This window comes from Oncorhynchus nerka, linkage group LG20, assembly GCF_034236695.1.
Source record: "Oncorhynchus nerka isolate Pitt River linkage group LG20, Oner_Uvic_2.0, whole genome shotgun sequence".
NCBI lineage: Eukaryota > Metazoa > Chordata > Actinopteri > Salmoniformes > Salmonidae > Oncorhynchus > Oncorhynchus nerka.
This window is the reverse complement of record NC_088415.1, coordinates 56,168,847-56,290,742: the sequence shown is the minus strand read 5'-3', so window position 1 is coordinate 56,290,742 and position 121,896 is coordinate 56,168,847. Positions and strand designations below refer to the sequence as shown.

Genomic DNA, 121,896 nt, shown 5'->3' with positions numbered 1-121,896 from the left:
TCCATGATCATTTATCTGATTCCCAGCCCTGAGATGCATGTAGACCACATCTTCCACCTCCAGTAGCAGTGACACTCCATTGGAGGAATTAACAACATGACCACTACCTTGGTGATCAGTACAAGCAAGCCATTTGTTGTTCATTCTTAAACAATAATGCGCATGCAGGTTGGGAACTAAAAACTCCATATAAAACAAAACCTGAACAGTCACATACACTTAGGTTGGAGTCATTAAAACTCGTTTTTCAACCACTCCACAAATTTCTTGTTAACAAACTATAGATTTGGCAAGTCGGTTAGGACATCTACTTTGTGCATGACACAAGTAATTTTAACAACAATTGTTTACAGATTATTTCACTTGTAATTCACTGTATCACAATTCCAGTGGGTCAGAAGTTGACATGCACTAAGTTGACTGTGCCTTTAAACAGCTTGGAAATTTCCAGAAAATTATGTAATGTCTTTAGAAGCTCCCAATAGGCTAATTGACATATGTGTGGGTAGAACTGAAAAAGCGTGTGCAAGCAAGGAGGCCTACAAACCTGACTCAGTTACACCAGCTCTGGCAGGAGAAATGGGCCAATATTCACCCAACTTATTGTGGGAAGCTTGTGGAAGGCTACCCAAAACGTTTGACCCAAGTTAAACTATTTAAAGGAAATCCTACCAAATACTAATTGAGTGTATGTAAACTTCTGACCCACTGGGAATGTGATGAAAGAAATCAAAGCTGAAATAAATAATTCTCTCTACTATTATTCTGACATTTCACATTCTTAAAATAAAGTGGTGATCCTAACTGTCCTAAAACAGGGAATTTTTACTAGGATTAAATGTCAGGAATTGTGAAAAACTGAGTTTAAATATTTTTGGCTAAGGTGTATGTAAACTTCCGACTTCAATTGTATATTGTAATCATTTAAAAAAATATATGTTATACTAATTGCTTAGAGAGATTTTGTTTAACAAGTAATCATTTTTTCTCAAAGATGGTCAAAAGTATTGTTTTCAATATCTTTCAATACTTCACATTGCAAGGCACTGAGCCTTTTCCTAAAATGTTTTATGAGATTGGAAAAAAACATTGGGAGGGATCTTAGACCATTCCTCCATAAAGGATGTTTACATTGGTTGGATGATATAAATGTATTTATTTGGCGTGGAAATCAGGATGCATAAGCAGAGAATAACCCCATACCTAATGTAAAATATAACCATACTAACCCCTACCCCTACTAACGACACGCATCAATCACTACATCAACCATTGTCTCCTGACTCCCACTAAGAACTAAAGAGCAAGTATATGATATATTACAGATGAATTAAACATTGTTACATAAAAATAAAGATCACCCAATCTCAGAAACGCTTTCTTGTATTTTATTGTGATGGTGGGGTCATAAAAAAACAACTATAAAAACAGACAGATTAAACAGGAAATGTATAAAACAAAGAGTAGCCTCTGACATAATAACAACAATGTAACAAATTGGCACAAAACTGAAAGAAAAAGAGTATGTTGACAAAAAAAGGGAGTTACGTATATCTTCATAACAACAGCGAGGACTCATGCGTTTAGTCACACAGTTAGTTTTCAGTAGCTTTCATATCAAATTAAGGACGAGGTCAGTCTAACCGACTCGTCCGATGATGGATGCACATGGAACACTTTTCATTTCTCTCTTCATTTGTGGCTTTTCTTGTTCTTTTCTTTTTTACAGCTTAAACAGACATCATGTTGACGTAATACTTCAGGTTGCTTTTTTTGAAAACAAACTTCGTGACTCCTAGAGCTGTACTTCAGACCGCTCTGGATTCATTGACCGTCAAATCATTTTTCATACTAAAATATATTATTATTGTATCAATTCAAACTACAGTATTGTACACTACAATGTGTGTAATAAATAACCATAAAGAAATATAAAAATAAGACACATAAATATAAAAAGTCCTCTAAAAACTAAATAGGTACACTTTCATCAGTGACAAGGGTTCTAATACTGCCAAATGCACACATGAAAAATACTAAAGCCAAACTGAAAAAGAATGAAGTAACACTGTTAGGTCAAATCAACTGAAACACGTCATAAAACACAGGGACCATATTCACTAACATTTGTTACCTGAAGTGAGGGTTAGTTTGCCACCATTTTTTAAAACAAGTGCACTCAACTAATAATGGCTGACGCTCCAACACAGGAAAATCCCCTTAAACACAGTAAAAACCTTTCCCATCCATCTTATTCTCTTTGTCACTTTTGTCACATGAAAGATTCCTTATTCGTGCTATTGTCCGCGTCCCAAATGGCCACTTTTTCCCTCCATAGTATAGTACTTTGACCAGAGCCCTATAGTGCACCAATAGGGAATATGGTGCCATTTGGGATGAAGCACTATTTAACAAAAAATGTGTCCAAGCAAGTAAACAAACATTATTCAATATGGGCCTTGCGCAGATTGAAAGATGTACTGGCTACATCCGTGAAGTAAAAATAACACTGTTCAATGGCACTTACAGCACACAGGACTGGTCTTGCATAAGGCTGGAGGCATTGGGGTGGGGTACAATGCAGAGAACTGCCCCCCTCCTGCTTCATATGACCCTATAACACTGATGATCATTGATTAACAACCTACCTAACCGAAAACAAGGGGTGTCCCAATAATCAAACCTTTCTCCAAACGTGCGCACTTGCTCTCTTCCCTTCATGGATTTGAAAGGAAATGACTGGTATACAAAATATTGTGTAAACTTCTTGTAGTTTAGCCCATGCCTACACCAATCCAATGCTTTTCAATTTGTGGGGAGTAGTAAACAAGTGCACACTGCAGGAAGGAGAGATTATTGGGGCGCGACCAAGGAGGAGCATGGTAAGAATGCTGGATTTGAGGTTGTGACACCTTCCCTGATAGGACAGTTTGGTTATGGCATCAGATGCCACATCATCATCCCCACCCTCTCACCTCTCCCTAGCCTGGTCCCAGATCTGTTTGTGCTCTTGCCAATTCCATTGCTGTCCTCGACAAGCCAAACATGGCAAGACAATGAGTGACAAGGAGTTAACACGATAGAACAAACAGACTGGCACTCAGGCTAACCCCTTCCCACCCATACCCCAGAATCCTCTTTTCTTCTTAAGGCTAACAATCCAACTTAAAACAAAATGCTATGCTAAGATTAGCTAACATAAAGACGATCTATAGCTAGTGTGTACATAATCATACTAAAGGGTGCACAACACATCATGAGGCATGTTTTATCCATAGGTAAACCAGGAATACTGTAGTGCAGATGTTTTGTTTTTTTACAACTCAATAAAATACTGATTTTAGCAAACACCATCATTTGGCAATAAAAAGGTATAGAAATCTTTCTTCAACTGTACAGGTTAAAAGGTTAAAACATGAGCTGCAAAATGAGTAATAACACTGACAAACAGAAATGACCTGGGATCGGATGTCTCACTCTCAGTAACAAATGTCCACATGGGTGTTTCTTTCTTTTCAAATGTATAATACTTCTATAAACAAGGTCTAAGTAACACTGATTTTTTTCCACAAATAAAAGTCACTTCTTTTTTTGTCTAGTTCAGGCACACCTGGGTTTGAACACAGTAGTGGACCGACAACACAGCATCAACATGGCAGCCATGTTTGTTTTGTTTCTTCTTCTGACAACAAGACAATATTTTCCTGTCCTGCTATTTGACATTTTCAACACAAAATGTATTTTTCATTCACTGTTCATCTTGTTTTCCTCTGTTTCTTTCTGTCCATCTTCTAATGTTTCTGTAATCTTCTCCTTGTCCACATGCGGTTCTTTGTCCTCTGTTTCCTTCTCTGTTCCTACAGTTTCCTTCTCTGTTACCACAGTTTCCTTCTCTGCCTCTCCTTCCTCCCCCTCTCCCATCACCTGTACCTCCATCTCCTCCTCCTTCTCTTTATCATACACATCTTTCTCCTGTTTCTTTCTGTCCTCTGTTTCCTTAGCCTTCTCTGTTACCACAGTTTCCTTCTCTGCCTCTCCTCCCTCCCCCTCTCCCATCACCTGTACCTCCATCTCCTGCTCCTCCTCATACACATCTTTCTCCTGTTTCTTTCTGTCCTCTGTTTCCTTAGCCTTCTCTGTTACCACAGTTTCCTTCTCTACCTCTCCTTCCTCCCCCTCCCCCATCACCTGTACCTCCATCTCCTGCTCCTCCTCATACACATCTTTCTCCTGCTGTACAGACTCCTCTCTGCTCTCTTCCTCTCTCCTCCATTCCTCTTCCTCCCCCTCCTTCTGGTGTGCCTCCTCCTCTCTCCTCCCTTCTTCCTCCTCCTCTCTTCTCCCTTCCTCCTCTTCCTCACACACCTGCTCCTGCTGTACAGACTTCTCTTCCTCTCTCCTCCCTTCCTCCTTCTTTTCCTGCTGTCCCTCCTCCTCTTCCTGCTGTGCCTCCTCCTCTCTGCTCTCTTCTTCCTCCTCCTCTTCCTGCTGTGCCTCCTCTTCTTCCTGCTGTGCCTCCTCCTCTTCCTGCTGTCCCTCCTCCTCTTTCTGCTGTGCCTCCTCCTCTCTGCTCCCTTCTTCCTCCTCCTCTTCCTGCTGTCCCTCCTCCTCTTCCTGCTGTCCCTCCTCCTCTTCCTGCTGTGCCTCCTCCTCTCTGCTCCCTTCTTCCTCCTCCTCTTGCCTCTCCCCTTCAAACTCCTCCACCTCGTAGATCTCACTCTCTTCATCATCCTCGCCCACCTGCACCACCCGTATGTCGTCCATGCTCATGGCTTCCATGCCTTCCTCCTCTCCTTCCTCTTCCTCCAGCTCCTCCTCACTCTCCCTCTCGTCTGAGTCCAATTGGGAGGGAGGGGAGGTGGGCCGGCTATCTGATTGCTGCTCCTCTGCTTGGGGGCTCATTTCGGGGGTCATCCTGAGCCGACGCCCCACCTGATGATCTCCTTGGGGCTCCTTCTTGCAGTATGAGTATCGGTGGTTCATGTGCTGGGAGTAGGAGCCCGAGTGGGAGAAACACTTGCCACACTTGTCACACCGGTAGGGCTTCTCTCCAGAGTGCAGACGCGTGTGCTCTATCAAGTGGTGCTTGTGTTTGAAGGCTTTGTTGCAGATGCCACACTCATGTGGACGTTTTCCTGAAAACAGAAGAGAAGAAGAGAGAAGAGTAGATTACTTTAGTGTCCAATGTACATGGATGTTTAACAGAAACTTGATTTAAAACCCTCTGAAAGACACACAGCCACATACTGAGTTTGGGTTGGAAAAGTTGGAGAGAGAAACAGAGTTTCAAACTCAACCAACTTCTCCATTAAACACACCACAGATGTCTGCTTAACCCTGTAAACAAGTTTTTTTCAATCCGCAACCCATTACTCTTGATTTGCTCTGTGTGTGTGTGTGTGTGTGTGTGTGTGTGTGTGTGTGTGTGTGTGTGTGTGTGTGTGTGTGTGTGTGTGTGTGTGTGTGTGTGTGTGTGTGTGTGTGTGTGTGTGTGTGTGTGTGTGTGTGTGTGTGTGTGTGTGTGTGTGTGTGTGTGTGTGCACCTTGCTTTTACCATTACATCAGGTCTGTCACTGTCTACATTACACTGACCTGCCTGTAGACTGTGACCTGTGAAATCAACAGCATTTGTTATGGAAACAGTATCATAACACAAATCCTCACAATTAAGTATTACTGAACAAAAATATAAATGCAACATGCAACAATTTCAATAATTTTACCGCGTGACAGTTCATATAAGAAAATCAGTCAATTTCAATAAATTCATTAGGCCCTAATCTATGGATTGACTGGGCAGTGGTGCAGCCATGGGTGGGCTTGGGAGGGCATAGGCTCATCCACTGGGGAGCCAGGCCCAGCCAATCAGAATGAGTTTTTCAACACAAAAGGGCTCTACTAGAGACAGAAATACTCCTCAGTTTCAACAGCTATCCGGGTGGCTGGCCTCAGACCATCCCGCCGGTGAAGAAGCCGGATGTGGAAGTCCTGGTCTGGAGTGGTTACACGTTGTCTGCGGTTGTGAGGCCGGTTGGACGTACTACCAAATTTGGAGGCGGCTTATGGTAGAGGAATTAACATACATTTCTCTGTCAACAGCTCCGGTAGACAATCCTGCAGTCAGCATGCCAATTGCACGCTCCCTCAAAACTTGAGACATCTGTAGCATTGTGTTGTGTGACAAAACTGCACATTTTAGAGTGGCCTTTCATTGTCCGAAGCACAAGGTGCACCTGTGTAATGATCATTCCATTTAATCAGCTTCTTGATATGCCACACCTGTCAGGTGGATGGATTGCCTTGGCAAGGGAGAAATGCTCACTAAGAGGGATGTAAACACATTTGTGCGCAAAATTGGAGAGAAATACACTTTTTATGCATATGGAAGATTTCTGGGATATTTTATTTCAGCTCATGAAACATGGGACCAACACTTTACATGTTGCATTTATATTTTTGTTCAGCATAAAACACTTCAGAATATTCTCCCAAACGGATTCCAGCAGGTCTGTTGCACAGGAATATTTTTCAGTAAAATAAACAAACATCTTAGTGTGAATGGAGATCAAGCAGGGGCCCTGGTTAAAAGTAGTGCACTATAAAGGGTTCAACTGGGCCCATCCCCTTTTCTGAAGTGATTTGGACACTGCCTGCCTGTCCTATGCCAGGCCAGGTTCGCTTCCCAAATGGCACACTATTTCCTATATGGACCCAGGTCAAAAGTTGTTCACTGTATAGGGGATATGGGGCCATTTGGCCCAGGCTTCACAATGCCATTGGCTATGTGTGGTCTGGGAGTAGTGCAGTCATGGCTGGACCAGAGCAATACCCACCTGCCCACTCAGAATAGAATGGAGTACGGCTAATTGTAAACAGACTTTGTGTCCCAAATGGCACCCTATTCTCCTATGGGTCCTGGTCAAAAGTAGTGCACTACATTTGCACTACATGGGTGCCATTTGGGATGCACACAGAGCCTTTTTTGGCAAATCCAAATCGAATCAAAGTGCTGGAGCCAGTAGTTACGCATGCATCTGATAGGAAATAATTCATGTGTGTTTTAGGAGGACATTAGGTGGTTTAAAGATGCACTATGCAGAAAAATGGCTCCTCCATTTCCTGGTTGCAAAAATTCAAATAGTTTGCCTAATTTCAGTTAATGTGACAAAACAAGCAGTTATTGGGTAGAATCTGTACAATCTAAACCGCTGTGAAATATATTTTCCATAACCAAAAATATTGTATTTTCAGCTGTTTGAAGCTGGCTAAAATACCATCTTCAGGGAAGAACCATTGGTTTACCATATGAAAGTGCCAGGTAAAGTAAAGACCTTGGTGTTTTAAATGCCTGTCAATGCCATCCACATTCTTCATATCATGCAAGAAGTGAAGTAATGTCTCATAGCAAGACGAGAAGGAATGGCACAGGCCGGGCAGCACTCATTAAAAAGTCAAGAATTATCAGAGTAGGAGTGCTGATCTAAGATCAGGTTCCCACCTGTCGGTATAATCTTATTCATCGTGATCTAAAAGGCAAAGCTGATCCTAAATCCACACTCCCACTCTGAGATGCTATATACGGCCCCTGACCCAATGGACCCGCAACCGCCGGGCATATGATTTACCTGTGTGTTCGTATTTATGCCTGAGCAGGGAGCTGCTCTTCTGGAAGATCTTGTCACATAGGTCACAGGCATACATGCCACTCTCCAGCCGACGCATCTTCTTCTGTGGAGGGGCTGAGTCCGAGTCGTTCTGCTCCTCTACCGCCGACACGCTCTCTGAACTGGTGTCTGCCTTCTCCTCCTCCTCAAAGTAAAAGAGAGATGCTTTAATCATTTATCATTATTATTAAGTATTTCACTTATTATGCTTTTCTTTACATAAACATTTTCCCAGTTCTTACAAAGCAAAATAATGATAATGCAAAACCCGAAATCTGTTCTAATGTGACATTGCTATTACTGTATAATCATGCAAGACTAGACCATAAAAGCAGCAGTATGTAAAACACAGTGTTTCCACTGTCACAGGCCTTTGTGTCAGTTCTAGTGAGCCAGCAGGAGTACTTAGATAGATCTGTCTGCCAGACACTGACAGACGTGGGTTTTCAGACAGACAACGCGCTGTGAGCTGCTCACATGTATAAACATGCAAGGATTCATTCTGCTAGTCTTTCTTTACACACACACACACGCACACAAACACACACACACACACACACACACACACACACACACACACACACACACACACACACACACACACACACACACACACACACACACACACACACACACACACACACACACACACACCATCCCTTGACTCCTACTGGAAGAATCCAACTCAACTCCAGGCTGCGGCAGATAATTCTGTCTGCTGTCATGCACGCACAGAGTATTAGGTAACTTCACCTGGTACATACATCATCCAGCTCAGGGAAGCCTGGAGGGAGCCCAAACCATTCAGCCAGGACTGCTTTCATTTTTCCACAGGCAGGGGGAAAGCGTTCCAAATTGCATCCGATTCCCTATATAGTGCACTACTTTTGACCAGAGCACTATGGGCCCTGGCCAAAAGTTCTACACTATATAGGGTATAGAGTACCAATTGAGATGCAGACTTACTTCTTGGTGCTGGGTTATTCAGGCTACTCAGTAAAACTGCAGGAAACTCACAGTGCATTCCTCCTCATTTCTCCTCTGCTCTTCAACTGAATCAATGTGTTCTGTTAGACACGTGTGTGTGTGTGTGTGTGTGTGTGTGTGTGTGTGTGTGGTATCCCTCTCCTTCACTGATTGATTTTCCCCTAATATTGATGAATAACCATCTCTGTGTCCCATCTACTGTATATATTCCTATTGTCTCATCTCACACATTGTGAATAGCTTTGCTCACAAACCAACCTGGCAACCATTGAGTATGACAGTCTTCTGGGCTCCGTCGGCCCCAGTGGCGTTGCTGCCTGCTTTAGTGGTGTATGTGTAGGTAAGCTGGGGGATGAGAATAGTCCGTTTGGTGGTGCCAGTGGAGATGGCCCTGAGACAGGGCACACCGCTGCCCTGGTTGGTGATGGCTACTAGCTGGGTGGTCATGATGTTAACCGGGCTGGAGGTGGCCATCTGCGGGGGGGAAGTGACGTAGATGGTGTTGGTGGTTCCCTGAGCCTGGAGCTGGGTTTGGAACCCTGGGAGCTGGGCCTGGAGCTGGGGTTGGAGCTGGGCCTGGAGCTGGGGTTGGAGCTGGGCCTGGATCTGGGCCTGGAGCTGGGGTTGGAGCTGGGACTGGAGCTGGGTTTGGAGCTGGGGATGGGACGTTTCCTTCTTCAAACAGGTGAGGTTGAGGGGTTGCTCCTGGGGGACATGGGGGACCTGGGGCTCTGATTGGGGCTGCTTGGGAAGGGACAGGTCCAGGGGAAGATCTTGAGATTCGCCCTCTGAGTCCTCCTCCGTTTTCACGATGACCCGGCCGCTGGAGGAGAGGTTTAGTGGTGAAGGAGCCGAGGCTGAGACCAAGGGGGAGGCGGAGGTCGAGGCAGGGGAACTTTTGGGAGGTTGGGAAGATGATGTCTCCTGGGTTTGGGCCGAGGCGAGTTGCTCCTCTGTCTGCTCTCCGCTCTTCTCTTGGGCCGCCTGGGTCTCTGTGCTAGGACCTGTTGAAGGTAGAGGGGAAGAGGAACCAGGGGGCTCTACAGTAATCTGACCGGACTGCATCTTCTCAAACCATTTCTTGACTATGTCCACGGGCAACCTGACATTGTCAGAGATCTTGGCCAGCTCTTCCTCGGTGGGCTCTGCGTTTAAGGCAAAGTAGGCCTTGAGGAGGGAGAGCAGGTTCTTCAGAGGGGGCTGGCCTGGTGTTATCCCTGCTTCTGCCAGCAGGGCGGCGATAGAGGGGTCCAGGGGGCTGACGTCACCCCCCTCCCCATTGGTAGGTTTACAGTGCTGGAGCATGTGTAGTGCATCCAAACCACCAGGACAGTCATCACACAGCAGACATGTTGTCTTGCCTGTCTGGGCCTTTGCTGTTTCACCCTCCTTACTCTGCTCTGCCTCTGCCTCGGTCTGAGCCTCCTCTTTCTCCATCTCCTTCTCAGACTCCGAGTCGGGCTGCTCGGTCTTGATGATGCTGAGGTCCTGGGTGAGTATCTCTGTTACTTTGGAGGCTGGCTGTGTGTTTGTGGTGGTGGGGGCAGGGAGAGGTTCCTTCTTGAGGAGCTGAGGTGCGCTGGGCTGTTGGGCCAAGCTGGGCTCCAGGGTGTAGTTAATAATGATCTTGGTGGTTCCGTCTTGGTCCACGAAGCCAGGGAGGCTGATGGCTGAGATGACCTGCTGCCCAGCCTGCCCCACCACCCCCTGCTTGGACGTCACCAGCCCGTTGGCCGTCCCCAGCACCTGGCGAAACACATTCCCATCCATGGCCACCTTGGAAATAAGAGCACCACAATGGAAATAAGAAACCTTTTTTTGGTGCTATCCTTGATGAGTAGTGGTACTAAAGCTTCATGTTCAAATGTGAAAAGTCACTGGGATGATAGACACACCAACTGCGAGGTTAACAAATGACCACAACATCAAGGGGCTCCATACAATAGCTAGATTTGGTCATTTCTGACCGCAAGGGGCCTTTTACACCTTTTTGTATTTAAAAAAATAATCATTTTAAATGCATGGTTGAATTCTGTTTTTAAATCGGCAAATAAATACAAATCAAACCTTGAGTACGTTCTGCAGGTCGCTGAGATTAATACTGATAGGAGACATCAAACCAACGGTGGGCAGTACCACCGCCTGGACCGTGCCCTGGGGTACCGCCATGCCACCGGTAAACACTGTCCCGTTAGTCCCTGCTGCCCCGTTAGGCCCCACCGCCACCGGCTTGTACTCATATTCCACCGGCTCGGATTTGATCTGGTTGACGGGGAGCTGCTCCTGAAGGGGCTTGCCATCTGTCTTCTCCCCCCGGAGGAGCAGTCGGGTAGGGGCTACGGGGGCAGTGCCGGAAAGCTGGTTCTGGGTGGTGGGGGTCTGGGAGGCCTTCATGACTGGTCGGGGTACCGTTGACAGGCACCATGCCAACACACTTCTTACTGCTGATGTGGGAGCTGTAGGACCCGGAGTGGGAAAATCGCTTCTTACAGTTGGGGCACTCGTATGGCTTCTCTCCTGAGAGAAATTTGTCAAATAAGAAGAATAGAGTAATCAAATAAAGCTACTTCCAGGAAACATCTGAAAACATAAGGTTTGTGTCCCAAATGGCACCCAATTCCCTATATAGTGCACTACGTTTGACGCCTATGGGTCCTGGTCAGAAGTAGTGCACTACCTGGGGAATAGGGTGCCATTTGGGATGCAGATGCACCTATTATTAACAAACAGGCTGAGGTAATGGAGTCATGTCCCTGAAGCCAACAGCAACAGAATTATGACACATTGGCCAGAAGCACAGATTCAATAATTATCATAATCAAGAATCAGAAATTATAGAGCGGCATATTATAAACATATCAAAGGAAATGGTTAGATACATCTGGACCAGCAGTGCTGTGAATATAGTCACTAGGATTCTGTCCCAAATGACATCCTCTTCCCTATAGCCTATAGTGCACTACCTTTGACCAGGACTGTGTCCCAATTGGCCAATAGGGCTCTGGTCAAAATTAGTGCGCTATATTAGAGAATAGGATAGCATTTGGGACTTAACCATGTGAGTCATCCCATGTGTGTGTTGCCATGGTGACCAAGGTGTTGCCAGTATTACTCACCGCTGTGAATACGCAGGTGCTCCTTCAGGTGGTGCTTGTATTTAAAAGCCTTGGAACACTCTGTACACATGAACTTCCTATTCCCCCCTGTTGTTGTGGTGGTTTGGGGTGTGTGGCGCTAGCAGACAGACAGAAGGACAGACGGGTGAGTGAGGACACTCTCCAGTCAACGGGTACAGCATAGTTAATTTTTGCGTCCCAAATGGAACCCTATTCCCAATGCAGTGCACTACTTTTGACCAGGGTTCTGGGCTCTGGTCAAAAGTAGTGCAAAGTAGTGTGGTATATAGGGAATAGCATGCCATTTGGGACACAGGCAATGTGTTTGTTGTGCATGGTGAGAAGCCTCTTCAGTCAACGTGTACAGTGTAGTTAATGTGTGTGTTGTTCATGGGGATGTTTTGGTCTGGGTGAATATATTACATGTCACAACAGTACTCTGTCTGAAGTCAGTGCATACTCATGTTGCTGTCTGAAGTCAGTGCATACTCATATGTTGCTGTCTGAAGTCAGTGCATACTCATGTTGCTGTCTGAAGGGCGTGTAATGCATTCCCAGTCAACAGTAACAGTAATCCTGCGTGGCTCAGTTGGTAGGACATGGTGCTTGGATGCCAGGGTTGTGGGCTACATTCCCATGGGGAACCTGTACTAAATAGTATGAAAATGTATGCAGTCACTCTGGATAAAGACATCTTGGTTCAAATTGCTCTGTCAAAGAATAAAGGGAGAGTTCTGTACAGTACAATTCAAATACGGGTTTAAACATTTAATAGGTCAGCTAAAATGTTGTGTTCATCCCAAATGGCACCCTATTCCCGATGCAGTGCACATTTCTGACCAGAAAAAAGTATGCATTATATAGGGAATAGGGTTCTATTTGAGACGCAAATTTAGTTTGCATCTGTGTCAGCAGACAGTGATAAAAACAGTGCTGAGATAAGACAGAATTATGAATCGTAATGCAAAACAGAAATCCATAAAGTTAATTTATTCCACAGGAGCAGATAAACATCCAGGAATTTTTATAATATACAGTTCCAGTCAAAAGTTTGGACACATTCAACAGTTTTTCTTTTCATTTGACTATATTCTACATTGTAGAATAATAGTGAAGACATCAAAACTATGAAATAACACATATGGAATCATGTAGTAGCCAAACAAGTGTCATACAAATCAAAATTATTTACGTTTAGTGGGGTGTTAGTGGGGCTGGGAAGGATGGCTACTTCTTTAAAGTAGCCACCCTTTGCCTTGACGACAGCTTTACACACTCTTGGAATTTTCTCAACCAGCTTCACCTGGAATGCTTTTCCAACAGTCTTGAAGGAGTTCCCACATATGCTGAGCACATGTTGGCTGCTTTTCCTTCACACTGCGGTCCAACTAATCCCTAACCACCTCAATTGGGTTGAGGTCGGGTGATTGTGGAGGCCAGGTCATTTGATGCAGCACTCCATCACTCTCCTTCTTGGTCGAATAACCCTTACACAGCCTGGAGGTGTGTTGTGTCGTTGTCCTGTTGAAAAACAAATGATATTCCCACTAAGCCGAAACCAGATGGAATGGCGTATCGCTGCAGAATGCTGTGGTAGCCATGCTGGTCAAGTGTGCCTTAAATTCTAAATAAATAACAGGCAATGTCACCAACCAAGCACCCCCACACCATCACACCTCCTTCTCCATGCTTCACGGTGGGAACCACACATGTGGAGATCATCCGTTCACCTACTCTGCATCTCACAAAGACACAGTGGTTGGAAACCAAAATCTCAAATTTGGACTCATCAGACCAAAGGACAGATTTCCACCGGTCTAATGTCTATTGCTCGTGTTTCTTGGCCCAAGCAAGTTTCTTCTTATTATTGGTATCCTTTAGTAGTGGTTTCTTTGTAGCAATTCGACCATGAAGGCCTGATTCACGCAGTCTCCTCTGAACAGTTGATGTTGAGATGTGTCAGTTACTTGAACTCTGTGAAGCATTTATTTGTGCTGCAATTTCTGAGGCTGGTAACTCTAATGAACTTATCTTCTGCAGCAGAGGTAACTTTGGGTCTTCCCTTCCTGTGGCGGTCCTCATGAGAGCCAGTTTCATCATTGAACATGATGGTTTTTGCGACTGCACTTGAAGAAACTTTAAAAGTTCTTGAAATTTTCCGGATTGACTGACCTTTATGTCCTAAAGTAATGATGAACTGTCGTTTCTCTCTGCATATTTGAGGTGTTCTTGCCATAACATTGACTTGGTATTTTACCAAATAGGGCTATCTTCTGTATACCCCCTTACCTTAAAGCTCAAACGCATTAAGAAGGAAAGAAATTCCACAAATTAACTTTTAACACTCTTAATTGAAATGCAGTCCAGATGATTACCTCATGAAGCTGGTTGAGAGAATGCCAAGAGTGGCTACTTTGAAGAATATAAAATATATTTTTATTTGTATAAAAGTGGGAGGACTGATCGTATATTAATAACAGGCAGTCTGTGAGGGGGAGTGAGCTCAAGCAATGACAGCATTAGTGCTGCAAAAGTCTGGGATCTGTCCCAAAACACACAGGTTTTCCAGAAATCCCGTTTGGAGATCCCTGGAATCAGGAGGGAATAGGTAGGAATGCCAGAATCCTCCAACAGGGTATCCTCCAATCACAGGGACAAGGAAAGAAACAGGCACAGAGACAGGCATACCCGCACACACACACACACACACACACACACACACACACACACACACACACACAAACCAACATGTTGGTTGTGGTACCTGTACAGGTTCCTTGTGTTGAGTCTTGTGTTGGGTCATATGACGGTCCAGCTGTGTGCGGTAGGCGAAGGTGTAGCTGCACTGGGAGCAGCTGAAGTTGTCCTCACTCTTCTCGTGGCGCAGCTTGATGTGCTCCTTCAGGGCAGTGCAGCGTTTGTAGCCCCGCGAGCAGTACGGGCAGGTCAGGAGCTGGGAAAGAGCGTCTGGCGTGCCTGTATATATAGATAGAGAGAAGGAAAATACATTAAACGTGGAAGACCATGTTTTATGTGCCAAATCACTGAAAAGCTCTGCTGTCTCTCTGAAGATAGCATCATTATGAGTAGAAAAATAAGGTACGAGTTTTACGGTGCAGTGATGTACCATTCTCGTCTGGGACCCGTCTCTCAGAAATGCTCTTCTGCTCGTCCTCTGGAGCTTCGGGGTAGATGACCGCTGTATCCTCCAACTGTAGCATCTCCTCTACCAGGGCATCCTTACCCCCTCCTCCTCCTCCTCCTCCCCCCCTTCCTCCTCATCCTCCTCTTCAGAGCCACAGTCCTCCTTCACTGCAAAACAGAAACACAGGGATACATGGTTTAATATATCATGAAGCTGTTGCAGGTTCAGGTTGTTTTATATGTCTAGTGGCTCTCTCACACATTTGTATCTACAAGGAACTCTTTGCATATAACCATAATCTGTTGACAGGTTAATGTGGACTAAAATGTCACTGCAAAATATTAGGGTTCCTTCTTAACTCATCCCCAAAAGCCATGTAAACTTTAAAATCATTTCAGATCTAGTCTGTAGATTGTGAGAGAACAGTTCTCCCTTCTCCCTCTGTGTGACTAGTCTCTCAGATAACCACAGGATTGTGTGACCAGTCTTCCAGACCGTGTGCAGTGTGACAGCAGACAGCTGGAGGGCGCCTCAGGGTCTCTGTAACCTCAATCAGCCTTCAACCAGCTCTCCCTTCACACGGTATAGCCATGACTACAGCACAAGACCCTGGGCCATCTCTCTCTTTCTCTCTCTCTCTCTCACATATTACTCACAAACAAACATACACACAGCACATTGGATTTCAATTACACCTGAAAACAGTGTCTAAAAGAATAACAATTCCAACCATGGCCTGAAAATAATGCAAGGATAAAATGAAAACATGCATATACCAAGTTGATGTAGGCCTATGCCTTAGTAATATTGAACAAAGTGAAAGTGTGAAAGGTTAAACCATAACCACATATTAGTGTGAAACTCACCACTCCAAGCCTTCACAATGACTGACTCTTTCCATCTAATAAGGTGGCATGAGAGCCCTACAAGCTGACGAAGGCTGTCATCGAAACACGTCCATTTGACCTCTGCTGCTGCTAAAGAACATAAAATACTATTTCAGTGGGTGCAGGTTTTCCTTTTCTCTGGCCCAGGTCAGGAAGGTCTGCCTGCCATGAGAGTTAGTAGGACTGCCTGCTGGACATCCAATCTGAGATCTCCACCGGCAGCACCCTCCCCTCACTGTCGATCACTTCTTTGTCTCCTCCTTTTTTCTTCTCCAGTGACACCTTCTCTCCTCCTCTCCTTCTCACGCCACTCCAAGCAGAACACCCCACTAAACCTTCCTTCCCAGCCCCACTAACACCCCACTAAACCTTCCTCCCAGCCCCACTAAAACCCCACTAAACCTTCCTTCCCAGCCCCACTAACACCCCACTAAACCTTCCTTCCCAGCCCCACTAACACCCCACTAAACCTTCCTCCCAGCCCCACTAAAACCCCACTAAACCTTCCTTCCCAGCCCCACTAACACCCCACTAAACCTTCCTTCCCAGCCCCACTAACACCCCACTAAACCTTCCTTCCCAGCCCCACTAACACCCCACTAAACCTTCCTTCCCAGCCCCACTAACACCCCACTAAACCTTCCTTCCCAGCCCCACTAACACCCCACTAAACCTTCCTTCCCAGCTCCACTAACACCCCACTAAACCTTCCTTCCCAGCCCCACTAAAACCCAACTAAACCTTCCTTCCCAGCCCCACTAACACCACACTAAACCTTCCTTCCCAGCCCCACTAACACCCCACTAAACCTTCCTTCCCAGCCCCACTAACACCCCACTAAACCTTCCTTCCCAGCCCCACTAACACCACACTAAACCTTCCTTCCCAGCCCCACTAACACCCCACTAAACCTTCCTTCCCAGCCCCACTAAAACCCCACTAAACCTTCCTTCCCAGCCCCACTAACACCCCACTAAACCTTCCTTCCCAGCCCCACAAAACCCCACTAAACCTTCCTTCCCAGCCCCACTAAACATTCCTTCCCAGCCCCACTAAAACCCCACTAAACATTCCTTCCCAGCCCCACTAAAACCCCACTAAACATTCCTTCCCAGCCCCACTAACACCCCACTAAACATTCCTTCCCAGCCCCACTAAAACCCCACTAAACATTCCTTCCCAGCCCCACTAAAACCCCACTAAACATTCCTTCCCAGCCCCACTAACACCCCACTAAACATTCCTTCCCAGCACCACCTCTCTAACCACCAACTCACCCTCTACTGCGGACACAACTGTTGCATTTGTGTTGTCGAGAATATTACACAACTGTAACATTTTCCTTGCAGACCTGTACTCCCACAAGACCTGTTAATTGAAATGCATTCCATGTACAACCTCATGAAGCTGGTTGAGAGAATGCAAAGAGTGTGCAAAGCCATCATCAGGGCAAAGGGTGGCTACTTTGAAGAATCTCAAATATAAAATATATTTTCACTTGTTTAACACTTTTTTGGTGTTATATGTGTTATTTCATCGTTTTGATGTCTTCACTATTATTCTACAATGTAGAAAATAGTAAAAATAAAGAAAAACCTTTTAATAAGTAGGTGTGTTCAAACTTTTGACCCGTACTCTAACTCTACCGTATAGCCCTTCTTCTTAGTAACACCATAGTAACAGATGCAGATCACATATGTTACAACAACCAATAAGGATAAAAGAGAAACTCTGAGAAACTTGAGCACAGGTATTGTAGTGTCCACAACGTATTGTTATTCTGTTCTACACCTCCTGTCTCAATATTGGACTCACACCACACTTATGACACACTCACATCCTTACAAGCCTTAAGAGAGAGAGAGAGAGAGAGAGAGAGAGCTTCTAACACGAGTGGTGCAGGTGTGGCTTCATGACAATGATCAAGAGCAGTCGCTCACCGATTTGACAGCTCCAACGCAGTTACAATTCCGACACGCCAAAACATCGGCTATGCGGGTGTCGGCTATCGCCGGTTAACGCTTGATCTGATTGAATCTAGGCCTTAGAGACAATAACGAGGTCATTAAGGTTGATTAAAATGTGACACTAGAGAGGAATGTGATCTGTGTGTGTATGTTTGACCTGAGGATGCAATGATACACAGCTCTGCCCTTCCCCTTCACCACCCTTCCTCCACTTCCTCTAATAAACACAACATACTCTGCTCAAACTGGCCTCAGAGCACACACACGCTCACACACACGACCTGGTTAACATAACTTGGTTATGATGATTTTATTTTTATTTTACCTTTATTTAATGAGGCAAGTCAGTTAAAAACAAATTCTTATTTTCAATGACGGCCTAGGAACAGTCTATTCAGGAGCAGAAAGACAGATTTGTACCTTGTCAGCTTGGGGGTTTGAACTTGCAACCTTGCGGTTACTAGTCCAACGCTCTAACCACTAGGCCACGCTGCCATAACGAAAGGGACCTTTTATTCCTGTATACTGCTCCGTGGGAATTCTCTGACAGAATCCAACCTGAGAGAGAAACTGAATTCCCATGGATGGGTTTTATGTTAGGTAGCATGGATAAGATAAGAAGACACTTGATTCTAGTATGACTGACAGTCATACAGTTTAAAGTCTCAGTCTCCTCCACTGAAAAGACCTCTTAGTGGTTCCACCACTCAGTGGATCCGAGCCATCGCTTAATACGACCGAAACTTCAGCAGGTAGCTATAGCGTTGCCATGGGGATTAAGCATTTTAAACGGTGCCAGGACCTGTGTCAGGAGGCCCTGGCCCTTCCTGCTGAGAGCAACCCAGAGAGGGACAGGTGCAGCTGGAGAGAGAAGATTCTGCCATAGAATTGGAATAAAGTAGAACGGACATCCCCATTCACCATCCACAATTGCCATGGTCAGAGCTTCTGCCCCCGTTCTACTCATTCTAATTCTATGGGCACTGTTGCTAAAGGCCGTCTCATAAAAGGAGGGGAGGAGCCCAGGCTACAGGACTCCTGCTAACCCTCAATCCTTTCACTTCCCATGACCTCATTCTTTACCAGCTCTCCAAAACAATCCTGCTCTCTCCACCTCTCTCTCTCTGCCTCTCCCCCTTTCTCTTACTCTCTCGCTATCTTCCTTTCTCTATTTTACTCTCCTTCTCTTTCTCTCTCTCTTTCTCTCTCACTCTCTGAGCTCATTCTTCAGAGACCTCTGAGTATTTTCTTCCACATTCTTTAATTATGCTTGATCTCTCTGTGAATCATCAGACTTGAGTAATTCCCATTCAAATACAAAAATGAATGGCAGCAGTCAAAGCCTCAATGGAAAATGTTCAATTCAATGAGGAACACAGTAAATCATCAGACCTCGGTTCAAATACTATTTGAAATATTTGTAAATACTTTATCTGCGCTTGATTGAGCTTGCCTGGTACAATGGCACTAATAGAATAGTTGAAAAGGTGAAAACCCCACCCATCTGGCACTCTAGGTAGGCTAGAACCCACCCAGGTCTGAATAGCGTATGGTGCACCACTGTTTAGGCTTTCCCACACCGCGCTACAACATTTCACACAGACCCAACTGAATGTACAACCCAACATGGGTCCAACTGCAATGGAAATGATATACTGTATATAGAACCCCACATAAAAAAAAATGCTATAATATACTATGGCATAAATTCACTGTAGTGTTTCTGCAGACTTCCCTGTAGTATTTATAGTATAAATACTGTAGTGAAATAAAACTGTAGTGTATTCTATAGTAATACATGTAGTCTTTTGTGGATTGTCTACTGAACCAAAAAATGTACGCAATATGATCTTATAAAATAAAAGATCCCAGAAATGTTCCATACGCACAAAAACGTATTTCTCTCAAATGATGTGCACAAATTTGTTTACATCCCTGTTAGTGAGCATCCTACTTTGCCAAGATAATCCATCCACCTGACAGGTGTGGCACATCGAAAAGCTGACTAAACAGCATGATCATTACACAGGTGCAACTTGTTCTGGGGACAATAGAATGTGCAGTTTTGTCACACAACACAATGCCACAGATGTCTGAAGCTTTTAGGGAACATGCAATTGGCATACTGACTGCAATAATGTCCACCAGACCTCACAACCGCAGACCAGGTGTAACCACGCCAGTCCAGGACCTCCACATCCGGCTTCTTCACCTGTGGAATCGTCTGAGACCAGCCACCTGGACAGCTGGTGAAACTGAGAAGTATTTCTGTCTGTAATAAAACCCTTTTGTGGGGAAAAACTCATTCTGATTGGCTAGGCCTGGCTCCTAAGTGGCTGCGTCATTTCCAGTCATGTGAAATGCATTGGTCGTAACAAATTGATTTAAATTGACTGATTTCCTTATATGAACTGTAACTCAGTAAAATTGTTGAAATTGTTGCATGTTGCAATTCTATTCTTGTTCAGAATAGTATACTGATGTATTTAGTCTAGTGTTTTTGCAGACTGCAGTATACTGATGTATTTAGTCTAGTGTTTTTGCAGACTGCAGTATACTGTAGCATTTACTGTAGTGTTTTTGCAGACTTCAGTATACTGTAGCATTTACTGTAGTGTTTTTGCAGACTGCAGTATACTGTACCATTTACTGAAGTGTTTTTGCAGACTTCAGTATACTGTAGCATTTACTGTAGTGTTTTTGCAGACTGCAGTATACTGTACCATTTACTGAAGTGTTTTTGCAGACTTCAGTATACTGTAGCATTTATTGTAGTGTTTCTGCAGACTTCAGTTTACTGTAGCATTTACTGTAGTGTTTTTACAGACTGCAGTATACTGTAGCATTTACTGTAGTGTTTTTGCAGACTTCAGTATACTGTAGCATTTACTGTAGTGTTTCTGCGGACTGCAGTTTACTGTAGCATTTACTGTAGTGTTTCTGCAGACTTCAGTATACTGATGTATTTAGTCTAGTGTTTTTACAGACTGCAGTATACTGTAGCATTTACTGTAGTGTTTTTGCAGACTGCAGTATACTGTACCATTTATTGTAGTGTTTCTGCAGACTTCAGTTTACTGTAGCATTTACTGTAGTGTTTTTGCAGACTTCAGTATACTGTAGCATTTATTGTAGTGTTTCTGCAGACTTCAGTTTACTGTAGCATTTACTGTAGTGTTTCTGCGGACTGCAGTTTACTGTAGCATTTACTGTAGTGTTTTTGCAGACTTCAGTATACTGTAGCATTTACTGTAGTGTCTTTGCGGACTGCAGTATACTGTAGCATTTACTGTAGTGTTTCTGCGGACTGCAGTTTACTGTAGCATTTACTGTAGTGTTTCTGCGGACTGCAGTTTACTGTAGCATTTACTGTTGCGTTTCTGCGGACTGCAGTTTACTGTAGCATTTACTGTAGTGTTTCTGTGGACTGCAGTTTACTGTAGCATTTACTGTAGTGTTTTTGCGGACTGCAGTTTACTGTAATATTTACTGTAGTGTTTTTGCGGACTGCAGTTTCCTGTAGTATTTACTGTAGTGTTTTTGCGGACTGCAGTTTACTGTAGCATTTCCTGTAGTGTTTTTGTGAACATGACTGTTGTATTAACTATAGTGTTTTTGTTTTATTATCTTTGACATAGAAGTGAGGAAACCTTGAGGAAACCGACTGGAGAAATAGTAAGAGCACATTCCCCACAACTTGTAGGTAGGTATAACTTGTGTATAAACTGATTTTTCAGCGCTTCTGCTCTTTTCGATAACCTGTAGGGAACACAATATATGGTCCATACTTGGCATGTAGGTTTCTCAAATATGGGTGGCATAATTTTAACATGGGGAAGGAGAATGGCCAGGGTATATAGTATGCAAATTAAATACTGTAGTGTTTACTATAGTTTAAAAAACGGTAGGTTTTTTGCAGACATTACTGTACATTGTTTTTTTGAGTGAATAATACTATATTATTTACTATAGTATTCTACAAAATTCTACACATGATCGAGGGATACCACTGTGTGTAGTATAGTAAGTAATGTAGTATTATACAGTAAAGTGTAGTATTTTTCATGTGGGACACTGCCTCCAGAGTCACATAGTAAACCGTTGTTAACTTGGGTCAAACGTTTCGGTTAGCCTTCCACAAGTGTCCCACAATAAATTGGGTGAATTTTGGCCCATCCCTCCTGACAGAGCTGGTGTAACTGAGTCAGGTTTGTAGACCTCCTTGCTCGCACACACATTTTCAGTTCTGCCCACAAATTTTCTATGGGATTGAGGTCAGGGCTTGTGATGGCCACTCCAATACCTTGCCTTTGTTGTCCTTAAGCCATTTTGCCACAACTTTGGAAGTATGCTTGGGGTCATTGTCCATGTGGAAGACCCATTTGCGACCAAGCTTTAACTTCCTGACTGATGTCTTGAGATGTTGCTTCAATATATCCACATAATGTTCCTCCTCATGATGCCATCTATTTTGTGAAGTGCACCAGTCCCTCCTGCAGCAAAGCACCCCCACAACATGATGCTGCCAACCCCGTGCTTCACGGTTGGGATGATACAGTGAATTATAAGTGAAATAATCTGTCTGTAAACAATTGTTGAAAAAATTACATGTGTCATGCACAAAGTAGATGTCCTAACCGACTTGCCAAAACTATAGTTCGTTAACAAGAAATTTGTGGAGTGGTTAAAAAACGAGTTTTAATGACTCCAACCTAAGTGTATGTAAACTTCCGACTTCAACTGTACATATTCACAGTTTTGTATACAGTACAGTTGTCACGCCTGCACCCGCTCTCCCTCTCCAGCGCTCGAAGGCCAGAGATGCATGAAACCAATGCTTTTACAGTTACAGAAGTCAACAAATGAGAGCGCCTGGGGAATGGGAGTGGTGCTGGGGGCTGCAGGGCCTGGGTTAACCTCTAAATCACCAGAGGAACAGAGGAGGAGTAGGCTAGCTAAGGCATATTGATCAGGGCTGGAGGCTCTACAGTGAAATAAGACAAAAATGACTAACCAAAACAGCTAGCTCGAGGCTAGCTCAAGGCTAACTGGTGCTTGCTTTGGGACAGACACCCCCTCGGACGGTTACGTCGGTAGACAAGTTGTGATGGATCGGCGGGGCTCTGTGTCGGCAGCAAAGAGTTCAGGCCAATTGGCAAAAGAGGTAATTGAAGCTACCTGGTGCTTGCTTCGGGGGACGTTAGCCAGGAGTAGCCACTCGGATAGCAGCTAGCTAGCTGCGATGATCCGGAGCAAAGGTTCAGAGCTTGCGGTAGGAATCCGGAGATGTGGTAGAGACATTTTTACACTCTTGGAATTCTCTCAACCAGCTTCATCAGCTAGTCACCTGAATGCATTTCAATGAGCAGGTGTGCCTCGTTAAGAGTTCATTTGTGGAATTTCTTTCCTTCTTAATGTGTTTAAGCCAATCAGTTGTATTGTGAAACGGTAGGGGTGCAATACAGAAGATAGCCCTATTTGGTAAAACACCAAGTTCATATTATGGTAAAACAGCTCAAATAAGCAAAGAGAAACAACATTCCATCATTACCTTAAAACATGAAGGTCAGTCAATCCAAAAAACTTCAAGAACTTTTAAAGTTCATTCAATTGCAGCCACAAAAACGATAAAGCGCTAAGATGAAACTGGACCCAGAGTTACCTCTGCTGCAGAGAATAAGTTCATTAGAGTTCACAGAGTTCAAGTAACAGACACATCTCAACATCAACTGTTCATAGGAGGTTTCTGCAAAGAAACCCCTACTAAAGGACATCAACAAGAAGAAGAAACTTGCTTGGGCCAAGAAACACGAGCAATAGACATTAGACCGGTGGAAGTCTGTCCTTTGGTCGGATGAGTCCAAATTTGAGATTTTTGGTTCCAACCGCCGTGTCTTTGTGAGATGCAGAGTACTGAACTGATGATCTCAGGATGTGTGGTTCCCACTGTGAAGCAAGGAGGAGGTGTGATGGTGCTTTGCTGGTGACACTGTCAGTGATTTATTTAGAATTCAAGGCACACTTAACCAGCATGGCTACCACAGCATTCTGCAACGATACGCCATCCCATCTGGTGTGCCCTTAGTGGGACTATAATTTGTTTTTCAAATAGACAATGACCCAACACAGCTCCAGGCTGTGTAAAGGCTATTTGACCAAGAAAGAGAGTGATGGAGTGCTGCATCAGATGACCTGGCCTCCACAATCACCTGACCTGACCTCACCCAACCTATTTTTATTTATTTAACCCTTTAACCTTTATTTAACCATCCAAGTCAGTTAAGAACAAATTCTTGTTTACAATGACGGCCTACCCCGGCCAAACCCTAACCCGGACGACTTAGACCACTGCACCACTCGGGATGAGTTGGACCGCAGAGTGAAGGAAAAGCAGCCAACAATTGCTCAGCATATGTGGGAACTCCAGTTGTGGGAACTCCATTCAATCTCTGTCTTTTGTTTGACAAGCTCTTTCATTAACTGAGTTGAAAATCAAATGGATCCACCCCCACGGACAGGCTGGCCACCACAGAGATGAATCCACCCCCACGGACAGGCTGGCCACCACAGAGATGGATCCACCCCCACGGACAGGGTGGCCACCACAGAGATGAATCCACCCCCACGGACAGGCTGGCCACCACAGAGATGAATCCACCCCCACGGACAGGCTGGCCACCACAGAGATGAATCCACCCCCACGGACAGGCTGGCCACCACAGAGATGGATCCACCCCCACGGACAGGCTGGCCACCACAGAGATGGATCACCCCCACGGACAGGCTGGCCACCACAGAGATGAATCCACCCCCACGGACAGGCTGGCCACCACAGAGATGGATCCACCCCCACGGACAGGCTGGCCACCACAGAGATGAATCCACCCCACGGACAGGCTGGCCACCACAGAGATGAATCCACCCCCACGGACAGGCTGGCCACCACAGAGATGAATCCACCCCCACGGACAGGCTGGCCACCACAGAGATGAATCCACCCAGGCTGGCCACGGGCAGGCTGGCCACCACAGAGATGAATCCACCCCCACGGACAGGCTGGCCACCACAGAGATGAATCCACCCCCACGGGCAGGCTGGCCACCACAGAGATGAATCCACCCCCACGGACAGGCTGGCTACCACAGAGATGAATCCACCTCCACGGACAGGCTGGCCACCACAGAGATGAATCCACCCCCACGGACAGGCTGGCCACCACAGAGATGAATCCACCCCCACGGACAGGCTGGCCACCACAGAGATGGATCCACCCCCACGGACAGGCTGGCCACCACAGAGATGGATCCACCCCCACGGACAGGCTGGCCACCACAGAGATGGATCCACCCCCACGGACAGGCTGGCCACCACAGAGATGGATCACCCCCACGGACAGGCTGGCCACCACAGAGATGAATCCACCCCCACGGACAGGCTGGCCACCACAGAGATGAATCCACCCCCACGGACAGGCTGGCCACCACAGAGATGAATCCACCCCCACGGACAGGCTGGCCACCACAGAGATGAATCCACCCCCACGGGCAGGCTGGCCACCACAGAGATGAATCCACCCCCACGGACAGGCTGGCCACCACAGAGATGAATCCACCCCCACGGACAGGCTGGCCACCACAGAGATGAATCCACCCCCCACGGACAGGCTGGCCACCACAGAGATGGATCCACCCCCACGGACAGGCTGGCCACCACAGAGATGAATCCACCCCCACGGACAGGCTGGCCACCACAGAGATGAATCCACCCCCACGGACAGGCTGGCCACCACAGATATGAATCCACCCCACGGACAGGCTGGCCACCACAGAGATGAATCCACCCCCACGGGCAGGCTGGCCACCACAGAGATGAATCCACCCCCACGGACAGGCTGGCCACCACAGAGATGAATCCACCCCCACGGAGGCAGGCTGGCCACCACAGAGATGAATCCACCCCCACGGGCAGGCTGGCCACCACAGAGATGAATCCACCCCCACGGGCAGGCTGGCCACCACAGAGATGAATCCACCCCCACGGGCAGGCTGGCCACCACAGAGATGAATCCACCCCCACGGACAGGCTGGCCACCACAGAGATGAATCCACCCCCACGGACAGGCTGGCCACCACAGAGATGAATCCACCCCCACGGACAGGCTGGCCACCACAGAGATGAATCCACCCCCACGGACAGGCTGGCCACCACAGAGATGAATCCACCCCCACGGACAGGCTGGCCACCACAGAGATGGATCCACCCCCACGGACAGGCTGGCCACCACAGAGATGGATCACCCCCACGGACAGGCTGGCCACCACAGAGATGAATCCACCCCCACGGACAGGCTGGCCACCACAGAGATGAATCCACCCCCACGGGCAGGCTGGCCACCACAGAGATGAATCCACCCCCACGGACAGGCTGGCCACCACAGAGATGAATCCACCCCCACGGACAGGCTGGCCACCACAGAGATGGAACTGTTCTATTATCTATGTTGGCCTGGGTCTTTTTATTTACAATTGTAAACAACACGGCAACTGTTTTATTCCTCAAGCTTCTGAAGTAGCAACAGTGTAGAATGATGGAGACAGAAACGAGAGAGGAGACCAAAACATAACCAGCTGAGAGTCGAGTGTAGAGAGTAAGAGACACTACTAATATGTTATACAATCCTCCCTGCCTCTCCTCTCCCAGCACAGTGCTCTATGGGCTGATTCTGACCAGAGTTAAGTGAGTGTAGAGAGTAAGAGACACTACTAATATGTTATACAATCCTCCCTGCCTCTCCTCTCCCAACACAGTGCTCTATGGGCTGATTCTGACCAGAGTTAAGTGGACGTAAATAGAAAGTAATCCCCTTTTTATGCACTTTTCTCTCAGTGCGTATTCTGATCTTGAATTTAAACATGAGAATAGCATGCTATTCGAGATGAAGGTGTGGCGGAGTGTGTCTACAGATACACCGTATTCTGAGTTTGACTTAATTATCTCATAATATGCACGAGGAAACCATGAACAAGGTCTAGCGAACCTACCGGTTCCAAGTGGAAAAAGCATCTAGGCTACTTTCTTTTTTTTCCAATAGAAAAAACAAAAGCTACTGATAACAGCTAGGTAAATGAGTAACTCGCTTGGAGATGGGTTTTCCTTACGATCTCTGGAGACGAATGTGAAACCAGTCAAATAGAAGCAAACTGAAAATCATATGAACATGACATATATTGTGGCCCCTTTTCCACAGTAAAGTAGGCTATAAATAACTGTGCCTTTATTTAGAATTTTTATTGCGTGCCATCATCATTTGCGTGGATGACATTTGGAGATGCTTCTGTAGGTTTGAACCTGCCGAGTTGATGTATGCGCTTTGGAACGTTTTAATTATATAACCAGGCTTTGCACCTTTTTATTTTACAATTTGTATCATGTTAAATATTAGCCACTATCAGGAGCCACCGTCAGTAATACCCACATACATTTATAACTGTCACTTTAGTGTTAGTGTCCTTCATTTGTAGTTTATACTTTCTTTCCTCTGTCACGTCTGTGTAGTTGTTCCTGGTGGTGTCTAAGCATTAGTGGATCATATTAAGATAATAATGTGCAATCATTTGGGACATGTAGCCTGTTTGAATCATTATGGAACGCACAATTTACGAGGAGTCGGCCACTGTCATACAGTTCCATGAGTAGTGAGGATTAGGGTAGATTTATAGGATTCATGTTCAACCGTTAATGTACACTTTACGAGGACTCGGCCACTGTCATACAGTTCCATGATTAGTGAGGATTAGGGTAGATTTATAGGATTCATGTTCAACCGTTAATGTACACTTTACGAGGACTCGGCCACTGTCATACTGTTCCATGATTAGTGAGGATTAGGGTAGATTTATAGGATTCATGTTCAACCGTTAATGTACACTTTACGAGGACTCGGCCACTGTCATACAGTTCCATGATTAGTGAGGATTAGGGTAGATTTATAGGATTCATATTCAACCGTTAATGTACACTTTACGAGGACTCGGCCACTGTCATACAGTTCCATGATTAGTGAGGATTAGGGTAGATTTATAGGATTCATGTTCAACCGTTAATGTACACTTTTTTCAACCAATATTTTACTGAAGGAACTTAAATATGAACATTTTCAGGATGAATCAAACTGTATTTTTCATCCATCAATATATTTTGTGTGTAAAGGCTCTCCAAACCAGATTTTTTATGATTCAGACATACTTTACTAACCCTAAATAATCTACAAAATCTGAGTGTTTTTAAATCTACCAATTGGTGCCGAAACAGAGACGAATATGCATATATTTAGATGGCTTCCTTTCACTGATCCCTGTATTCTGAACCCGTTCTCTTGATGTATTCTAGTCTATCGACACAATTGTAATTAAAGGTAAACCGTATTTAAAGGACTGGCTTAAGACAATTGTCCTGAAAACCCTATTGAATGAAAACTCCACGAGAAAATCTGTTGGCCAGCAAGTGGGAGGGTTTTCAGCAGTTGAATTAAATGTATTCAGCGTGCGCAAAGGGAACCACACCTGCAAAGCGTGTTACGCACCTGCTTGAGGCAAGGCTGAATACCAACTACTGACAAGTACGTAGGAAAAGGCGTGCATAGGAAAAACGTACATTTCCTAAATCGGAATCAGGCCCATAGTGCACTTCAGACTGTTCAAATGGTGTGGAGTGGAGTGGCTCAGCGTCTGATTTAGCAGTGTAAAGTCAGAGGTTTTTCTATTATCAGGCCAATCGAATAAGGTGACAGCAGCCATTACCTGCTGCAGTATATATCTCTTCTGCTAGGCAGGAGAGGAGGGGAACTAGAGCAGGGACCAGGCTTAAATATACAGAGGAGAGCCTTTCACATAACTCAACCTAGGTTTTAGTCAACACAGAGTGAGAAAGGGAGGGGGTGGAGACAGAGAGTTTAACACTGGGAGTGCTAGGTTTACTGAGGTAGGTGGGTGCAGATGGTTCGCTACAATGCATTCGGAAAGTATTCAGACCCCTTGACTTTTTCCACATTTTGTTACGTTAAAACCTTATTCTAAAACAATACACAATACTCCATAATGACAAAGCGAAAACAGTTTTTTTGACATTTTTGCAAATGTATATAAAAAATAAAAATAATAAATACCTTATTTACATAAGTATTCAGACTTTTTCTATGGGACTCGAAATTGAAGGTGTGTGCATCCTGTTTCCATTGATCATCCTTGAGATGTTTCTACAACTTGATTGGAGTCCACCTGTGGTACATTCAAATAATTGGTAATGATTTGGAAAGGCACACACCTGTCTATATAAGGTTCCACAGTTAACAGTGCATGTCAGAGCAAAAACCAAGCCATGAAGTCGAAGGAATTGTCTGTAGAACTCTGAGACAGGATTGTGTCGAGGCAGCAATCTGGAGGAGGGCACCAAAACATTTCTGCAGCATTGAAGGTCCCAAAGAACACAGTGGCCTGAGTTTGGAACCACCAAGACTCTTCCTAGAGCTGGTCACCCGCCAAACTAAGGGGGGGGGAGCAGCATGGTGATGGTGCCAGCATGGTGATGGCAGCATCATGCTGTGGGGATGTTTTTCAGCAGCAGGGACTGGGAGACTAGACAGGATCGAGGGAAAGATGAATGGAGAAAAGTACAGGGAGATCCTTGATGAAAACCTGCTCCAGAGAACTCAGGACCTTGGAGTGGGGTAAACATTCACCTTCCAACAGGACAACGAACCTAAGCACACAACCAAGACAACGCAGGAGTGGTTTATGGACAAGTCTCTATATGTTCTTGAGTGGCCAAGCCAGAGGCCGGACTTGAACCTGATCGAACATCTCTGGAGAGACCTGAGAATAGCTGTGCAGCGACATTCCCCGTCCAACCTGACAGAGCTTGAGAGGATCTGCAGAGAAGAATGGGATAAACTCCCCAAATACAGGTGTGCCAAGCTTGTAGTGTCATACCCAAGAAGACTTGAGGCTGTAATCGCTGCTAAAGGTGCTTCAACAAAGTACTGAGTAAAGGGTCTGAATACTTATGTAAATTTGATATTTCAGTTTTTTATTTTTAATAGATTTGCAAACATTTCTAAAAACCTGTTTTAGCTTTGGTATTATGGGGTGTTGTGTGTAGATTGAATAGGAATTTTAGAGTAAGGCTGTGAAGTAACAAAATGTGGAAAACGTCAAGGGGTCTGAATACTTTCTGCATGCACTCTATATAGCCATTTCAAATAAGATGCTCTCTCTCTCTCTCTCCTCTTTCCCCCCTCTATTTCTCTATCGGTGTATTTAGGAGTCCAGACAAAACCAAATGGAGTTTTTATTTTACTAATTATCCCTGCAGTAGAGGAAATTACCAGCATTAAGCACCAACAGGGTCAACAGAGACTGTTTGTTTTGGGCAGTGACTTAAAGTGATGGAGGTTAGAAAGAGTGTAAGAGGTCAGGGTTATTGAGAGAGAGCGAGAGCGAGAGAGTTTGTCTGCCAGCCTACCTACCTATCTGCCTACCTACCAACCTGCCTACCTACCTACAGCTGAAGTCGGAAGTTTACATACACTTAGGTTGGAGTCATTAAAACTCGTTTTTCAACCACTCCACAAATGTATTGTTAACCTTCTATAGTTTTGGCAAGTCGGTTAGGACATCTACTTTGACACAAGTCATTTTTCCAACAATTGTTTAGAGACAGATTATTTCATTTATAGTTCACAATTCCAGTGGGTCAGAAGTTGACATACACTAAGTAGACTGTCCCTTTAAACAGCTTGGAAAATTCCAGAAAATTGTCATGGCTTCTGATAGGCTAATTGACATAATTTGAGTCAATTGGTTGTGGTTGTATTTCAAGACCGACCTTCAAACTCAGTGCCTCTTTGCTTGACATCATGGGAAAATCAAAAGAAATCAGCCAAGACCTCAGAAAAAAATTGTAGACCTCAACAAGTCTGGTTCACACTTGGGAGAAATTTCCAAATGTCTGAAGGTACCACGTTCATCTGTACAAACAATAGTACGCAAGTATAAACACCATGGGACCACACAGCCGTCATACCGCTCAGGAAGGAGATGCTTTCTGTCTCCTAGAGATGAACGTACTTTCGTGCAAAAAGTGCAAATCAATCCCAGAACAGCAGCAAAGGACCTTGTGAAGATTCTGGAGGAAACAGGTACAAAAGTATATACATCCACAGTAAAACAAGTCCTATATCTACATAATCTGAAAGGCCGCTCAGCAAGGAAGAAGCCACTGCTCCAAAACCACCATAAAAAAAGCCAGACTACGATTTGCAACTGCACATGGGGACAAAGATCGTACTTTTTGGTCCTCTGGTCTGATGAAACAAAAATAGAACTGTTTGGCCATAATGACCATTGTTATGTTTGGAGGAAAAAGGCAAATGCTTGCAAGCCGAAGAACACCATCCCAACCGTGAAGCATGGAGTTGGCAGCATCATGTTGTGGGGGGGCTTTGCTGCAAGAGGGACTGGTGCATTTCACAAAATAGATGGCATCATGAGGATGAACATTATGTGGATATATTAAAGCAACATCTCAAGACATCAGTCAGGAAGTTAAACCTTGGTCGCAAATGGTCTTCCAAACAGACAATGACCCCAAGCCTACTTCCAAAGTTGTGGCAAAATGGCTTAAAGACAACAACGGCAAGGTATTGGAGTGGCCATCACAAGCCCTGACCTCAACCCTATAGAGAATTTGTGGGCAGAACTGAAAAAGCGTGTGCGAGCAAGGAGGCCTTACAAACCTGACTCCGTTACACCAGCTCTGTCAGGAGGAATGGGCCAAAATTCACCCAACTTATTGTGGGATGCCTGTGGAAGGCTACCTGAAATGTTTGACCCAAGTTAAACAATGTAAAGGCAATGCTACCAAATACTAATTGAGTGTATGTAAACTTCTGACCCACTGGGAATGTGATGAAAGAAATAAAAGCGGAAAGAAATAATTCTCTCTACTATTATTCTGATATTTCACATTCTTAAAATAAAGTGGTGATCCTAACTGACCTAAAACAGGGAATATATACTAGGATTAAATGTCAGGAATTGTGAAAAACTGAGTTTAAATGTATTTGGCTAAGATGTAAACTTCCGATTTCAACTGTACCTACCTACCTATCTGCCTACCTACCTGCCAACTACCTACCTGCCTGCCTGCCTGTCTGCCTGTCTGTCGTACTGTCTGTCATCAATGCGAACAGTTGTTTTGAGGGTGAAATTTCAACCACAGGATTATGTCATCGTCAAATCAGGCTTTATTTAAACAGCACATTTCAGACATGGAATGCAACACAATGTGCTTCACAGGAAAAAACAAATAAAAACATATTTACTACACAACAAACATAAGAGGATAAAAAACTAAAGAATTACAATAAAAACTGAATGACTAAAAAGCACCCTGAGGAACCGCAAAGCCAAAAAGGTGTGTTTTAAGATGCCCACAGTTTTGGCCCCCCTCAGGTTCTCTGGCAGGCTATTCCAGAGGCTGGGGGCATAGTACCTGCCTCTCCATGGTTTTTGGTCCTAGGCTTTGGGATAGTTAAAAGGCCAGTGCCAGAGGACCTGAGGGACCTATTAGGTACATAACTCAAAAGCATGTCTGACATGTATTGGGATGCATAATGGTGGAAGGATTTAAAAACCAAAATAATCTTAAAATGAATTTTAAAACTCACAGGCAGGCGGTGCAGAGATCTGGTCTTGGTCAGTACCCATCAGTACCCATCAGTACCCGTGCTGCAGCATTCTGTATGTTTAGCAGTTGACCAATGGCTTTCAAAAGTTCCCAGAAGTCGTACTACATTCGCCAAAATACGAAGCATACACGCAATGGACATAGTTCTTCAGAAAATGGGAGTGGCTTCACAATATTCTAGCATAGCATTACAGCAGTTGCTTGTATGTACCGGTATGTTATGTTGATTATTCACGTCATTATTAGCTAAGCGGTACTGTTCTTGTGCGTTCTCAATGGATTTTTGTTAATGAAGTCGTAAGATGTCTAGCTAGTAATTTGTTAGCCATACTAACAAGCTAGCAAGAAGTTGCATATCAACAGCATCAACTTCCAGTAGACAGGCGAAGCGTTACTACACTCAACTGAAAGGATATTGTTTGTTTACGGTATACTAAAATGTATTAATAGTATGTAGTATATATTCATTAAGTATGTAGTATACAGTAAGTTAGTATGTTAGTATTCAAACACAGCTCTGGTGTTTTATCTTTTTTGCCTGTGAATTAAAATATGCGGCCAGATTCTCTCTCTGTGCTTTGGCTCCAACAATAATTACCTCATTCTTGTCTTGATTTAGCTTAGGAAGTTGTGAGCCATCCAAGTATTTAAAAAACTAACACATTCTAATAATTTATCCGTGGAGCTAAAAATCCTCTGGTGACACAAACATGTAACGTTGTGTATCGCCTGCATAGTATTGAAAATCAATGCTGTGCTTTCTGATAAACTGAACAGTACCGGACCCAAAATCGAACCTTGTGGAACCATTTTCTTTGAGTTATGTTCACCAAGGGTGACAAAAAAACTATTGACCAGTAAACTAGGTCTTAATCCATTTAAAAACTGGACCGGAGAGGCCAACCCACTTCTCCAGTCTGTCCAGAAGAACATCATGGTCAACAGTGTTAAATGCAGCACTTAAATCCAAAGGTACAAGGACACAGAGCTGTTTGGCATCTGTGTTGGCTCTAAGATAATTTACCACTTTAACTAAGGCAGTGGTGGGCCCGAAAACCAGAAAAATAAAAACAGTTGGCACTTAAAAAAACATGTAGGTTTTTGAAAACCAATTTCTCCAGAATTTTGCTTAAGATTGTATGGTTGGAGATTGGCTGGCAACTGTTAAGAGCTGGAGAATCTAGATTACTTTTCTTCAGAAGGAGTTTCATCATAGGAGTTTTTAATGCAGTGCATGTGAACAGGGAGGGATTAACAATAGCTTGCACTTCTTCAGATATAAAATAAAACCTGTTTTGAAGAAGGTGGTGGGGATAGGATCGAGAACGCAGGTAGAAGGCTTAAGTAGTGATATCACTTTCCTGAACATGTCTATGTCAACCAGGGAAAATAAATCCATAGTGCCTCTGCGTGGTAAACTAGGGCACATATCATCAAACTTCTCATCAGGTCTTGCTTGACTTATACCCGGTCTAATGTTTGTTATATTATCTTATGTCGCAAACTCATCACATTTAGATGTGGAGGAAAGTTCACATAGATTTGCGGGGTTAGGATTTATCAGGCCATCAATGGTTGAGAAGAGCACTCTCACATTATTCTGATCCAATTGCCTTGTTATATATGCCAAGTTGCTCTCTCAGAGTATCATAATGGACCTGCAACGTTGACTCCCCACTCCCACTCTGCCTTTCTGCAATTTCTCTATCATTTATTAGTTTCTTCACTCATCCAAATGGGTATCCGTTTGGATGTGGCCTTTTCAACTTTACTGTAGCTATGGCATCAATGGTTGCCCTTAATTTGCTATTAAAGTTATCAATGAAATCACCACAAGAGGAAGGCAGAATAGGTGATGGAGTATTGTTCTTCTACTCAATAAAATCTGTAGCAACTTCAGAGATAAGATAGTGTTTCTCAATAATGCATTCAGTATTAACCTGTGCTATGGCAACAAGGTAGATACAAATACACAGTGGTGATCAGATAAAGCAGCATCAACAGTAGAAAGCCCCTTGGTAATAACCAGGTCCAGAGTATGGCCACGGTTATGGGTGGGCCCAGTAAAACATGTTGGATAAAGTCCATAGAGCTCAAAAGATTCATAAATTCAATGGCCTTGGAGTCAGTCTCTTTGTCAACATTAATATTAAAATCACCCAACACAATGATTTTTATCATAGTTCTCAAGGACAACAGACAATAGTTCAGATAAATCAGTAAGGAAGGTGGGGCAGTGCTTTGGTGGATAATACAGGGTTATGGACAGCACTGGTGTGACATTTAAACAGTATAGCATGATGCTCTAAAGACCCAAAGTCGCCAAATGAAATGTCCTAACAGCTGAGAGCATTAGTAAAAATAGAGGCTGCCCCTCCACCCTATGATGGTGGCAGGAGTGCGTAATGCTGGGAAGCCTCTCTTCTTCGCACGCCAGGGAGGGAGAGCGGGAGCAGGTGTGACAGGTGGTAGTGATGGAATCCGATGGGGAAATGACCTGCTGAACTGTGGTGGCCGTGGGGGAGGGTGCCACCCCCCCTGTTGGTATACGCGCAGGATTCGTGCTGACTCCCGGGGCTGGTAGGTCCGTCTCAAGAGGGGCAAAGCTGCTTGATAGCTGGATCGGATCTTCTCAGATAGATGGGTGGCCAGGTCTCCCATGTGGCCGTGCAGTTGAGTTTAACATCTGTCCATTAGATCAACACCGCCCAAATCATTGACAGCTTTGCATTTAAAAGTCAGATCGGTTTGCCTGGTTTACAGCAAGGTCAGTGTACATGTCATTCGTGTTCATCGTGTTTTAAGCAGGTTTTCCTTTTCTCGCCGCCTGCTAACAGCCAGAGGATCTCTTTCCTAAGATGCTTGATGGTGGTGGATTTAGGGCAGACAAATCTCTCAATTCTCTACCACATCTCCGGATTCCTACCGCTAGCTCTGAACCTTTACACCGGATCATCACAGCTAGCTAGCTCCAATCCGAGTGGCTACTCCTGGCTAACGTCTCTGTCCCGAAGCAAGCACCAGTTAGCCTTGAGCTAGCCTCGAGCTAGGCCCATTGGGGTGACAGGTAGCCTAGAGGATAGAGTATTGGGCCAGTAACCAAAAGGTTGCTAGATTGAATCCCCGAGCTGACAAGGAAAAATCTGTCGTTCTGCCCCTGAACAAGGCAGTTAACCCACTGTTCCTAGGCCGTCATTGTAAATAAGAATTTGTTCTTAACTGACTTGTCAAGTTAAATAAAGGTTAAATAAATAATTCTCCCGGCTTGCCGAAGAGGTCCACCAGCTAACTCTTGGGCTACAATACCTCTTTTGCCAATTGGCCTGGACCATTTACTGCCGACACGGGGCCCCGGCCATCCATCACGACTGGTCTGCCGATGTAATGTCCGAGGTGGTTTCAACAGTCTCTTCCGTTGTGACATCGCCGAAGGCCCATCTGCTATCCCCGGCACGCTAGCTGTATGAATCGCTGTGTCTCCAGCTCGCCTAGCGTAGGAGTGACTACTGAATCGGCTCCCTGACTCACCCATTGCTACTCATTGGAATGTCAATATGCCTTGTCTATTGCTGTTTTGATTAGTGATTGTCTTATTTCACTGTAGAGCCCCCAGCCCTGCCCAATATGCCTTAGATAGCCCTTTTATCCCACCCCCCACACATGCAGTGGCCTCAGCTGGCTTAACTGGTGCCTCTAGAGACAAAACTGCTCTCATCGTCACTCAATGCCTAGGTTTACCTCCACTGTACTCACATCCTACCATACTCTTGTCTGTACATAATGCCTTGAATCTATTCTTCCATGCCCAGAAATGTGCTCCTTTTACACTCTGTTCTGAACGCAATAGATGACCAGTTCTTACAGCCTTTAGCCGTACCCTTATCCTACTCCTCCTCTGTTCCTCTGGTGATGTAGTTGTTAACCCAGGCCCTGCATCCCCCAGCACCCCTCCCATTGCCCAGCTGCTCTCATGTGTTGACTTCTGTAACCATAAAAGCATTGGTTTCATGCATGTTAACATTACAAGCCTCCTCCCTAAGTTTGTTTTATTCACTGCTTTAGCACACTCCGCCAACCCTGATGTCCTAGCCGTGTCTGAATCCTGGCTTAGGAAGGCCACCAAAAATCCTGAAATGTCCATCCCCAACTACTACATTTTCCAACAAGATAGAACTGCCGAGGAGTTGCAATCTAGTGCAGAGATAGCCTGCAGAGCTCTGTCATACTATCCAGGTCTGTGCCCAAACAATTCGAGCTGCTACTTTTAAAAATCCATCTTTCCAGAAACAAGTCTCTCACCGTTGTTATAGATCCCCCCCCAGCCCCCAGCTGTGCCCTGGACACCATATGTGAATTGATTGCCCCCCATCTATCTTCAGAGTTCGTACTGTTAGGTGACCTAAACAGGGATATGCTTAACACCCCGGCCATCCTACACTCTAATCTAGATGACATTAATCTCACTCAAATTATCAAGGAACCTACCAGGTACAACCCTAAATCCGTAACCATGGGCACCCTCTTAGATATCATCCTGATCAATTTTCCCTCTAAATACACCTCTGCCATCTTCAACCAGCGGTCAAACAACAACCCCTCATCACTGTCAAACGCTGCCTAAAACATTTCAGCAAGCAGGCCTTCTAATCGACCTGACCCGGTATCCCGGAAGGATATTGACCTCATCCCGTCAGTAGAGGATGCCTGCGCTTTAAAAGTACTTTCCTCACCATCTTAAATAAGCATGCCCTATTCAAAAAATGTAGACCTAAGAACATATATAGCCCAGACTTGACTGCCTGCCCTTGACCAGCACAAAAACATCCTGTGGCATTCTGTTCTAGCATCGAATAGCCCTCGTGATATGCAACTTTTCAGGGAAGTCAGGAATCAATATACACAGTCAGATAGGAAAGCTAAGGCTAGCTTTTTCAAACAAGAATTTGCATCTTGTTGCACTAATTGCAAAAAGTTTTGGGACACTGTAGTCCATGAAGAATAAGAGCACCTCCTCCCAGCTGCCCACAGCAGTGAGGCTAGGAAACACTGTCACCACCGATAAATCTAACTTCAATAAGCATTACCCCTACCCCGGCCAACAACTCTGTACCCCCTGCAGCAACTTGCCCAAGCCCCCCACCAGTCAGCTGATGTTCTAAAGGAGCTGCAAAATCTGGATCCCTACAAATCAGCTGGGCCAGGCAATATGGACCCTCTCGTTCTGAAATGGCCCGCCGAAATTGTTGCAACCGCTATTACTAGCCTGTTCAACCTCTCTTGTGTATCGTCTGAGATCCCCAAAGATTGGAAAGCTGCTGCGTTCATCCCCCTATTCAAAGGGAGAGACACTCTAGACCCAAATTGTTGTAGACCTATATCCATCCTGCCCTGTCTTTCTAAAATCTTCGAAAGCCAAGTTAACAAACAGGTCACCAACCATTTCGAATCCCACCGTACCTTCAATTAAATCAAGAATCGGATTCCTATTTTGCAACAAAGCCTCCTTCACTCATGCCAACAAACATACCCTCGTAAAACGGACTATCCTACCGATCCTTGACTTTGGCGATGTCATTTACAAAATAGCCCCCAACACTCTACTCAGCAAACTGGATGTACTCTATCTCAGTGCCATCCGTTTTGTCATCAAAGCCCCATAAACTACCCACCACTGCGACCTGTATGCTCTCGTTGGCAACACTTCCTTTGGCCGCCTTTCTTTCCAGTTCTCTGCTACCAATGACTGGAACAAATTGCAAAAATCACTGAAGTTGCAGACTTAATATCTCCCTCTCTAACTTTAAGCATCAACTGTCAGAGCAGCTTACCGATCACTGTACCAGGACACAGCCCATCTGTAAATAGCCCACCCAACTACCTCATCCCCATATTGTTATTTATCTGCTTGCTCTTTTGCACCCCAGTATCTCTACTTGCATAATCATCTATCATCTATCACTCCACTGTTAATGCTAAATTGTAATTATTTTGCCTCTATGGCCTATTTATTGCCTTACCTCCCTAATCTTCTACATTTGCACACACTGCAAATGAATGTTTCTATTGTGTTATTGAGTGTACATTTGTTTATGTGTAACTCTGTGTTGTAGTTTTTGTCGCACTGCTTTGTTTTATCTTGGCCAGGTCGCAGTTGTAAATGATAACTTTTTTTCAACTGGCCTACCTGGTTAAATACAGGTAAAAAAACTAAAACAATATATAATAATCTCCTTTGAATGTTGATATTTGTCTGCATTGTCAACCAAACACAATTTCATATTAATTTTGTAATAGCCTAAAGTTAATCTTACAAACGAATATAACCGTATTAGTTTAACCTTAAAATGATTAACACATCTATGGCCACAATCTGAGGTCACTGTTACTAAATGTCCTCTTATGTAATCATAGAAAGTCTGCATGTTCAAGATAGCATGTAAAGGCTGCAGGTCTGTGGAGATCTTCACAACTGCTATAATAATCTGCACAAAATCTCAAACCAAAAATGAGTGTTAAGTGCCTTGTTCAAGGGCAAAGGTTTTACCTTGTCGGCTCGGGTAGTCAAACCAGCAACCTTTCGGTTAGTGCAATCCAGGACATTTGGTTGTACTATTAGATGAAGCACAGTGATAACTCATTAAGTTGTTGTATAAATACAAAATATCTGACATTGTATTCCCATTTGAACTTTGTTTTGCTTTTAAATGGTTGAAAGTGGGTGAATAAAGGGTGAAATCTCATTGATCAAAGTCTCAACCAAATATTACCCAAATGTCCATGTTGAAATGCCATGGTGTTCCCAGTGAATGAGTATGTGTATGTGTGTGTGCACGTGCCTGTGTTCCCAGTGAATGAGTATGTGTATGTGTCTGTGCACGTGCCTGTGTTCCCAGTGAATGAGTATGTGTATGTGTGTGTGCACGTGCCTGTGTCAGATCTCCCAAAGGTAGCCGCCCTGTCTGAGGAGAGTAGAGATAATCTGTTCAGGAAAATTGAGAGAGGGAGAGAGAGTACTCCCAGGCTCTGAGTACAGTACTCCCAGGCAGCTCACAGGAAGCCAGGTGACGCCAGCCAACAGGGGCTATATGAAATCAAGAGCGTAATGGAGTAACTTCCCATCTCTCTTCTTTCCCACAGCACATAGAATGGACACTCACAGAGGATATCATGTTCACCTTAATTATTTCCTAGAAAGGTGTTTTTTACAGAAGAAATGCCTTTATATGCCCTTAACATACATTTTATTAAACAATTTTCAGAAAGACTCATATTCCAATAGATTGAAGGAGAAAAAAGTGTCACTGCTTTAGTTGCATTCTCTGCTACTAAATCCCTACTCACTCAAGATATTCTCACGATGAACCAACCCTGGCGCAAGAGGGATTTGGTAAGTGAGGCATGTTTTTGGCACTCGTACTGTGTGAGACGTATTGGAGCAGGTGGAGGGATCAGGGTGCACAACTGTTTCCAAATGGACAGAGTTAGTAAGGCTAGTGTTGGCACAGGCACTGGATTACAGTACGCTTTTAGAAAAAAAGGTGCTATCTAGAACCTAAAGGGGTTCTTTGGCTTTCCCCATAGGATAACCCTTTGAAGAACCCTTTATGGTTCCAGGTAGAACCCTTTTGGGTTCCATCTTGAAGTATTTCCACAGAGAGTTCTACATTGAAACCTAAAAGGGTTGATCATTTGAGTCAGCCGTGTAGAGCTAGGGCAAAAAACAAAACGTGCACCCCTGGGAGGCCCCAGGACCGAGTTTGGGAAACCCTGACCTATATAGTGCACTACTTTACAACAGGATGCAGCCTATCACATATAACATGGTCCTCTGTGGGTCTATGTGAGGAAGATTTGCAGTATCAGGGGAAAGTTGAGTAATGCAGTACTGATTTGATGCAAGACGTGGGACTAGACAAGCATTTTTCAGTATGAAAGTGTGTAAATAAGATGGCAGCAAGTGTCCGCCGAATACCATCATATCTAGTCTACCTGATGAGAGGGAGAGAGAGAGACAGACAGACAGAGAGAGAGAGAGAGCGAGAGAGAGAGAAAAAAGCTGGGTAAATAGTGGACAGAGCACGTGTTGGGTTATTTTTGACCCAGCCAGTTGGGTCACTTAGTTGGATCTATGATCTTCCGGGTCAGACCAGAAGCCTGGAGGCGAAGCTTGATAGGATTGTGGCTTTCAGATAGTTATTTTTGACCACATATGAGAGTAAATGTATTTCCGGTTAATCTGTTCTGTTGTCAACACATGTTAAGGTTAAGCACGGACACTTTTGTAGCTTAATGAGCCTCACACGGTTTGAGTTCCTCAAGTGCCTATGTGTATCCCAATGTTGGGATAGTTACCCCTTTTTATGGTATATAATGTCATTCATTTTATATACAAATATGTAATGTGCAAAAATATTGAAGGGAAATGTAATTTTGCAGTGCACAAACATAAAAAGCATGAGCTGGCGCACACCCAGATACAATTATTTAGTGTAGAAGTGCTGACTAATGGCGAATAAACAGTAAGCTATAAAAAAAAAGAGAGTCGTACACTCCATATGTATAAACTATGGAGTGGGTATTTATTGGGTAAAACACCAATGTTTCGGCATCCCTGTGCCTTCCTCAGGGTGAACATAACATGATGAACAGGAACGCCATTTACTCTCTCCTGAAAATAGCCTATGGATTACATTAAAAAAGACCCCTCTGCTGGATCAACCCAGCATGAAAGTGAATAAAAACCCAACTGATGGTTAAATTAGCCCGTGTTTGGGTAATCCAAAAGTGTGGCCTATTGCGGCGTGGCTTTCAGATAGTTATTGTAGGCCACCCGTGAGAGTTAATGTCATTCATGTTCATCGTGTTAAGTTTGTACACTGCAAATTTCAATGTTCCTTCAATATTTTTGCACATGAGATATTTCATATACAATTTATAATTATTTAAATATTAAAACACAGTGGTAACTATCCCAGCATAGGGAAATACATAGGTATTTAAGGAACTCCGACACTTGTGTTAGCTTTATTAAAGCTACAAAAGTGTCAGTGCTCAACCTTAACATGTGTTGACAACACAACAGAACAGATTAAATGGAATTACATATGCTCACAGGTGGCAAAAAAGAACTATCTGAAACCCACACCGCTGCTAAACCACGCCTCCAGTCTTCTGATCTGAGCCAAATGGATCATAGCTCAAAAAGCCAACATCAACAACCCAACTTAAAGAAAACAGTGGGTTGTTTGTGACCCAACTGGCTGAGTCAATATAAACCAATGTGTGTTCTGTTCAATATTTACCCAAATTGTGTTGTTTTAACCCAGCATTGTTTTGTGTGTGCACGCAGACAACAGCATAAATGGTGCATAAACTGCCAGCAGTCATGTAGGTGTCCAGTCCATGTGTGCAATCTTCAATACTACAGCACATCCTCAAACAGACCACACCCAATAAGACATCTTAACCACAACTAGTCTCTTTACAGTGCACCAACTTTTGACAAGGGCCCATAAGGCTCTGGTCGAAAGTAGTGCACTGCATAGGGAATAGGGTGACATTTGGGAATCAGACGTAAGTGTGAAGAATGACTGAAATTCACTGCCTTGAGACAGACCACGTGAAACAAACATCACGGAAACCATGTAAGACCATTCCAGGTCCAGGAGAAAGGTTATGTCTTAGTTGAAGCTTAGGCCAAATGCCCACAGTCTTTGTCGAGCAGGATAATGTAAATGTAGTTGTCCTACCTCTTGAATATGCCTGATGTGTCAGTGTCATTACCAGTTGAAGTTGCCCAGTCTTTGTCGAGCAGGATAATGTAAATGTAGTTGTCCTACCTCTTGAATATGCCTGATGTGTCAGTGTCATTACCAGTTGAAGTTGCCCACAGTCTTTGTCGAGCAGGATAATGTAAATGTAGTTGTCCTACCTCTTGAATATGCCTGATGTGTCAGTGTCATTACCAGTTGAAGTTGCCCACAGTCTTTGTCGAGCAGGATAATGTAAATGTAGTTGTCCTACCTCTTGAATATGCCTGATGTGTCAGTGTCATTACCAGTTGAAGTTGCCCACAGTCTTTGTCGAGCAGGATAATGTAAATGTAGTTGTCCTACCTCTTGAATATGCCTGATGTGTCAGTGTCATTACCAGTTGAAGTTGCCCACAGTCTTTGTCGAGCAGGATAATGTAAATGTAGTTGTCCTACCTCTTGAATATGCCTGATGTGTCAGTGTCATTACCAGTTGAAGTTGCCCACAGTCTTTGTCGAGCAGGATAATGTGAATGTAGTTGTCCTACCTCTTGAATATGCCTGATGTGTCAGTGTCATTACCAGTTGAAGTTGCCCACAGTCTTTGTCGAGCAGGATAATGTAAATGTAGTTGTCCTACCTCTTGAATATGCCTGATGTGTCAGTGTCATTACCAGTTGAAGTTGCCCACAGTCTTTGTCGAGCAGGATAATGTAAATGTAGTTGTCCTACCTCTTGAATATGCCTGATGTGTCAGTGTCATTACCAGTTGAAGTTGCCCACAGTCTTTGTCGAGCAGGATAATGTGAATGTAGTTGTCCTACCTCTTGAATATGCCTGATGTGTCAGTGTCATTACCAGTTGAAGTTGGTGTGTTTCTAAAGTCAATGAAAAGATGTTAACAAAAAAACGAAACAGCAATGTGGTTGTATGTTCTGTTTTTTGCACTCACACCTGCAATTGTTTTTCTCTTCCTGGCACGGATTCTGCTGATAGCAGCTATTTCGAAGAAGGGCAATGACTGTCATATGCAATATTTTCTCCCTACTAAACTTAGTTGATGCATTGACTGTAAATCGCTCTAGATTAGAGCATCAGACAAATTAATACAATTGAAAAGTAATTGTTCTGTATGTACTGTATAGTCTAACCACACACAAACGCACACACACACACACAAAGTTATCGTATTCTATGTTCTAGCCCAGAGTCTCACCTCCATCCCAGGTGTCTTGGTGAGTCTCTGTACCATTCTGGGTTAATACTACTGAGGCGTCTTCTGGCAGCGTGCTGTCACCATCAGGGTCTTCCTCCACTATGTGTAGCTTGTCCTCATCATCAGAGTCTGACTGGCCCTCCACAACATTGTTGTAATTTGTTACTGTGGAGACACAGAGAGAAGAGAAAGAGGATGGTCAATGAATAAGTAAGTAAAGAAGTAAGTCTCAGCCAGAACAGCCCATAGAGCAGGAGCCTATCTCCTGTTTCTGTAGTAAGGTAGCTTGTTGTACAAGTACACCCCCTGGACAGGACGCTAAATCAATGAGAGATAGAGGAAAATAATCTGGTAGTCGAAGTGCCTGGGCTTACAGTTTAGTGGGTCACTGTTGCATTGTTGTTGTAGAAATCTAACATACTATTATACCTGCTCAGTAGAAAGATAAGAGAATTACTAGGCCTACATGGAGATGCGTTGGAATTGTTAAGTGGGAAAAACTGATATAAAAAGTTTGGAAAACGTAATGGAAAATGCTAAAAATCATTCCAAATACAACAAATAAAGAGTAACCTTTGTCCTCTAACCTTTGCTCTGTACGACATGTTGAAAGTTGAAATGATCCATAATAACACTGCTAGCTATCTTGAATGTAATTTTCTCAAGTGATGAACCCTGAGACCTCTGTTCCAGTGTTTACACAGCCCCATTGACAGATAAAAGAAAGCGAAATAGAGAGGGAGAGAGAGAGAGAGACCCATTGACGGATAAGAGAGGAGAAGAACGTGTTGATTTGATGCAGAGCAGTAGCACCTTTACATAAGCTAGGCTGTGTATGCTAAGAATATGTGTGTGCTAATGATGCATCCCAAATGGCACACTATTCCCTACATAGTGTACTACTTTTGACCAGAGCCCTATGGGCCCTGGTCAAAAGTAGGGCACCATATAGGGAATTGAGTACCATTTGAGATGCATCCTCTGTGAGTAGACTGCTCCAACAGTCTGTCAAGTAGCCTACACCTCCTTGGTCACCAGCACCTCAGCATTAGACCTAGCTATTGTTTCTTCCCAGAAATGGACACGCTGTTTTCAAATTGGCCCACATTTGTTTCAGGTGTGTTTCAAATTAGTTTGTCTAATTTTACCTCCTCCTGATGCATGCTCATTTGCCAAATATAGAGTAATAGACTTAAATTGGTTACACAGGTTGATAGGCATACTGCCTGCATCCCAAATGGCACCCTATATAGTGCACTACTTTTGACCTGGCCCCATAGGGCTCTGGTCGACAGTAGTGCACTATATAGGGAATAGGTTGACACGTGTCAGCAGCATACCACCCTGCAGCCCACTGCTGGCTTGCTTCTGAAACTAAGCAGGGTTGGTCCTGGTCAGTCTCTGGATGGGAGACCAGATGCTGCTGGAAGTGGTGTTGGAGGGCCCGTAGGAAGCACTCTTTCCTCTGGTCTAAAAAACATTCCAATGCCCCAGGGCAGTGATTGGGGACACTGCTCTGTGTACGGTGCCGTCTTTCGGATGGGACGTTAAACGGGTGTCCTGACTCTCTGAGGTCATTAAAGATACCATGGCACTTATTGTAAGAGTTAACCCCGGTGTCCTGGCTAAATTCCCAATCTGGCCACCTAATCATCCCCCGCTTACAATTGGCTCATTCATCCCCCTCCTCTCCCCTGTAACTATTCCCCAGGTTGTTGCCGTAAATGAGAATGTGTTCTCAGTCAACCTACCTGGTAAAATAAAAAATAAAAATGTGTGATGGGGACTAGTAGGGCAGTGACTGTGTGACTCAGTTTATGTGCTGCTAGACTATTTCATGAGCCTGTAGAGGGAATCAGGAAGTACAGTATGGTTTTCAGAAGACTAGGAATGTCACTTTAAACCAGGAAGATGTGCAGTATATTGAAGTGGATGCTGCATTGGACAGGAGGAATAAGATGACCTCCTATTCCCTATGTAGTGCACTACTTTTGACAAGAGCCCTTAGGGCCATTTGGGACATAGTAAAAAAAAACAGGCTCATATTGTTACTAAGCAGTCATTGGTAGATTATATAGTATTCTGCCCAGTTTCACAGAAGTAGTCAGAAAACAAGCTACATGTAATAGGTAGGCTATGTCTTAAAAAAGATGAAAGGTGACCCAGGTAAGTATAAATAGCTTTCTAACTTTGAATTCATGATTCATGGTCTTTCAGGTCGTCACACACAAAGTGGCGTCTCATCTTTTCTGTAAAGAGCTGCTATGCTGAGTTGGTGATGTGTGTGCCAATTGGCACCTATTCTTATAGTGATCTACTTTGGCTAGAGTCCTATAGAGGGGTTGGCTGACAACGTCACAAAAACGATGAGCGCGCATCGATGGGGCCAGAAGCCGTGCTTTGTTATGATTCTGAATGGTCAGATCGCTACCAACAATTTGGGGAATCATAGGTGGCTCATTTTAGCTCGTTTTATCTTGTCTTGATGCCATGTCTTGTTTTGACTGATTTCATGTCAATGCTAGTGTGGCTCAAATTCACTAGCTAGCGAACCAACAACTGTGACATTGTATTTGAGAGACAACAACTGTGACATTGTATTTGAGAGACAACAACTGTGACATTGTATTTGAGAGACAACAAGTGCTCATTGTATTTGAGAGACAACAAGTGTGACATTGTGCAAATGTATTTATGTTATCAATAAACATTTGGAGACAAAATATAGTTTACATCAGAGACGTCACTAGACATTCAGAACATCCGGATCTCAGCCCTGAAGACCTGGGGCTAACTCCGGAAGGGGGGATTTTATCTCTGCGTGACCAAAATGAAGCGTCCCGCGCACTCTTGGCCTCGCACGCTAGCCGTGAACACTTTGCAAAAACATAACTCTATGTTGCATATCTCACTGCTTTCCTCCATGCGCTGTGCTCTCCTGACGCCTAATAATTAACACTTCTTAATATTAATTCAATGGGTTGGGGTCAGTAAACCAGTCAGTAAACCCATGGAATATCTATTAGCAAGTACAAATTACAAGTGCATAACTATATCTTAATTTTCCATGAAGAAAAATAGTTGGGAAAAGTATTTATAATTTTGTTGCAATGTTTTCATAAACCATGTCCAATATTTGATTGTCAATAGAAAAAGCCTCTTGTTGATGTTGGTGACATTACTGCTAACTAATGTGAGATTGTCATGCTGCGCTCACTGTGCAGTTTCAAAATGGTGGCAGCCTACACCACTAATGCATGTTTTGCACAAAACACTTTAGTAGTTACATGTAATATAGCAGGATTGGGATTTTAGGTTGACTTCCTTTGGATTAGGTTTGAACTGCATAACCTCACGTTAGCAGTAGGCTTGAATTATAACTGTAGAGTGGGGGGTGACAACTTTTGGATTAGGTTTGAACTGCATAACCTCACGTTAGCAGTAGGCTTGAATTATAACTGTAGAGTGGGGGGTGACAACTTTTGGATTACGTTTGAACTGCATAACCTCACGTTAGCAGTAGGCTTGAATTATAACTGTAGAGTGGGGGGTGACAACTTTTGGATTACGTTTGAACTGCATAACCTCACGTTAGCAGTAGGCTTGAATTATAACTGTAGTGGGGGTCAAACTTTTGCAGATAATATGTACAAACATGCTTGAAAATCATGATTTTAGAATATTTGGGGTAATAAATCACAGATTCCAAGGTCAATTAGCTACAGGACAATATTTCTACCTAATTAATTACACAAAAATAAATACACCCCTGTAGTAAAAACACTTCACACTATTACACACATGTACATACCGGCATACAATCCTTTCTCCAACTAAATATTCACAATGTTTGCGGGTTATATTACACAGTACTAGGATGTTAGTCCATCCATAAAGATAAAAAATGTAACAAAATCAAACTGTAGGTGCAAACCTGTCTATGACTTCACTCTTTCCCAAGGGTGTTAGTATGTACAGTACCAGTCAAAAGTTTGGACACACCTACTCATTCCAGGGTTTTTCTTTATTTTTAAATAATAGTGAAGACATCAAAACTATGAAATAACACATATGGTATCATGTAGTTACCAAAAAAGCATTAAACACATTTAAATCTATTTTATATTTGAGATTCTTCAAAGCAGCCACCCTTTGCCTTGATGACAGTTTTGCGCTCTCTTGGCATTCTCTCAACCAGCTTCATGAGGCGTTGAATTCATTTCAATTAACAGGTGTGCCCTGTTAAAAGTTCATTTGTGGAATATCTTTCCGTCTTAATGCTTTTCAGCCAATCAGTTGTGTTGTGACAAGGTAGGGATGGTATATAGAAGATAGCTCTATTTGGTAAAAGACCAAGACAATATTATGGCGAGAACAGCTCAAATATTTCTGCCCCATGGAAGCGCACACATCGTTTTCATGACGTTGTCAGCCAACCCATCTATGTTGCTAGATGCTAAATAATTGTATTGTAAACACACACACAATCTATTAACTTACTTCTGCAAATACAACAACCGCCTCTGTGTTTGCTGAGCTACATCTTCAATTCTGTATAGCCAGCTTTGTTTTTTCAACAGATAACCTTAATGTTAGCTAGCTAATTGAGCTGACGTTACCAAAACGTAGCTACGGTCATGTTAGCCTTAAGTTAGCTAGCTATCTTTATTAGTAATTTTAGCATATTTGGACAGTACTTGATTAGACAGTAATTGGTTAGTTAGTGATACTTTGTCGGTTGGTGATGCAGAGCTCCAGCAGTTGTATTCAGTGTCCAGATAGCTAATCAATAACTGTACTGACAAAGTAAAAATATGTCGTTCTGCACCGCAACTCTCTGATTCAGAGGGGTTGGGTTAAATGCGGAAGACACATTTCAGTTGAAGGCATTCAGTTGTACAACCGACTAGGTATCCCCCTTTCACTTTCCTGTCAAAACCCTGCGCATAAAATGTGCTAGGTTGCTAATAAAGCAGCACTGCTAGCTAGACTGGGTAGTCCCTCAGTGAAGCTTTTGAGTCAACATGTTTAAATGTAAATTACTCGAATCTGATTTACGAGGTCAATAACTCTGAATAACATCATCATGGGCTAACAAAATGTGCTATAGTAACAGCAACCTAACAAAGTTAACCTCCGGTTCTCCTTCTCATTTTTGCGCTGGCTTCCTCAGAGAATGAACAGACGCAGTGTGCCGGATTATAATTTCTTTTGACAAATAAGAAAAGACTTTAGAAAACCACTTTGACTCTGCCTTCTAAAGTGCCACCGTACACAAAAATGCTGTTATTAGGCAGCACTAAAAAGGCAGGGCAGGCAAGGGCTCATGTTTGGGAGTATTAATTGCAGTGTAGCCTAGCTTGTTTTAAACCATCCCAGCAGTGAAAAAGCCTCGGGACGGAGAGAATATAATTTGGGGCTAAAACCCTGAAAGCCTGGGTCTGGTGACCTCAATGGTTTACATGTTGTCAGCAATCTTACAGGGGTGTCAGACTCATTCCATGGAGGGCCTAGTGTCTGCAGGTTTTTGTTTTTCCCATTCAATTAAGACCTAGACAACTAGGTGAGGGAAGTGATTTACTAATTAGTGACCTTAATTCATCAATCAAGTACAAGGGAGGAGCGAAAACCCGCAGACACTCGGCCCTCCGTGGAATGAGTTTGACACGTAATCTAAACCAACTCTCACGCCCTGACCATAGAGAGCCCTTGGTTCTCTATGGTGTAGTAGGTCAGGGCGTGACTAGGGGGTGTTCTAGTATGTCTATTTCTATGTTGGTGGTAATATCTTTCCCAATTAGAGGCAGCTGTTTATCGTTGCCTCTGATTGGGGATCATATTTAAGTAGCCATTTCCCCACCTGTGTTTTGTGGGATATTGTTTGTGTTTAGTTGCACGTCGTGACTTAACGTTGCGTTGTTTCTTTATTGTTTTGTTTGTTTCAAGGAGATTAAAAGATATGTGGAACTATACTCACGCTGCGCCTTGGTCCGCTCATTACGACGATCGTGACACCAACCCCATAGTTGTGCACACGTTGGTATTGTACCTACCCGTCTATGGGTTGAGACACTATGGTTGATTGAAAAGGGTGTATAGTTTTTCACACTTGCTATTATATTAATAATGAAGTCTCCCGAGTGGTGCAGCTGTCTAAGGCACTGCATCTCAGTGCTAGAGGCGTCACTACAGACACTGGTTCGATTCTAGGCTGCACCACAAACGGCCGTGATTGGGAGTCCCATAGGGCGGCGCACAATTGGCCCAGCGTGGTCCGGGTTAGGTTTTGGCCGCGGTCTGCCATTGTAAATAAGAATTTGTTCTTAACTGACTTGCCTAGTTAAATAAAGGTAAACATATATTTTTTTTATAATCTCAATTTCACCAGCAGTACCATACTGAAATACATCACTGGCTGAGGCATTGCTCTCCATCTTGACCACTGGCCCACTACTCAAGCTTCTCTCCTCTGCTATCATATCATGGCCCTGGTCTGCCAGCTTCCACACAAAGACAAGGGAATGATGCCACACCCTGCCTCACATCATCAGTAGCAGGCTGTGCCTCTGTCATAGAAGCCTCTAGTATGAGCAAATACAATTAGAGTCTCTCTGTGTTACACCCCCCCCACTATCCCCCCACTATCCCCCAGCTGCGGCTGCACCCGTGATTGTCTATGTCCACCCCAGCCCAGCCCTCCCTACCCAACACCATCCCACCAGCTGCACACAGTCATACTCACCCTGTGCATGCCTTGTTTCAGCCAGGTGTTTATGCAGGTCTAATTACACACAGCCATAGGAGGAGATGGGAAATGGATTTAGCGGCAAGCTGTGACGACTGGCTGTTATCTAAACACTGTGAGTGTAGCATGGTGATAACATGCAGATAAGACTTAGATGCCCCGGGGCTGCCATCTGTCTGTCTTACTACTGCCTCTTAAGAACAAAGCAGACAGCGCAGATGAATGGTTAAAAACAACAGATCGCCTTACTATCGCCTCTGACCACAGAACATCGGCCGTCATTTTCGGTTAATTTCACAACAATTCTAGCCTAGGCTATATGTTGAATCTGGCTTTTCAGATGTACTTACTACGGCCTCTTAAGAACAAAGCAGACATTCTAGCCTAGGCTATATGTTGAATCTGGCTTTTAAGATGTACTTTCCAATCTATGGCAGATGATGTATCAGTATGGCACTTCTCATCACTCATTACAGGTTGAAACCAGACACCGGCTGACCTACACATCATTTCATCCCAGAGCTATTTCTCCTGGAGAGTTCATCTGAAAAGGACAAACTGCAACCAAGAGGAAAAATAATCACTTGCTTATCACCCTGGAGAGAGCAAATGTATTTCACATGGCTGCAGTCACTGATTTTATCTGTAGGCACTTTGTTTTAATGGGGGACTGTGTGAAGAATTGCCGTCCATACTGCTTGAATGAACTGCTCCTGTACAGGGGCACAGGGAGGTGGGTGAAGAAGACTACGAGGAGGAGGGAGGTGGGAGGGAGGAAAGATGTTTGCATGGTGCTGGAGTGAGGAACGAGACCCATTTGAAAATGCAGGAGGGAGTGTATGTGTGCGTGTGTGTGTGTGTGTGTGTGTGTTGGGAGCGATGAGGAGGTTGTTTAATGAGGGCTAAGAAGTGGTTGTTTGTTCACAGGTGACAGGTGCTGCAGTCACAGTGCTTCTTCATTACTCTGTGGTTAGGTGCATGTACCCGTAACTCCACACAGACACACACACACACACACACGGTCACCAACACACCCACCCTCCACATCGATCCAGATTGTCATCGACCCCGACCTGCTCTTGTCTGGTCATGATGGCATGATCGTCTGCCTGCCCGGCAGAAAACACTGAATCAGCCCAGAAGGAAATATGACTGGACTAAAGGGGAGAAGGAGGCATAGGCTGTGTCCCACATGGTGCCCCATTCCCTATATAGTGCCCTACTTTTGACCAGGGCCCATAGGGCTCTGGTCAGAATTAGTGCACTATGTAGGGAATAGGGTGCCATTTGAGACGTATCCAGATGGTGCTAACACCGCCTTTAATGAGTGGTCATATAAATCAGAACGATAGGGGGCAGCACAGAGCAGGTTTAGCGACAGACAAAACAATACAAAAGCTGCTACATACACACACTGCTAGTTATTTATTGAGCAGCAGCTTCTCCTGGTATTGTGTGTGTGTGTGTGTGTTTGTATGTGTGTGTGCGTCTTTCTGGAAGTAGTACACTACATAGGAAAGAGCAGCAAGAGTCAAGTACATTCCTGCATTCACACGGACACAGCCTGTCTGTTTGATTGAGCTGTTAACATAGAACAGGGAGGCCCATCAACAACGTAGGAGTCCTCTGTAGCCACGTCACAGCAGAATCCGCTGTTAGACAAACTTTCCACCTTCTCCGGCCGCCCTGACATGAACTGCCGAAGAAAACAGCCAGGAAAACGTCAACAGTGAAATCATATAGGAAATATGAAGAACATACAGGTTGCTATGTTTCAAAGCACTCTCAGTATAAAGACTTGCACAGACACACACACACACTCACACTGTGACAGCTGGGGTCCTTAGGTACATTGAATCAGTTCCTCTCACAGGTTGGAGTTGGACCTGTGTTGCCCCTGGCTTGAAACTCTATCACGTAGATTTTCATTATTCTCCACTCTCTTTTCTGGCATTTGTGTGCTAGCTGAGTGGTTTCTGAGAGAGACAGAGAGAGACAGAGTGACTGAATGGATGCAGAAGAACCGTAAGCCCTCTGGGTCTTCTGCTCTGCTCTGTGAAGAAGCATCATAGGTGACATCAACTACACACAGCACAGACCACTTTCCTGCTCCTCCCACCTTAGTGTGTGTGTGACTTGTTCAAGTGTGTGTGTGTTTATGGGTGCTTTACACTATTTGCTTACATTATATACCTCTGTATTTTCTACAGTATAGGCTATGTGTATAGTAGTGTATATAGGCTACGTCTTAAGGCTACGTCTTATAGTAGTGTATATAGGCTGTGATGTGTGTGTGGAATATGTGTAATTCCTGTGATAAGTTGTGTAACGTACTTCACGTCATTATCCTCTGGGTCAGTTTCAAAGAAGGAAGGAAAGGGGGTCAGCACAGTTTCTCCTAATCTCTTATTCTTGGCAGAGCAGCCTTAGCTGTGAGACACACACACACACACACACACACACAAACACACACCTGTGCTATTTCTGCCTTCTCCAGTCCCTCCCCTCAGCCCTGCACCAGCCCAGGGGGAGGCTCTTACCAAACACAGACATGCCACGGCCACAGGGAGGAGGAAGGCCATTTCTGTGACCCAAATGGCACCCTACTCCTTATATAGCGCACTACTTCTGACCATAGGCCCATAGGGAACAGGGTGCCATTTGGGACGCAGACTAAATCATCCTCTAATATTCCAGTCAAACAAGGCTCCAGAAGGAGACTCATGGAAAACCTTGGCTGTATTCACTAGGCACCAAACGGGACTACATGAACTTGTTTTCGTTTCCCGTTGCAAATAGTTTAGTACTGTGTACTAACGAATATGACCCGGAGGTAGACACATACAGTTGGGGCCTGATCACTCCCTCTCTAATCACCTCACAAACATGTTTACATAATACCACAGATTTTATTTAGGCTACACCAGTATTTCTCTGAGCCTGGTGTATAAACACAGGAAGGCTACATCAGTGTTACACACACTGTATAAACAATAGAGCAAAGAGCATGATGCAGATTCATTCATTAATCATGGATTATAAATCCCTATAATCCAGGAGAGAGCCAATATCAACAACAGAGTGTCACATGAGATTATGAGGCTGGTTGTGTTTGGCCTGTTGTTGTCACAGTAGATTAGTACTGTACTTGTTATCTTCAGTATATCAGCTCTGGTCGTCTATCTGCAGGTTGTTTGGAGAGGAAGAGGGGCCACACCCTGTGCGTGGGTGCGTGTGTGTGCGTGTGTGTGTGTGGGACTTTGGCAGGCGGGCAGTCGATCATGTTATACATGCACCAGGTACCTCAGAGTGCAACACACACACACACACACACACACACACTAGTGATGGGAAAAAAATCAATAGTTACATATCAGGATACTATTTCTGACGATGTCGTTTTTGACAATATCTCAATATTATTTTGGCACTAGTTGGCTGTACCTGCACCAAAACTCTCCTTCATAGCTGGTTCTCCATCTTTTTAAATAGGGAGCCAACTTGTTTTCAGCACTTTTATTTCCATGAATGATCAAAATGTGTTTACTCATGGCTCTCTCTCTTGTCCCTCTGCAGCAGACATATCGTGAGCAATATGTTTGAAAAGCTCTATCGCGGTAAAATCACAGTATCGAATCGCAATACATAATCGTGAGAATCGCAGAACAAAGTATTGTGATCATTTCATATCGTGAGTTCCCTGGCCATTCTCAGCCCTAATACACACACACACACACACAGCAGACAGATAGCACTAGGTAACCAGATACCCCTCCTCTTTAACGTGATCGCTGTAAGCAGGCAGGCTTCTTCATTTGATCACTGAAGTATTTAAAGACCATGTGCCACCATGCATAATGTAACACACACACACACACACACACACACACACACACAGGCACACACACACACAGACACACACACACACAGACACACACACACACACACACACACACACACACACACACACAGGCACACACACACAGACACACACACACACACACAGGCACACACACACACACACACACACAGTGTCTGTCTGCTATCAAACAGATGATCCCTTGAGTGATCCGGAAGCTATTCGAAGAAGCTAAATGGAGAAATGAGAGTAAAGGGGGTGGAGACAGAGGGAGTAATCTCAATTGCATACTCCTGCCGTCCTCTCTCCTCTCCTCCTTCTCAAAACCCATTGGATGAGAACGCCCTCTGACATTCTCCTCCAATGGGTTTTGAGGTGAGGACTCTACCCTTTCCTCTGTAGCTATACATCACATCCTCTTAGTGCATTCTACTTATTAGATCATCTGTCTTCTTCTCTATCTCTTCAGAGAAGACAATTCAGACATTTTGCTAGATTTGTGTGTGTGTATATATGTGTGTGTGTGTGTGCTAGGTTGTGCCTGTGTGACTTTAGCTGTACTGCTACAGTTATCTGGTCAGGGAGCCGGTGGGTATTTTAAATGGCTGTTGTCACGCTTGGCTGCTTCCAATCACACCTCACTGGACAGATAGCAGGAAGAGCAGATCGCATGGTGTGTGTATGTCTGTCTCCAGTCTGCCAGGTTACACTGCCCTGCCCTCTCTCCTAGATAAATAGCCTCTCTGAATGAAGCTGACTGACTGACAGGAACTGACTGCTCTACTTTGTCAAATCACAGTATAAGGTTGTGGGTCTGCTCTGCTAGCACTGTCATACTGGTTTAGAACCACGGAAAACACTCTGTGGATAAAGACATAACACACAGATACTGTACATGTGTGATAGTGGTGGTGGAAGTGATGGGGATTATGATGGTGGTGGTGGTGGTGATGGTACTGTAGTGTACTCACTGAGGACGCTGCTGATGTGTCTTGTTAGCAGCCCTTCCTTAGTGATTAGTCCAAAAGGTGTAAGAGTGTGTTAGGTACTGCTGAAGGTACACAGTACAAGCATGCCCCCACGCACAAATGCACACAAACACACACACACACATTCTCCATCTCTCTCTTGTCTCTCTGATGGACTCTGTGTGATTGTGATGACGTGTTACCTCGTCTCCAGTACAGCAGTACAGTAACTCTCTCTGGCAGGTAAATGTCACATCCTAAAGTGTTGTCTGGATTGAAAACCACATTACTAAAGCTAACACTCCACATTGTAAAGGGGTTACCATGAATTTGACAGTAGCTTACAGGCAGCTCAGTCACAAGTATAATAATGTATTTCATATTACAGTACACCTACTGTAATATAAATACGCTATCAAAGGACTTTTACTGTAAAAAAAAGTCAAGGCTACTGTAATCGGTATGAATGAATGGATGAATTAAATTCTTTGAGAGGAGGGGTTTGTATTTCAAAGTATTTTACTGTAATTACAAGGGATTGGTGCAAGCTGGTTGGCTGCTAGGTAAAGTGTTTACAAACATTACAGCATATTAATGAATGTTTGGTGTTTTACATCACTTGACTTCTAGAGGCCTACCAAACTGGCAGTGACTATAAGGCAAAACAGACAAAAAAGGACATTGTCACGGTTCCCTCCGGAACTTTCATTACGCACAGCTGGCCCCTATTCCCAGTGATTAGTAATTGTATAAGTGTGTCCTTGGTTTCCATTGTCCTGTCCATTATTGTTACAATGTCCGTTGGTGTATGTGAGTACCTGTGCTGTGTGTTTTGGCTGTCGTGTCATTGTGGATTGCGCATATGATTATGGGTCTCGTCCCGTGTGATAATCATTGTGCGCTTGTGTTATTTATTCGAGATACTCCTCGCTCTTTTGTTTGGGTTTCAAACCTGTGTTATGTATAGTGTTTGTTTGGTCTTTGTCCCCATGCCTTTACATGGCACGCCGTCATTTGGGTGTAATAAAAAACCCGATTACGCATTCCTGCGCCTGTCTCCTGAACTATAGCCTATCAGCAGTTCGGTGTTTTACCATGTGGAGAATAGGTAGCCTAGTTAGCCTAATTAAGATATTACTTCTATAGAATGTTGGATGGTTTCCTCACACATACACACACACACACACACACACCTCAAAATCTCCCCCACACTTCCCTCTAAGCATCTGCGCTGAGTGAGAACAGAGTCACCAAATTTCCCCTCCGACTACATCACTAAATCACGATGATGTCATTGGATTTGCTAGGTAGCACACACACACACGAACACAGCAGACTGATTTCACGACATCACTAGGTTTGCCAGGCAGAGTCTCATCTGATCCACTCCGAGCCACCGTAAAGGCAACCTGCCCTGGGCTCTAGTCTAAAATCCTAGAGCTTTACACTGGAGCTCCTCCAATATTGATTAGACTCAGACATGCACTATGAAAGTCTCTGCAAACAGAGGAAAGCTAATCTCATCAAGAGTGACTGTGTCAAATTGGACTTTGCCCAATATTTTCACCTGGGGGTTCTCAGTGTAATCGTTACTCAGTGTATTACTGTTAAGAGACTGACTTTACCTTAGATAACCAATGGTTACAGATCTGGGGTCAGTTCCCCCTGTCATCCATCAGCTGAATGATTGTGGCCAGAGAATAGCTGAGGTCATGGCCCTTAGTTTGTGTTCAAACACTGAAGAGGGAATGGGGAGCTATTAAGGAGACTGCTTGTGTGCGCAGTGTGTTTGTATGTGCATGTGTCACGGGTGGCACCTTTTAACCAGGTAGACCAGTTGAGAACAAGTTCTCATTTACAACTGCGACATGGCCAAGATAAAGCAAAGCAGTGCGACACAAACAACAACACAGAGTTACACATAAACAAAATAGGAAGATCTATGTACAGTGTGTGCAAAAGTAGTAAGATTAGGGAAGTAAGGCAATAAATAGGCCATAGAGGCTATATAATTACAATTGAGCATTAACAGTGGAGTGATAGATGTGGGGATGATGATGTGCAAGTAGAGATACTGGGGTGCAAAAGAGCAAGAAGATAAACAGCAATATGGGGATGAGGTAGTTGGGTGTGCTATTTACAGATGGGCTGTGTACAGGTACAGTGATTGGTAAGTTGCTCTAACAGCTGATGCTTACAGTTAGTGAGGGAGATATAAGTCTCCAGCTTCAGTGATTTTTACAATTCGTTCCAGTCATTGGCAGCAGAGAACTGGAAGGAAAGGCGGCCAAAGTAGGTGTTGGCTTTGGGGATGACCAGTGAAATATACCTGCTGGAGTGCGTGCTATGGGTGGGTGTTGCTATGGTGACAAGTGAGGTGAGATAAGGCGGGGATTTACCTAGCAAAGACTTATAGATGACCTGGAGCCAGTGGGTTTGGCGACGAATATGTAGCGAGGACCAGCCAACGAGAGCATACAGGTCGCCGTGGTGGGTAGTATATGGAGCTTTCGTGACAAACCGGATGGCACTGTGATAGACTACATCCAATTTGCTGAGTAGAGTGTTAGAGGCTATTTTGTAAATGACCCAGAGGTCCTCACAAGGATAGTAAAACAAGGAAAATTTGGACAATTGGGGACATTTCGCCGGTCCCCACAATGAAAAATGCTATTTTGGGTTAATTAAGGTTATTGTTAGGGTTATGTGGTTAGGTTGAGGGTCAGGAGTTAGGGGTAAGGTTAGGAGTGAGGTTAGATTAAAGGTTTAGTGTTAGGGGTTAGGGAAAATAAGATTTTGAATGATAATTCAATGTTTAGTTCCCACAAGGATAGTAAAACAAATGTGAGAGTTAGTGTGTGTCACATGTGTGTTTGCTTCTGTATATGTCTATGTGCTTGTGTATTTCTGTCTTGTGTGCCTGTATTTGTGTGTGTGGAGGCACAGAGGTTAACTCCTCTCCCGTTCCAAGTTCCTGCCATTCTGTGCTGGGGGCCAGCACTGGCTCTGTCTGTGTCCCAAATGACACCCAATTCCCTATATAGTGCACTACTTTTGGCCAGAGACCATTGGGCTTTGGCCAAAAGTAGTGCACTCTATAGGTAATAGGGTGCCATTTGGGACTCTGGCGCAAGCTGTGTCTCTGGGGGAGAAAGGGCCTGAGCACCTGGGTCTCCCCACACAGGAAGCAGCTGGAGAGGCCTGATTACTGCTAACCCTGATGACTCCAACACACTTCCCTCCCTGCTGGGGTCTCTCTCACTACGTTCCACTATGTCACACACACGCACATGTGACACGAACACACACACAGCGCACACCTACAAACACACAACCATATGTACTCAAAGGTTTTGGGGGAAGTCCCTAGCTTACAGCACTGGCTACATCTAGAGGGGCTTTCCTCTGTGTGTTCGGGTGTGCGTGAGTGTGTGTGTCAGGGTGTGTGTGTTCCTTGCTGAGAGTGGGCATGGATACACTCGTAGTGTGCCTGGGAATTACTGGCTGCCTCTCATCTCCATGGAAATTACGATTCCTGGGTCTGACTTCATGATTCAGAATTCTGCCAGACGCCGTGTAGCTATATGACACAAGGAAAGAGCTCTGTTTTTAACCTGCATCGTAACTACAATACTGGATTCATTCCAATGATGCCCTAAGCCACAGAAACGTTCATCTCTCATCTGCCTCTCCCTCTGTTGCCATTTATCATGGTTATATTCACACTGTATGTGGGTTATTTGTTGCGGTATTCATGTGATTGTCCGTGCTTAAGTGAACGAGCTAGTAAAGTGATCCACGCACCGCATTGTTTGTCAGTGTCAATCTGCACCGTCATTCATCACCACCTGGCAAAAACAATGGTGGGAATGCCATCAATTTACAAGCGATTCACCATCATCAGAGGCGTGACAAATTGCAACGACACCTGAATTCAACTATTCTGTTAAAGAAATGCAGCATTAGGCCTCTCTCTCTTTCTCTAGCCTTATAGTCAGTTTAGTAGCAGGGCCTCTCTCTCTCTCTCTAGCCTTATTATAGTCAGTTTAGTAGCAGGGCCTCTCTTCTCACAGTTCTCTTCCCTGTGTGGTTCTCTCTCTATCTCGCTCTCCACCCCCTCCACCCCTCTTTCGCTCTCGTTTTGTCTGTCTCTCTCTTTATCTGTCTCTATCCCTCTGCGGTTCTATCTACTCTCTCTCTCTCTCTGGGCCTCGTCACTAAACTGTCTGTCAGAGCAGCTCACGTGCCGCATCATCAATGTCTTACCTTTAACACTGACAGAGAAAAGGAGCGCAATGCTGCAGAGCATCCCACCTTAGTTCACCTCTGCCCCCTCCCCTTTGACACTCTCTCTCTCTTCTCCCTCTACGCCCCCCGCTCTTCACTCTCTGTCCTGTCTCTTCACCCTCTCTCTCTCTCTTCTCCATCCTCCTGGTCTAACAATATCGGGCTGTCCGCTGTGACACACTCACCCCCCCAGGCCGGCGTCATGCACAAATGAGCACAGAGGACTGACAAGCCAGGTTTTGTGTTTTTGAGTCATTAGCAGTTTCTCTTCCCTCAGTCCTCTCTCTCTCTCTCTGCTTCTCTTCTATCACTCACCAGACAGAGCATGGCTAAAAATGGGGTCCTCACTTCACCTCCCTGTAGAATGCCTGATTCAGATTACTCCTGTTTTCAAGTAGGCTATTACAGGCAGTTGTTGAGTTCCTGTTTTGGCAGTAAGATGTGTGTGATTAAGCCAGAGGCAGCAGGAAAGGAGGGCTCAGGAGAGGAGGGCTCAGGAGAGGAGGGCTCAGGAAGGGAGGACTCAGGGGAGGAGGGCTTGGGAGAGGAGGGCTCAGGAGAGGGGGGCTCAGGAGAGGAGGGCTCAGGAGAGGAGTGGAGGTAGGAGGAGTTTCTCCCAGGGGCTTGGAGATAAAGCAGGAGGGGTTGAAGGCGAAGCGTTCCGCCTGGCTGAGACTACTGACTTCACACCTGGTGCCTAGCAGCATTGACCCTGGCAGCTGGGGGGCGGAGGGAAGAGGGGGCTGAGGGGAACAGCTACTGGCAGAACAGAACTCCCTCTGGCTGAACAGCCTGGCAGAGAGATGGAGTTTGCCCCAAATGACACCCTATTCCCCATGGGGCATAGTAGTACACTATGTAGGGAAATGGGGTGTCATTTTAGATGCACCCAGAGGGGCAGAGACAGGCCTCACCACTGAGTAGTTTACCACTAACATTCACTGCTCTAATCAGGCTTACAGTCGCTAGGGTCCGGAGTTAGTTTTTTACCACATGTCCTGATCAGGAACAACTCCCTAGATGGCCTGATTGGTCATTTGTGAACCACTGTAAATAGCCAGTGTCAGCAGTTCTGGCTAGAAACCTATTTCTCCCCTCTATTGTTAGACTCAAAGCTCTTATACATCGTCTATGTTGCCTCTTTTCTTTCGGTTACCCTTGCTAACAGGCAATAAGTTATTAGACTATATGCGTTCAGAGAGAAGCTTTATCAGAGCCATATGGTTTCAGGTGAAGGCCGTGTTAATATGCAGTCAGCCATCATCCAAGCACCCAGAAGTCTCTCTGAGTGAGTGTGACTGGGTGGGCGGGTGAGTCTACATGCACTACAGTCACCTTCTCTCATAAGCAACAAGTAAGAACCACACCATGACCAAAATAGTGCCGATATTGAGCATGTGTTGGTTAGGCTATGTGTGTGTGTGTGAGTGTGAGTGTGAGTGAGAGAGAGAGAGAGAGAGAGAAATTGTATTCTTATTTTCTATAGTGCCTGAGCATTAGGGTTTACTTCAGTGTTTAAACTTCAACATCAGGAGTTTGAGTAATCTCATAAATGTAAAAAAGATAAGTCTGAGAATCTTTTAAAACTGTAGCTATATGGAAATACTTGTGGTACTCTGGTATTCCCTGTCAATGTTGTGCGCTGCTGGTACGAAGTCAGGTGCAGGAGAGAAGTGAGTTGTGATCAGGCGCACTTTTATTTGGCAAAAGCACAAAAGACAGACGCAACTGCGTCAAAAACCCTCCAGCCACAGATAAAAGTCAATAAGCGCGAAAACATTCACAAATATACAAATGTACATACAACGGGTCAAAATATGATACCGGAGGGAAAAACCAGTCTGGCGCATCACATCAAACACATAACAAAACAATTTCACACACAGACATGGAGGGGAACAGAGGAATAAATACATGCAGTGTGATTAGTAAACCAGGTGGGAACAAGACAAAACAAATGGAACAATGAGAACATGAGTGGCGATGGCTAGAAACCCGGCGACGTCGAGCGCCGAACGCCTGAGGAGTATGACTGAACCAGCACTGTATTGTACTGTATGGTACATAGCAAATTGTCCCGTTTTACCAAATGTTGATTTTTCAGTGTAATATTTATAGTGTTGATTCAGGAGTTAAATTAACACTCAGTAAAATAACCCTAGTGTTGTTAATAACCAGAGTTAATAACCAGCGTTGCTGTGTTGAGTAAAACGAAAGTCAAATGATTATAGATGACGTCCCATACATTGTAGAGGGTGCGCAGAGTAGCCACTTTTTGTCTTCTACCATAACCAATACCAAACCGATCGGGTGGTTGTTCGCCGAAACGAAGCTCCGGACGAAACCGCTGTGCTTCTGATAAAGTGACGGAGGCATCAGGCAAAGTAAACCGCTTAGCGACTTCGACCGTGTGCTTCGGAGCTCCGGTATCAAAGCTCCGGACATCATCACTGTGCTTCTGATAAAGTGACGGAGGCATCAGGCAAAGTAAACCGCTTTGCGACTTCGACCGTGTGCTTCGGAGCTCCGGTATCAAAGCTCCGGACGTCATCGCTGTGCTTCTGATAACGTGACGGAGGCATCAGGCAAAGTAAACCGCTTAGCGACTTCGACCGTGTGCTTCGGAGCTCCGGTATCAAAGCTCCGGACTTCATCGCTGTGCTTCTGATAACGTGACGGAGGCATCAGGCAAAGTAAACCGCTTAGCGACTTCGACCGTGTGCTTCGGAGCTCCGGTATCAAAGCTCCGGACATCATCGCTGTGCTTCTGATAAAGTGACGGAGGCATCAGGCAAAGTAAACCGCTTAGCGACTTCGACCGTGTGCTTCGGAGCTCCGGTATCAAAGCTCCGGACGTCATCGCTGTGCTTCTGATAACGTGACGGAGGCATCAGGCAAAGTAAACCGCTTAGCGACTTCGACCGTGTGCTTCGGAGCTCCGGTATCAAAGCTCCGGACGTCATCGCTGTGCTTCTGATAAAGTGACGGAGGCATCAGGCAAAGTAAACAGCTTAGCGACTTCGACCGTGTGCTTCGGAGCTCCGGTATCAAAGCTCCGGACGTCATCGCTGTGCTTCTGATAAAGTGACGGAGGCATCAGGCAAAGTAAACAGCTTAGCGACTTCGACCGTGTGCTTCGGAGCTCCGGTGTCAAACGTAACACCACAAGTCCCAGGTAAAACCAATTACATTCGGTTCTATGAAAACCCCGTCATAGAGGGTTTCTACGTAGCACTTTCTTCCTAACAATGTAGGGGACGGAATTCCCCTGACTCTTTGTTGATTCCTCTTTCTTTTTCTCCCTCCCTTTTTCTACCTTGCTTTCATTCTCTCTCTTTCTCGTGCACTCTCTCATCTGAACCCTCTCTGCCACACCACCAGGTCTCCCCCATGCAACAACTCCCGTAACAAGAATAACACTTTAGAATCTTACTCTGGAATGCCCAGACAGGCTCCAGTCACCTGTTCCCACAATGCAGCAGCTGAGCTCCCCAGAAGCAGTACCACCTAGGTGGGATTGAAACCGGTTCAATCCGGTTGTGGCCCCTTCTCTACTCTGAGCTAAGGGACCTGTCGAGGTAGAAATAAGTTCAAGCCTTTTACAACCTCAGAGTGCAGCAGTATCATCGCTGATCCAATCCACATTGACTCATGAAAAAGAGAGGGAAGGAAGGAAAGCAAGATAGACAGGGCGGGAGGGAAGGAAAGAGGAATAGAAAGAGTGAGGGAAGTTTCTCCTCTAAATGAGCTCCACACCTCTCTCCTCTCTCTTTCTCTCTAGGTGTAGGCAGCCACCCTCACAGTCTATAGTTCCTGTAAAATCCTGCTGTGTCTGGGAGCAGAATGAGGCACATGCAGGGCAGAAAAGCTATTAAACCTACCGCACTACCACACTGCGAATGACTAGGCCATATACACCACACAACTGTTTCTTCCAGTGTTAACTTTACTCTCTGTCTGACATGACCTTTTTCTCTATCTCTCTTTCTATCGCCCCCTCAGTGGACTGCTCCCCAGAGTGCTGTCAGTCCCCAGGCTCTAGTTTCTTCTCCACAGTCCCTGAGCTCCCCTTTCATCTCCTCTCCTCAGTTTTACCACTGTCCCCTGTTTACATTCCCCAGGAGTTGACTCACCTCAGGGGACTCAGCAACCCCCCCCAAAAAATGTACAAACACAGACGGTATACACAGTCGTACATGCTGTACTATCCCTTTCAAACAGACACACTCTCTCTGCCTCTCATGCACATACACACAAACGCACACACACACAATCCTATTGCCCAAAACATAAAGGAAGCAGCACTAACCGTAAAACACTAGCAGACCCTAGTCACGTGACAAGCTCTACTACTCCCTGAGGAGAAGGCTGGTCCACATCCATGCTGGAAGCCCAGTCACACACACACACACACACACACACACACACACACACACACACACACACACACACACACACACACACACACACACACACACACTCACACACACACACACAGCTTCTGCTTGCTGCTGTCCTGATGTGAACCTATCCTGTACACATGAACCGTTCTCTCTCTCTCCTTTCAGCCAACTACCACTGAAAGGTCCCACTCATCATTGCCTTCTCAGGCTAATTGAATGAAATATACCTCAAAGCAGATGAAATTGCTAATCCCTATATAATGCACTACATTTGTCAAGAACCCTATGGGCCCTGGTCAAAAGTAGTGCACTAAATAAGGAATAAGGCTCCATTTGGGACACACCTTATGATAAGTTTAGTCTAAAATATCTTCTCCAGCAAGCAGCAGACCTTGTGCATGTTTCAGGATGTCTCCCCGAAGCACTCTACTAAAAACCTAACTCGATTTAACTCAAAGGGCCAAAGGTAATATCGGGTGAATTCAATAACAGAGCCATGTTTCATTCAGTTACAGTCTCAGGAACTGGTCCTTTTCATTTCATCATTGAGCACATTCTCCATTCCAATCCCATGTCTTAAAAGAGGACGCATCTTTAGAATCAATTCTATATTATAACCTTGGGAGGAAGTGCATCACACAAAATCATGGCAATCTGTGATAGAGATTACAGCATTATGCTATGTGAATGCAAACATAGGTTTAAAGTGTAAACTAGGCTGCTAAGTGGGTTTTTATAACATATTATGAATGTCAGAAATGCACTTGTATTCAACAGCAAGAAAATAATGTAACGGAACACTCATTCTGCCTACACCTCTGTGCAGTTATAATCTTGGTCCACTTCTAAATACATAGGGTGCAGCCAGGCAGAGTGAAGTGTAAAGTAGGACCTAGGACTCTGGTCAAAAAAAGTGTCCTACATGGGGAATAGGGTTCCATTTGGAACACAACCTAGCTTTAAGTGAACAGTTGTAGTGCAGCCAGGCATTGTGTAGGCCTAGTAGTGTAAAACCAGGAGCTAGCAGACAGAGGGAGCCAAGCAGAAGAGCAGGCTACACTAAACACTCTTAAAGAGGTCGTAAAGGTCACCAGAGAGGCATCTGGGTGTCCATTGACTGGGAACAGCCGCAAAGCCGTGGAAAGAGAGAGGCCGCTGTGGGTGAACTATATTGGGAATAGGGACAAAGTCACAGTCTCCTCTGATGCCTTGTGACCATAGAAATAGATTCATCATTACAGACCTACTAACTTGAATAGGAATGCCATTCTAGTGATTATATTTCTATTCATTAGAAATGGACAACTAGAGGGAGAAGAAGGCATGTTGGCACATACTGTTCTTACATCAATCTCATATCCAGGGTTGTTCCTGATTCCATAGTCAGAACCCTTTACATTCCATTTTGGCCTATTCTAAACTGTGCAGGGGCGGCCTCTGTAGAGCCTGAATATAGGCCTTACTGTGGCTATATATGCTGTGGCTGATTTAAGCATGAACTAAACTAGACCTATATAATTGTCACCACATTGTTCAGACACCTACAGTGAGGGGAAAAAGTATTTGATCCCCTGCTGATTTTGTACGTTTGCCCACTGACAAAGAAATGATCAGTCTATAATTTTCAAACGTTTCTTGTAGTTGGCCACCAGGTTTGCACACATCTCAGGAAGGATTTTGTACCACTCCTCTTTGCAGATCTTCTCCAAGTCATTAAGGTTTCGAGGCTGACGTTTGGCAACTCGAACCTTAAGCTCCCTCCACAAATTTTCTATGGGATTAAGGTCTGGAGACTGGCTAGGCCACTCCAGGAGAACCTCAATGTGCTTCTTCTTCAGCCACTCCTTTGTTGCCTTGGCCGTGTGTTTTGGGTCATTGTCATGCTGGAATACCCATCCACGACCCATTTTCAATGCCCTGGCTGAGGGAAGGAGGTTCTCACCCAAGATTTGACGGTACATGGCCCCGTCCATCGTCACTTTGATGCGGTGAAGTTGTCCTGTCCCCTTAGCAGAACCCCCCCCCCCTCAAAGCATAATATTTTCACCTCCATGTTTGACGGTGGGGATGGTGTTCTTGGGGTCATAGGCAGCATTCCTCCTCCTCCAAACACGGCGAGTTGAGTTGATGCCAAAGAGCTCAATTTTGGTCTCATCTGACCACAACACTTTCACCTAGTTGTCCTCTGAATCATTCAGATGTTCATTGGCAAACTTCAGACGGGCATGTATATGTGCTTTCTTGAGCAGGGGGACCTTGCGGGCGCTGCAGGATTTCAGTCCTTCACGATGTAGTGTGTTACAAATTGTTTTCTTGGTGACTATGGTCCCAGCTGCCTTGAGATCATTGACAAGATCCTCCCGTGTAGTTCTGGGCTGATTCCTCACCGTTCTCATGATCATTGCAACTCCACGAGGTGAGATCTTGCATGGAGCCCCAGGCCGAGGGAGATTGACAGTTCTTTTGTGTGTCTTCCATTTGCGAATAATCGCACCAACTGTTGTCACCTTCTCACCAAGCTGCTTGGTGATGGTCTTGTAGCCCATTCCAGCTTTGTGTAGGTCTACAATCTTGTCCCTGACATCCTTGGAGAGCTCTTTGGTCTTGGCCATGGTGGAGAGTTTGGAATCTGATTGATTGCTTCTGTGGACAGGTGTCTTTTATACAGATAACAAGCTGAGATTAGGAGCACTCCCTCCCTGTATAAAAGACACCTGGGAGCCAGAAGTCTTTCTGAGATGAGGGGGGGTCAAATACTTATTTCCCTCATTAAAATGCAAATCAATTCATAACATTTTTGACATGCGTTTTTCTGGCTGAACCCTACGTCACAGCCATTGACAAAGCAGATGCCTGCTATCCATCGTAATGCAGCAGGAGAGAGTGGTTTCGTCACTATTGCACATTCAGATTTATAGCCATTCATTTAAAATAATTCATAGATTTTAAACAACAACCCTTCCTGTTTGTCATAAACGGAAAATATCAACATGACATGAAAAGAGAGTTCCTCACGAGTTCAGGAAGCCAAGAACGAGCTCTGCGTGACCTTCACAGCAGTGGGGGCAGATGTTTTGATCAAGAGAGATATGCACATTTTCTCTAACACTAAATATACAAATATGTATTTTACAGTTATAAGGAAGGTTAAATATTATAGTTAGTGGTTTTATCATTTGATTATACTATATTTAGAAAGCATATAAGTCATGCCAAGCCTTATTCATACAGTTTTATTGAATAGGAAATAGGTCATATAAATATTTCTTATTTTCATCATATTTGTACTGTGTACTTGAGCTTGTCCTTAAAAGTGACTGCACCTCAGTAATTTATAAAAACAAATGATCAGAAAGGTGAGATTCTTTGATTTTTTGTTGGAGTATGCAGCATTACTAGTTATTGTTTATGGTCCTCTCATGTAACAGCAGATCTCCTCTTCGTCTGAAGAGGAGTAAGGATCGGACCAAGATGCAGCGTGGTAAGTGTCCATAACTTTAATCAAAGAAAGCACTGAACACTGAATACAAAAATAACAAAAGAAACGTGAAGAAACGAAACTGAAACAGTACCGTGTGGCGATAAACACTGACACGGAAACAAACACCCACCACTCAAAAGTGAAACCCAGGCTACCTAAGTATGATTCTCAATCAGAGACAACTAACGACACCTGCCTCTGATTGAGAACCATACTAGGCCAAAACAGAAACTGCCCACCCCAACTCACGCCCTGACCATACTAAATAAAGACAAAACAAAGGAAATAAAGGACAGAATGTGACAGTACCCCCACCCCCCCAAATGGTGCGGACTCCGGCCGCAAAACCTGAACCTATAGGGGAAGGTTTGGGCGGGCGTCTGTCCGCGGTGGCGGCTCTGGTGCGGGACGTGGACCCCACTTCACCACAGTTTTTCTCCGCCTCATTGTCCGCCTTCGTTGCCTCTTAAAAGCGGCTACCCTCGCCGCCGACCTTGGACTGGGGACCCACGCCACGGGTCCCGAATGGACGGGAGATTCCGGCAGCGCCAGACAGGCGGGAGACTCCGGCGGCGCCGGACAGGCGGGAGACTCCGGCGGCGCCGGACAGGCGGGAGACTCCGGCGGCGCCGGACAGGCGGGAGACTCCGGCGGCGCCGGACAGGCGGGACACTCCGGCGGCTCAGGACAGATGGGAGACTGACAGTGCTGGAGAGGAGGAAGGCTCCGGCAGCGCTGGACAGACGGGAGACTCTGGCGGCTCAGCACAGATGGGTGACTGACAGCGCAGGACAGGCGGGAGACTCCGGCAGCGCTGGACAGGTGGGAGACTCTGGCGGCTCAGGACAGATGGGAGACTGACAGTGCTGGAGAGGAGGAAGGCTCTGGCAGCGCTGGACAGGCGGGAGACTCTGGCGGCTCAGGACAGATGGGAGACTGACAGTGCTGGAAAGGAGGAAGGCTCTGGCAGCGCTGGACAGGCGGGAGACTCTGGCGGCTCAGGACAGATTGGAGACTGACAGTGCTAGAGAGGAGGAAGGCTCTGGCAGCGCTGGACAGGCGGGAGACTCTGGCGGCTCAGGACAGATGGGAGACTGACAGTGCTGGAGAGGAGGAAGGCTTTGGCAGCGCTGGACAGGCGGGAGACTCTGGCGGCTCAGGACAGATGGGAGACTGACAGTGCTAGAGAGGAGGAAGGCTCTGGCAGCGCTGGACAGGCGGGAGACTTTGGCGGCTCAGGACAGATGGGAGACTGACAGTGCTGGAGAGGAGGAAGGCTCTGGCAGCGCTGGACAGGCGGGAGACTCTGGCGGCTCAGGACAGATGGAAGACTGACAGCGCCGGACAGGCGGGAGACTCCGGCAGCGCTGGACAGGCGGGAGACTCCGGCGGCTCAGGACAGATGGGAGACTGACAGTGCTGGAGAGGAGGAAGGCTCCGGCAGCGCTGGACAGACGGGAGACTCTGGCGGCTCAGCACAGATGGGTGACTGACAGCGCCGGACAGGCGGGAGACTCCGGCAGCGCTGGACAGGCGGGAGACTCTGGCGGCTCAGGACAGATGGGAGACTGACAGTGCTGGAGAGGAGGAAGGCTCTGGCAGCGCTGGACAGGCGGGAGACTCTGGCGGCTCAGGACAGATGGGAGACTGACAGTGCTGGAAAGGAGGAAGGCTCTGGCAGCGCTGGACAGGCGGGAGACTCTGGCGGCTCAGGACAGATTGGAGACTGACAGTGCTAGAGAGGAGGAAGGCAGATGATGGGAGACTGACAGTGCTGGAGAGGAGGAAGGCTTTGGCAGCGCTGGACAGGCGGGAGACTCTGGCGGCTCAGGACAGATCAGAGACTGACAGTGCTGGAGAGGAGGAAGGTTCTGGCAGCGCTGGACAGGCGGGAGACTCCGGCGGCTCAGGACAGATGGGAGACTGACAGTGCTGGAGAGGAGGAAGGCTCTGGCAGCGCTGGAAAGGCGGGAGACCCTGTAGGCAGAAGACGGAGAGACAGCCTGGTGCGGGGGGCTGCCACCGGAGGGCTGGTGCGTGGAGGTGGCACTGGGTAGACCGGACCGTGCAGGCGCACTGGAGCTCTTGAGCACCGAGCCTGCCCAACCTTACCTGGTTGAATGCTCCTGGTAGCCAGGCCAGTGCGGCGAGGTGGAATAGCCAGCACTGGGCTGTGCTGGCGAACCAGGGACACCATGCATAAGGCTGGTGCCATGTACGCCGGCCCGAGGAGACGCACTGGAGACCAGATGCGTAGAGCCGGCTTCATGGCACCTGGCTCGATGCCCACTCTAGCCCGGCCGATACGAGGAGCTGGAATGTACCGCACTGGGCTATGCACACGCACTGGGGAATCTGTGTACTCCACCGCATAACACGGTGCCTGCCCGGTCCCTCTCTCTCTCCGGTAAGCACGGGAAGTTGGCGCAGGTCTCACTCCCCGTGTGCCCCCCCCCCCCCCCCCCCGAATACATTTTTGGGACTGGCCCTCGGGCTTCCAGCCGCTCTGCCGTGCTAGCTCCTAATGCCGCCTCTCTGCTTTCGCTGCCTCCAACTCTGCTTTGGGGCGGCGATATTCCCCTGGCTGTTCCCAGAATCTCCTCCCAAGTCCATCTCTCCAGATATCGCTGCCTCTCCTGCTGCTGCCTGTTACCACACTGCTTGGTCCTTGGTTGGTGGGTGTTTCTGTAACGGCATTCCTCCTCTGAGGAGGAGGAGGAGAAGCGAGAAGGATCGGAGGACCAATGCTCAGCGTGGTAAGTGTCCATAACGTTAATCAAAGAAAGCATTGAACACTGAATACAAAAATAACAAAATAAATGTAAAGAAACCAAACCAAAACAGTACCGTGTGGCGACAAACACTGACACGGAAACAAACACCCACCACTCAAAAGTGAAACCCAGGCTACCTAAGTATGATTCTCAATCAGAGACAACTAACGACACCTGCCTCGGATTGAGAACCATACTAGGCCAAAACAGAAACCAAACATAGAAAAACAAACAGACTGCCCACTCCAACTCATGCCCTGACCATACTATATAAAGACAAAACAAAGGAAATAAAGGTCAGAACTCGGGCCGGCGTACATGGCGTGACATCTCATGATAAATAATTACTTTAGGGGGTTACGTTGATTACATTTTAGATTACTTGTAGTTACATTTAAGAAGTTATTAAATAGATGTGAAATGGTTCGACTATGACTTTCCTAACCAAAACACATCAACATTATTTACAGATGTATTGTTTTAGCTTTTATTAATTCAGTCTGTTATGAGGAATTAAATGGGGTTCATTAGGGGAAGTTACACAGGTCATGTTTTTTTTAACGTTAGACAGCACATTGTAGCCAAACTACTTTTGTGCGATCTCATTACCTTTTGCGAGATACGAGAGAGATCAGTGCAGGCAGAATCGAAGCGCTGTCAGACGTAAGCCAATGACTGAGGTGATTGGCGCAACTTGTTTAGTGCACATGCCACACTGACACCGTTTTAGTGCATCAGTCAACCAATCACTGTGTCAGACTGAGGCAGCTCATTATTGGTCATTGTCTAAAAACAATCGTAATACACCAAAAGAGATTGTGAAATAATATAAATGTGTTAAAATCCTACCTTGATTCAAAATGACATGCTTGAATGACACTCAAGAAGAGATACGCTCATCAAAAGCCATCAACTAAACCTTGAGGATGGAAATGATGCCGCGCAGCAACACTACCATAAACACCTGACGTGAGAATTGAGAATTGTGCTACGATAGCAACAAAAACAGCCTGGAAGCTCCACTAGAATTTGCCATCAGCAGCCATGTGACTCTCCCTGTCCTCCCCTGCTGTGTGTGTCAGCTTTGGGCACATCTGGAGAACACAGCCCAGCCCCTAAACCAGCTCGTTAGCGTAAAGCAACATCCCACCCCAGACTCCCCCAGAAAGAGCCTACGCTTCTCTTTCCACATCCCACACATACAGTACTGTACAGTACGCTTGTGCATGAAGCACAATCAAACAAACAGACAAACATGCAGGGCTGACACTTTTATAAAACAGCTGAGGTACTGGGGGTTTTGTGCCTCGCAATTCGCCCTCCCAAAAGGATCCTTGATTGCTCCAACAAAGTGACAGAAGAGAAGGTGAACTGGCCAATAATATTGTGATAACTTGAGCGATATCTCCACACTACATGACCAATAGTATGTGGACACCTGCTTGTCGAACATCTCTAACCAAAAATCATGGGCATTAATATGGAGCTGGTCCCCTTTTTGCTGCTTTAACAGCCTCCACTCTTCTGGGAAGGCTTTCCACTAGCTTTTGGAACATTGCTGTGGGGACTTGCTTCCATTCAGCCACTTCGGCAGAAGTCTGGTCCTCTCCTTGTTTGGGCGGCGCTCGGCGGTCGGCGTTGCCGGTCTTCCAGCCATCGTCGATCCACTTTTCATTTTCCATTTGTTTTGTCTGGTTTTTCCTCACACCTGGTTTCAATTCCCTCATTTACTTGTTGTGTATTTAACCCTCTGTTCCCCCCATGTCTTTGTGTGGGATTGTTTATTGTAGTGCTTGTGCACGTTCCCTGGAGCGCACTTTGGGTTATTTTGTGCCCATTTACTCTTGTTGTTCTGGATGCCGTTGGTTTTGCTTAATAAATCTCTGGTTATTACCAAGTTCTGCTCTCCTGCGCCTGACTTCTCTCCCGCCCATTACGCACCCTGCTACAGCCACAAGAGCATTAGTGAGGTCGGACATTGGTGTTGGGCGATTAGGCATGGCTCGCAGTCTGCATTCCAATTCATTCCAGAGGTGTTCGATGGGGTCAGTGCTCTGTGCAGGCCAGTCAAGTTCTTCCACACCGATCTCGACAAACCATTTCGGTATGAACCATGCTTTGTGCACTGGGGAATTGTCATGCTTAAACAGGAAAGGGCCTTCCCCAAACTGTTGCCACAAAGTTGGAAGGACAGAATCATCTAGAATGTCATTGTATGCTGTAGCGTTAAGATTTTCCTTCACTGGAACTAAGGGGCCTAGCCCGAACCATGAAAAAACATTATTTATCCTCCACCAAACGTTACATTTGGCACTATGCATTTGGGCAGGTAGCGTTCTCCTGGCATCCGCCAAACCCAGATTTGTCCGTCGAACTGCCAGATAGTGAATTGTAATTCATCATTCCATAGAACGCATTTCAACTGCTTCAGTGTCCAATGGCGGCGAGCTTTACACCACTCCAGCTGACAATTGGCATTGTGCATGGTAATCTTAGGATTGTGTGCGGCTGCTCGGCCATGGAAACCCATTTCATGAAGCTCCCAACGAACAGTTATTGTGCTGACATTGCTTCCAGGGGCAGTTGGGAACTCGGTAGTGAGTGTTGCAACCAACGACAGATGGTTTTCAGCACTCAGCGGTCCCATTCTGTAAGCTTGTATGACTTACTACTTTGCGGCTGAGCTATTTCCACTTCACAATAACAGCACTTACATTTGACCAGGGCAGCTCTAGCAGGGCATAAATTTGACAAACTGACTTGTTGGAAAGGTGGCATCCTATGATGGTGCCACTTTGAAAGTCACTGAGCTCTTCAGTAAGGTCATTCTACTGCCAATGTATGTCTAAGGATTTCATTGCTGTGTGCTTGATTTTATACACCTGTCAGCAACGGGTGTGGCTGAAATAGACAAATCCACTCATTTGAAGGGGCGTCCACATACGTTTGTATATACAGTGTATCTTACAGGAAAAGCTGTGACATTATAGAATAGCCTACAGATTAGGCATATTAGCAATATGAATAATATCAAGATGAATAATATTTATATGTGCATTAAACAAAAATAGATCAACAAAAGCATGTTTTTTAAATGTATTTTATTTCACCAGGTAGGCTAGTTGAGAACAAGTTCTCATTTGCAACTGCGACCTGGCCAAGATAAAGCATAGTAGTGTGAACGGACAACACAGAGTTACACATGGAGTAAACAATTAACAAGTCAATAACACAGTAGAAAAAAATGGAGTCTATATACATTGTGTGCAAAAGGAATGAGGAGGTAGGCGAATAATTACAATTTTGCAGATTAACACTGGAGTGATAAATGATCAGATGGTCATGTACAGGTAGAAATATTGGTGTGCAAAAGAGCAGAAAAGTAAATAAATAAAAACAGTATGGGGATGAGGTAGGTAAAAATGGGTGGGCTATTTACCGATAGACTATGTACAGCTGCAGCGATCGGTTAGCTGCTCAGATAGCAGATGTTTGAAGTTGGTGAGGGAGATAAAAGTCTCCAACTTCAGCGATTTTTGCAATTCGTTCCAGTCACAGGCAGCAGAGAACTGGAACGAAAGGCGGCCAAATGAGGTGTTGGCTTTAGGGATGATCAGTGAGATACACCTGCTGGAGCGCGTGCTACGGGTGGGTGTTGCCATCGTGACCAGTGAACTGAGATAAGGCGGAGCTTTACCTAGCATGGACTTGTAGATGACCTGGAGCCAGTGGGTCTGGCGACGAATATGTAGCGAGGGCCAGCCGACTAGAGCATACAAGTCGCAGTGGTGGGTAGTATAAGGTGCTTTAGTGACAAAACAGATGGCACTGTGATAAACTGCATCCAGTTTGCTGAGTAGAGTGTTGGAAGCAATTTTGTAGATGACATCGCCGAAGTCGAGGATCGGTAGGATAGTCACTTTTACTAGGGTAAGTTTGGCGGCGTGAGTGAAGGAGGCTTTGTTGCGGAATAGAAAGCCGACTCTAGATTTGATTTTCGATTGGAGATGTTTGATATGAGTCTGGAAGGAGAGTTTACAGTCTAGCCAGACACCTAGGTACTTATAGATGTCCACATATTCAAGGTCGGAACCATCCAGGGTGGTGATGCTAGTCAGGCGTGCGGGTGCAGGCAGCGAACGGTTGAAAAGCATGCATTTGGTTTTACTAGCGTTTAAGAGCAGTTGGAGGCCACGGAAGGAGTGTTGTATGGCATTGAAGCTCGTTTGGAGGTTAGATAGCACATTGTCCAAAGACGGGCCGGAAGTATATAGAATGGTGTCGTCTGCGTAGAGGTGGATCAGGGAATCGCCCGCAGCAAGAGCAACATCATTGATATATACAGAGAAAAGAGTCGGCCCGAGAATTTAACCCTGTGGCACCCCCATAGAGACTGCCAGAGGACCGGACAGCATGCCCTCCGATTTGACACAATGAACTGTGTATGTATTTCAGAAGCAATGCTGAATAACAGATTTCAAGTGAAATACAAGTACTGCTTAGAATTTCCAATGTAGTTAACAGTGCAAAAGATGACTGCATTACCTAGAACTTCCTTACCAATAAATCCACACTAAGTTGCCTCCCAAAAGGTGCCCTATTCACATTGTAGTGCACTACACTTAACCAGGGCACATAAGGCTCTGGTAAAAGTTAGACACTATATAGGGAATATGGTGCCATTTGGGACACACACGAAATGTGCTTTTGCAGAGGCTCTGGGTCTCTAACATGGACTTTCCGTTTGCAGTACCAACACATTATATTATTTCCATTTAGCTCAATCCAATCTTTGTCATCCACCTCAGTCTGCCGAACTGAAGAATAGCAATAACCATGTAATCATATAGAAAGCCCCTACATGATTATAAAACATATTCTCTCTGTTGGTGTGTGTGTGTGTGTGTGTGTGTGTGTGTGTGTGTGTGTGTGTGTGTGTGTGTGCCGATGCACTGTTTGTAGGCGTAGGCCTATATCAATGAAGATAACTATTACAAAGTCTCTAATACGGAAATTCATTGCCGAAGATGTAATATCTATTTTCTAGCAACTAAACCCTACCCTGTATGACAGGAAGTCACTCCACTAGCTTCTATGGGTCTGATAGTACATCATACAGGCACGCAGCAGGTAGGCCTAAGCACGGTACGCTGATGTTGATTTGATAATAATGTACTACTGCTTAGCTCTGAACTCTTCATTTTCTCTACTGATTCTCAACATCCACTTCACACACACACACACACACACACACACACACACACACACATACACACACACACACACACAGACACACACACTTTGCATGAGAAGAGCTTTCCATGGTGTGATGGAGAAGAGCAACCACATCATGGCAAATCTGCCAGGGGTGGGATGTGGTGATGGTGGAACAGTCAAATAAACAAGCCTGTAGGCACAAGTTGCATAGGACATGCCATGACTCTTTCTGTGTAGTGTGTGTGTGATTTGATTTTGCTATCCTTGTGGGGACCAGAAGTCCTCACAAATCAAATCAAATTTTACTGATCACATACAAATGGTTAGCAGATGTTAATGCGAGTGTAGCGAAATGCTTGTGCTTCTAGTTCCGACCGTGCAGTAATATCTAACAAGTAATCTAACAATTTCACAACTATCTTATACACACGTGTAATGAAATGAATAAGAATATGTACATGTAAATATATGGATGAGCGATGGCCGAACGGCATAGGCAAGATGCAGTAGATGGTATAGAGTACAGTATATACATATGAGATGAGTAATGTAGGGTATGTAAAAATTAGGATATTAAAACAAGTGTAGTACAACAAGTGGCCGGCCCTCACAAGGAAAAAGGCTATTTTAGGTTTAAGGGTTTAGGTTTAGGATTAGTGTAACAATTAGGGTAAGGGTTCAAATTAAAGTTAGATGTTAGGTTTAGCGTTAGGAATTAGGGTTAGGTTTTGTTTTAGGGTTGTGCTCGAGACCACCTAAAGCGAGACCGATTCAAGACCAAGACCGACCAAAATCAAGTCAGAGTCAAGACTGATACCGGAAGGGGGACGAGGGGTCCAAGACAGAGACCAATAACATGTGAGTCCAATTCAAGAATATAATTGTAATTGTGTCGAATAAGAATTCAAAATGTCCAGTATTTCTGTGTTCATATTTCAGAAGAACCTATGGATTCTTTTGCCTGGGGATGGGCAACTAGGAACTCAGCCGAGGTCTCAACTTACTGTTGAGAGTTAGAATAGTAGAATACTATTCTAAGGTGCAATTTCAAAATTTGGATGTGCATCAGCAGTTTTTCCCTTGTTACAGTATGCCAGTCACTCAATTTGTCATGCCCTAACATTAGAGAGACGTTTTATTTCTCTATTTGGTTAGGCCAGGGTGTATTTGGGTGGGCATTCTATGTTTTCTATTTCTTTGTTTTTGGCCGAGTGTGGTTCCCAATCAGAGGCTCCATATCGTTTTCTCTGATTGGGAATCATACTTAGGCAGCCTTTTTCCCACCTGTGTTTGTGGGTAATTATTTATTTTCTGTGTGTGTTTGTGTACGCCACGGTTGCGTCACGGTTCGGTTTCTGTTTACCTGTTATTTGTGAAGGTTTCACTTTATTATTAAAGATGTGGAACTACATACACGCTGTGCCTTGGCTCATTTATGACAGAGAGTTTGAAGACAGTGATCGTGACACAATTAGCCTATGTCAGTTCAAATGTTTTAGTTAGTCCACCGGCCAGCTAATAAAACCTGCAAACATTTGTCTCCACCCTATGGCCTCAAGTTCAACTGTCAGAGTCAGTTGGCGCGCCGGTGTGCAATGCCTTCAAATCAAAGGCCTGCAGTATAATAGGATAAAAGCCACACCACATTAAACCTTCACAAAAGTTTTCAAACTTCACTAGGATAATATCAAAAGTAGGCCTAAGTCACGTCATTGTTTATTGGAAAAATACGAGCAAGATACTGTATTATATTGCGGCAAACACAACATTACATTTAGAACTTAATTTGTCTAAAGAAAATGTCTCAACAGAATTAAATAAAACACTTCCGAACACAAAAGTGTTTTACAGGCTATATTGCAGCAATTACCAAGTAAGGCCAGTGCCTACCGTATCCAACAAATGACAGCAATAAGCTAATGATATTTATTTTACAACAGGCCTACTTATACTACCTTACACTAAATAATGTCCAGAGCACACAATTAAAAATATTTGTTGGTTTCTACTTGTCAGTATTACTTACTAAAACTGCTGTTACACTAAGGTTTTTACTTACTAAAACTGCTGTTACACTAAGGTTTTTACTTACTAAAACTGCTGTTACACTAAGGTTTTTACTTACTAAAACTGCTGTTACACTAAGGTTTTTATCCAAAGAGAAACAAAAATGTTCTATTATATTCCATGAAATTCTTAAGATATACCGTTCAAAAGTTTGGCGTCACTTACAAATGTCTTGTTTTGGAAAGAAAAGCACATTTTTTGTCCAATAACTTCTCTGGGGTAGGGGGCAGCATTTGGAATTTTGGATGAAAAGCGTGCCCAAATTAAACTGCCTTCTACTCAGGCCCAGAAGATAGGATATGCATATAATTAGTAGATTTGGACAGAAAACACTCTAAAGTTTCCAAAGCTGGTAAAATAATGTCTGTGAGTATAACAGAACTGATTTGGCAGGCGAAAACCTGAGAAAAATCCATTCAGGAAGTAGTATTTTTTTGTTTGTTTATAGTTTTCTTTTCAATTCGATTACAGTATCCATTGACTTAGGACTCAAATTGCAGTTCCTATGCCTTCCACTAGATGTCAACAGTATTTAGAAATAGTTTCAGGCTTGTATTCTGAAAAATGAGGGAGTAAGAGCAGTCTGAATGAGTGGACCCTGCCGTGTCACAGAGCTTTTTCATGCTCAATCCCGAGAGAGTGCCTTTCTTGTTTACCTTTTATATTGACAACGTTATTGTCCGTTAGAAATATTATCGATTATTTAGGCTAAAAACAACCTGAGATTTGAATATAAACATAGTTTGACATGTTTCTATGAACTTTACGGATACAATTTGGATTTTTTTTGTCTGCCTGTTTTGACTGCGTTTGAGCCTGTGGATTACTGAAGAAAACGCGCAAACAAAATGGAGGTTTTCAGATATAAAGAGAGACTTTATCGAACAAAAGGAACATTTATTGAAAAAATGAATGTCTTCTGAGTGCAACCATATGAAGATCATCAAAGGTAAGTGATTCATTTGATCTCTATTTCTGACTTGTGTAACTCTTCTACTTGGCTGGTTACTGTTTGTAATGATTTGTCTGCTGGGCTATGTTCTCAAATAATTGTAAGGTTTGCTTTCACCGTAAAGCATTTTAAAAAATCTGATGAGTTGTGAAGACCTTTATTTCCCATCAGTACAAAACATTGTTTAGATGCTTTTCAGACAACAATGCTGCTTAGCCACGTTTGTTGCGTCATACGTTCTGTTGCTACTATTCCAATCACATATTTGCGATGATACGCTGCAGGGACCACTCAACAATGATCACAAATATGTGATGGTACACGTCAAAGGGTTAAGCCGATGAAGCCAATGCCTATGCGCCAGAAGTTTCTCCCGGTCTTTCTCTTTTGCCCAATGAAGGCCAAGTTTGACATGTTGGTCCACCAGACTCTTTGCGTACTTGGGCGGAACTGTCTGCGAACGAGATTAGGTCTAGGTTAGCGTGGGCAAGGCTAGCTACAGTTTGAATGGCTGTAAATGAACCAGCATCAAGCGGTGGGATGGGACCGCTAGGACACTAGAAGCTGGCAGCTAGTCAGTTGAGTTGATATTTGAGTGGCACAGACCCCAAATGGCACTCTATTCCCTATATAGCGCACTATTTTTGACCCTGGGCCTTGGTCAAAAGTAATACACTCTAAAGTAGTGCTTTATAAAGGTAATAGTGTGCCATTAGGCACAGACCAAGAGTGGAGAAAGCTTTGCTAGTGCCGTTATATTAGAAGCTTGACTGAACCACTGGGGTGAGGACTGGGCTGGGAAGGAGTTGTGTCCAGGATAGGCTAGGCACGATGGAGAGGTGATCTGTAACGTCTGCTTCCAACTCACACTCTCAAACACGTAGATCCCCTGAACGCAGCTCACTCTCGTGATCCCAATCACCTGAATTCTGATCACCTGTTCACACACCTGATAGGTCATTTACACACACCATTTAGTTCAGTTCTTTGTACCGCATCATTGTTAGGTATTGTTTGTTTTGTTACACGTTCTATTCGGAGCTCTGTTTATTTCCGTATTAGTACTCCTGTGTATCGTTGTTTTGGCCATCAGCAGCCATGTAGCTGAAAAGCAGCTCACTAACGATGCCTTTTTGCCTATTCCCTGCCTATCAGATTTCCTGTCGTCAACCTCTTGCCTGATCTCCCGGACTATGTTATTAGCCTTTTCCCTGCCTGTACGGTTACCTTTTTGGAGTCCATGTTTATTACCTTCTGCCTGCCCCTGGACCCAGCTACCTGCATCTTCCTGTTGTCCTTTACTAATAAACACCTGCTGTGCCCTGTGCTTGAAACCAGCACTCTGTCTCCCATCGTATTCATTACACGATCACAATCATTCTTCAGTCAGTTTGACCTCACAGGGACCTGCACACGGTGCAGGTTAAAAGTGATTCCCCTTTTACAACATAATTAAATTGTGTGAATTTGGTAATTCAATTGACTCTGACTAGAGTACCTATATATAATAATAATAATATAATGTTCATTTGGTGGGAGGATGAAACGTAAATGATTGTGTTTGAAGCCTTTGTACTGTACTACATGGGAGAAAAATAAAAAGAGGGTATTACTGTATGTATGTATACAGGAACAATAATCCTCAGCCTAGCTGTACAAGTACTGCTGCACTGTTATCCCCAAGGGGCATGCAGTCTGTCACAGTGTTTTCACTGCACGTTTAACCTGACTTCATTCCAAATGGCACCCTACATAGTGCACTACTTTTCACCTGAGCCCAGTGCACTATATAGGGAATAGGGTACCATTTGCGATTCACACTCCAGTTACACGATGCAGTGCAGAGTGGGGGAGAAGGAAGGAAACGCAAGGACAGGCAGGACCCTCCGAATGCAGTTTAGCAAATGTCAGGCGCATTCAGAGAGCCGTCATCTAAAATGTCACCCAGATGAGGAGGCAGGAGAGAGCTGAAGCTGAGGGGGGAGATACGGAGGTGCGTGCATGCAGCGAAGAATGCCACACACATACATAAATAAAATTAAATGACAAAAACCATGCAGATAGCTGCAATGAAAGTATGAGAACCAGTCTTACATTTACAGTACACACACACTGTGAACTAACATTCACAATGGCAAACTGACTCACAATGACAAACAAACTAAACAAAACACAACACAAACAATGTGGTAACCAATTTGAGACAGAAATAAGATACGTGACAGTTTTTGTTTGTTTCTGAGAAGCATGTTAACCAGATATTTCAGGTACCTTTGAAAACGTCTGACGGTCATTGCACACGCAAATGAAACTGAAGAGAATGTCAGTGTCTTTCAGCCTATTAGCAAATTCTAAACATTGTCTGCGACCCTATGGGCCATGGTCAAGTAGTGCACTACATAAGGAATAGGGTGCCATTTGAGGCGCAACAGTTTTCATGCCTGGAAAACGGTTGCTGACACTAAGACACTATGACACTAATATTCCATGCCTCCTACTGCCTCCCTCTCCTCTTCACCTGTCTTCCCCACCTCCTCTCTGCCTCCCCTCGCCCCATCTATTCCAGCAGAGCAGATAGATCCCTCTGGGCTCCAGTCCCGTTAAACCTCTCATAAAGAACACTTGACAGAGTTTGGTCAGGAGGATTTTAGAACTGTTTCCTCCGTGGCGCGAGCGTGCAGTAAGGCCTTCAGGACAATTATGTTAACATGTTTCAAGGGGAAAAAGTGATACACCTTTCAAATGCCATTTAACAGAATAACCTGGACACGAGGTTCCTTCCTCCCTTGGTTTGTATATAGTAGGACTTAGCCGAGCTGAATACCTAACCAAAAGGTGACACTGGGATCTAGCATGCTATATAAAGCTCAGCTAAAGAGCTCTGGTCAAAAGTAGTGCACTAGCCTACATGGGGAATAGGGTGCCATTTGGAAAACAGACATTACAGTTAAGGCATTACATGTAGACTATACCAGGACCTCCTGCTAATACTAGTAGCCACACTAGTAGCAAGCTTCACAGAGCCTGATAGATGATGATGTCTATCCCTCTGTCTGTTGCTTTGACAGAGGAAACCATGTAAAAAGTTAAGAGAAACCCAGGGAAACCAACCAGCCATTCACATCCTGCCATGACAGACCCACCTCCTCTCTCCCTGACAGCACAGACACACACACGCATACACGTGTGCACACACACGCTCGCACAGGCACAAACTGCCAGGTGTATAGTTAGGTCTAGGTAGGGAGGTGTGGAGGAGTACCGGGCTCTCACTAGTGATAGGGGAGCTGGGCAGTAGTGGAGCAGGTTGAGAGCTTCAAGTTCCTCGGGGTCCACATCACTAAGGATCTATCGTGGTCCAAACACACCTACACGGTCGTGAAGAGGGCACGACAACGCTTCTTCCCCCAAAGGAGGCTGAAAAAATTTGGCATGGGCCTTCAGCTCCTCAAAAAGTTATACAGCTACACCATTGAGAGCATCTTGACTGGCTGCATTACTGCTTGGTATGGCAACTTCTTGGGATCCGACTGCAAGGCGCTACAGAGGGTAGTGCGGAGCTCCCTGCCATCCAGGACCTCTATACCAGGCGGTGTCAGAGGAAGGCCCTGAAACTTGTCAAAGAGCCACCCAAGTCATAGACTGTTATCTCTGCTACCTTCTCTCTGCTACCGCATGGCAAGGGGTACCGATGAACAACTCTGGAACCAACACGAGTCTGAGCAGATTATACCCCCAAGCCATAAGACTACTAGATAGTTAGTTAACTCGTTAACCAAATAGCTGGCCGGACTATCTGCATTGACCCTTTTGGCACTAACTTTTCTTTGTCATCACATACTCTGCTGCTACTGTTTACTACCTGTTACATTATTCCTAGTTATATGTACATATCTACCTAAATGACATGGTACCCCTGCACATCCACTCTGTACTGGTACCCCCCTTGTATAGCCAAGTTATCATTAGTCAATATGTATGTATTATTACTTTTGTTATTACGTGTTTTACTTATCTATTATTTCTCTATTTTCTTTCTCTCTGTATTGTTGGGAAGGGCTCGTAAGTAAACACTTCACCTTTAGTCCACACCTGTTGTTTACGATGCATGTGACGAATAAAATTGTATTTGGATCTGACTACAAGGAAATTAAATACAATTGTATTTGTCAAATGCACGAAATTCAACAGGTGTAGACTTTACAGTGAAATGCTTGCTTACGAGCCCTTCCCAACAATGCAGAGTTTAGAAATAGTCACACGAGAGGAATAAAATAAAATAAACATGGAGCTATATTCAGGGAGAACCAGTACCAGATCAATGTGCAGAGGTACGAGGTACAGTATGTGAGGTAGATATGTACAAGATGGCAGGGTAAAGTGACTAGGCATCAGGATAGATAATAATAAGATATTTGAGGTAGATATGTACATGAAGGAAGGGTAAAGTGACTAGGCATCAGGATAGATAATAATAAGGTATTTGAGGTAGATATGTACATGAAGGCAGGGTAAAGTGACTAGGCATCAGGATAGATAATAATAAGGTATTTGAGGTAGATATGTACATGAAGGCAGGGTAAAGTGACTAGGCATCAGGATAGATAATAATAAGGTATGTGAGGTAGATATGTACATGAAGACAGGGTAAAGTGACTAGGCATCAGGATAGATAATAATAAGGTATTTGAGGTAGATATGTACATGAAGGCAGGGTAAAGTGACTAGGCATCAGGATAGATAATAATAAGGTATGTGAGGTAGATATGTACATGAAGGCAGAGTAAAGTGACTAGGCATCAGGATAGATAATAATAAGGTATTTGAGGTAGATATGTACATGAAGGCAGGGTAAAGTGACTAGGCATCAGGATAGATAATAATAAGGTATGTGAGGTAGATATGTACATAAAGGCAGGGTAAAGTACCTAGGCATCATCAGGATAGATAATAATAAGGTATTTGAGGTAGATGTGTACATGAAGGCAGGGTAAAGTGACTAGGCATCAGGATAGATAATAATAAGGTATTTGAGGTAGATGTGTACATGAAGGCAGGGTAAAGTGACTAGGCATCAGGATAGATAATAATAAGGTATGTGAGGTAGATATGTACATGAAGGCAGGGTAAAGTGACTAGGCATCAGGATAGATAATAATAAGGTATGTGAGGTAGATATGTACATGAAGGCAGGGTAAAGTGACTAGGCATCAGGATAGATAATAATAAGAGTAAAATAAAGAACAGAGCAGCAGCAGCAAATGATGAGTGTAAAAGTGTGTGTGCATGTAATGTGTATGTATGTGTGTTTATGTTGTGTCGGTCTGTGTGTGTGTGTTATGTATGCGTGTATGTAGTGTATATGAATGTTTGGTGGTTTTGTGAGGGAGTGTCAATGTAGTGTGTGTGTGAGTGAGTGTGTCTATGGTGTGTATATATAGTTCTAGCAATTGTGTGTGGGGTCAGTTCAAGATAGAATCAGTGCAGATAGTTTGGGTACCCTTTACTGACTATTTAGCAGTCTTATGGCTTAGGGGTAGAAGCTGTCTCGGAGCCTGTTGGTCCGAGAACCCATGCTCTGGAACCGTTTGCCGGACGGTAGCAGAGTGAACATTCTATGGCTTCGGTGGCTGGAGTCTTTGGCCATTTTTCGGCCCTTGACTGTGAAATTAGACCGTGAGTGAGCTCAGGGCAAACTGGAAAACATTGGATACATCGCAAATGGCGCCCTAGTAAAGAATAGTACACTACATAGGAAATAGATTGGCTTTTGGGGTGCACATATACTTCAGGAACTAGGGAGCGTATGGTATTCTCCAGGATACAGGAAAGAGAGCAAGTGTTCCAGATCGTATCCACTCAGCAAGAAGGTAAACCAAAACAACAACAAAAACAACAACCACAATGACAGAGGACAACTCTGAGGGGAGGTGAATATTGTGTGGAGACTGAGAGAGACAGATATATAGGGGGGAACTCTGTACCTAGACCCAATCACCTAAGTGAGTCAAGATGTTTAATGCATTAGCCCACTGTTAACCCATAGTGGGTTTCTTTCAGACAAAGACGACACACACAGTAGACATACAGCTTTCTCCTAACAGCCTCATCAACACAGCCTCCGCTGACACACCCTCTGCTCACATCACCTCTGAAAAGGACATTTAGCTGACATAACCTCCAATTCAATACCACACATGTACACACACACACACAGCGCACACACTGCACCGAGCAGACACACACTCACAATTGCACGTGCACACACACATATAATATACTCGGCACACACACCCTGCAACATAAACCCATATTAGGCCATGTCTTTCGATCATCAATCTTCTCCAAAACAACAAACCTTTCCAGTGTTCTTTATACTAACGTACCCCCCCCCCCCCCCCCCCCACACACACACACACACACACTCCCAGGGGCCTCTTTGTAGAGTACAGTACCCCTCACCCACCTGTCTGGCCCTGATTAATGTCCTCAAAGACAAGATCATCATCCCAAATGGCACCCTATTCCCTATGTAGTGCACTACTTTTGACCAGAGCCCATGCAAAAGCAGTGCACTATATACAGTGGCAAGAAAAAGTATGTGAACCCTTAGGAAATACCTGGATTTCTGCATGAATTGGTCATAAAAATTGATCGGATCTTCATCTACGTTACAACAATAGACAAACACAGTCTGCTTAAACTAATAACACACAAACAATTACAAGTTTTCATGTCTTGTGAAAACACTGTGTAAACATTCACAGTGGAGGGTGGGAAAAATATGTGAACCCTTGGATTTAATAACTGGTTGACCCTCCTTTGGCAGCAATAACGTCAACCAAACGTTTTCTGTAGTTGCGAATCAGACCTGCACAACGGTCAGGAGGAATTTTGGACCATTCCTCTTTACAAAACTGTTTCAGTTCAGCAATATTCTTGGGATGTCTGGGGTGAACAGCTCTCTTGAGGTCATGCCACAGCATCTCAATCGGGTTGAGGCCAGGACTCTGACTGGGCCACTCCAGAAGGCGTATTTTCTTCTGTTGAAGCCATTCTGTTGTTGATTTACTTCTGTGTTTTGGGTCGTTGTCCTGTTGCATCACCCAACTTCTGTTGAGTTTCAATTGGTGGACAAATAGCCTAACATTCTCCTGCAAAATGTCTTAATAAATTGGGAATTTATCAGTCATCTTTGCAGGACGGCCACTCCTAGGGAGAGTAGCAACAGTGCTTTCTCCATTTATAGACAACTTGTCTTACCATGGACTGATGAACATCAAGGCTTTTAGAGATACCTTTGTAACCCTTTTCAGCTTCATGCAAGTCAACAATTCTTAATCTTAGGTCTTCTGAGATCTCTTTTGTTTGAAGCATGGTTAATTTCAGGCAATGTTTCTTGTGAATAGCAAACTCAAATTTTGTGAGTGTACTTTATAGGGCATGGCAGCCTTAACCTTTTGCGTGTAGGGGGCAGTATTTTTGTTTTTGGCTAAAAAACGTACCCATTTGAAACTGCCTATTTCTCAGCCCCAGAAACTATAATATGCATATAATTGTCAGATTAGGATAGAAAACACTCTAAAGGTTCCAAAACTGTAAAAATATTGTCTGTGAGTATAACAGAACTGATATTGCAGGCGAAAGCCTGAGGAAAATCCAATCAGGAAGTGCCTCTTATTTTGAAACATCTCTGTTCCTATGCAAGCCTATCCTCCATTTAAAGGGATATCAACCAGATGCATTTTTCTATGGCTTCCCTAAGGTGTCAACAGTCTTTAGACATAGTTTCAGGCTTTTATTTTGAAAAATGAGCGTGAAGGATCACATTGCGTAAGTGGATAGGTGGGGGCTCTCAGAGTGAGTTTTTGCGCAACTGCGTAAAGCCGCCATTGTTCCTCCCGCTGTTATTGAAAAACCTACACACTCGGTTGATATATTATCAAATATATATTTTAAAAACAACATGAGGATTGATTATAAAAAAATGTTTGACATGTTTCTGTGGACATTATGGATATTATTTGGAATATACGTCTGCGTTGTCGTGACCGCTCTTTTCTGTGGATTTCTGAACATAACGCGACAAACAAATGTTGGTATTTTGGGTATAAAAATAATCTTTATGGAACAAAAGGAACATTTGTTGTGTAACTGGGAGTCTCGTGAGTGAAAACATCCGAAGATCATCAAAGGTAAACGATTCATTTGATTGCTTTTCTGATTTTCGTGACCAAGCTTCCTGATGCTAAGTGTACATGATGTTATGCTATGCTATCGATAAACTTACACAAACGCTTGGATTGCTTTCGCTGTAAAGCATCATTTCAAAATCTGAGACGACAGATGGATTAACAAAAGGCTAAACTGTGTTTTGCAATATTGCACTTGTGATTTCATGAATATGAATATTTTTTATTAATATTATTTGACTGTTGCGCTATGCTATTCAGCGGTTGCTGACGAAAATGATCCCGCTAACGGGATGGGTAGCGCCAAGAAGTTAACAAACATCTCCAATCTTGTCTCATTGATTGGACTCCAGGTTTGCTGACTCCAATTAGCTTTTGGAGAAGTCATTAGCCTAGGTGTTCACATACATTTTCCAACCTACACTGTGAATGTTTAAATTATGTATTCAATATAGACAAGAAAAAAACAATAATTTGTGTGTTATTAGTTTAAGCACTATGTTTGTCTATTGTTGTGACAGACGAAGATCAGATCAAATTTGATGACCAATTTATGCAGAAATCCAGGTAATTCCAAAGGGTTCACATAATTTTTCTTGCCACTGTAGGGAATTGGGTGCCATTTCGAACACAACAGAAAGCAGCTGGGCTGAGGCAAAGGTGCCTGCTGCTGGGAGGTCTTTCTCCCTCCACCCACTCACCTCTCTCACTCTCCTTTTGTCTCTCTCACCCCCTCTCCTTCAGTTTCCCTCCCTCCACCAGTTTCCCTCCCTCCACCAGTTTCCCTCCCTCCACCAGTATCCCTCCCTCCACCAGTTTCCCTCCCTCCACCAGTATCCCTCCCTCCACCAGTTTCCCTCCCTCCACCAGTTTCCCTCCCTCCACCAGTTTCCCTCCCTCCACCAGTATCCCTCCCTTCACCCCTCCCACCAGTTTCCAGTTTCCCTCCCTTCACCAGTTTCCCTCCCTCCACCAGTTTCCCTCCCTCCACCAGTATCCCTCCCTCCACCAGTTTCCCTCCCTTCACCAGTATCCCTCCCTCCACCAGTTTCCCTCCCTCCACCAGTTTCCCTCCCTCCACCAGTTTCCATCCCTCCAGCAAATCAAATCATAACTCAGCAGATAGCAGCACCAAAACCACCATAGCTGCTGTTAGCACTAGCTAATGATCCCTCATTACGCTACATCACAGCTCCTCTGTACTATCAACTCCCCAGCCATCCCACTCTAACACTGAGTCCTTGCCTCTCCTTATTACTGGTATTATGGTTTTGGATAATGTTAGTGAACCCTGTTAGTGAAGACAGATATCACAATAGAAACTACTGTATTTCAATGACCACCACCAGGAAGACATAATGCCCAGAGGGGCTAAGAGCCTAGGCGTAGCTAGTGAGATTTCGAATGATTTCATAACTTCCTGGAATGGAGTGCCTCTCTAACTCGGTATTCTTTGCAGAGGCTTCCATAATAAAGAGCATGGGAGGATTTCCAAATGAGATGATGAAAACAAGGAGAGAGTTTCCCACCAGCCGAGTGTGAAAGAAAGAGAGTTCCCCCTTCTCAGTATTGCCTATGAATGGACTCTTTTTCTGACTCACACTTTAACTTCTTGGTGACAGGGGGGCAGTATTGAGTAGCTTGGATGAATAAGGTTCCCAGAGTAAACTGCCTGCTACTCTGTCCCAGATGCTAATATATGCATATTATTAGTAGTATTGGATAGAAAACACTCTGAAGTTTCTAAAACTGTTTGAATTATGTCTGTGAGTATAACATAACTCATATGGCAGGCAAAAAACCCTGAGACAAATCCAACCAAGAAGTGGGAAATCTGAGGTTTGTAGTTTCATTTAAGTGATTGCCTATCTAATATGCTGTGTCTATGGGGCCAGATTGCACTTCCCAAGGCTTCCAGCAGATGTCAACAGTCTTTAGAAAGTTGTTTGAGGCTTCTATTGTGGAAGGGTGTTGAATAAGAGCTGTTTCAACAAGTGGACTAGGCTGAGGCCAATCAGTTGTTTACTGCGCGGTCATGTGGGCGCGCCGTTCCTTCTTTTTCCTCTGTAACGAATACGCTATTGTCCCGTTGGAATATAATTGAAATTTATTATAAAAAGACCCTAACGATTGATTGTAAACATCGTTTGACATGTTTCTACAAACTGTAATGGAACTCTTGACTTTTCGTCTGGATTTTGCGCTCGCGCATTGTGCCTTTGGAATAGTGAACTAAACGCGCAAACAAAACAAGAGGTATTTGGACATAAATATGGACGTAATCGAACAAAACAAACATTTCTAGTGGAAGAGGGAGTCCTGGGAGTGCATTCCAACAAAGATCAGTAAAGGTAAGTGAAGATTTATAATGCTATTTAAGACTTTTGTTGCCTCCACAATTTGGCGGGTAACTGTATGGCTTGCTTTTGTGGCTGAATGCTGTTCTCAGATTATTGAATATTGTGCTTTTGCCATAAAGCTTTTTAAAAATCTGACACAGCGGTTGCATTAAGAACAAGTTTATCTTTAATTCTATGTAAAACATGCATCTTTCATCAAAGTTTATGATGGGTATTTATGTTATTTGATGTGGCTCTGCAATTTCTCCAGATGTTTTGGAGGCATTTCTGAACTGAGGTTTTTGGATATAAATATGAACTTGATCGAACAAAACATACATGTATTGTATAACATTGAGTCCTGGGAGTGTCATCTGATGAAGATCGTTAGGTTAGTGATTCATTTGATCTATATTTCTGCTTTTTGTGACACCTCTCTTTGGTTGGAAAATGGCTGAATACTTTCTGTGACTAGTTGCTGACCTAACATAATGATATGTTCTGCTTTCGCCGAAAAGCCTTTTTGAAATCGGACACTGTGGTTGGATTAACGAGAAGTGTATCTTTAAAATGGTGTAAAATACTTGTATTGTTGGGGATTTTTAATTATGAGATTTCTGTTGTTTTGAATTTGGCGCTGTGCAATTTCACTGGCTGTTGGCGAGGTGGGACGCTAGCGTCCCGAACGATCCCAGAGAGGTTAAAGGTAGGAGGGAGGCCAGTCAATTACAAAGGTAACTAGGGACGCGTCCAAAATGGCACCCTATTCCCTATATTGTGCACTACTTTTGACTAGGGGCCAATATATTCCCACTATAAAGGGAATAAAGTGCCATTTTGGATATAGGGGCCTTCTTGGGCCTTATTTCACTCTAAATCCAGCACACAATAGCTTAGCCATCACAAGACCCAATAACGCACCTATAGGCTATTGCTGGTATTCAGGTGACTGAATGAAGCTAGTTTTTTAAAATCCTTTATTCAGTTCAGAACAAATTCTTATTTACAAATGACAGCCTAGGAACACTGGGTTAACTACCTTGTTCGGGGGCAGATTGACAGATTTTTACCTTTTCAGCTCAGGGATTTGATCTAGCAACCTTTCAGTTACTGGCCCAACACTCTAACCACTAGGCTACATGCAGCCCCAGCTAGTGTGTGAGAGGGAGAGAGAAGAAAAACATGTTATTTCTGGAATGAAGTTTCTCAAAAATTATGTGGTGGCCTCTGGAAGAAAGCCTGTAAGAAATCAGTCCAACCCACTCTCAAATCATTCCAACTGTACTAAGTCAAAATTAAGATAAGCCTATAGTTTGACATTATAAAAAAGCCTACCTATGCCTATACTGTTCTGGTAACAGTGAAAAACATTGATCACAGCCTAGCTGACGGGACATTAGAACTAGGCCTATACTGTTCTGGTAACAGTGAAAAACATTGATCACAGCCTAGCTGACGGGACATTAGAACTAGGCCTATACTGTTCTGGTAACAGTGAAAAACATTGATCACAGCCTAGCTGACGGGACATTAGAACTAGGCCTATACTGTTCTGGTAACAGTGAAAAACATTGATCACAGCCTAGCTGACGGGACATTAGAACTAGGCCTACAACTGGATGAGATCTCTTTCAGAGGGTTGAGAATTAGCCTTATGTTTATAATCACAGCCCCCGTCCCCACAGGAGACCTTTTGCCTTCTGGTAGGCTGTCATTGTAAATAAGAATTTGTTTTTAACTGACTTGCCTAGTTCAATAAAGGCTAATAAAAAATATGATCATAAAAATTCACTAGGAACTAAATGGAAACCAAAACAGGGAAGGACTACTATCTGAACGTGTCCAATAAGGAACCATTGTTTTGGTTTTTCTGTTGCAGAACATATTGTTACAGTGTGCACTGATGAATATGACACTGCAGTTCCGTATTTTGTATCACTTGAGAATTTAGGATTGTTAACATGGATATAAATGTTCCTGTAAACCTAATACACAATAATAACCTTATTAGCCTATTTCATCTGAATAATTAAGCCATCTCTCACAAACAAGCTGGACAGTAATAATCTAAGTGTTATCTGGCTAGTGGCTACATCATTTCATTTCAACACAAAATACCCACAATAAGGAACAAGTGCTTAAAGGAAAACTCCACCCAAAAACTAGTCCATTGTTGGTATAGTCTCAAAATGTTTTGCATGTCAGCAATCAAGTTTTCAAGATAGGTACCTTTCAAAATACAGAAATATTGCCGGAATTATGCATTTTGCATCATATGTGGTATTTTGAAAACAATATACCTTGAAAACTTGATTTCTGACATGCAAAACATTTCGGGAATGTATCAATAATGAGCTAATGAAACAAACACCAAAGGATAGTTTTTTGGCGTGGAGTTTTCCTTTAAGCCTTGCCACACCTTAATTCATGTAAATTCACCGACCATTTCGAATCCCACCGTACCTTCGCCGCTATGCAATCTGGTTTCCGAGCTGGTCACGGGTGTACCTCAGCCACGCTCAAGGTCCTAAACGATATCATAACCGCCATCAATAAAAGACAGTACTGTGCAAACGTCTTCATCGACCTGGCCAAGGCATTCGACTCTGTCAATCACCGCATTCTGATTGGCGGACTCATTAGCCTTGGTTTCTCAAATGACTGCCTCGCCTGGTTCACCAACTACTTCTCAGATAGAGTTCAGTGTGTCAAATCGGAGTGCCTGTTGTCCGGACCTCTAGCAATCTCTATGACGGTGCCACAGGGTTCAATTCTCAGGCCGACTCGTTTCTCTGTATATATCAATGATGTCGCTCTTGCTGCTGGTGATTCTCTGATCCACCACTACGCAGACGACCATTCTGTGTACATCTGGCCCTTCTTTGGACACTGTGTTAGCAAACCTCCAAACGAGTTTCAATGCCATACAACACTTCTTCGGTGGCCTCCAACTGCTCTTAAATGCTAGTAAAACTAAATGCATGCTCTTCAACCCGTCGCTGCCCGCACCCGCCCGCCCATCTAGCATCAGTACTCTGGACGGTTCTGACTTGTGGACAACTACAAATACCTAGGTGTCTGGTTAGACTGTAAATTCTCTGTCCAGACTCACATTAAGCATCTCCAATCCAAAATTAAATTGAGAATTGGCTTCCTATTTCGCAACAAAGCCTCCTTCACTCATGCTGCCAAACATACCCTCGTAAAACGGACTATCCTCCCGTTCCTTGACTTCGGCAATGTCATTTACAAAATAGCTTCCAACAGAATATCAGTCTGTCCCTGATGTTTTTCCTGGAGAGAAGTGGCTTCTTTGCTGCCCTGCTTGACACCAGGATATCCTCCAAAGTCTTCGCCTCACTGTGCGTGCAGATGCACTCACACCTGCCTGTAGCCAGTCCTGAGCAAGCTCTGTACTGGTGGTGCACCGATCCCGCAGCTGAATCAACTTTAGGAGAAGGTCCTGGCACTTGCTGGACTTTCTTGGGTGCCCTGAAGCCTTCTTCACAACAATTGAACCTCTCTACTTGATGATCCGATAAATGATTGATTTAGGTGCATTCTTACTGGAAGCAATATCCTTGCATGTGAAGCACTTTTTGTGTAAAGCAATGATGACAGCACGTATTTCCCTGCAGGTAACCATGGATGACAGAGGAAGAACAATGATTCCAAGCACCACCCTCATTTTGAAGCTTCCAGTCTGTTATTCGAACTCAATCAGCATGACAGAGTGATTTCCAGCCTTGTCCTCGTCAACACTCACACCTGTGTTAACGAGAGAATCACTGACATGATGTCAGCTGGTCCTTTTGTGGCAGGGCTGAAATGCAGTGGAAATGTTTTTGGGGGATTCAGTTGATTTGCATGGCAAAGAGGGACTTTGCAATTAATTGCAATTCATCTGATCACTCTTCATAACATAATGCTTTGCTTTATCTTGGCCAGGTCGCATTTGTAAATGAGAACTTGTTCTCAACTGGCCTACCTGGTTAAATAAAGGTGAAATAAAAAATATAAAAAATTAAATGTAAATCAAATCAAAGTTTATTTGTCACGTGCACCGAATACAACAGGTGTAGTAGACCTTACAGTGAAATGCTTACTTACAGGCTCTAACCAATAGTGCAAAAAAGGTATTAGGTGAACAGTAGGTAAGTAAAGAAATAAAACAACAGTAAAAAGACAGTGAAAAATAACAGTAGAGAGGCTATATACAGTAGTGAGGCTATAAAAGTAGCGAGAGGAGCCACGCAAAGCCCAGGGGAAAAGAGACATTTCCCACCTTCCTAAACACACACATACACACACACACATTAGCCACAGCAGCCCCTCCCCCAGTCTAGATTCACCTCCCCTTTACCATAAAAGTAGAGAGGTGGGGTTTGTTATTCCTCAGCACAATTTCATTAAAGGGACACATACACAAGCACACATACATACATACATACATACATACATACATACATACATACATACATACATACATACATACATACACACATACTATATATACACACACACACCCTCAGGGTCTAGGATAAGGGGAATGTCTCCGGTCACAGGTCAATCAACACTGTTAGGGCTACTGTGGCAAATCACTGCCATTGAAAGTGTGAATTAGCCCCTTTTATAATCAACTAGGCCAATTTAGATTTAGCCAGCTGCCAGTTTCAGCTACATCAAAGTCAAAGCAGGATTGGCTTTCATTTAAATACTCAAAACCCACTGTTAAATCATTTATATCTAGACACCACTATCAGAAACAATTTGTAACATCTAGGCAGTCATTGAGGGTGTGACTTTACACGTGGATTTAGCTCGTCTTTAATCAGGTGCAATTAGTCCCAAATGGCACCCGTATTCCCTATTCAATAGAGTACTTTTCACCAGAACCTTATTGGCCCTGGTCAAAAGCAGTGCACTATATAGGGAATACTATGGTGCCATTTGGGACATAGACAGTGAGTCTAAGTGAAATCCTAAGCTGCTACAGGGCCAGTGCTGAGAAGGCTGTGTTTATACTGTGAAGTATGTTAACACGGGCCCACATTCCTCTATTCCCAAATTGTAGTGTTAAAATTACAGCCTCGGCAGAGAGGCGTGACAAAAGCAGCACGCTTAGGGATGGCCAGCACCTGTTTAACCCAGCCAGAACACACACACACACACCGTCCTCCTTGCTGCCAGTTTATGAACCCCACGCCCTGATTTTTACAGCTGCATGCGGCATCATATCAGGACTGAGTCTCAAATGGCACCATATCCCTACATAGTGCATTTGGGAAACCATTTGGGATGCATCCCAAACCTTCATCTGTCAAGGCAGTGCACTGAGCAGCCTTGGTTCTTATAAACTGTACCTTAGCAGGAGGTCTTGCTCACACACCACACCAATGTGCTTGCATACTAGTCTCTCCAACAGCTGGTAGAATAAGTCCCAAAATCTGAAGTAGGCTATGATACCATAATTGGCTACAAGATGGAAATAGCAGCTTAACTACAAGATTCAACTACCCGAGAAGAAACAGCATCAAGGTAATGAAAACAGCCCCCCCCCGGGGAGAGACACCACGTGACACCCTGCCTGCTCTAACATCTTTTGATTTGCTACCGGGAGGGAGAGCTTCATGAAAGAACACTGTTATTTTCCATTATTACGCATCAATAACGTAAGAATATCACATCAGTCCAATATGTAATTAATAATTTAAAATGTAGGCCTAACGCAAATTATTAATATGAAGCGGGACAATGTTTATTTTTCAAACAATAAAAAATTACAGAATGACAAAAATAACACTGAAGGGTTTAACACATAAGGTGTAGGCTAAAATAAAACACCATGAAGACTTGCACCTCAACCCTATGGCCCGCGGACCGTTGCCCGTTATAGAATAACACTAAGCATGCCTTGCTATCATAAATGATACGTGATCGAACAGACTGAATATGTATTAAAACAATACAAATGACACAGTAATATAGAAACGACATAGTTCGAGGCACCTTTATAGGTGTTGCATCACCTTGCATACCTGGCCGTCTCATAACATAAAAAGCAACAGCCCCGCCTTCACTGCAGTAACGGTACACACCGCCATTCCATTCCATCGACCCACTCGGAAATTGCATAACGATATAATTGAAAACAATAGATGGAAAACATTTAGGTGTGTGCTGTCTGTTTCACAATATTGCTATCTATTACAGGAAATAACGGAGTCATTCGCATTCGCAACCACCTTGTGTACTGCTTTCCTTTTCTTTCACAACCTATTCTTCCCTTGGCTGCACGGTGACACACACAGGGCGGTAGGCTACACTAGAGTAGATTATACATCACTTGTTTCGACAAAAAGAAAAAGAACGGAACAAAAACCATCATAATCAAACATCAACAAATTGGACATCATCATGCATGTTTATGAGTGAAAAATCCCGCGAGAACAAAACCAACAGTGAGAAACCAAGAATCTACTGACGCTGATATGCACGGATAAACTAAACAACCATAATGTTTTTCTACCTGCACAAGTTGCCATTTTCTGCAGCGTATATTGGAGTCTTTTCCCTCGTCTGCTCTAGAATGAAGATAGGTTTAAAATAAACAAATATTTCCCCCAATCTGTGCCAATAATACCGTACAGATAAATGCCGCAGGTAGGGTTTTATAGGAGGACATTTGCGAGCCCCGTTTTCACTGTTCAGGTGAACATGTTGATGGCTCCTGCCTGCGCACGGACGCTGCCTGGGCGGCACGGCGCTCAGCTCTGTGTCACATCTTGTGTCGTCAGCGGCCACAGGAAAAGGTGCTTTCCTGTTTCCAGCCCTCATCTCACTACTCGAATAACGGTACTACCTATAATATTTGATTGGCCGGTAGGTAGAGTGAAAGTGAGGAGGAGAGGTAGAACACAGGTAAGATACCCTCCAATGAGAGGGAGCTACTCTTTTCTGATCAAATCTAAAGTGGAATCCAAGCTACAATCATTTGCTGACAAACTTCATCAAATCAAGTGAACGATTAGGCTTCATCGAAAAGATCAATTGCCGTTGTATGCTATTGTAGGTATAATGTTGTTAATTTAGCAAACTGAGTATCATTAGCCTGTTTATGCTCATGTAGCAATTGAACTATTCAATAAATAAATACATTCGTGCAGTGTATTATGTTATGTTACCTTTCATTCACGTGAAGTTTGGGTCGTTAGACAGAATGTCCAGGCTGCGCTGTTGCTGCTGCATAACTCGATTCCTTATATAGACTGCAGCAGTTGCTCACACACATAGGAAGGCTATGGGCTGTGTGACGCCCATTTCTTTCATGCATTGCTTACACCACCCAGCATAACAGGTAAGTACTAGCCTAGGCAATATATCAGCTTCTCTTCCACAAATTAAAATCAACATCAAGCTATTCAAGAAGCGACATTTGAGGACTAAAATGTAAAGTAAAACGGATCGGTTAAGACCAAAACAAAGTTATGCTACCTAAAAAGGAGACCACGAGAAGCCTGAGTGTGATGTATTCAAATCGAAATGAACAAAAGTGGACTAATACGACAAAATACGTTGTACAAGACAGATCTCCTTCCTTAGCAAACCCCTCGACAACAATGCATCAAACAGTGTTGCGTGCAGATAATAGAAGGGGTTGCTGCCCAAGTCACAACACAAGCCCGGTTAAATGCATTTTATTTATCTATTACTATAGGCCTAATGCAAGTCCAGAATGACATGCAACTAGTGAGTCTACAAAGTCAAATGGAAGAATATACTATGCATTCAAATAACTCTGCTACCTGTAGCAAAACACGACAGACTAGCTATTACCACTATCTCGTAATTTTTCAGTAAAATTACAGGTGGCTGAGTTGAACTGAACTGAATGTCTGGGACAGCAAGTTAGCAAGCTGCTAGCCTGTTAGCTAAGAAGTTTTTGTTGAGCAAAAGCGTAGCAAACGAAAGGATTTCTGTTTACAAATATAACACATCGCATCTTGTCTCTTATAAAAACAAGGTGACAAGTGACCGTAAAAGAAAATTGGATCGAGGAACAAAATCAGTCTCTCACTCAAATCCACGGGATGATAGGTGCGTATAACGGTACGCTCGGGCAGCGCTGCTGCGCTAGGCGGAGAGAAGCGAGCCAGGTATAACGGTACACACCACATTTGAATATACGTACTACTTTCCAGCACTTCAACTCCCTAAAACGTGGGTAAGAAAAGTCCCAAAGTCGGCGAACACAGTTGAATGAACCCAAAAGTACGTAGTCCATCTCACTTAATCGTTTCCCGTCGGTTTACGGAGTTTGGCTTACCGTTATTCCTCTTCGGGTTCGCCTGTTTTCTGCGCTTACACCTGGGGCCATCCGCCATGATCCTTTCGCTCTGTCTGAATAATGCCTGCCGGGGCGAGTCACCTCCTCTCTCGCCACCTCCCCCCGTACCCCACTCCTCTCTCCACTCCACCTCCCTCCCTCCTCTGCACCTGGTTTGCGACACTTTCTGCTTTACGACATCACCTTCTCCAGTTTCTTAACATGCTAAATTCGTTCTCCTAACCTGCAGCGTAAATTCTAACCTGCTACGAAGAAGTCACTTCGGTATCGAAGTGGCGTGAAAAGAGTGTTTCCCCGCTGCTTAACACCCCAGCACATGGCCCAACTCCCTACTGGCAGCACATAGAGTCCACCCCGAGCTTTTGCTTTCGCCGAACTCTTGATCGTTTGCTCCTGTTTCCGAAAATATAAGATGCATGGTCAAAATAAGAACATGGTAATGTGTTTTGATAACAGATAACATTTTGACAGGTAACAGACAGTCCATCAATAGGCTGCTACAATTATAAACTATTCTTTTGGAAAGGAAAAGACTTCAAGCGACAGGGAACAGTTCACGTGACAGAGCATTAACCCCTTAAACGCCAGACTGTTGCTGGCGCACGACCACGTTTCAAATGGGCTATTCTATAAGAGATTTTAACACACACACACACAGTTTAGCAACACGTTTGATGGCAACAAATGCACTATTTATGCATTATTATGATCATGATGAAATTGAAAACAACAATTATGAAAAGTATGATATCCTGATTATAATACAGATAATAACACAATGATTATTATGAATATAAAATAATATTCTAATATTTTGTTTAGTTATGACGTATGCAGGATTCCTGGCTTTATAGACATACATTTTTTCTCTCTCTCTTCATCTGTCCAGATTCAGACTGCTATCACTGTATCACGTCTTGCATAACCCAGATAGAGTTTTTAAAACGTATTTAACCATTATTTAACCAGACAAGTCAATTAAGAGCAAATTCTGATTTAGACATACATTCTTCAGATGACCCACCTGAGAGAGGCAACAAGAGACACAGTCCGATGCAGCGATCAAGGTTTGTCTCTTCAAACAAGAGTACACGGTAAGGCTACACTCCTTTCCTCAAAAGGGACAAGCAGCCATAAACTCAATGACAGTTCGTTACAAGAGCAGCTTCCAGACTGCAGACCCATCAAGCTATTCTTGTACCTGAGGTCAGTTTTCGGACTGAACCTGGACTTGCCAGGTGCTGTATATGTTCCATGCCTTTCCTTTCAAAGGAACATTTGACAGATTGTTACATTCTATTTCAGCTCTTATGCATTTTATATCCATCTTCACTTCCAATTTTTGGCATGGATCTAAGTTTTCATTTTTCACAGTACTGAACACAGTATGATGACATAATTCACGTTTTGTCTTATTTTTCATTTTTAGCAAATCTGTTTTAAAGCCGCAATTAGCAGTTAAAACCATAACAAAGCTTTCCCCTGTTTGAGTAAAAAGCTGAGAGATTGGACTGGAGAAATGTAGCCACTCTCCAATTCATAGACAGCTAATGGATGTTTACATTGACTTTGTTTACAAACATTGGAGTAAAACAAGCTTATTTTTTGGGTTCTGATGGGGTACATCAGTTGAACTAAGCTCATGAGGCATTTATAAGTTACATTCTTCAAGAATCAATGCGTACATATAATTAATGTATATGTTACACAATTGATGTAGCAACTGCGGAGTGCCCCTTTAAAGATTCTAGTTAATTAAAAGATCTATTCTCTTTATAGCATGTACAATGATATTATTTTGTTTTGGGGGAGGGGTGCCCTTTCAAAATTTTGAGTGCCTGCCCCCTGAAAGGTCTGTGAACGACCCTAGTGATAGTCCATGGTCCAGTCCATAGGCAGTGTCTGTGTTCTTTTGCCCATATTAATCTTTACTTTTTTGGGGCCAGTCTGAGATATGGCTTTTTCTTTGCAACTCTGCCTAGAAGGCCAGCATCCTGGAGTCGCCTCTTCACTGTTGACGTTGAGACTGGTGTTTGCGGGTACTATTTAATGAAGCTGCCAGTTGAGGACTTGTGAGGCATCTGTTTCTCAAACTAGACACTCTAATGTATCTCTCCTCTTGCTCAGCTGTGCACAGGGGCCTCCCACTCACTGCTCTTTCTATTTTGGTTAGGGCCAGTTTGTGCTGTTCTGTGAAGGGAGTAGAACACAGCATTGTACCAGATCTTCAATTTCTTGGCAATTGCTCGCATGGAATAGCCTTCACTTCTCAGAACAAGAATAGACTGACGAGTTGCAGTAGAAAGTTATTTGTTTCTGGCCATTTTGACCCTGTAATTGAACCCACAACTGCTGATGCTCCAGATACTCAACTAGTCTAAAGAAGGCCTGTTTTATTGCTTCTTTAATCAGGACAACAGTTTTCAGCTGTGCTGACATAATTGCACAAGGGTTTTCTAATGATCAATTAGCCTTTTAAAATTATAAATTTAGGATTAGCTAACACAACGTGCCATTGGAACACAGGAGTGATGGTGGCTGATAATGGGCCTCTGTACGCGTATGTGGATATTCCATTAAAAACCAGCCGTTTCCAGCTACAATAGTAATTTACAACATTAACAATGTCTACACTGTATTTCTGATCAATTTGAAGTTATTTTAATGGACAAAAAATGAGCTTTTCTTTCAGAAACAAGGACATTTCTAAGTGACCCCAAACGTTTGAACTGTGGTGTAGGTCCTGGATGGCAGGAAGCTTGGCCCCAGTGTTGTACTGGGCCGTACACACTACCCTCTGTAGCGCCTTACGGTCAGATGCTGAGCAGTTGCCATACCAGGTGGTGATGCAACCGGTCAGGATGCTGTCGATGGTGCAGCTGTCTAACTTTTTGATGATTTGGGGACCCATGCCAAATCTTTCAGTCTCCTTAGGGAGAAAAGGCATTGTCTTGCCCTCTTCACGACTGTCTTGGTGTGTTTTGACTATTATAGTTTGTTGGTGATGTGGACACCAAGGAACTTGAAACTCTCGACCCACTCCAATAAAGCCTGTCAATGAGAATGGGGGCGTGTTGGCCCTCCTTTTCCTGTAGTCCACAATCAGCTCCTTTGTCTTGCTCACATTGAGGGAGAGGTTGTTGTCCTGGCACCACACTGCCAGGTTTCTGACCTCCTCCCTATAGGCTGTCTCATCATTGTTGGTGATCAGGACAATGTTGTGTCGTCAGAAAACTTAATGATGGTGTTGGAGTCGTGCTTGGCCATGCAGTCGTGGGTGAACAGGGAGTACAGAAGGGGACTAAGCACGCTCCCCTGAGGGGCCCCCGTGTTGAGGATCAGCATGACAGATAAGTTGTTGCCTACCCTTATCACCCCTAATGACCAGCCATTAAGGATCAATTGGAAGGATGTCCTAGTGCGGCCTTTACAGACATACTTCAGAGAGATCCTGTGGCGTTCTACATTCGCATCGAATAGTCCCCGCGATATGCAGCTTTTCAGGGAAGTCAAACCAATACACGCAGTCAGTCAGGAAAGCAAAGGCTAGCTTTTTCAAACAGAAATTTGCATCCTGTATCTCTAACTCCAAAACGTTTTGGGACACTGTAAAGTCCATGGAGAATAAGAGCACCTCCTCTCATCTGCCCACTGTACTGAGGCCAGGGAACACTGTCACCACCGATAAATCCACGATAATCGAGAATTTCAAGAAGCATTTCTCTACGGCTGGCCATGCTTTCTTCCCGGCTACCCCAATCCCGGCCAACTGCTCCGCACCCCCCGCAAGCTACTTGCCCAAGCCTCCCTAGCTTCTCCTTCACCCAAATCCGATACCAGATGTTCTGAAAGAGCTGCAAAATCTTGGACCCATACAAATCAGCTGGGCTAGACAATCTGGACCCTTTCTTTCTAAAATTATCCGCCACCATTGTTGCAACCCCTATTACCAGTCTGTTCAACCTCTCTTTCGTATTGTCCGAGATCCCTGAAGATTGGAAAGCTGCCGCGGTCATCCCCCTCTTCAAAGGGGGAGACACCCTAGACCCAAACTGTTACAGACCTATATCCATCCTGCCCTGCCTTTCTAAAGTCTTTGAAAGCCAAGTTAATAAACAGAACACTGACCATTTCCATACCTACTCCGCTGTGCAATCCGGTTTCCAAGATGGTCACGGGTGCACTTCAGCCACGCTCAAGGTATTAAACGATATCATAACCGCCATCAATAAAAGAGTACTGTGCAGCCTTCTTCATTGACCTGGCCAAGGCTTTCGACTCTGTCAATCACCGCTTTCTTATCGACAGATTCAATAGCCTTGGTTTCTCAAATGACTGCCTCGCCTGGTTCACCAACTACATCTCAGATAGAGTTCAGTGTGTCAAATCGGAGGACCTGTTGACCTCTGACAATCTCTATGGGGGTGCCACAGGGTTAATATCTCGGGCCAACTCTTTTCTCTGTATATATCAATGATGTTGCTCTTGCTACTGGTGATTCCCTCTATGCAGACGACACCATTCTGTACACATATGGCCTTTCTTTGTACACTGTGCTAACAAACCTACAAACGAGCTTCAATGCCATACAACACTCCTTCCGTGGCCTCCAACTGCTCTTAAACGCTAGTAAAACTAAATGCATGCTTTTCAACACATCGCTGCCCGCACCTGCCTGCCCGACTAGTATGACTACGCTGGACGGTTCTGACTTAGAATATGTGGACAACTACAAATACCTAGGTGTCTGGCTAGACTGTAAACTCTCCTTCCAGACTCATATTAAACATCTCCAATCCAAAATTAAATCTAGAATCAGCTTCCTATTTTGCAACAAAGCCTCCTTCACTCATGCTGCCAAACATACCCTCGTAAAACTGACTATCCTACCGATCCTCGACTTCTGCGATGTAATTGACAAAATAGCCTCCAACACTCTACTCAGCAAATTGGATATAGTCTATCACAGTGCCATCCATTTTGTCACCAATGCCCCATATACCACCCACCACGGCGACCTGCATGCTCTCGTCTGCTGGCACTCGCTACATATTTGTCGCCAGACCCACTGGCTCTTGGTCATCTATAAGTCTTTGCTAGGCAAAGCTGCGCCTTTATCTCAGCTCACTGATCACGATAACAACACCCACCCGTAGCACGCGCTCCAGCAGGTATACCTCACTGGTCATCCCCAAAGGCAACACCTCCTTTGGTCGCCTTTCCTTCCAGTTCTCTGATGCCAATGACTAGGATGAATTGCAAAAATCGCTGAAGTTGGAGACTTATATCTCCCTCACTAACTTTAAACATCAGCTATCTGTACACAGCCCATCTGTAAATAGCCCATCAAATCTACCCACCTCATCCCCATATTGTTTTTATTTACTTTTTTTCTCTTTTGCACACCAGTATTTCTACTTGCACATCAATCATCTGCACATCTATCACTCCACTGTTAATTTGCTAAATTGTAATTACTTCACTACTATGGTATATTTATTGCCTTACCTCCTCACGCCATTTGCAAACACTGTATATACACTTTTTTCTATTGCGTTATTGACTGTACATTTGTTTATTCCATGTGTAACTCTGTGTTTTTGTTTTTGTCGCACTGCTTTGCTTTATCTTGGCCAGGTCTCGTTATAAATGAGAACTTGTTCTTAACTGGCCTACCTGGTGAAATAAAGGTGAAATATATTTTTTAAACATTAAAATAGAGATAAAAGTAAAGACCATTTAAATATAATTATGACATCTTCTGTGTTTAAAAATCACTCATCATTGTACAATCTAACCGCTATGAAATATATTTTCCATAGCCCAAAATATTGTTTTTTCAGCTTTTTGAAGCTGGTGTATAAAACCGAAAGTAAAAGACGTAAAAACTAAACTTTAGAACGGGAAGCATAGAAATGTGCACATCTACCGCTTCTTAGACTTGCTTTTAATGAGAATGAAAGATCTATAACTCACATTTCTATGTGAATTTGGTCTCGTCGCCCAAAAAGTTGTATCTTTAACTGAAGGATTTGTATGACAAGTGTCGCTGTGAAGTCGTCATTGATATATATTCATACTTAACAATGCCATTGAAGTTCATATAAGGAAATCTAATCTAGGCCTCAATCTATGGATTTCACATGACTGTGAATACAGATTAAAAAATATATATATTTAACCTTTATTTAATTAGGAAAGTCAGTTAAGAGCAAATTCTTATTTACAATGACGTAACCCGGACAACGCTGGGCCAATTGTGCACCGCCATATGGGACTCCCAGTTACGGCCGGTTGTGATACAGCCTGGAATCGGACCAGGTTCTGTAGTGACGCCTCTAGCACTGAGATGCAGTGCCTTAGACTTCTGCGCCCCATCTGTTGGTCACAGATACCGTAAAAGGCAGGGTTGTATAAGATAACCAGTCAATATCTGGTGTGAAGACCATTTGACTCATGCAGCGTGACAACTCCTTCGCATAGAGTTGGTCAGGCTGTTGATCAATGTTCCTTCTAAACCGCGCGTGCTCCTCCAGGACTGCCGGGCAGAACAAATGCCATGCTGTGCAGAGATGCAAGAGATTGAACTTCACTAAATTCGCCCCATTGGTTTGCACTATATAGAGCAAATATTTTTCTGTAATCGAATAAACATTATATCAGCCCCCTTTCAATGCAACAAACCAAAACAAATCTAACTTTGCAACATTGAGTCTGTGATTTTGTTGTAGCAGAGCCAGAGCGTAAGGAAGTAGAATTATATTGGTGGGGGTAGCCCGCGAGCAGTCTTTCAATCACTGCAAGTGAATGCGCTTTTCAGATCAGAGCGCTGAGTCGCGTGTGTACACATTTGTTGACATTCTTTGCTAGTTAGCGAGTTATTAGCCCAGTTATAGATAAGTATAGGTCAGCAATGGGGAGTTACTGCTTCCTACAAGAGCACAAAACGTGTAGGCTACATTTCAAGCTGTCTTTGAAAAACAGCCAAGTAAAAAGCTTATGTCTTAATTAAAGGGGCAGTGTTGTATTTTGAGACAGGCTAGAGGGTTAGCCTGCATTGTCTAATTCTCTGTATGTTAATAATAATACTACATTTTATTTTGTAAAGTGTTTTTTTCTTCATCATACAACACAATACAATGCAATTTAAAGTCACGTATGTGTTACAGACCAAGTAAAAAACGAATTAATTCATGTCAAGCCCTTCATAATGTAAAAACTTTTTTTTAAAGTCTCATGTAGTGTAGGCCTGCATTGAACACCACATATAGGCAACTGTGGGCTATACGGGGCGGCAGGGTAGTCTAGTGGTTAGAGCGTTGGACTAGTAACCGCAAGGTTGCAAGTTCAAACCCCTGACCTGTCAAGGTACAAACAGGCAGTTAACCCACTATTCCTAGGCTTGTCATTGGAAATAAGAATTTGTTCTTAACTGACTTGCCTAGTTAAATAAAGGTAATATAATGAAAAGCTATTTCTATGTGAAAATGTTATGGGATTTGCTCCATTGGTTTTGTTGGTAGGTATCACATTTTACAGAAGACCCAGATGCAGTGTCGAAGTAACACACTTTTATTACTGGAACAGAGGGTAGGCAAAATGACAGGTCAAGGGCAGGCAGAGGTCGGTAATCCAGATCAGAGTCCAAAAGGTACAGAACAGCAGGCAGTCTCAGGGTCGGGGCAGGCAGACTGGTAAAATCCGGGAATACTAGAAAACAGGAACTAGAAAGACAGGCACAAGGGGAAAACCGCTGGTAGGCTTGACGAACAAAACAAACTGGCAACAGACAAACAGAGAACACAGGTATAAATACACTGGGGATAATGGGAAAAATGGGCAATACCTGGAGGGGGTGGAGACATGCACAAAGACAGATGAAACATATCAGGGTGTGACAGTAGGCCTATATTATGCTCAAATAGCCACAATTACCTATTAGCTACTGTGTAAAACTATAAAGGTACAGCCTCAGTGTTCACTGTAAACGTGGTACAGAAGATGCACAAAATTCTCACAACGTTCAAGTTTCTGCTCACACGACCAAAGATTTGCCTTGTCCCCCAAAAATTGAGGAAACATTTCTGTTGATGTTGGCCTGTGGAATGTTGTCCCACTCCTCTTCAATGGCTGTTCGAAGTTGCTGGATATTTTGGTGGGAATTGGAACACGCTGATATACACGTTGATCCAGAGCATCCCAAACATGATCAAATGGGTGACATGTCTGGTGAGTATGCAGGCCATGGAACAACTGGGACATTTCTGTACTGGGACAACTGTGTACAGATCCTTGCAACATGTAGCCATGTATTATCATGTGGGAAAATTAGGTGATTTCGGCAGATTAATGGCACGAAAATGGGCCTCAGGATCTCGTCACAGTATGTCTGTGCATTCAAATTCCCATCAATAAAATGCAGTGTTCATTGTCCGTAGCTTATGCCTGCCCATACCATAACCCCACCGCCACCACATGGGGCACTCTGTTCACAACGTAGATATCAGAAAACTGCTCACCCACATAATGCCATGCCTGCCATCTGCCTGGTACAGTTGAAACCAGGATTCATCAATGAAGAGCACACTTCTCCAGCATGCCAATGGCCATTGAAGTTGAACATTTGCCCACTGAAATCAGTTACGATGCCAAACTACAGTCAGGTCAAGACCCTGGTAAGGACGCCAAATTATTACTGCCAAATTATCCAAAACGACGTTGGAGGGCGCTTACGGTAGAGAAATTAATATTAAATTATCTGTCAACAGCTCTGATGGACATTCCTGCAGTCAGCATGCCAATTGCACGCTCCCTCAAAACTTGAGACATCTGTGGCTTTGTGTTTTGTGACAAAACTGCACAATTTAGAGTGGACTTTTATTGTCCCCCCGCACAAGGAACATGCTGTTTAGTCAGCTTCTTGATATGCCAGACCTGTCAGGTGGATGGATTATCTTGGCAAAGGAGAAAATGCTCACTAACAGGGATGTAAACAAATGTGTGCGCAAAATTTGAGAGAAATCGTCTTTTTGTGCATTTTAAACATTTCTGGGATCTTTAATTTCAGCTCATGAAACATGGGACCAATACTTTACATGTTGCAATTATATTTGTGTTCAGTATACATCAGTCATGAGTTATGATTTAAGCATTAGACACGTGTTTTAATACGTGAGTAGGAGTAATGCTCTACTGTGTTAGACTGAGCATTCCTGACTGACTGTGGGTGTCCGTAAAGGAAAGCAAGATATGAGCAATTCCCAGTCAACGCACATTGACTTTGACTTTCATCTCGATTAATGTCAAATAAAATGACTCATGTTTCCAGAGAGCTTAATCAGCCAATGTGCAGACAACAGGAGTACTCTGGGGCTGCATCCTAAAATGGCACCCCAGTGCTCTACTTTTGACCAGGGCCGTAGGTAGTAGTAGTAGTGGACTATATAGGGAATAGGATGCCATTTGGGGCAGACTGGCTCTGCCCTCTATCCTATCGTACAGTGGGAATCAGGACATGAGTGAGTTCATCACTGAGGTGAAGTGAGGTCGTATGAGGGTGAGATGTGGATGGGGTTGAGCAGACAGACATTTACATTCAGTCCTACTGAACCCACAGAAGACATGGAGATCTGACCTAAATCAATACATAGGACACTGTACACACACACACACACACACACACACACACACACACACACAGCTTGTTTTGGATGCTGTCATAACCTAACACTCATGTATGCAAGTAAATTCCATGTGCATGCATACGGCTACAGTGGTAGAATTATGCAATACAGTTGCAATTCTCATGTCAGCAACACAAGACGTATTTCTTCTCACACATAGCTTGCTCGTATTAATAGAATGATAAATACATTCCTTGAACATCAGAAGTTAAGATTGACTTGAATTACTTGTTTATGATGGCTGGGATGTTTGTGATGTTCTAATGTAATGTACTTATTATTGTATCTTGTATCTTGTAGTTTTATATATGTCCTAAGGGAACCATTGAAAATGAGACCCTGGTCTCAATTCGTCTCCCCTGCATAAATAAAAGTTCAAAAGAATAGCATGGTATATAGTGTAATTAATGTTTCCTCAGCAGGCCCTCTCTTCTCTGCCTGTGTTCTGCACAGCGGGGTAGCAGAGGCACATAGTATTTTAAATGTCGAAATAAATACAATACGACTTGAAATAGGATTCCACCCTTGAAGTAATATGCATGTGTCACAAGGCCAATTGACTGCAGTGACATTAAACTGGTTGGGAGCCATGATGCTGCTGTTTGTCTGGGAAGGAGGATTAATCATACGATTGCATCCAAAATGGCACACTATTCCTTATATAGTGCACTACTTTTGACTAGGGCCCTGGCCAAAAGTTTTACACTATATAGGGAAAAGGGTGCCGTTTGGGGGACAGACTTTATGTGGGCACCAGAGGAACCAAACTGGGCTCTCTCCCTGCTCATAGAGGAAATAAAAGTTATACTGTCTATGAAATATGCACAACAATTGAAGACAACAAACATCGTCAGCGTTGGTTGGCTTGGCTGTGTTAGGTGCATGCGATGAGACCGAGTCAATTGAACTTGAGATATTTAACTCGATGTGATTTCAGAACTTTTATCAATTTAATGTTTTTCTGAAATATTGTATAAAATATGCAAATGTAAGATGTACTGCAAATCAGTTTCTGGACACTTGATGGAGTCTGCCTAAATATTTTGGTTTAATTTTCAAAAAAAGAATTGAAGACATTTGGGTAACACTTTACTTGACACCCAGAGTCATAATATGTCACAACCTGTCATAATATGGTCATAACACTGTCATGACGCATATATTTACACCAGTTGTGACATATTTCCCATTGTTTTATGGCTGGATATGATATGACAAACATCTAGCTTACAAATTGTACATATCAACAATTCTCTCTGGAGTATCTATCTAAGGATAACCACACCAACCTTGGTGAATGAATATGCTTCTGAAGCTAAGAAAAATGTGTTGGCGTGTGGGAACAGTCTGACTTTCGGGAAATGACAGTTAAAGGCAAGTACATTGAACCTAGCCTACCAATCGCCAAATGCGATTTTGACCCAATCACTATCTATTCAAAGTAAGTTACAACATTTGGTTCCGTTTTGTAACGTTCTCTATGGAATGGGCTTCAAGATTATATTTTGAAATTATGGATGTATGTCCATTTAAAAGGGGTTCAAATTCATGAAATATTGATGAAAATGCACATTTACATAAAGTTTTTGAAATGTTATATTTTGAAAGTACTCATGGGTGTCCCTAAACCGGGATGGTTGCTGCTAACGTGCGCTAATGTGACTAGAATGACATAGTATACAACAGCCAACTGTCCGGGACATAGACATGTCTTATATGGACAGAAAACCTAACTTTTTGTTAATCTAACAATTTCCAGTAGCTATTACAGTGAAAAAGACCATGCTATTGTTTGAGGAAAGTGCACAACAACAAAACACTTTTATTATGGTAACTGGTTTCATACATTCACCTATGAAGGTAAATGATGTACTTACATTTAGTAATCTTGCTCTGATTTGTCCTCCTGAGGGTCCTGCAGATAAAATGTAGCATAGTTTTGTTTGATAGAATCCATTTTTTATGTTAAAATGTTTCTGGCTCCACACCCACCCCGCCCGGCCATCTAGATGTGTGAAAGTTAGTGTTTTAGCTAATGATCCATAATGTAAGGCATTCCTGGGAGTGTGTAAACTTAAATGTTTTATTACCATAACATTTTTGTATGTTCCCTATAGCTATGTACTTGAAAATGTATCAATTGACCAATTCGGCAAATTTGGGCAAACTCCTGGCAGACTTGATACAAAATATTGTGCAGTAATGTAATTCTTCACTGGATCAGTCTGAAACTTTGCACACACACTGCTACCATCTGGTGGCCAAAATCCAAATTACCCATAGGCCATACTTTCAGATAGGAGTCTTTCTTCAAATATGATGGGGGGGGACAAGTTTTTTTTTGTTTGTATTATCTTTTATCAGATCTAATGTGTTATATTCTCCTACATTAATTTCACAATGGTATCACAAATAAGCATATCCTTACTTCAGGTCCTGAGCTACAGGCAGTTAAATATGGGTATGTCATTTTTGGCGAAAATTTTAAAAAAAGGGCACGATCCTTAAGAAGTTTTAAAGGACCAAAATACCCCAAAATCTCAAAATGTATAAGTAGATAAGTTGTTGAAATGTAATTTCAGCCTGTGGTGCCTGGCCTTATTTTAAGAAGTAAAGGGGTGTTGAAGTTGTGATTTCTGTTGGTCATTGATTATTAATTGAATCACACAATACTGTCAGAAGTGTTGGTGATAAAAAGGTGACCTAGTTCCTTCCAGGTTGTAACACATATTTTGTGGATCAGAGTCTGTGAGGAGGATATTTGATTGGGCAGACAAACAGACAGGTGAACCTGGGGTCAACTGGCTGACCAGTTTATTTCCTCCAACAGGTATGCATTAACAACAACACAAAAAAACAACACACACCAGGGCCGGTTCTATCCTTTTGGGGGCCCTAAGCGAGATTTGGTTAGGCCCCCCTCCCCTCTCAGGCTAAATATTTCACGCTTCACAGTGAATTTCCTGCCATTCTACACATTTTGCCATGGCTTATGCCATAATAATGGTACTGTATCTGAATAAGTGACAAACAAAATCAAAGGGGGGCCCCCTGGATTTCAGGGTCGGTATTCGGCCACGATTACTACAAGTTTAGATAGCTGGCTAGACTAATTTACAAATTAAAACATTTGTAAGCTGACATGGCTAATTGAATGACTGTCTTTGACTGACATAAGAGAAAAGTTACTGAACCAAATTTCGAACTTTCACCTTGTGTATTCTACCATTCTAACTCTCAACAGTAAGTTGAGACCCGACTGAGTTGGGTGCCCCCTAGCAGGAAACAGGTGATAAGTGAGTTAGCCAACAGACAGGACCTGAGCATTCTCTCTCTCTCTCTCTCTCTCTCTCTCTCTCTCTCTCTCTGTAATTTAGGCTTCTCTAAGTTACGTAATGAGTCACATACAGTATGTAAGGAGAAGATGAGGACAGGGTTTGATGTCACTGAGCATCACATCATTCCCACTGGGGACTATGTGTGGGAGGCTTCTCCTAGGGGACCGCTGCTCACCCTCTGTGTGTGTTGCAGGGCTGGGAGTGCTTTTCCTATGGGACCGCTGCTCATCCTGTGTGTGTGTGTGTGTGCGTGTGTATTGGAGTCAGTTGTACTCCTATGGGACCGCTGCTCATCCTGTGTGTGTGTGTGTGTGTGTGTGTGTGTGTGTGTGTGTGTGTGTGTGTGTGTGTGTGTGTATTGGAGTCAGTTGTACTCCTGTGGGACCGCAGCTCAGTGCTTGGTGCTAAGGCCCATGCCTGGATGCTGACCTCATTGTTGCGGCAGCAGTGGACACGTGGATTGCATATCACTGAGTACTGAGTTAAGTTAGATCACAGCTCCCTCTGGAGCCTTGCTCCCCCCCTTCCTGTCTTAGGTAGCGCCCCAAATGGCACCCTATTCCTTATATAGGGAGACCAAGGCCCATAGGGCACTGGTCAAAAGTAGTGCACTATAAAGGGAATAGGGTACCTTTTGCTTTTGGGATGCATACTCAGTCTCGGAGACTACATTACATTACTAAACTCCCCAGCTGCTCATTCAGACACGTGATTTATGCTGACATCACTCATAGTAACACAGCATTCTACATTATTCATTTGTTTGTTGATAATCCTCCTTTACTGTCTGTATGTGATAGAATTACATAAAGTAGTCAAAAGAGTATTAATTGATGGCCAAAGCTATGAATACAGAGTTCACACCCCCCGTCCCGTCCCGCCCCCTTCCTGCCCCTCTGGAAACTTAATCTAAAAACTAAGGTTCCGAATCACATTTGTGCAATTTATATTTTACACACAAATTCAAGCTTCTCTCTTTACTCTATGCTTTACGCACCACGAGCCCGTCCTCCCCAATTAAGGTGCCACCAACCTCCTTTGGCTGTCGTATAGGCAGAGCTGCTGAAAAAGAACTCTGCCTCCCAATAGTCCATGTTTGCACATTAAATTGCTATTCCCTGCCCGTCTGTGTCCTGCTTGTTGCTATGCTGTGTACGTATACAATAGCTTGCCTAAATACTGTAGCTGCATGTAGGCCAACCCTTCCTGAAAAGAGAACACGAAATCGCTAGGCTGCCTGTTGTGTCGTGCTTATGTTTTCTTCGATTACTGTTACAACAGACAAAGAACTAAGTTTGTTCGAACATGCGGCAGTGGAGTTACAGGGAAAATCTCAATTGTATGTATACTCTTCGTGTCCTCTCCTCTCGCCTCCTTCTCAAAAAACCCATTGAATAAGCGAGCCAGAGGTCCCGCCCCTCTGACCTTCTCCTCCAATGGGTGTTGAGAAGGAACCGAGGAGAGAGGAAAGAGGACATGAGGAGTATGCAATTGAGATTCTCCAAAGGTGTGAGTGAGTACTGAGCAGCAGCTGAAAGTACTCGAAGGGGGAAGCGCGCATGCATATATGTCCCAAATCTTCCGTATCTTTAGTCCAAAACTTCTGGGTTCCAGAAAATCCGGAACCACAGCAACTACGTTCATTTACTCATGCAAACTGTAACAAAGGAAGGAACTCTATTAACAAAAAAGCCGTGTTTAACCTATCCAGGGGTACAGGCACATTAATTTGCCCCTCATTCACAGAGCCAGCTCCCTCAAAAAAGGTAGAACACCTACAGTACAGTAGTTATTCCCCAATATCACAATACACAGCCCTAAGGAAGAGGTCATGGGGGCTTTAGGCCTGTAGAGATGATTCCATCTCAAAGGCAACATGCAGGCAAAACCCCATTGGCCTATTCTTACACAGAATAACATTCAATAAACCTGTGAATGACTTCACTGGAGAAAGGGCGGCTTAGCTTCACATTCAATTATAATGTTAATGTTGAAAATAGCATCCAATAGCATCCTCTCTGGATTCTCCAGTAGCATGGCAATGGGTTGTCTGTTGTTAAGTAGGACTCCCTCCCTGACTAAAGCTACATCCAAAGTGGCACCCTATTCCCTACATAGTGCACTACATAGGGGCTCTGTTCAAAAGTAGTGCACTATGTAGGAAATAGGCGGCCATTTGGGACTTACTCTGAGGCTCATCAAGCCGAATCCGTCCCGGCAGGAAATGCAATTAGCTCATTACTGGTGCAGAGATGAGAGCATCATGTCAGCTAATGGGACGTATCATCTTACTTCTACACTGATGCTGTATCCATGTATGTGTGTGTGCGTACAGTATGTATGTCAAATCGTATTTATTACATGCCCCGAATACAACAGGTCACAGACCTTACCATGAAATGCTTACTTACAAGCCCTTAACCAACAATTTCAAGTTCAAGAAATAGAGTTAAGAAAAATATTTCCTAAATTAACTGGAATCTAAAAATAAACAAATTGCATAACAATACCGAGGCTATACACAGGGGGTACCAGTTCCGAGTCAATGTGCAAGGGTACAGGTTAGTCGAGGTCATTTGTAAAGTGACTGTGCATAGTATGTGTGTGTTTATGTATGTGTGTGACTATTAAACATTGATCAAGCCTGAACATTGAAAACATATACTGTAAGTGCAGGTTTGTATGTTGGATCATTAGGCTATGCAAATAAATTGTATTGAAGACAAATAGGGCTAAACATTTTGAACCACAATCAACCCAAAATTAAATAATGTGTGTTTAAAACGGCACATCTTAATTAATGGAAAATAGCGTTCATTTGACTTAGTAAGTAAGTCATTCAACTGTAAATATTATTTTCTGAATAAGAATTCTAAAACCACTATAGGTGTATCAATGCATGAAAGTCACATACTGCACTGTTGAATTTAATTATAGGAAGGTTAACTGTGTACAGTTAAGCACCAAATATCCTGAAATTTCCATCCCCAACTACAACATTTTCCGACAAGAGAGAAATGCCAAAGGGGGCGGAGTTGCAATCTACTGCAGAGATAGCCTGCAGAGTTCTGTCATACTATCCAGGTCTGTGGCCCAAATATTTGAGCTTCTACTTTTAAAAATCCATCTTTCCAGAAACAAGTCTCTGACTGTTGCCACTTGTTATATACCCCCCTCAGCCCCCAGCTGTGCCCTGGACACCATATGTGAATTGATTGCCCCCCATCGATCTTCAGAGTCCGTACTGTTAGGTGACCTAAACTGGGAAATGCTTAACACCCCGGCCGTCCTAAAATCCAAGCGTGATGCCCTCAATCTCACACAAATGATCAAGGAACCTACCAACCTACTAAGTCCATAACCGATCACTGCCTCATTGCCTGTATCCGTAATGGGTCTGCGGTCAAACGACCACCCCTCATCACTGTCCAACGCTCCCTAAAACACTTCAGCAAGCAGGCCTTTCTAATAGACCTGGTCCGTGTATACTGGAAGGATATTGACATCATCCCGTCAGTAGAGGATGCCTGGTTTCTCTTTAAAAGTGCTTTCCTCACCATCTTAAATAAGAATGCCCCATTTAAAAAATGTAGAACTAAACAGATATAGCCCTTGGTTCACCCCAGACTTTTTAATGTTTTAAAGTTTTCTTTAAATGGTGGATTGGACTTGATTGCCCTTGACCAGCACAAAAACATCCTGTGGCATTCTGCATGAGCATTGAATAGCCCCCGCGATATGCAACTTTTGTCAGGAACCAATATACACAGTCAGTTAAGAAAGCTAAGGCTAGCTTTTTTTCAAACAGAAATTTGCTTCCTGTAGCACTAATTCCAAAAAGTTTTCGGAAACTATAAAGTCCATGGAGAATAAGAGCACCTCCTCCCAGCTGCCCACTGCACTGAGGCTAGGAAACACTGTCACCATCGATAATTTTAATGAGCATTTTTCCACGGCTGGCCATGCTTTCCACCTGGCTACCCCTACCCCAGCCAACAGCTCTGCAACCCCTGCAGCAACTTGCCAAAGTACTCCCCGCTTCTCCTTCACCCAAGTCCAGACAGCTGATGTTCTGAAAGAGCTGCAAAATCTGGATCCCTACAAATCAGCTGGGCTAGACAATCTGGACCCTTTCTTTCTAAAATTATCAGCCGAAATTGATGCAACCCCTAATAGTAGCCTGTTCAACCTCTCTTTCGTATCGTCCGAGATCCCCAAAGATTGGAAAGCTGCCGCGGTCATCCCCCTCTTCAAAGGGGGAGACACTCTAGACCAAAACTGTTATAGACCTTAATCCATCCTGCCCTGCCTTTCTAAAATCTTCGAAAGCCAAGTTAACAAACAGATCACCGACCATTTCAAATCCCACCGTACCTTCTCCACTATGCAATCTGGTTTCCGAGCTGGTCATGGGTACAACTCAGGTCCTAAACGATATCATAACCCCCATCGATAAAAGACAGTACTGTGCAGCCGTCTTCATACACCTGGCCAAGGCTTTCCACTCTGTCAATCACCGCATTCTTATCGGCAGACTCAATAGCCTTGGTTTCTCAAATGACTGCCTCGCCTGGTTCACCAACTACTTTTCAGATAGAGCTCAGTGTGTCAAATCGGAGGGCCTGTTGTCTTGACCTCTGGCAGTCTCTATGGGGGTGCCACAGGGTTAAATTATTTTCTCTGTATATATCAATGATGTCACTCTTGCTGCGGGTGATTCTCTGATCCACCTCTACGCAGACAACACCATTCTGTCTACATCTGGCCCTTTGGACACTGTGTTAACAAACATCCAGATGATCTTCAATGCCATACAACACTCCTTCCGTGGCCTCCAACTGCTTTTAAATGCTAGTAAAACTAAATGCATACTCTTCAACCGATTGCTGCCCGCACCTGTCCGCCCGTCCAGCATCACTACTCTGGACGGTTCTGACTTAGAATATGTGGACAACTACAAATACCTAGGTGTCTGGTTAGACTGTAAACTCTCCTTCCAGACTCACATTAAGCATCTCCAATCCAAAATGTAATCTAGAATCGGTTTCCTATTTCGGAGCAAAGCCTCCTTCACATACACTCATAAAACGGACTATCCTACCAATCCTTGACTTTAGCGATGTCATTCACAAAATTGCCTCCAACACTCTACTCAGCAATCACAGTGCCATCTGTTTTGTCACCAAAGCCCCATAAACTACCCACCACTGCGACCTGTATGCTCTCGTTGGCTGGCCCTTGCTACATATTCATCGCCAAACCCACTTGCTCCAGGTCATCTATAAGTCTTTGCTAGGTAAAGCCCTGCCTTATCTCAGCTCACTGGTCACCATAGCAGCACCCAGCAGCATGCGCTTCAGCAGGTGTATTTCACTGGTCATCCCCAAAGCCAACACGTCCTTAGCTGCCTTTCCTTCCAGTTCTCTGCTGCCAATGACTGGAACAAATTGCAAAAATCACTGAAGCTGGAGACTAAAGTCCCTCACTAACTTTAAGCATCTGCTGTCAGAGCAGCTTACTGGTCACTGTACCTGTACACAGCCCATCTGTAAATAGCACACCCAACTACCTCATCCCCATATTGTTGTTTATCTTCTTGCTCTTTTGCACCCCAGTATCTCTACTTGCACATCATCATCCCCACATCTATCACTCCAGTGTTAATGCTTAATTGTAATTATATAGCCTCTATGGCCTATTTATTGCCTACCTCCCTAATCTTACTACATATGCACACACTGTACATAGATCTTGTCACGCTGGACTAGGTTGGTGAAGGAATCAGGCGCAGAGTTCCAGTTGTGAAAAGTGCTCATTTAATACGGCACACAAAAATGCCCAACAACACAGGGCGCGGACAACAAAGTGACTACCCAAAAACACAGGGTGCCAAGTTCCGAAAATATATCCACCTCTACCTAAAACGCACACATGTAACATAAAGACAATCCTGCACAAAACAAGGGCGGGTACACGTACTTAAAATAAGGGAAGCTCATTAAGCCAAACAACAGAACACAGGTGAAACTAATAAGATAAAACAAACAGACAAACGAAAAAGGGATCGGTGGCGGCTAGTAGGACGACGACCGCCAGGCACCGCCCGAACAGGCAGGGGAGCCACCTTCAGGGGAGCCACCTTCGGGGAGCCACCTTCGGCAGGAGTCGTGACAGATCTTTCTGTTGTGTTATTGACTGTACATTTGTTTTTGTGTAACTCTGTGTTGTTGTTTTTGTCGCACTGCTTTGCTTTATCTTGGCCAGGTCACAGTTGTGAATGAGAACTTGTTCTCAACTCGCCTACCTGGTTAAATAAAGGTGAAATAAAATAATAATAAAATAACTAATACGTAATTTGAATTTTAAAAATCCATTCATAAAAGGCACATGATCCAAGCCACTGGTTGCACTATAAAGTCAGCATGTCATATTTTAGAAAATGTCTCTTAATGGAGAATCTTAAGGTCTCTTAAAGGTCTCTTAATGGAGAATCTTAAGGTCTCTTAAAGGTCTCTTAATGGAGAATAGTCTCCAACATTGTGGGTAAAGTCTGGGATAGTCACAGAAACACACACCCACACATGCATACCTGTCTGTCACTGAAGATTCACGCAGGGTTCTGTATATAGTTTAAATATATTCAATGCTTATGACTAGCAGAGAGAGAGAGAGAGAGAGAGAGAGAGAAAAAGGGAGACAGAGCAGAGACGGAACAGAGGAGAGAGAAAGGAAGAGTGAGAGACAGAGAGAGAGAGCACACAACACACAGTCTCTCCTACCTCTAGGTTAACCCTTGACTGCATCTCAAATGGCACCCTATTCCAATTATAATGCACCACTTCTTGACCAGAACACTATGGTGCCTTGTTAAAAGTTTTGCACTATAAAGGAAGTAGGGTGGCATTTGGGCCGCAACCCATGTAAGAAAGATAGAGCCACCCTCCCCCGAAGCTCCCCTCCAGACTACACTGTAGACTAGACTAGAGTCCTCTCTCTGACTACTGCATGTTTTGGAACTAATTGCACTTTGTCAAGATCAAGATGGCACGCGGCTGTGTTTTCCTATATCATAGAATTTGACAGGCAGAGAGAGACTGGATGTGTCCCAAATTGCACCCTATTTCATATATAATGCACTACTTTTCACCATGGCATATAGGGTTCTGGTCAAAAGTAGTGCACTATATAGGGAATAGGGTGTCGTTTGGGATGCACAGAGCGAGGAGGCCTCTAACCAACCGAGGCATCACACCACGTCTAGCTGCCAGAATGATAAAAATCGGATGTAATATTCATACCTTCTCACTCCCTCAGTCTTCCTCATGCCCCATCTCAATGTTAAATTGCCGTACCCTCCTTTGGTTGGGTGGATCTCATTCAAGGTGGGTGATGGCAGAATGATGAGTGTCAATACATCAGGAAGAAAGGAAGAGTTTATTTCCAAAAATCTTTTAAAAGGGACCAATTTTTCACATTTGTGATTTTTCATCCGAAAGGATTGCCCATGGGCAGCTTCATGTGTGAAAACATGGCTATCTGGAGCCATGTGAGCTGTTGGTTGTAGATGCCCTTACCTGCTATTTACTTAAGCTGACTCACCTTGGTCTAACCCACTACAGGCGGTCCGGCAAGAACCAGGCAGACGTGTCCATGTTCAGAGTTGTATCTTATAGGTCACCACCACACATTAACACACACACACACATAGAAGAAGTCATATTGGGGATGCACGCACAAAGACTTCTACGATAAACCCGCTGATAGCTTGCTCGGCAGCCAAACTTGCATTTTCTCCTTCTGTTGACGAAAAACACTGACCTGGAGTGGGAGGGATCAGAGTCCAAATGTGCATTTAGGCATGATGATTGGTGGAAACCAGGAGGCTGTGATAGACAGCTGAGAAGGGGAGAAATCACAGTGGGTAAAGTCACTTGCACAGGCATGGCCTTTTGTAGAATGTGTTAATGAGTTACATTTTATTTTCCTATCAAATCATCTTTGGCAATCCATCCCTTACGGGATTAATTGACACATAAACAAACATGACAATAATTCAATGATAATTCTTCCAGTGTCCTGTGCAGTGTGAGTGAAATATAAATCAATACATAATTGTAAATAAGATTATCCAAGCAATAATTATAACCATAGAGCAGTAAAAAATAATATGAAGAAATACAAACAACACAAAGAGAATAATCAAGTGTGAGACAGGCCTACACACAATCTATAAACATGTGTAAAATATTACTGTTCTCAGATTCTATTCATATATTTTAGATGTGTACGAAAATCCTGTTGATATGCGGTTGTCTCGCCTAGCTGTCTTAAGATGCAAGATGGCGCCGACAGACATGGCAACTCTGCTTCTAGCTCCTAAGCAACTTTGCAGTATTTTAAACATTTTGTGTGTGTTATTTCTTACATTATTAGAATGTTATTTGTGTTATTACATACAGCTGGAAATAACTTTTGGATGTCGGCGGGACAAGTATTACGACCAGAATATGACATTTACATTTTTTTAAGACAAGCCTTTCGCTACACACGCAATAACATCTGCTTAATATGTGTAAGTGACCAATAACATTTGATTTGAAGATGGGTGCACTTACTGTAAGTCACGCTGGATAAGAGCATCTGATAAATGACCAAAATGTCACATGTAAATGTTACTGTGATACAGTACTACTAATTTCACTGAGAGTTTTTATTTATTTATTTCACCTTTATTTAACCAGGTAGGCCAGTTGAGAACAAGTTCTCATTTACAACTGCGACCTGGCCAAGATGAAGCAAACCAGTGGGACACAAACAACAACACAGAGTTATACGTGGGATAAACAAACTGTACAGTCAATAACTGTAACGAGGTGCGTACCGGCGGCAGAGAAGTCAGGTGCAGGAGAGCGGATAATAATCTTAATTGATGAACGTGGCCTATAACTGTAACAAGGTGCGTACCGGCGGCAGAGAAGTCAGGTGCAGGAGAGCAGATAATAATATTAATTGATGAACGTGGCCTATAACTGTAACGAGGTGCGTACTGGCGGCAGAGAAGTCAGGTGCAGGAGAGCGGATAATAATATTAATTGATGAACGTGGCCTATAACTGTAACGAGGTGCGTACTGGCGGCAGAGAAGTCAGGCGCAGGAGAGCGGATAATAATATTAATTGATGAACGTGGCCTATAACTGTAACGAGGTGCGTACTGGCGGCAGAGAAGTCAGGTGCAGGAGAGCGGATAATAATATTAATTGATGAACGTGGCCTATAACTGTAACGAGGTGCGCACTGGCGGCAGAGAAGTCAGGTGCAGGAGAGCGGATAATAATATTAATTGATGAACGTGGCCTATAACTGTAACGAGGTGCGTACTGGCGGCAGAGAAGTCAGGTGCAGGAGAGCGGATAATAATATTAATTGATGAACGTGGCCTATAACTGTAACGAGGTGCGCACTGGCGGCAGAGAAGTCAGGTGCAGGAGAGCGGATAATAATATTAATTGATGAACGTGGCCTATAACTGTAACGAGGTGCGTACTGGCGGCAGAGAAGTCAGGCGCAGGAGAGCGGATAATAATATTAATTGATGAACGTGGCCTATAACTGTAACGAGGTGCGTACCGGCGGCAGAGAAGTCAGGTGCAGGAGAGTGGATAATAATATTAATTGATGAACGTGGCCTATAACTGTAACGAGGTGCGTACTGGCGGCAGAGAAGTCAGGTGCAGGAGAGCGGATAATAATATTAATTGATGAACGTGGCCTATAACTGTAACGAGGTGCGTACTGGCGGCAGAGAAGTCAGGTGCAGGAGAGCGGATAATAATATTAATTGATGAACGTGGCCTATAACTGTAACGAGGTGCGTACTGGCGGCAGAGAAGTCAGGTGCAGGAGAGCGGATAATAATATTAATTGATGAACGTGGCCTATAACTGTAACGAGGTGCGTACCGGCGGCAGAGAAGTCAGGTGCAGGAGAGTGGATAATAATATTAATTGATGAACGTGGCCTATAACTGTAACGAGGTGCGTACCGGCGGCAGAGAAGTCAGGGGCAGGAGAGCGGATAATAATATTAATTGATGAACGTGGCCTATAACTGTAACGAGGTGCGTACCGGCGGCAGAGAAGTCAGGTGCAGGAGAGTGGATAATAATATTAATTGATGAACGTGGCCTATAACTGTAACGAGGTGCGTACCGGCGGCAGAGAAGTCAGGTGCAGGAGAGCGGATAATAATATTAATTGATGAACGTGGCCTATAACTGTAACGAGGTGCGTACTGGCGGCAGAGAAGTCAGGTGCAGGAGAGCGGATAATAATATTAATTGATGAACGTGGCCTATAACTGTAACGAGGTGCGTACTGGCGGCAGAGAAGTCAGGTGCAGGAGAGCGGATAATAATATTAATTGATGAACGTGGCCTATAACTGTAACGAGTGCGTACTGGCGGCAGAGAAGTCAGGTGCAGGAGAGCGGATAATAATATTAATTGATGAACGTGGCCTATAACTGTAACGAGGTGCGTACTGGCGGCAGAGAAGTCAGGCGCAGGAGAGCGGATAATAATATTAATTGATGAACGTGGCCTATAACTGTAACGAGGTGCGTACTGGCGGCAGAGAAGTCAGGTGCAGGAGAGTGGATAATAATATTAATTGATGAACGTGGCCTATAACTGTAACGAGGTGCGTACTGGCGGCAGAGAAGTCAGGGGCAGGAGAGCGGATAATAATATTAATTGATGAACGTGGCCTATAACTGTAACGAGGTGCGTACCGGCGGCAGAGAAGTCAGGTGCAGGAGAGTGGATAATAATATTAATTGATGAACGTGGCCTATAACTGTAACGAGGTGCGTAGGCGGCAGAGAAGTCAGGTGCAGGAGAAGTCAGGTGCAGGAGAGCGGATAATAATATTAATTGATGAACGTGGCCTATAACTGTAACGAGGTGCGTACTGGCGGCAGAGAAGTCAGGTGCAGGAGAGCGGATAATAATATTAATTGATGAACGTGGCCTATAACTGTAACGAGGTGCGTACTGGCGGCAGAGAAGTCAGGTGCAGGAGAGCGGATAATAATATTAATTGATGAACGTGGCCTATAACTGTAACGAGGTGCGTACTGGCGGCAGAGAAGTCAGGTGCAGGAGAGTGGATAATAATATTAATTGATGAACGTGGCCTATAACTGTAACGAGGTGCGTACTGGCGGCAGAGAAGTCAGGGCAGGAGAGCGGATAATAATATTAATTGATGAACGTGGCCTATAACTGTAACGAGGTGCGTACTGGCGGCAGAGAAGTCAGGTGCAGGAGAGTGGATAATAATATTAATTGATGAACGTGGCCTATAACTGTAACGAGGTGCGTACTGGCGGCAGAGAAGTCAGGTGCAGGAGAGCGGATAATAATATTAATTGATGAACGTGGCCTATAACTGTAACGAGGTGCGTACTGGCGGCAGAGAAGTCAGGTGCAGGAGAGCGGATAATAATATTAATTGATGAACGTGGCCTATAACTGTAACGAGGTGCGTACTGGCGGCAGAGAAGTCAGGGTTAGGAGAGCGGATAATAATATTAATTTATGAACGTGGCCTATAACTGTAACGAGGTGCGTACTGGCGGCAGAGAAGTCAGGTGCAGGAGAGCGGATAATAATCTTAATTGATGAACGTGGCCTATAACTGTAACGAGGTGCGTACCGGCGGCAGAGAAGTCAGGTGCAGGAGAGCGGATAATAATATTAATTGATG

At 44.0% G+C, this 121,896-nt stretch overlaps 1 protein-coding gene across 1 annotated transcript; it reads right to left on the bottom strand.

Moving 5' to 3' along the window:
- Positions 1-1,374: 1,374 nt before the first annotated feature.
- LOC115101556 (zinc finger E-box-binding homeobox 1-like) lies at positions 1,375-97,219 on the bottom strand. The gene is given in 11 exon segments (XM_065005640.1): positions 1,375-5,135; positions 7,626-7,809; positions 8,910-10,427; positions 10,719-11,049; positions 11,051-11,168; positions 11,768-11,885; positions 14,532-14,743; positions 14,895-15,012; positions 15,015-15,079; positions 43,479-43,643; positions 97,089-97,219. Coding segments are annotated over 11 exon segments (4,278 nt in total). The 5' UTR covers positions 97,147-97,219; the 3' UTR covers positions 1,375-3,744.
- Positions 97,220-121,896: the final 24,677 nt, after the last annotated feature.